This window comes from Rissa tridactyla, chromosome 7 (assembly GCF_028500815.1).
Source record: "Rissa tridactyla isolate bRisTri1 chromosome 7, bRisTri1.patW.cur.20221130, whole genome shotgun sequence".
NCBI lineage: Eukaryota > Metazoa > Chordata > Aves > Charadriiformes > Laridae > Rissa > Rissa tridactyla.
In genome coordinates, this window is record NC_071472.1 from 47,957,942 (window position 1) to 48,097,782 (window position 139,841).

Below are 139,841 nucleotides of genomic sequence, written 5' to 3' on the forward strand. Positions count from 1 at the left end.
CACCACTGGCATCGCCAGGCAGTGCTAGGCATCGCCAGGCATCGCCGGGCACCACTGGGCATTGCTGGGCATTGCCAGGCATCACCAGGCATCGCTGGGCATCAGTGGGCATCACCGGGCATCACCAGGGATCACCAGGCATCTCCGGGCATTGCCAGGCACCGTCAGGCATTGCCGGACATCACCAGAGACCACTGGGCATCGCTGGGCATTGCCGGGCATCTCCGGGCATCACCGGGCATTGCCGGGCATGCCAGGACACGCAGCACCATGGGAGATGCAGCGACATGAGCAGGGGCGCAGCATCCCCCCTCCTGCACTCCAGACCATTAAGACGGGGGTTAATTTGGATTTACCAAGCGAAAATGTCAAGCTTCATTTCTATTCTGGCGCCCAGCGTTAATTACCTTTCCCTTTTTTTAGCAACCATTCTTGTGTTCTGTTTCTTCACTTAAAGCTGATAATAAGCTGTCCGTCTCTATAACCATTCTGCTGACACAAATCACGATGGATATGAAAAGCAATAAAAAGCAAATCTAATGAGACATTGCTCAGAATGAGACAAAAAAAAAAATTGAACCACGTTCTTTAATCGTCAATGTGCAAAGCCAACCGGAATAAATTTGTTTCAAGGAGGCCTCATTTCTATTTAAATGTAAAATACACTGGAATGCTTTAAGAACCACGGAAAACCATGCATTTCTGATAAAGTAGGATCCTTGTAATCCCAGCCAAAAAAAAACCCCCACCAACCAACAAATCCACCCACCACCACCCCGGCATTGCAAAGAGGCCGATGGCATCTCTTGCTTAAATTTTTCCAGAGCAAAGTGCAGAAAACTGTAGCTACAACAAGGTCACGGAAAACTTTAATCACTCATTTGCTCTAGAGGACAAGGACTCACAAAATTGCCAGCATCATCATAAACACTGGTGGAAAAAGCCCAATTCTGACCTGATGAAGTCATGAATATCATTGCATAAAATCAGTACGAGATCACGAGCAACTTGAAAGGTTTAGTCCTTTGCCCTTCTTTTGAAAAAAAAACAAAACAAAACAAAATCAAACAAACCCAAAACCAAACAAACCCAAAAAAAAGGTATTTCCATCCACAAGCAAGAGGAGGATGAGGACGCATCACTGCCACCTGCCGGTGACCCCCCAAGCAGATCCTGAACCCCCCAAATCCGCAAATCTACCCTTCCTCAGGAGGAGCGCGGGAGCCAGCCCAAGGGGGTGAGAGCTCAGCAGAGCCCCGGGGCCGCGGCTGCGACACCCCCGCAGCAAAGGGGGCATTGAAAACCCCAGACAGACCCATCGGGTACCACACCGGGTTTCATCCTGATGAACTAGCCATGAACCCTTTTCTCCTTATCTATGCAGAATCAGCTTCTCGGCGATATTTTTTCTCTTCTCCCTTTTGCACTTCCTCCCCCCGCCCCCCGCAGTCGTATTTTCCCACATTTTCCTTTCAAGCTGTATCTCTAATTGCACCCGTTGCAGAGTAAAACATAATGGCTGGCCGTAACACCCAGCTCCACTGTAATGATCCAAATGTTTCAGAGCAATATTCCAAATGCTGGGATTCCAAAGCGAGCTCTATATGGGGACGAATTATGAAATTTAGAGTAATAACGCCAATCTTTCAGAACAGAGAGTCAATTATAGAGCTCGAGGGTACCTAAAAATAAATCACATATTGCCAAACTGTGTGCTATTTGCTTCTTCCCCCTTCTCCCCCCACCCCGACGCAGTCTATCTTGGCTCAGTTTCAAAGTCTGTGTCGCCCTTTGTGTGGGGTGGGCAGGCCGGGGATCGCCCCCTGCCCTGCGCTTTCTCATCCCCGGCTCCTCCGTTGTCAAAGAATTGTTTGCCACGCGCCGTCGCCGAAGCTGTTGGCTTTGATCCGCATTACCGCTCTCTGCTGCACACTGCCGAAGATCAGGGCGAACAACTTCTAAGGTCGAACCCGCACAGGAGAATACAATTAGGGGTGACGTTGAGGTTAACTCCCAGACACGGGCTGGACGCGTGGATGGGGCTGGAGCTGAGCCGAGGAGCTTCTCGCGGCAGAGAGCGAGTGGCTGCAGCCCCTCAAACCCGGCACCCCCCTCGCTGAGCTCCGGCTCCCGCCGTCTCTCACGCACTACTGCACGTGCTTCACAAATACAGATAAACTGCAATAGACGGAACAGTTCCTAACAAACACCCCTCCCGTCGGACGGAGAGGTCTCCTCTAGCAGCACCCCGGGCTCCTGAAGCACGAGGGAACCCCAACGCTCTCCAGCCCCATCCCTATGCTTTCGCACTGGGAAAGCTCCACAGAGCCCACATTCTGCTTCACCATCTACTAAATAAATACACAACATCGCGATGAACCAGTTCCTCCTCTCTGCCACAAATGTGAGATTGGCTTAAAAATCCTAAGGCCTCAAAATAGAAATTCACTTGAGGGTCTTTGTTTGCCTTCTGGATAGAGACTTCAGAACTTCCTCAGTTGTCATCCCTCCCTTCTCTATGCACCGATAACATCATTACGAAAAAGAAAACAGACTCCCTGTCCAGTGACTTCAGAAAGTGAGACATTAATAAGCATCAGATGTTGCTTGTGAGATTTTGGATAAATGGTGTGAAGAAGGTGAGAGTACGAATGTCTGTTCCTTATGTTCGGTACAACGGGAAAGGGGCACCCAGTTAAATCGTCAGGCACTGTGTAATTAAACTGTGAGATGCGTGACGGCCAGAAGGATAAATGGGTTCAAAAAGGGATTCAATTAATTCAGAGGAGAAACCTATCTGTGGCTATTAAGCCCCTTGGTCCCAATGCAACTTCTGGCTCAGGAAGTCTCTAATCTGCTAATTACTAGAAACTGGGAGGCTGATTTGTAGGCACGGATCACTTGGTCTTTGTCCAGTTTCTGCTGGAGACAGGGTACTGGCAAGATGATTTTGGCTGCTCCAATGTACCTAGTCTTTTGTTTGGGTCTTTTAAAGTACCGGACACTCCGTGGTGCTCACAGCCTCCAGCATCCTTCGTCCCTGCGGTGGCTTTCCCCCTGAAGCGAGGGCCAGCGCTCCCCTGCCAGCGAAGCCCTCACAGCCAGGGTCTGCACGGGGGCTTCAACCACGGAGGCTCGGGCCTCAGTTATTGTCACGCCGGAAATCGCAGCGGCACGGTGAGCACCGAGAGCAGTGCGGGCAGGGCGGGGTGGTGGGTCCGTGAGCAGTGCAGGCAGGGCAGGGTGGTGGCTTCCACACGCTGCCCACCTCCTCGGGTCCCAGGCTCTGCATCCTGCCCGCAAGGCCCTCTCACTCCGTCCGCAAGCCCCAGGCGCTGAGGAGCAGAGGTGCCGGTGGGCAGCAGCAGCACCAGCACATCGGAGGTGCTCTGGGACCTTCCATGGGTGAGCCCAGGACCTTGCCTGCATCTCTAACGCCACCGGTGAATGACGAGGGCAAACCCCCCCAGACGCAATGGCCGGTAACTCCCTTGGGGGTCCGACCACAACACGGTGCTCAGTGCGTCCCAGTTCAAATGGGAGAATTCACGGTTACCAGTAAAAAACATCCCATGACCTAGGCCTTTAGTCCCAGATAGACCCCCAGCTCTCTTCCAGCCTCGGAGCAAACCCCTGAGACCACCGAGACGTTCATACTATGGCTATTTTTAAAGCCACTCCTGAATCACAGGCTGTCTCCTGGCACGGCGTGTTTGCAGCAGCCCCAGCAGCCGCCTCTCCCCAGGGATATCCCTGCTCTCCGGGCTCTGCTCCTTACGGCCAAGCCTCCGCAGCCGTGTGTCAAACGCCCCAGAAGATCCCAGCGTCGTTTCGTGTTTCCACTTTCCCATTCAGCTGCCCTTTAGGTTTTTGAGGGCTCTTTTTCCCTTCGTGTTTCTTAAATTATTTAGATGATATTTTATTATTGCAATAAAGTGATTGCACTGGCACAAGCTGAACAGTAACATTTGCAGTGTGGGTTGAGAAAAAAAACCACTGTCTTTAAGCCTCCACACCAAAAATGATGCCCACCAACAAATGATGGTGTCACAGCAAAAGTTCCCCCTGCGACAGGAATCCCCGCTTCTCCTTCAGGTCTCTTGAACTTGAAGGCCTCCACTGCGAAGGGCACTAACGAACAACAAAATCAAACCTTTTTTTCCCCAACAGACACCCTGTCCTCGTGATTTCAGATGCATTTTTGTTTTCTTGTTTTATCTGCATGAACAGTTTGAATGGTTTTATAATTTGCCTGTGCTTCCATCTTATCCTGTCTACCTTCCATCTGTTATTTTTATGGTTTGTGTTACCATTCTCCCCTCACTAATGCCAGCGGCTCTACTCTAAAACCGATGTCGCATCCTAGAAACTTATCACCTCACTCGAAAAACACATCTGTCTTGTGCGCGATGGTATAAGAACCGCCTGGAGAAGAACGAATGGATCTTTTATTAATGATTTTCTCGCAGGACGAGCCCACGCGATAGTCGTCCTTGGTGCGAATGCGCCTTCTCTTCTCACTGCAAAAGTCGCGCTAGACGATGTGGAGCTCACTCACCAAATGTAAAGAAAAGCCCAATTACGCAGACTCCATCCTTTGGATGAGGGATGGCAGCCCGTCCCTCATGTTTAGGGAGCAAGCTGTGGTGAGGGGAGCCCTCGCCACGTACCGCAGCCAGTGGGAACAGAAAGATCCCGGAGCGCTGCCCGGCTCCTTCCCAGCGCCGTCCTGGCACTATGGACTCATCCCGGCAGGCGGGGATGCGCCGGCACAGAGCCGGCCCCGGGGACGCTCCAGGATCCCCGCTTCTAAGGATTTCAGCGGGTCATCGGCCAGGGATCTTCCAACAAAACACTTTTTAATCAGAGTTAATCCATGGAAGCCGCACGGTCTCACAACGTGACCTGTTGGGCCGTGCCGGGCAGGCGTCCCGGGGCCGCAGAGCCAGGGATGGGGAAGCCCAGGGGCCCGGCCCCCCACTGCCGCGTGGGACACGCACACCATCGGAACAATCCTCGAACGTGCAAAATAAATATGGATTCCCTTCATATCGCCTCCAATGCTCAATTCTCAACCTCGGACAGACAACAGATGAGTCCCGCACGTGCCGCGGTCTTAGGCCAGTTAAAATTTTCACTTATTTGTGGCACCACACAGTTTTTCTCCTTGTTTTATAATTTTCCAAGCACAAGTATAATTGGCTCTGGCCTGCTACCAAGAGGTTTATTAAAACGGTGAGGGATGAAACTAATGATTGTTAAGCAGATCTAATTCCAAGGATAGCGAGTTGTTCATTACACTTTTATGGCTACTAACCAGCAGCACTCGAATAAAGGCCTGTGGATTTGTTTACCTTGCCAAGGCACGAAGATGCATCCCGTCACAAGAATTGAAAGATTGAGGCAGAAATCAATACGGAGCCACTAAACACCCTACTGCGCAGCTGGGAGAGACTAATTTGATGATGAACCTATGAGTCCAATAAAAATGTGCATAATTTAAAATGTATTAAAACCATAAGCTGCTAAAGCATCAATATTTAAACACCATCGCCTGCAGTGCCACCAGAGATTTTGTGGGAAGAGCAGATATTGTTGAATGTGAAGGTGACAAAGATGCAAGAATTGCCTGAAATACTTCTTTGGACAAATTCCTGACGCGGATTTGAATAAAACTGTCTCGGGGATAAATTTGGCCCCAGGTGTTCTCCCTCTCGTCGGTAAGAACTACTTGGGTTGTGAACAGCAGTGAAGAACTACTGGAAAATGGGTTTCTCGTCTCTGTGCGGGCAAAGTGAAAGCCGGGGGGATGCACGGGGTTAATTTTCAGCTGGAGCAAGCACACGCTGCTGCTCCCACCTTGGTGCAGCCGCTGGACCTGCCTGGGTGCCTCTGGGTGCTGCCAGGTGGAACTATCCTGAGACAGGTCTTGGATCAGCCAGCCCTGGAACCCGGGCAGAATAGCCAGGTTTCAACACGGTCAGTGGAGGGGGGGCTGACCTGCGTGCTGGAACGGCCCTTTTTCCATGGGATACCTACTGGGAGCCTAAAGGTGAGGGATGCTCCAATCACTTCAAGTCACTATGAGCGCAATCAGGGCCGGGTCACAAGTGACTCGAGCTCCCAAGCCCTGCTGATGCTCCCGTTCAAACGCTGCTTCAGAGAATCGAGGGCTGCTTGAGAGGGTGTTTTCAGCTGCCGATCCTAAATCATTTATCGTCTGCTTTCCAGCATCGCTTCATCCCAAGCGCTTCAAACCACCAAGATTATTGGACGATGCAAAAGAAAATCTCGTGCAGGGGACAGATGTCATCGCTGAGGAATGTGTCTGGGGACGGCGCGAGCCTGAGCGCAAGCAGAACTCCACCTGTCATTTGGGGTGAGGGAGGCACGTTTGCTTCTCGGGAGGCTTCTCTGCCAAGGACGGAGCTCCGGGGCTTGCAAAGGATGAAGGTCCCCAGCTCAAAACCGCCAGGTCCCTGCTCCCAGCCTGGGACCCCGGTCCTGGCCGGAGCACTCCCACGCCAAGCAGCGGTGCTGCACTGGCTCATTTGCACGTTAACTAGCTTGCTGTTAAAGAGCTCCTTGCATTAGTTAATCCAGAGGCCATCTGCTGAGGAGAATGCATTTATTACTAAGAATCTACCTATCGGTATTGTACGAGGCATGCACATGGTGAATCTCAATCATTTTAACTTAGACACTCTATTATACATACCATGAAATTTAACAAGGTATGTCCTATATGGGGGCTGTAACATTGCAGCTGTGTGGACTAATTAGATAACACTCATTATTGTTCATTCAATTTGCGTTTGCAGACGCAGGGAGCTGAGTGCCGACTGCTCTCGGGGCTCTGATTGATTGCTCCCACTTCGCATTCATTAGGAAGGTGGCCTCAGCACAGTAGTTTTACAACATGTGTTTGCTACCACTTAACTGGATGTGCCAGTCAAATGCCTTGAACTGTGTCTCTTGATTAACAATATTTTGCAAATATGGCGCAGTCTATTTTAGTCGCTTGACAGGCGGATCGCGGAGCCGGCCGAGCGCCGCTCCCTGCAAAACCTTCCCCTTCCCGCACGCCGAGCGGGAAGAAATACAGCTGTGACAGTAAGGGCTGATGACAGCTCGCCAATCCGTCAGGTTCAGAGGTGGCAGCGTCCATCGCTCATCTCCTCCAGTCAGACGTGACTTACAGAAATAAATGGGCCTGTCAGAGGCTTTGACTTTGTCAGATGAATACCAAGCCCATAAAACTAGGGCAAATACGGTTCACATTGACCTCTGTGGCTTTTTCCCTGATGTCCCTGTGCAGCTACAGCCCGGGGTTCGCTCCATCCCTCTGGCATGGCCCTGCCCCGCGCCAGGCAGGTCCCCGGGGGGACGGGGGCTGCGGGGGCTCTTTCTGCAGCAGCAAACCCCAGCCCAGCAGCGCCTGGGGGTCCCGGGGTCCCAAACCCCCCCACCCTCCCCATCTCAGCCCTTTGCTGGGGGTCACACAGACGGTGACGGCAGGGCCGTGCCACAGGGAGAGGTGCGGGGTGAGCACACCAGGAGCTCCAGCCCTTCCCAAAGGAGGCTTTTCTTCAGCTCATGCTTTAAATCAGCTCGGCAATCAAAACCTGTTAGAGAATCGGACGTGTTCCCGTAGGGCTGAGTTTGAAATGATGCCCCTCTGTAAATTCTTCAAGAATAGATTATGTCTTGGCAAAGCCCATGGTCAAAATAATAAAGAAACAGTGCAAAAGGCAACTGCTATTCGTGAAAAATAAGTATTGTCAGAGCCTAACTCCAGGGCCGGGTTGGCAAGCAGACCGAGCTGCCAGACTGGAGCGTCTCTGAACGCTGGCTCCGGCCAAAGCGGACGCCGCGAGTCCTGCTGCGGTGCCGCAGGCTGCGCCGGCGGCGTCCCAGCGTGGGCACTGCAGGGCACCACCGGCAATCACCTCCCGGCTCTCCTGCGGAGGAGACGCTCCGGGGTCCCCGACCCACAGCACACCCGGGGGGGACGCGGGCGCTGCTGGGGGGGAAGGACCGGCTGTCAACAGGAGGATGCTGGGTCTGCAGGGGAATCTCTCCATGGGCACCTCCCCGTGACGTCTCCCAGCCTGCTTCCAGTGGGGGCAAGTGCACTGTAACGGCACGAGGATGTTCAGAGCTGAACTGATTGCGGGGGATTTTTTTTTTTTTCCATTCAACTCGGTGTTGCTAGGCTGCTAACACAAGGCAGCCCCGCTGCCGTCGTGTCGGGCAGATGAACTGTCGCTTCAGCTCATTTCAGTGTGAAACACTGTCACTTTTTTCCATTTTGCATATGCAATACTCACTGGGTAGTTCAGGTCTACGCACAACATATTTATTCAACAGTAATCGTTTCATTTCTGCAAAGGAAATATGTTCCACTTCTCCTGCAGCTGAGAGGCTCTGGCATAAGTTGGAAGCTGAGGCTCCAAAAGGAGGGAGAATATGTTTACGGGATGAACCACAGCTGTTTGCAGTATTCCTCTGCCCTGGCAATTATTTTAATAGGGAGAATTCCTGGAGGGTTATTTGGCTTCTGCACGGCGTGTGCTGTGTTCACAGTCACTAGTTCGGGTATCAGACGAGTGAACCTCTGAAGACATTTCTGTTCTCGTAAAGCATTTTTTAAAAAGGAAGAGGGCTCAATTCGGCAGCCTGCTCACACACCGGAAAATACTTGCTGCCATGGGGAGCGCAAGAAATGGTAGCAAAACTGGTACATTTCCATACTCTGCACTATAGTAACATTGCTCACGCGCATTGCTGAAGGGCCCCAGATCTCCCCCAAGGTGTAAGAAGAGATCGCCACCCAACTTAAAGATGCAGAGCAAGGTGAGGAAGACACATTCCTACAGAAAAGGTGAATTACCTGGCTCCATAGGTTTTTGCCTCAGGAAATCAAGGTGGGACCGTTAGAACCTGCTCCCATGGCACTCTGGTGTCTGCCCGTGCCTTAGAATCATAGAATTGTCAGGGTTGGAAGGGACCTTAAAGATCATCTAGTTCCAACCACCCTGCCCTGGGCAGGGACATCTCCCACTAGATCAGAGCCCCATCCAGCCTGGCCTTAAAAACTTCCAGGGATGGGGCTTCCACCACCTCTCTGGGCAACCTGTTCCAGGGTCTCACCACCCTCATGGTAAAGAACTTCTTCCTAACGTCCAGTCTGAATCGACCCATCTCTAGTTTTAATCCATTCCCTCTGGTCCTACCATTACCCGACACCCTAAAAAGTCCCTCCCCAGCTTTCAGAGCAGTTTCTGGAGGCAGAGTCCCGGGCTGGGCTCGCTGCAGCGGTGCTACGGGGGCCGGGGGGGTTGCTCCATTGCTGCGTTTCATCGATAAACTGGAGTCTATTTAAAATTCAGCAGCGCCTTGTGAATGCGTTGCTGCTTTGCTTCAGAAATAATCTCTGTCAGGACAGTCCTCAGACAGCACTGCTCACTAAATAAAAACCCCAAATTCCTCTCTGAGGGGCAAAGCTCCCTAGGGACTAGCAATATTTTAGCCTGCTTGTCATCCAAGGGTTTCCGAGTGCTTCAGAAGCATTAATTAAGTCTGGCGGCACGCCTGTAACATGGAGGTTTAACGTTCCCTACAGCGGGTAGCTCCGGGGTCTGCATGCTTGCGCAGTGGCTGGGACCGTGGAGGTTTGGCTCAGGTGTTGTGAAGCCCAGAACATCACCCGGTGCCACCAGAGAGGGGGAACCTCCGAAGCGCCGGTGAACCGCCCGCCACCTACCACGGTGTGTGCCCTCGCCCGAGCGCAGGGGCCCGGCCGGTGCGGGTGTGGGTGCAGGGGAAGGGTCTGGTCCCCAGGGGCTGGGTGGGTGCAGGAGAAGCTTTTGGTCCCCAGGGCACGGGTGTGGGTGCAGGGGAAGGTTTCGGTCCCCAGGCCGGGAGATGCTCCGCTGCCGCAGCCCTGCGTGCCCCGAGGCAACGAGGACCCAGGACGGCGCTGGCTCTGGCTGCCGTCCCCGCGACTCCGCCAGCGCAGCACTCCCAGCCCGAGCCGTTTTGATTAGCACTGGCAAAGGTCCCTGTCCTTCAATGAAAGCATCTTGCGCAGCCATTGTGATTTGTTTCAGGTGGCTTAATGAGAAAATGAGTAAATCCCTGCCTGGATTTTCACTTTCAAATCAGCTGTCCAAAATGTTAAATATGGGAATTGCTTACAGCTTTAAAATGTTATACTCTCATTTTTCTATGTAGAAATGCGCGTGCTTTTTGTGCACAGGAAAGCCCTAGCAGTTCATCCCACCAACAGGACTTTATTGGCAAATTTATGAGTACGTAAGGCTGAATATCCAGGTGGAGGGATTCATTTAAGGGACCTGGTTACCAGTGGGATCAAAGAGCAGCTGAATGGCATTTGCACGGCGCAGCATCTGGCAGGACTCGAGCCACTGCAGAAATGAACGCCGGGATGAGCCCCTTCAGAAGCTGCACTGGGGAGGGAGAGATGGATGGAGGGATGGACATCACCTTCCTCAGAAGACCGGCTCCTGATGGGCTCCGCTCAGGACGGCCGATGGCAACCCATTAGTCTAATCCATCAGCTGCCGGGTGCCCCTGGGAAGTTTATTACTGTTGACATTTCGGTTAATAACAGTCTATTTTGAAGAGACCGTCTCCATCATTTCTACTAATTAATATGCTTCAGAAGTCCACCACTATGTGCAGAAATCACACTAATCTTCTTACCCCAAAATTGCCCCTCCACCCTCCGGTAACAAAGCTGAGGAAGACAGAGGATTTCTTTGGCCACAACGCCCGGGTGCCACCAGCAGCAGCTCTTCGTCTGCAGAGAGACCCTCCGCTCCCCCTCCCACGCAGGGTCTGCTCTGTGAAACTCTGGGCCATTTGCACCACGGGGAGAAAATCCTCTGCCCACCCCCAGAGCCTGCAAACCACTTCACACCCGCGTTCAAAGGGAGTTCTCGTCTTCGCAGGGAGCAAGGGCGCATCGCGAATAGGGAAAGGCAATGGGAAAACAAACTCCAAAAAGGCTTTACCCTGAAATGAGCCTTTTAGCTCGCTGCAGTGGAGGAAGACAGAAGCAAACACACCTAAGCCTGTGATTATAAACTCCGGGTCACAGGCTGGGTGTTCCTAAAAATCATGAGTTGTGCACGCCATGCTCAAAGAAGCTTAAAGCATCCAACAAGGACTAGGTTACTTACTCTTCACGTGCCTTGAACATCTAAGCCTTTATGATCACATGTAACATAAAATTAAGCCTCACCTCAAGTCCAAACCCATTTTCGGGTAAAGAATCATAGAATAGAATCATAGAATTGCTGAGGTTGGAAGGGACCTTTAAGATCATCAAGTCCAACCTTTAACCTACCCTGACAAAAGCCACTTCTAAACCATGTCCCTAAGTGCCCCATCTACCCTTTTTTTAAACACCTCCAGGGATGGTGAATCCACCACCTCCCTGGGCAGCCTATTCCAATGTTTAATAACCCTTTCAGTGAAAAAATGTTTCCTAATATCCAATCTAAATCTCCCCTGACGTAACTTGAACCCGTTTCCTCTGGTCCTGTCACTTGTCACCAGGGAGAAGAGGTCAGCCCCCATCAGCCCCCATAAAGGCTGCATCCGGCTTTCAACTGCGCTTCATCTCTCCGAAAGGATTTGCTTGGGAGGATTTGCAAATCGCACCCAAGACCAGAGGTCCTGGCGTCGGCATCCTCAGCGCCACGGGCGGGCTGCGGAGCGACGCCGTCGGCAGTGACGGCAGCTCGCGGCCCCCGCTCCGCCCAGGTATCAGACATGTTATTTCTAGTTAAAGTTGTGGGAATCGGTGGCCTAAATGACAGTTAAATGCTTGAATACTTCAGTGGAAAAAGATGTAAGAGAGCAAAGCACGAGTAAATAACATCTGCCAAAACAGGTTTCAGAAAGTTGGCCAGCAAAAAGAAAAAAACCTAACAAATACCCTGTAAATCACAGAAGGGAAAACAGATAATGGTTTGCTATCACCAAAAATGCTTCTCGCATACAGAAAATGCCATCTTTTATCTAGATATTTAGATGAGAACAGAAGTTCAGTGATTTTTGTCAGTGCCATTAGTTTCTCTGGAGAGAATATTAGCACGCCGCTACCGACAGAACATCAATAACAGGGGAGATAAATTCTTCTGAAGCGTTAATTTTCTCAGCGTTGTGAAATCTAACTTATGCATCATCAGTATACATCAGTGAGGGATAATGCGAGCAGGCACTGTAAACACTGTGCTACAAATAAAACAATATAATTCGAGTGAAATCTGTTTCCGAAAGAGATTTCCATTTGGTAACGGAGACGGGGTTTCAACAGTTTCCAATAACAACACTGCAGCCCGGCACAGCTCCTGTGCCGGTACCTGCCTTTGCACAAAACAGCTTTGCAATAAACACAAATGAAAACAAGGGCCAGATCTTCCAGGTATGAATTGGCAGAGCCCCACGAATCCAGCAACACCGTAATCACGGGAAAAGGCAAGGCAGGAGCAAACGGGGAAAGTAAACGTCATTTCGTCATTATGGGTAGTTAGACGCAAACTGACCCTTAGTTGCACTGAGCGCAACACCACGGGAAAAGGCAATTTTCTCCGTATTTCCAGGGCAGGCGTGATTTTGATCTGCAGTCTGGATGCCCTAATCATTTGGACCTTGTGAATATTTAATTCCCACCTAATTGCTTCAGTGACAAGCCATTTTCTCGTACTGCACCTTCTTCACCCCGTAACGGGGTTAAAGAAAGAAGAAGGGTCTCCCGGATGATGCAGCGCCTGTGACCGCGGGACACGGGCTCCTTCTGGGACCAGAGCTGGGCAGCCGGCGCTCTAACGAGAACTGTGGAAGAGACTGAGCTACTCTTTTCTTTTCATCTGCCTTCCCATGTGTTTACTTTACCCAAGCCATCACTAAAACTGGGCAAATACCGCAAATGCTTATGCACAAACGTTCCTTGTGATTCTTTTAATTAATTAGTCTTGACCATTTTCTCACTCCTTTTACGTGGGGTTTTCACTCCTGTGACTTTACTCCACCAGCTCTGTTCATTATCAGGGTATTCACTGAAGCAGCAAATTGTACATGATTATTGGAGATTATTCACTGAGAGTGAAGTGATAAATTAATTATTAATTCTCATTACTAGCACTGCTGTCCTGTTGCCTGGAGGCCTCACTGAAATCAGGACCCCGTTGCTCCAGGTTCTGTATAAGCAAATAGGGAGAGACAGTTCTTGCACCCAAAGGGCTTTCAGCCTAAAGAGGTGACATGGCGCGGGGGGGAAAGGATGCAAAGAGACAAGATGACGGGCTCAGCATCCCACCCAGCCCCGCGGCAGCAGAGCTGAGGACAGGGCTGTCCCCCGGCAGGAGGGAACCTCGGGGTACGGTTTCTTCTCACTCCCTTTGTGCATTTAGACTCTCCTCGAGGCGGGCCGATCCTCCACAGGGAGACCACGTCTCTCTTCCCCCATTTGTGCATCCTTTTTAACAGAAATGTGCACAGAGAGACGGGATTAACACCAGGGAAGGCAGCTCCTACGGGCTCTGAACCAGCCCCACAAGAGGCCAGCTCTCACTGGGCTGAAGGCACGCTTGCCGTCTCTGCTGGGTGGGGGTCCCAGCCCCTCCCAAACCCCCTACATGCCCCTCCACGCACGACGGCTACCCCAACTGCTCAGCTAGCTCCCTGCATCCCCACGTCCATGGCCTCCTCTGAGGGGAGGCACCGCGGCTCCTTCCTGCAGCCCGTCCCATGGGCTGCTGCCGGCGATGCCCCTGCACCACGAAACCAGCCTTGCGTTTGCGAGACAAGGCGTCACCTCAAAAGACATTACCTCACCACTACCCTAGTGCACTCCTCCAGCAGAGGCAGGTCCCTCAAACCCAACGCCTTCTGACCAACATACAGCTGAACTTCTAGAGACAGACCCCCGGACCCGGGCTGAAGAGCACTCAAGGTTTATCTCCCCCGTTGGAGATCAGCTCCAGCCCAGCGCGATTACTGCTGGCCTATCGTTACGTCAGCCTGACTATTGCAGGAATACTCAGGCTCGGATAAATCCAAGTGCCCAAGTGGGGGTGAAATTAAAGATGGGCTGGAGCTGGACCCTGGGTAGGAGAGCAGCCCCACGGCTGCATTTCCACCTCTCTGGGTCCGGGCAATTCACATCCCTGAAGGAAGGGGGAGCCCGGGCAAGTATTGACAGGATGAAACATGGTGCAGTCACACTCTCTCCCTTCTTGAGGAATGCTGCATTAGCCATTAATTTTATTTAAGTGCTTTGTAGTATGGTGGTGTTGAACTAAATTGAAGCTGTCCACTGGAACAACGCCCTAGGAACAATGCAACAAGCATGCGGAGCGCGTGGGACTGCTCATAAACCCAATCCATATTCCTCTAGCGAAGATGTGTTGTGAGACAGGCCTAGATCCTTCATTTAGATTGACAGGAGGAGACTCGGTAAAGTGGCAGAACATCATCTCCGAACTACTGTCTCTTCCTCTGGGGAAGACATGTCACCAGTCCCCAGAAAATAATATTTTAATTCATAAGTGTCTAGAAATGCCCAAGCAGCAGACCATTCCACTGCAGTTTTGTGAGCCTTCATTAGCACACTCCTCATTCCAAATTTGTAACAAGCTCTCTGATGAGTTTTTTTCTGCCTTTCACACCCATTGTAAACGCCCTGGAAGTTCAAGAATTCACATTTAAATCCCATTTAAAAATATCTTTTAGCCTAGAGCTACACCTAAGGCATAAACCAGGCCCGGTGAAATGCTGATGTTGATTTTCCAGGTCGTCTGTGCAGCAAATCCGCAGGTATTGAGCACGTAACTGCTGCAGCCCGTCCCGCCGAGGCGACCGCAGCCCTCCGAAGGATGCGGGGCACAGCCTGCCACCGAGACAGACCTGCTGCTGCTCCTCCTGGTCACGCAGGTTTTCCTCACATACAGCAGCAAGGAGAAAGGCACTGCCCGCCCACGGTATATTCTTATCATTATGGCGCTGATTGATAGCAGTAATGATACTTTAATCAATATTAATAACATTTAATATGAGCACTAAAAGGCCCCATTATTTTTTCAGTGTAGAGAGCTATGAGAAATAAATACCCTTTTCCGCAGAGTTTGCTGTTCTACACTCAAAGCAAAAGGCAGACAAAATAAGTGGCCTGAAAACCCCAAGAAAACAATAAGAAAATATAATGAAGGAAAAGTTTTTGTTCTGTTTTGAATTAAGCCTGGGGTTCAGCTATTCCCCTACCATCCCTTGCACCAGGCATCTGAACTATTCCTAGCGCAGTCACAGTCTTGCTGAACAGACAAGATGATTTTAACCTTTCTGGGCAAAAGCTTTGTGCAATATGTGCATTTCCTGCTGAGACAGACATAAATTCCAGGCAGGACAAGCTTGCATATTTTAGGAGCCCTGGGTTTTAACATCACTATCTGCAAACGTTAAAAAAAAAAAAAAAAAAAAAAAAAAAAAATCACACTTTTCCACTCCCTAGGGGTAAACTGTAGGAATGAAACAACATCTCTACGCAATGCGCAAGTACGTTCAAACCAGCACCACCACTGCCGACGTCCTTCACTAGCGGTCAGCCGGGGTGGCGCTCCTGCTAATCTCCAAACAAGAGTAAGTCTAGGTGTCTGCTCCTTTACGGCAACCCTCAAGCTACCAACAGACAAGTCTCCGGTTTTGAGCAAGATACTGCATTTTAAGGCACAAACCTTAAACGGCTGGTGGTGTGTGTTCGGGCTAGGACAGCATTTCAAAGCCTGGGGGATTCTGCACTGAAAGGGTGCCCAGAGGTTTCCTCGTTTATTGTGTCTGTCGGGTTGAAAGAACCTGGAGAGCACCTCACCCTGATTCAACACTTCCACAGTGACAAAACCCCAGTGACCACCCGCAGCACCTCTGCCGCTAACGAACGCCTCTCGCAGCTCTACAGGTTTATCCCTGGTCATTTCATTACTTTGGCATTTTCTGATCTTTGGCTCAGAGGCTTTCTTGAGCCTCACCTCCAACTTCCAAGTCAGGATCCCGAAGCGCGGATGCTGAAGCCGCTGGGGAGGAGGAGGGAGGGGAGAAAAACCCCAGGGAGGAACAGTTTCTCCAACTCCTACCCGGACTGCAGCTTGCAAAATGCGATCGATATGATGTATAACTGTGGAAACCCACACACGCGCGCATAAAACAAGAAAGGCGCTGTAAAATGTGTTGGGGCAGGAAAATGAATGATCTCTCTGTCAACTATTTAAAAGCAATCCAGTAATGCGAACAATCAGAAGTGAAGAAAAATCAATACGCTTCTCGTGGTACAGAAATGGAAAACAAGCTGGATTTTACTCCTGCAAAATCCATGCAAACAAAAACCAACAGATTAATCCTGCTTGTCAGTAAATGTGGCCGTTCCTCCAGAAACGGAACCACCTCCAGAAGAGCGCGCTCTTTAGACACAACGCCATGTTTATCAACGTCCATTATAAATCCCCACTAGTGTCAGTGGTACACGATTCAGTCTTTACACGGTCATTACGAACAACCGTGTTTTATCCCCGATAAATCTGTTTAATAAAAAAAAAAAATCCACCAGGAAGACCTCAAGCAAAGCAAAGAGAGGGGGAACAGAGCATGCCAAATTCAGCCCAATCTCTGCTTCTCCACCTGACGTGCAGGAAGGGCAGCCGAGGAGAGCAATACTGTCCCTGTTAGAGAAAACAGACAATTAGAGGCATGATTAGAGTGTCCCAAAGCGGCTATTTCTACACTCCAAATCACAGCAGCTCCTGGCTGCAGGTACCAGAGGGGAAATGGCACCAGGAGGTTAAAGGAAGAAATTTCTGTAGCAGCTCAGGAGGTCGGGGGGGTCCTTCCCAGGAAGAGGTTGATGGGAACGGCGTGGGGGGAGTGCAATATGGGAGGGGGGCAATCAAAGGGGAGATGGATGAGCGGACAGAGTGCGATGTGGCAGTACAATTTATCACGCTGCCCAGCACTCTACAGAGCTACACAATTTGTCTCGCGGGTCTCAGTGCCACGCGTGCACAGAAAGACACATCTATTAGTTTCCCTCTCCCAACTTTCCTCTCCTATTGGACATATGAAATATAGCCCGAAACATCACGGAAATTAAAGACCGTGGCAGTGGCTGTAAGACGATGGGAACTGCCAGATGTTTAGTCAGCTCTTGAGCCTTGGCCAAGCCTGTGTTTGTCATTATTGGAAGTACACAACTATTCAATGATCATCTCTCCGTGTCTTCCAGCGGCAAACACAACGGCCATCTCCACCTGGCATTTGGCTCCTCCGCTCTTCCGAACATCCCCACAGGTGTCACCCGGGAACGCAGAACTCGGGAAACCTGGACGTGTAACAGCCCGGGCCGTACTCTAGCTTGGGTACCCAATGCGGACAGTGCACGTGGCAAGGCCTTTAAATGGAACCGGCCACCTCCACCAAGATCAGGAGCAGAGGGGCCGGCGGGGGGGCTGGCAGACACACCATGGTCCCCGTGGCGGCTCCTCGGCCTCCGCTCGGCCCCGGGGACCGGGATGTCCTCAGCAGCGCTGCAGGTCCGACTGCCGGCGTGAGCTCCTCAGCATGATCCCGTTCTCCAGAACCTCAGCTCTCACTAACAACAACTCAGTCACCGGTTCCTAAAGCGGGAGAAGGAAACTCCCCCAAAAGGCCCATTTTGTTTTCAAAACGCCCTGTGGATGCGCACGGGGCACTTGGATGCAGGCAGGACGCTCTCGCTACAGGCAAAGCACAGCTCCTAAGTGGAAAATTATGATGCTGTGAAAATCTTAACTACAAAAAATACCCAATTTTTCCTGGAAATATGTTCCCTAAATCCATTCTCATGGCAGGACCGCCTTCCCCTCATCACCCTTCCTTTTTGCTGAGCTGCTTACGGGATTAACCTCCAAATCAAACTCTTGAGAAAAAACAAAGTTCATGGGAATCTGTCACCAAACCCCTTCCAAACTTGGGGAGGAAAGGCTTCGCAACCGCAAAGGCTTCAGCTCAGTGAATTGTCAGACCACGAAGACAAACGCAAGGGAGCAGGCTCCGAAAGGCTGTTCCCAGAGAACAAACCAGCCCGTAGCGCAGCCCGTGCGACCCCTCTGCTGGGAGCAGACGTCTCCGGGGACCCAGGGGTCTCCTGGGATCCCCCGGGTGAGGTGCAGGCTCGGGGTGTCCCCCGGCAGCGGCTGGGTGGGGGCGCGGGGACCCCACAGTGAGGGGTGACCGCGGGCGGTGGGGACCGGCACCCCCCCGCCGCGGGGCGAACAGCGAGCCCCTGCAGCCGCCTGCGGGTAACGTGGAGAGCCAGGTCACGCTGGAAGAATTTCAAGCAAGCCTAATCTGTTTCTTCTAATTAGGACAAAAAAATTGTTTGAAATTGTAGCATTTGGTAAAGTTGTAGAGGAAACTTCATTAACGCGATGAAAACAACCCTGCCCTTCGCAGCTCGCTGCACGCCGTGGCTGCTGAACTGTTCCGAATAGCTGCTCTTCCCTTTCGGAGAAGTTGCGATTTTTGAGGTCTCTCGCAGCATCTCCAACATTTGGGGGGAAAAAGAGAAAGAGAGAAAGATCTTCCCATTTTAGTCAAGCATGCGAGCTCTGAGGTCCTACAACTAAAATGATTTATTTTTATTTTATCTTCAGCATCTACATTCCGTGGTGCACTTGGATTTTGTTTCTGGAGTTGGGAGGAATGGCAGGCGGCGGCGAAGCCCGTCTCTGCCGAGGCGATGCTGCCGCTCCGTGGCTCCCGCGCGGCCGGACCAGCCTCCCCCCACGCATCCCAGGGACTCCGGGGGCTGCGTCCCCTTTCACACAAAGCACTTCGTCCTTATCCCTTTTGCAGCACTCCGGCTGTTCGCGTAGTTCAGGTTAGCTCGGAAGAGCTTTTCGTCCTCTCCCTGGGAAGCTGGGGTCCCTGTTAACTGCACGTGGGGTTAGGAAATGAGCCTTCACAGTCGGAGCGGGGTGGGGGGGGGGCAGCTCTCGGCCACGCAGCGGGGACACCCACGCACCCGCTGCACCATTAACGCAAACGCAGCCACCCAAAGGGCAGCTCCCTCCTCCCCAGCACTAAGAGGAGTTGGAAAGAAGATGGCACGCGTCACCTGTCAGCGTAAAGGACAGTGCTGCACAGGCCAGGTAAATCCTTGGCCACCGGCAGCTTTTCACTCAAGGCACTCTTTCCACACACGGCCTCCGCTCCCCCAAAAACACTTAAATTCGGTTTAATGCAGGAATACAAATCTCTGCCCTCTGTTCCAAGCAGATCAGCTTCTCAGAGCAGTTGCTCCAGGCCTCTCAGGATCCGTGGCCCATCACACGCACCTGCTGGTGCCCCTGGTCACGGTAACAGATTGGCTCTCGTTTGCTTTTTGGCCAGCAGTTGCCTTTTCCCAAGCAGGCTGTGAGCTTGCAAAGCCCATCCGCCACCACAGCAAAACACCCATCCTTGGTTACAGCGCGCCAGACGGGCTCTCCGGGCTCTGGTAGGTCTCCTTCAGGCAATCCGAAGTGAAAAGCCACTCGCACCCGCGGGCTGCAGGTGGAGTCAGGCACCCCTCGCTATTTGCCAAGAGCTGCGGCGGCCGCCTCAGCCCGTACAGCAATAGCCAGCACAGACACAGGCAAACGCCAGCAAATTTGAGATGCAGAGTACAAGTTTCAGAGTCTTCCGGCAAATGTTTTTTGATTTCCCTTCTTCATTCATCCCTTTTTCTTTTTATGGCTCGGCTTCTTTGCTGTCTCCTATCCTCAAGTAGCAAATTGAGATTAGAGAGAAGACATCTGACCAGCTCCTCCTGCCTTCCAAACTAAACACTAAAGGTCTTAAAAGTAGCTCTAAATACATTGTTTTAGGATAGCGCGTGCCAAGGGATAAACTACAGCGGTGCCATTTAAGGCACTTCTGATAATAGGGATCAATTCATGAAAACGCTTTTGCAAACCCTGTGGCTTGTCTCCAGCCGCGGGCAGGGCAGCAGGAATTACTCCTTCACTCCTCCCTCCTGCAAGAGAGGAGAGGGGGAGTATGCACCAAGAGCATCATCTCCATGGAGACAGCAGGGAAGCAGCGGGAGCTTTCCTAGAAAACGTTGGGTTTGGTCCGAACTGGTGCAGAAAATAAAGCGGCTGCAGAAAAACCTTTTCAATTATTCAGCTGGAAGAAACAGTGGAAAGCGATGTTTCTAAACTGACGGGCAACCACAGGATCTTCCCTGGACATCTAGATAAGCCACTATCTGCCCAGGGCTGGCTGTGCCATAAGCAATCGAGACCTGAGTCCGTTTTAAAGCAAAGGGCATCCGTCCTTAGGCTAATGGCATCAGCAGAAAGTACCGTGACACGTCCACAAGTGCGCGATTTCCAAACCCACTTTGCTGCCCCCCCCACCTATCCCCACCCCAACGGCATTCTGAAGCAGCAGAGGCCACAGAAACGGCACCACCGTTTCTAGGAATAGAGCCAAAGTCATTAAACTAATAAAGTAACGTAACTGGCATAACAACTGCTTTTTCTGCATACGGCACCAAACTCCGTAACTACTCACCCAAAACTGCCCTGCTTAGTGCCTGTCACGAGGCCGCAGTCTTACCGGGGTGGAAACCTCACCTCCGTTATTAAAGCTGAAAAATTCTACAGCTAAGCATAGCTGCCAGCGTGCTCTTGCTATCCAGCAACGTAATAACGAGAACGTCGCTATTTCTCTCTTTCTCTTGCATTGCTTAAACTACTCATTGTATTGTCATCTCTAATTTTGCTGCAGCTTTCTGCAGAAGGAGCCCCGTCTCATACCTAGAAAGTATAACGCATAGGAAAAGCACTGTTTAAATAAGACAACTGATGCATGGCAAGAGAGACATCAAATTACCACTTAAATGCTGCCTATGCAAACACCCCAGCGGGTGCTGATGAACTGCAGCCACTTCTGCCTCCGTCTTCCTACGCTGAGCTTTCGGGGCTATGACAATTTACATTGGATGCTAATTCATCTGTGGAGCTCAGACATGTTTTTAGTATGTTCTGCGGTAACTTCCATTAGCTCTGTAGTTTGCTCAAAAGCTCTGTGGGTACAGGCTGGAAAAAACCCCGCATTTCCCAGAGCCAGCTGTGCCGCTGGCGGGGATGGGACCCCCATGGGAGCACATACTGGACATCTCAGGAATTCCCTCCCAAGCCAGTACAAGTCACCTGGTAAATTAATCCTCTGCAAGAGGCTGAGCTCTTTTTTTTTTTTTGTTGAAGGTGAGAATAACCCTCTGACAAGATGTTATTCAGAGGCAAGCCTGTTTCGTAGAAGCAAGCGGAGGGTTATGCTTTCATTCCTGTGTTCCCAGTGCCACCTGCTGCACAGAAGGGGAAACTTTTGAGTTTCAGGCGCTCCAAGGAACGGAACTGGAAAATTCTTCCCCACCCACGTGGGAACACAGTCACTGCTGAAATTAAATGCTGGAAGATTTACATTTTCAGCAGCTCAACAGCATATTGAGTTGTGTGCTTAAGACACCCACATGTGCCAAAACCTTCTAATTTTACAAAGAAAGTACATCAGCTTCACTTTGTGTTTTCCATAAATTCATGCAGCTTATGGGATGACATATAACAGATGAGAGAAATAAACACCCATTATAATTTAAAAAATCGAACTGAAGTATGAATCTGGCTATAAATATCAAACCCTCTTGTTAAATGAATGCACAGGACCAGAATTAGAGTATGTGAACAGGGATAGCTGGTTTTCCCCTCTGTGTGGTCCCGAGCCTTTCCCCAGGGAAGAGGTTTGACGTGATGCTAAGTTCCACGAGCCCGACGGCACATCGCCGCCGCACAGCCCTCGCCGGCCGCAGCGCACTGCCCGGGCTTGAGGAACGCACACCTCCTCCTCCAACACTCCAGCCAACAGCCTGCACAAACCACAGCTCTAAACATTTGCTGTCAATAATTTTTCCGTATTGTATCCAGAGCTCAGTCTTAAAAACATCCTGTAAATTGGATTTTCTTGTCCCTGGTTCCAAATTTAAATATTAAGACCAAACCTGCTTTTTATTAGCAATTGCCTTGGTTGCTTCTTAAGCCAGACAAAGCCATCCATCAGAGCTGGGTCTGGACCAGTGACCCATCATTGGCAGCGTTCAAAGTCAGGCTGGGGCTCTGAGCAACCTGATGTAGTGACAGACGTCCCTGCCCAGGGCAGGGGGGTTAGGGTAGATGATCTTTAAACGTTCCCTTCCAACTCAAACCATTCTGTGGTTTCGTTCTTCGTTCTACTTTCCAACGGTGGCTAGAAAATCACTTGATAAATTACATTTAGGAGGTTTTCCAATGAGTACTATTCAGCATGCTTATCTGGTACATATAGACTTCCATTAAAAAGCCAGACAAGGTCTTATCAGCTTCCCTAATAGAGGTACCACGCTGTTCTGCCAGACCCGATAAGCTCTGAAGATGATTTGGAACAGCCTTAACATGTTCAACCACGTTTAATTGGGGCTGGAGCGAGGGTGCGCTCAGCTCTGGCTCCGCGCATTCATGCAATTCCTTCGCAAAGGTGACTTCAGTAGTCACTCTTGGTTCTGTGGTCTGAGCTTCAAGGAACATGTAAAGACTGAATTTTTCAGCTGAGTTTTTAAGCTATTTACCTATTTGAGGGAGGTTGCTGACAGGAATATTTAGACAATTATCCGCCAAGACAAGTGAGCATCTGTGGAACTAGGAAAATGCACAGGGAGGTGATCACCACCTGGGAGAGGCTGCCAAGGCACAAGGTAAGTTACTCACTGTGTTGCTGATATTTTCACACTTCCTGACTGATTTTCTCAAGTCAAGCCCGAATCACTTGACTCCATGCGACACCTGAACCCTTAGGACACTGCGTAGATGTCACTCCAGACATTGCCAGCAGCCTATTCCTGCTGACACGGTAGTACAGAACAGTAATACTTCACAAAAAGAGCACGAGGAAGCTTGGACAACTACACCGTGTCTTAAAATAGGCCTGTAAAGTGGGAACTCCGAAGTGCATAGGTCTGGCACCACGCAGTATCGTTAACAATTGCTGTAAGTTTACAACACGAGGTACTTCAAAGGCAGTGGCTCATGTATGGTTACATGAAACTGGGCTGTGTAGAGGGCATTCCCGGGTTTGGAGGAGCAGGAGTTTTCCTGGCCGGTGTTAATGATGAGTTGCGCTACAACACCAAGGCAGAGCGGGAACTGAAGGAATTAAAGACTCAAAGCAAACCCCTAAAGCCTTCTGGAGCACAGAACAATCACCTCCAAGGAATAAAACGACTCAAGCCTATAGACAGATGCACGTCCAAAGAAAGTATCTTAATTCAGTAAGTAATCCAGTAATAAACCTCTAGGAGGTAAATGCTGTAATGATTATATATATTTTCCTCTTACGCCTGGATTCATGCTTGATTGGATTCTCCGTAGTTCGTAAGAAAAGGAAACGCAGCAGAGTTTCAAAGTGCCACTCATCATGCGTATCTGTCTATAGACAGAGCCCAGAAAATTAGGATCCTGATTGGAGCATCTCAAGTTCAAAATTACATGGAATAAGACTGAGCTGTAAAATTGTGTACACAGCATATCATAATTGCAGCTACTGCTGGAATAAATTATGGCGAGTGTCTTAAATATTCTAGGGCTGAACTGAAGAAGGTTCTTCAGCTAAAACTAGAAGAGCTTCCTCTCCAGAAGACGTAGATCCAAAGGAGAGATCGGCCTGAGCTCAGGGACCTCCTGGGAAAAGGATCTGCAACGGGTGGGTTTGTGTTTCACCCGATGAAGACGACTCCCAGCAGACGAGCCCTCTCAAGCCCGTTATTTAAGGATTTGGTCAATCTCAGCTATAAAAGTGAACAATTTAGCTCAATTACTATCCTCCAAATCCTCTGAAACCTGGATTTAGGCAGTTGTTTCCATAACACTCACAGTTTGTTTAAATGATAAGAGTGAGTGAAGCAACCCTTGCTGAGCAGTCTGTTTTGAGGAGTTTTTCAGGAGCGCCTGCAGAATTACAGTTTTCTTCCCACCCTCTTTTATAGTCCAGATTCATTACACAACTTTCCAAATTCTGGCTGGAATATTCAAACATTAATTCCCAGCTTGCCCATCTGCTAGCTCTAGAAAAGATTTCTGTCCCTTTAAAACGTGCATCTGAAGCGCTTGTTCAAGTGTCAACACTGTCTCACACTGTTTTAATTCTAAAGCTTAATTTTTAAGCCTCTCGAGGTTGATACTGCTCTGTATATGAGGAACTGTCAAGAATTCTGCATCCTGTTTTCACTTGCTGTCTGGATTAATTACAAAGCCGAGTATTTGATGTCCTGTGTGCTACATAAATACGTATCGTTTTTTACAGACCAATAAAAGCTAAATTATGAAGAAAAAAAAAAAAAGAAAGTTTTGTTTTTACGGTATACACTCTTGCCACTGAAAATGCAGGAGGAAAACCCAGAACCCCCCCCCCAACATGCACTTTTTGCTCAAGCCAGTCACAAGCGCGCCCGGAGCGGGGAGGGCCCCGGCCGCAGCCAGGCTCAGGGCACCGACGGGCCCCGCGGGGGCGCAGTTCCACCCCCCCCCGCCCCGGTTCCAGGGGAGCCCTTGTCCCCGATCCTCGTCACCTCCCGCACGACGAGGTTTTCCAGCGGCCTCCCCCACCCCAGACATCAGTTCTACATCTTTTTCCAGACCCCTTCTCGGCCTCTGACGGTCCCGCACCCCCCGGCTCACCCCGCACCGCCCCCCCCACCCCACCCCCCCGGCCCGGGACGGGCCAAAGCGAAACCGAAAGCGGCGTCGCGGGGCCGGGGCAGCCCCGCCATGAGCCGCCGCGGGGGCTCCGCCGCAGCCTGTTGCCTCCTCTGCATCGGTACGTGCCCCGGGGGGTGCGGGACGGGGCGGGGCGGGGCGGCTGCGGGACCCCGGGGCCTTTCGGGAGGGAGGGGGCTGGCGCGTGTTCCCGGCTGGAAGCGTTTCCCGCCGGGAGCGGGCGGTGACCGAGAGGCTGGGAAGGGCTTGGGGCAGCCCCGGGGCTAACGAACCGCCTCGGCGTTGCCGGGAGTGAAGCGGGCCCAAAAGTCGCATGGTTAAGAAGCCGCGCGGGGTTCCGCAGCCGTTCGCGACGGGCTGTGGTGGCGCGTTACGGGCTGGGGGCGAGGTGGCTCGGTTTCGGAAGGGGATTTGGTGAGGGGGAGCCCAGCCGCCGTCCAAGAGCGGCACCTTCCACCGCGCTGGCCCGTTTCACCGGGCAGCGGCGTCCGCTTCCAGCACGGAGGGACTGTGGGCACAGCCGGCGACATCCCACCGCGTGTCACCGCTCCCTTCCCATGTAGTCAATGGGTGCATCTTCCCAGTCTGCCGTCCACTAAGGTTTCACCTCCTCTGCTCTATTCCCCAGCTAACTTAACAGCCCCTCCACGGCACAACGGTAGGGTTTCCTCACTCCAGCAGGTTCCCCATCCCTAAGCGCCTGTCCTGCTTCCGCCAGTTGCAGAAAGTCTTGTTAAGCAAAAAATCACCGCGGTTACGGAGAGCCCCGCTGCAGGGCGGAATAAGTCAATGTTCACACATCTCTATTCCTGCTGCTTCAAACAGCTCTCCCCAAGAAACCCACAGTAATTAAGAACACCTAAAATCAATGGTCTTAGTAACAGGCCTTGTACCATTATCATCCAGGCTGTACTGCGCCTCTACTCTTGAATTCCGTGGAAAAAATGCTGCCCTTACAGCAACGGGATTGACAATGCATTTTCTGTAATTAGGAAGTATTTTGCAGTTTCAAATGACTTTTGCTGTGCCGCACCGAGGAGAAAAGTAACCTCTGCACCAAAAGTAGCGCTGCGTTTCAGAGCCCTCCCTACCAGCTGTCCAGATGGGACAAGGTCTGGCTCTGGAACTCGCTAACGCCCTTCTCTGACCACTTGCCCCAGCCTGAGGAGCTGTGTCACCCCGGTCCCTAATTCTCCCCACCACCCTGTGGGGAGGGTCTGTGGCTGGGCTTCCCCAGCTGGTGCTCCCCGAGCTCCTGGGAGCAGCAGGGGCAAAGGGCAGGGTGTTGCTGGCTGCGCAGCTCCTTCAGAGCACCCCGGCACCCGGAGACCCCCACCCAGATAAAAATGCTTCACCCATTCAGCAGATTTCCCTGCAGTGCTCTTCACAGCATTATTCTTCCCTTTCGACTCTTGGAAGAAACGTTATTTTAAAATAATAGTCATTAAAAAGTTATATTTTTATGAAAGGAAGGTTGGGTATGAAGTTTAAATTTTTTTTATAAAAGCGTTCCCCAACATAACCGGCCTGCTGTGAGCTAAATGCATGCATTGCACGCGTAGGGTACTGGCTACACAGTTTTTCTGCTGTTAGCAGGCTTCATTTCGTTACTCTTTCAAGATCAGCCATGACATTTTAGAAATATCTTATGTATGCGTGGCCATGTCTTTTAGGACTCGTGGGGAACCTAAATGGAATCGCTACAGTGGGCCCAGGCTTCAGCAGGCAGCTTCCCTGCGTGTTTGAGACAAGCAAGTTCATTCCCTTGTCAAAAGAGACCGAGATCATCAGGCTCAACGTGCGGCTCCTGCTGAGCGGGACGGGATCAAAAGGTGGCCAAAGGCCTCAGCCAGAAAACCTTCCTCCAGACAAAATCCCCTCATTTATTGTGCAAGGTGAGGTATTTGCTGAAGCCAAGTGAACAGGTCACGCTCCTCGTCAATGCGAGGGGTCACGGACAGCATCCTGCGCAAGGTGCGACAGCTCTCCCGGCTGGCAGGGCAGCTGCCGCGCTGCTGGAGCCGAGCGCTGAGGAAGAGCAGAGGTGCCCCCTCCCCTTTTTATGGGGCCCGGGGGCAGGCTCCGGTTTGATGCCCGACCTGAGGCGACGCTAATTGCATCCACAGTGGGAAAAGAACCTGCGATGTTCTGAAAGATTCAGAGGAGACTTTTTTTTTTTTACCCAAGATTCACTGTGTTTTGGGTACTAAAAATACAAAAAAAAAAAAACAAAAAACAACCACCTAGCATTTCAAAGCTCAGTGCCTGGCTCGATCTCACATTCCTGTGAGGGCTTGTCCTTGGATCACCTTGTGAGAGCCTGGTTTCGGGTGACACACAGCTTGCCCCGACTACACACCGAATAAAACGGGAGTCGGGCGTCCCCTCCTCCAGGGGAAGCTCCCGGACCCTCTGCGCTGGGTCAGGGGGATGCTACACCCTGTGGGGGTGGGACGGAGGGTCAGGGTTAGCTCCTGGAGGAGCTGTTAACTGGTGGTGAGACCGACCACCTGCGGAGCAAGGCCGGGCTGCGCGAGGAGCTGCGCGTAGAGGCGGGCTGGGTTTGCCGCACGTTCAGATGGGCTGGGATCAAAACAAGCCCTTACTTGCTTTTTCCCTTAGAGTCCTCAGCGGATATTCTTCCGTACGCCAATGAGGATATCGAGATGCTTGACTGTAGGATCAGCCCTTACTATACAGCGGGCACCCAGATCGTCTGGCCTGGGAGGGACATCAGAGCCAGCAGTTCCAACGCCTGGTTCACGTGCACCATAACACACACAGCGGGGAAATACACCACTACGGCCTTCCTTGTGCAGGAGCGGAAAGAAAAAGAGGACCCAAATCCTGGACAGCTTCTCCCAGGAATTGGAGAGCAACTGCATGTTTCAGGTAACAGAAAAAGCACCATTCCCCTCGGGACTTTTGTGCACTCAAAGCGTGGGAGGGACACAGAGCGGGCCAGGGCATTGCAGCCATCCCAGGAGTTCACTGATGAACAGCCACCACTGCGGCGTTTCGGCTGCATCCCGAACTCCAGACCTGAGACCTTTTCAGAAGGATGATTACATAGATAAAACCTACATTTTCCTCCCCATCTACGCTAGGGTGTTACAAAGTCATACCCTGGTTTTACACATTGCAACATCTCCATGTTGTCATCTCCGTGTCACTTCCCCATACTAAGCTTCTGGACTTCTGGGATTATGCACCCCAGCCTATTTTTAAAAGCATCCCGAGTTTACAAATAGCTTTACAGATAGCTTTTTAACATACTGTAAGACAAAATGCTTTTATTAAAAAGCATATGTTCCCCCCTGTGTTGAGGATTATGCACACGTTGCAGAAGTTAATAACTTCAAAACAGCTTCTCAAAAGTGTAATTGTTTCCTGTTTATATACTTCCATACCATCATGGCTAAAAGCCCTGACAGCAAATACTTAAATCACCAAAGCTTTAACATAGCCATACCCATTAAGCCTTATCTTAGTTTTTCAGCAGACTGGGCGCTCGGTGTTTGCACAGAGAGCAAACTGCTGTGTGAGACTGTTAGGGGCAGGGAGGAGTTTCGGGTGAAGAAACCGAAAGGAGCTGGTGAGCTGGCATGTGCAGAAGGGCTGAAGGTGCCCTGCCAGTCCGGGTCAGAACAAGAGCACAAGGCTCTCCTTCCCACCTCCAGACCACAAACTTGCGTTGCTTAAACACCATTCCCCAGGACCTGGTGTTATCTGGTCAAGAGACGCACAGCTGCGGTCTTTAGAACCAGCAGGATGAAGCCCCTGAGGTGGAGCAGCCTGGGATGTGGTGGCTGGGCCATGGCAGCAGGGAAGCTCCGGGCACAGACCCATGGCCCCAGCCCCTGGCAGGGCTCCGGCAGCCGCAGCAGCACCCGGCATCACTGCAGGAGCTGCAGAGCCCATCACCAGCACCTACAAAGCCCCACCTGCACACCGAGCTTCTCCAGTCCTCCCACTCCCCTTGGCCCACATCAGCCTTTCCCCCATCCCTTGTTAAAAAAAAATAGATAGATTTAAATTGGTTGCTTACCACATCAGGAGCACTTTACCGAGGCTATAGAGCCTCACTACATCCAGGCAGGTAAAACACAGCAGAACCTCAGCCAGGGGAGGGACAGCCTTGCAGGACCCTCTTGCAGGCAGCTGCCTAACCCTACTGCTGCCACCCAGCTGCTTTTTATTGCCCCCCCGCCCCCGCAGGTTAATTAGCCATTAACCTGGCCATTGGCTGGCTGGGTTAATCAGCTCAATTCTATTTGCCACCCCAAAGTGTCGGGATGCTCTTCGGCACTTCCCAGTGCCGGGGTCACACCTGGTCGCCTGTGCACCTTCCCTGGCGGCTTTTAGGTTTGCAGTGGCTCCCGAAGCAACGGTCAGGGTGGTTGGGAAAGAACCGCTGCTTCGTTACCGCATCCCTCGCAGCAAGGGTTACGGAGGAGCCACCGCAGCTCTTATTCTGCACGTAAAATAAGGCCAGAACAAAGTGTAACGCGGCAGCGGCTCAGGGACAGAGGAAGAGAGTTATAAACATGCCTTTGGGGCAGCGTTAGACTGTGCCTTCCCGACTAACAGGGGTTAACAGGGACTGGCACCGGGGGGGCCGGGCGGGCTGGGGCTGCAGTACAGCGTCGGGGCACTAGATGGCAACTGGTCCCCACTGGTGCCGCCCCAGTCCCCGCGGCAGCCCCCAGCCCCTCCCCGTGTCCCCCCAGCCCTCGCCCTGTCTCCCCCACCCCTCCCCGTGTCCCCCCAACACCCCACCGTGTCCCCCCAGCCCCTCGCCCTGTCCCCCCAGCCCCTTCTGGTGTCTCCCCAACACCCCACCCTGTCGCCCCAGCCCCTCCTGGTGTCTCCCCCACCCCTCACCCTCTGCCCCCTATCGCCCCTAGCCCCTTGCCCCCAGCCCCTCCCCATGTCCCCCCAGCCCCTTGCCGTGTCCCACCGTGTTTCCCCAGCCCCTCACGCCCAGCCCCTCACGGTGTCTCCCCAGCCCCTCGCCGTGTCCCACTGTGTCTCCCCAGCCCCTCACGCCCAGTCCCTCACCGTGTCTCCCCCCAGCCCCTCGCTGTGTCTCCCCAGCCCCTTGCCATGTCCCACCGCGTCCCCCCACCCCTCACCCTGTCTCCCAGCCCCTCACCCCAGCCCCTCGCTGTGTCTCCCCAGCCCCTTGCCGTGTCCCACCGTGTCCCCCCAACCCCTCACCCTGTCTCCCCCAGCCCCACTGCTGGTGCACAGCTCGCCCGCCCTCCGCCGCTCCGGGCTGGCCCAGGACGTCTGGCTGCACTGCGCCTTCTCCACCGCACACCGGGCAGAGGCCACCGTCCAGTGGGTGCTGCAGCAGAAAGGGGGGCACCGAAAGCGCCTGATGGCTTACAGCGGGTCCAGCAAGCGGGTGGAAGGCCTGGCTGGGCGAGCTGAGATGGTCCTGGAGGAAATCCCCAAAGGAAACGCCTCCCTGTTGCTGAGAAATACAGAAGTGAGAGATGAAGGAACCTACTCGTGCTCGGTGTCAGTGGCCTCGCTCACTGCGGAACAGACGATCCAGCTGCAAATAGAAGGTAACAGCATGGGCTTGGGCGTTTGTTGTTTTTAAGACTGACGGGAAGTCCTCAGACACAAGGCGTGTAAAACCATATTTGGTTTTGTTTAATGATGGAGGCAGACTTTATGAGTTGAGAGACTTAGCAGCATAATAAATTTTCGCTCACCAGAAAAACCCACAGTGACCGTCAACGTTAACTCCCTGTCGCTGGTGGAAGGAGAGCAGCACAAGCTGGTCTGCAATATCAGGCACTACTACCCACACGACATCCAGGTCCAGTGGCTCCGGGAGCCGAAGGACTCCTGGAAGGTCCCCGATGTCGTGAAGAACGTTCTTTCCAGCAGCCACCGGCAGAGCAGCAATGGCACCTACAGCTCCTCCAGATACTTCCTGCTCACGGCGTCCCTGAGGGACAATGGCCATCGGTACACGTGCCGGGTAGACCACCCGAGCCTGCGGTCCCCCATCAGGAGAAGCGTGACTGTGGAGGTGAGAGGTATGCTGCTCGCCTGGGGACGTTGTCCCCGCACACCGGACCCCTGGCATTGCCTGGGGGGGAACTTTCTACTGATCTGTCCCCTTTCAGCCAGTTCCCAGCCAGTTCTGGCCCATAATTAACAGTCTTTTTGATAAGCGAGAGCTGGGTGTCTTTTGAAGCATCTCCCAGGTGCCCTTGGCAAAACAGAGAACTCCCTCAAACAGCTTTGAAATGTGAGGTGGTCCTTTTTTTGTCTTGGGCCACATGAAAGAGAAACTGCAGTGAGGATAGAACGGGGACGTCATTTCAGACCAAATGTGAGTGGAAACCTCATGCCAGGGTATTTGGGGTAAATCTAAAATTGGCCTTTCGTTCAGTGGGACCAGTGGACTCCAGTGAAAGTCCTGCAGCCTGACTGCGGTCGCAGGCCACTGCCTGCCCACTGGGACGCGTTCTCCCCCCGATCCCTGCAGTCGCCCTGTGGGAGCTGCTGCTCCCGTCCCTGTCCCTGTCCCCATCCCCTGCGCGTGATGGCAGCGTGGCTGGGGCCAGGCACCACAGCCGTTGTGTGTCTCTGCCATTGACCTTTCTTTTGTTCACGGGCAGAAGCCACCTCCTCTGCCTGGCTGCTGCTGCTGCTCCTTGGCCTGGCCGTGAGCCTCCTGGGCGCCCTTTGGTACCATCACAGAGGTAAGACGACCTCCAGGCTACCAAACCCTGGCTGTGGGGAGGGGAGGACACTGCTGCGCTAGCTGTCCCTGCGGTGGGTGGCCATGGCTCTCCCCAGGGAGGTGGAAGCCGTGCTTCATCCTTCTTTTACTCACAATCTCTTTTTTTTCCCTTTTCCCCTGCCCTAGTGAGGAGCATTGCTAAGGTAGGTGTGGGTTTTGCTGTCCGTTTTCTACCCAAAACACATTTGGTGCTTTCCATCCGACTCTTTGCTAATTCATCGCTGTTTTACCCCCCCAGACCAAACCTTACTAGAGACGGGACCTCCGGTGCCTGCCAGGTGAGCAGAGCTGCTCCGAAGAGCGCACAAAAGATGCTGGGTGCCGAATCTGGAAGGGGGAGGGTGGGAAACGGCAGCGGGAAAGGCTGCTGTCTGCCAGGGACACGCGGGCAGCGCCAGCCGGACGCTGCCAGAAGCGATGGCGGCGGGCAGCATGCTGCCTGCGGGACGCACGCTACGGGGACTCCGCACCTTGCCAAAGCTGCGGCACTCCTGCAAGGCATCCCGGAGCAAAGGGCAGCAGGACACTTGGGACAACGTTTTTTTTCTGGAGTCTGTGTTACCACGGCAGTAGGACGGGGGCTCTCAGATGCGCTAGGCACGTACAGCAGGGAAGAGAAGGCAGTAAAACCGAGACAGCATTCAGTACCGTGCATTGCAGGGCAAGATGCGCACTTGGCCTGCATCCTTATGCCATCCATTGTGCAGTCTTTTCTTCTTCTGAAACTTCTTTTCCTTTGGTAATTATTGCCCCCAGGTTGAGCACATAAAGCTGTCATGAGCATATCCCAAGAGCAATCAGTGGAGGTAGCCAGCAAAGGACCTCTTTGTACCAGGCACAGCATGTCGTCCTTGGCCAAAAATAGGCTAAGAGTGGGAGGAAAGAACCCATATCCCTGTCTGACATGTGGAAAATGTCAAAGGTTGCTCAGTGTCGGGGTAGGCTCCGCTCCTCTCCTGATTTCGGAGGACGGGGGATGCTCAGAGCTCTCCTGTAACTGCTGGCTGTGTGCTCCGAAGGTGGAGAGCTGCTTCCTCCATGGCTGGTGTGGCTGGTCCAGACCACCCCAGATGGCTCACCCAAAGTCTTTTGTTCTCCCGATTTATGAAGGCCAGTCTGGCACTTCACTGATGACCTGGAAAGTCATGGAAATTGCTCAGTTGCCATATATTTAAATTCTGGCAGGAAGCAACCACAAACCCAGCCAGTCCGGTTGGATCTTTTGGAAGAGGCAAATTGCCTGAGCAGTGTACGTTTCCATCTTTTTTTCCGATAACATGCTTGGATTTTAGAATATTTTCTTATCAAAAATGAGCCCCAGTTGGCTAATTTTGACAAAGGGATACAATTCTCAGATATAGTGAAGTTCCTGCAAGAGCATTTGTTTTCTTTGAAACAGAAGTCCATGCAGAGGAAGAAGGCCTTGGCACGGGAAAGGATACAGCCTGGCTCGGGTGTTGTCACAGGGTGAGGGGAGAAAAGAGCTGACCAATGAAGGGGAAAAAAAAGTGATAAAAAGACGGATGTGTTTATTCTGATTCAACAAAAAAAAAAAAAAAAAAAAGCATGGGTGAAGAATTCAAGAGAGCATAAATATCTCCAGCAGATTGCCAAAACCCCTACAGCTTACTTGCCTACCAAATGCCAGTAGCGGTCAGTCCCTGGCCATGCGTGTGCGGGGCAGGACGGATGAGTTGCCCGTTGCCAGCCCTCGGAAGCACTCGCCGCTGCTTCAGTTCTGCTGTTCTCCTCGCGACTCCGGAGCCTGGCCACGGCCGGCGAAAGAAGCAGCTTCATCTTGGGCTGGGCTCGCTTTGTTTCAGCCAGAGACGGGATTTGGCGACACAAAGATTCAGCGCTGGCTCATCATCCTCTGGAACAAGGGGAGAATCTGGGTTTGGTAACTGGGAATAATTTTTACAATAAAGATCCGTTAAGAGAAACAAAACTTTTTTAGGTTTTGGGTTCTTCATCTGCCATTCCTGGTGGAAGCCGGCGGCTCCGATGGACGCATCCCCGTAGCTCAGGCTCTGCTGTAGGGGGGTCTGCAGAGCCCGAAGCAAAGTCCTCGCTCTTTGATTTAAGGGAGGCTGGCGTGACCCCCCCCGGGCGCTGGCAGCAGCTCAGGCGCTGCCCCAGCCCCTTTCCCGGGCAGTTTATGCTTGGCTTTGCTGCACCTGGGCGAGAGCAGCCCCAGCCCCAGCGCGTCCCCCACCGCTGCAGCTGGCATCCCGCTGAAACCCCCCTGAAACCCTGGCACCTACTCAACAGCCCCCCGGGACCCTGTCCCAGCCCTCCCGAGCATCCCTGCGCCACCGAGCTGGGGCTGCCACAGGGTCCACAGGCACCCGAGCCGGGCGGCCGCGCTACGGAGGGCGAGCAACATGCTCCTCGTGGTGGAATTTTTTTCCCTGGCAAAGGCAAGTATTTTATTCTCACATGTACAAATTAATGCATTCATTCCCCTCGTCACAAAATGTAAAAAAAAAACTAACGCCGGCTAATAGCTTTGTGCTTCATTCAGCCTGAGCCGTGGGGAAAACGTACCAGACACGCCGCCTCCAAACAATAACAGCTTTTTTCTGAGCGTCCTGGGAGGAAGCGATCTGGGAAATTAGGGGGATTTGAAAGGAGCCTGAGGAGCTGGAGAGAGAAAATCCAATTTCATAGTTAGCTCACAGAGGACATCCAAAGGCAGCCGAGATGCCGGAGACCGACGGCCCAAGGTAAACTCGGCTGGTTTAGACTAACTGAATTTCTGCCTGTTTATTTTCTTTGCCTCGTGTGGGCTGGCTGCTGCCAGGGACCGGTTTATACTGAGGGGCCGGTTTATATTGAGCTTTACGTGGCACTAATTCCAGTTCAAACGGAACAGTTCACTTGATTAAAATTGCTAAGCGTTTGTAAAAGAGAAGCCGGGTCCTCCTCTCTCCATCCGCTCCCAGCGTTAGGAACATCAGCAGAGGTGTCCCGATTTACACCCTCTTGCCCTGGGGTGTAAATCGGTGTAGGAACTGACGCTCCTCTGCGTCAGTTTGTGCCTTTGTGAGCTCAGCCGCACTCACACCAGGAATGGCTCAGGAACAGCTCAGCCCCGGCCTCCGCCATTGCGTGGCTTTTGCAGGGACGTAAAGATCAATGTCTGTTCCCCAAAGAGCTCGGTCACTTCATGGACATACACAACGTAGTACGCATACGGACACAAAATATGTTATTTATTGTGAATTTTGCAAAGACACATTTAAGCAACAAAATATACATTTGTGAACCTTTAGTTTTATACATAACAAATACAATCTGCTACCATAGCAATAAATTAAATGTACATTATTTACAACAGACATAGGCCACCAGGAACTACAAAGCACTGCCTCTCTACATAAAAAATAAACTTTGTCAGATACATTTCTTCAAGATTTCTTTTCACTCTATAAACTCTCTTCACATTCTAATGATATAAATTCAGCATTTCCCTTTGCAGGATATACGCAGTGCTACATTCATTAAAACATAATGAAAGCATGCCCTAGGCGCGGGGGGGGTGGGACAGGCTCCGCCAGCCGGAGGGGACAGAAGCCAGAGCGCGGGCGAAGCGGCGCGAGCGCGGGGTGCTGCGCGGGGGTGCCGAGCACGGCCCCGCCGACGGGGTCTGGCAGCGGCTCTCAGCGCGGAGCACCTCCGGCAGCCGAGCCGAAAACAGCCCAGAAACCTCAACCTGGGTTAACAACCCATCCGTGCCAGCGACGCGCCCTGGCTCCTTCACCTGCCGTTCCTGAAGACCCTCAAAACTCTGGGAAGAAACGGAGTTTGTGCTTAGGATCCCCCTTCCCGCTCAGAAACAAAAGCACTGTCACGTTGTGCTTCGGTGTAACCCTGTGCTTGACTCCGGGGGGGTTCGGGAGGGCGCAAGTACGTGCCCCAGTGCTTTCCGGAATGGCAGCCCGGAGGGAGCAGCAGCTCCGCACCCCAGTCCCCAGGACTGCATCGCCGGGGCCGCAGCGGGGGGAGCAGGGCCCCCCCCGGCTCCGCTGCCAGGACACAGGGACGGGGACCTGCCTCTGCCGCACACCAAGGCCAGGGACGGGTCCGAGCCGGGCATCAGCCGGGTGCAGCAGGAGCAAGCAAACCCTGGGGAGAAGGGGGGCAAACCCCGGGAGAGGAGAGACCCCCCCATGCAGCCGGGGGCTCCCCCATTCCCCCCCAGCCGTGTTTCCAAGCCCCCTCGGCTCCCTGTACAAATCACTTGGAGAGTGGTACATGTTCTGTGCGTGGAAACGGTGGGGATCAGAAAGAAAAATGCACTGCCCAGTAATTTTAGTGTCAGTTAAGGATCCTTTCTTTTTTATATATATATAAAAATCCCTTTTATATATGTATATATATGTGCATATGTGTCACTTACAAGCACAAAACATTTTGCAGTATATATACAGATACAGGGACACCTTCACCCGCTGCTGGAAGTGGAAATGCCTCCGAGGTTTCAGGCCACCGGTGCTGGTCCCTCCCCAGTGCCGCAGGGGACAGCTGGGGACAGTTTGGGGGCCGAAAGGGGCACGGCACACACAGCGCAAGGCAGCGTGGGCAGAAACCACGCTACAGCCTGGCTGGGACAGGAGCTTCAAAAGCCCAGTTGCTATTTAGGATGCTGCAGTGGGTGGGATTTCACGACCCAGCGTGAGGAGCGCTGCTGGAAACGTCCCAGAGGATGGAGGAGCCGCTGGCAAACCCTCCGCCAGCCTCGGCTCCTTCGCCCAGGCTGGCGCGGGCAGACACACGTCCCAACGCGCGGCATCGCTCTCCCTGAAGCGACACATGTGTCCTGCCTGCCTCTTAATGCCATTCAAATAATTCTACAAATCAACCTAGGTCAAAAAGCAAAGTCACGGTTTCAAGTGAGAGAAGAAAAAAAAAAAAAAAAAAAAAAGGCAACACCGAAAATGACACCCCAGCTGACAGTAGCCACTGCATCTTCTGCTGAAAGATCTCACGGAGATCAACACCCATGCGAATGACAACGTCTATAGAATAAAGCGACTTCTCAGGGAAAGCAAGCCGAGCCAGGAGCAGACCCTCAAAGCAAGTCGCTGCACCAGTCAGTATTTCTCTGTGCGGCGTAAGAAAACCAGAGCAAAAGCTTCTAAGAGGAGGAAGCGGGGATGGGGTTGAAAGTGCTACTGAAGCATCATCGACAGAAGTGCTGAACAGCAAAGTATGTGGAACCTGAGAACATCTAGAGCTAGCTAAGGACCGGGCTAAGCACACCGTGCCCTTCCTCTTTCAAAGAAAGCCTTAAGATTGAAACTCTATTTAAATGCAACTCACGGAAAGCAGGAGGGAGTGTCCCCACGGGTGGTTAGTGGTATTTCCTAGTCCTACACAGTGCACCTGGCGCTTGTGAAACTGCTCACCTTTCCCACAACGTCTTTTCCTCCTTTCATCCGGTTCATCTCCCGTTAGGGCTACAGCCTTTTCCTTTCCAATGGAGAAGTTACACGCGCAGGCGGGAGCACCCGTATGAACCCGAGGGCGTCAGGACCAGGCAGCCCCCACGAGCGGAGCCGGTTGGGTTTGCCTTGGCTCTGCTCTGGCCGGGGGGCGGTGGGGAGGCGATGGTTGGCTTCTACGAGCCTTTTCCCCCCGGGGGCAAGGAGCTTCCCCGGGGAGCAGCCGCAGCCCCCCCGGGACCGCCCCGCAGCTGCTTCTGGGTGCAATTCTGCCCGCACCTCCTGACACTGGCTGCCAGGCCCTTTGGTGCCCTCGCGGCTCCAACCGTGGGAAGTTAACTTTGGCACTCACAGCTCTGCTTTCATTAGGAATCACAAACCCAAAGAATTGCTTCCACTAGAGATTGAGAACCTTGTTTCATGGGGGGGAGTTGCAAAGGTCACAGATCGCGGTACCGGGGGGGGGAGCATCTCTGCAGCATTGCAGCGTGTCTTTCCAAAACCTGACACGGGAAACCTATGAGCAACGTGAAATTCATGGACAGACTTCAGTAAACTTTAGAGAAAGTTCCGTTAAAAGAGCAAAAGCGTTTCTTGGCATGTTGAGAGAGGTATTTTTTGGATAAAGGTCACGACAGGGAAATCACCTTGCAGAATTCATCATCCTCGTCTTTCAAAACAAACAAAAGCAGACTGAAAAGCAGCGGGACAGATTCTGCGAGGGGCGGAGCAGCCTAATGCCACCCAAATCACTGCCGTGTCCTGCATTTGCTCCCCCAGCGATCCAGCCCACAGGGTAAAGCAGAGCCGAGTCCCTGTTCTGGTATTTAGATACACTACAGCTTTAGCTTTGGTTAATCTTTCCCAGGACCTGCGCTCAGAGTTTCAGGCAGGGAAAAAGCGGGGAGTCCACATAAACCACTTCCCGGGCTGCTGTGGGAGGGTGAGTCGGCCCCGGTCACCGGCTCTGCCCCCCGGGACTGGTGCCCTCACCCTCTTCTCCTGCCAGAAGCCGAGTGAGCAAGGAGTGAGGGGCTGCATCTGCCCGGAAGGTTCGCAGCGGGGGACGAGCTGGAGGGGAGGCAGCGGGGGTGGCGGGAGGGCTGCTGCAGCCCCCGCCGTGCCGGCAAGGGCCGCGGGGCAGGATTTGCCCCGTTGCCTCCAAACAGCGAAGAGCGACAGAAACACTGGGGCAGCGGAACTGCCCCGCAGCCAAGCAAACACGGAATCTTGCCCTGACCACCGACCCTTCCAAAAAACAAACACAAGACCCCTGTTTCCCCACTAGTAACTTGCACATAAAGCAGGGAGGCACCCGAACCGCGCCAGGGTCCGTCCTGCTTCCCCCCTGCCCAGGAGGAGATGGACGGCGCCCGCCCAGCACCCAGCACCGCAGCACGCACGGGCACCCGCGGGGTGACGCAGCACGGCACGGCAGCGCGGAGGGGACACGGCAGCGTGGAGGGGACACGGGAGCGCGGAGGGGACAGGGCAGCGTGGAGGGGACACAGCCTCTGGCCGCACACGTGTGCCAGGCGGTCAGAGCCACGTCTCCTCCCACGGCGCAGAGAAGGGTGCGGGGCGCGGGGGTGTTTGCTGCGAGGGGTTCACCCAGTGGGAAGGCGGCGGGGTCCCTGTCGGGGCAGAGATGGCGGCGAGGTGGGAGCTCCGTCCCGGCACGGGGATGCAGCCGGGAAGGGAGGGCCCCCCGCCGCCACGGCCGGGGTGCGCATCTTCCCACGGGGTGTTGAAGAGTTTTCCCTTTGTTGAAACAAAAATTCTCTGCGAAGAAGAAAAGGATAAAAAAGCGTCAGAGACGGTGGAAGGAGAATATTCTCACTCCTGCAGGGATGGCCATGAAGTGCTGGTCCCAGGGAGGGGGCCGAAGCCGGAGCTGTGCCCCTCCTGCGGACACCAACCGGTCCCCGGCCAGGAGAGGAGCAAACTCAGCGAGGGGCTGAAAATCATGGCTTTTTGAGAACCCACGCTCTCAGAAACGGAGATTTCTCTCATTTCAAGTTTTATGGGCTCTTCTGCTCAGGTAAGAACTTCCTAATGAAAACCCTGATTTCGTTACATAGAAAGACTCCGGGAACTGGAGCCTGTGAGAAAACCAGTAAATGCATTCCTCATGGCTCGCCAACACCTCCTGTGTGAAAGCACCCGCTCGGGCTGGTGGCCCCGCGTGTGGGCAAAAGCCGCTGCCAGACAGAGGGCCCCGCAGCCCCCAGAGCCCAGGCTAATCTGCGCTCCCTCCACGTCTGCCCAGAAAATCCACCTCTAAATTGACCGTTTCCATCTGGTTTTCGGAAGGCGGAGGAACACCTGGCTCTGCTTCTCCACCCCCAGCGCTGCCCTCGTCTTACGAAAGCATGTAGGATGCTTTAAGATACATTATTGATCGCATATCTAACAATAATCAGTGCAATTAGCCAACGTCAGCTGTCTCTGAAGGGGACACACTTGTTCAAAGCAGCACAGACAGGTCATTTTGCCCAGCACCGTATCACAGACACTCACCTTTTACAAGTTCATGACGACTTCTTCCTGCTAGTGGCTCTAAATGAGAAACAGAGTATGTGTTGGGTTGCAAATAAAGGGGCAAGAAGTGGTGAAATCCCTTCTCTTTCCCCTTCCCCTCCCTTCCCACTGCCCCTCGCGGGCTCTGCCTCCTGCTCCGCAGCCCCCCAAGCCCCATCCCCCGCCGTGTCCCCCTTTCCCCGCGCTGCCTGCCCCGAGAGCCGCCGGCACCCACCGTGCTGGAGCTGCCGTGGCTGAGCTTGTCGAAGCGAAACTTCAGGTTTGACCTCGGAGAGTTTCTGTTCTTTATATCTGCTGGAGGGAGGGGAAAAACAAAGGAGAAAAATAATAATCTCTGAAGAAAAATATTTGCTGAATCCCTAGCGCTGACTGCCGCTGGACCAGCCTGACAGCCAGGCGCCTCAATAGACTGTCACGAGCGCTACCAATATTTAGTCTATTTTGGCTGAATGTTTGGCAAAATCTGTACATTAAATGTTTTTGATGGAACAAATTGAGGCTTAATTACATTTCACAGCCTTTCTATTGGAAATGCCACTGAAAAGGCTACAAGAAATGACTGATCTGTATAATGCACGGGTGGATTTCCATGTTCTTGGCAGGAAAAATACAAAATAAACACTTTAAAGATTAGAAGGGGCTGGTTTAATAGTTCAGAAAATCGCTAGTGAAATAAGGAGGAGGAGGACCCGTGGGGTGCTGAGATACGAAAAGCCTGCGCCGCGCAGCCCCGCGTTCCCCCCCGCTGCTCCCAGTGACGGAGCTGTTGAGGGTGGGCTGTGCCTCCCTGGCTCTCCCACAAACACCTCCTGAGCTCATCCTGTCTGTTTGCATTCGGATGGCGGTGCTTCCCAGCAGGCAGGGGAGACGAGAGCCGCGGCAAGCCACGGGCGTGGGGCGAGCGCTGCAGACATCCCCCAGCCCCGGCACCGCCGCGGGATGCACCAGCAAAGGGCTCGTTTCTGCCGATTTTACCCCCGTTGAATTGCAGCTCGTTTTGCAAATCGTCTGACTGAAACGGACGGGGTCGGCGGCAGAGCGAGTTAGCAGCAGGGGCAACGGAGCCGAGTCCAAGGGAAGCTGCTTGTTTATTAAATAATTTGTGAGTCGTGGCTGGGTCCTTGGAGACAGCGAGTTTCCACGACTACTGCACACGGCTGTCAGGGGAGCAGGGAGGAAACAAAGCCACAGCAAGAGCCACCTCCGCGCACTAATTTAGAAGGGAAACAAATTCCCCGTGGAAATACAGAAATAAAGCAATGCGGTGCTGTCTCTCGGGAACAGCCCCGTTGGGATGAGGGTTTCGGGAGAAGCAAGGGCTCACCCCGCATCCGGCGGGACGCCCATCCTGCCAGGGCACACGCGGCTGCTGCTTCGCCCCATGACCTCCGGCAGCCGCCTGCAGCCCGGGCAAGGCTGGGAGGGGGCTTCTCCATCCCAGACCCCATCCCCACCTGCCCCTGTGGGACCCCAGGGGCTTTCAGGGGCTCCAGGAACCACAGCAGAAGTTGTGCCCCCCCCAGCCCTCCTGCCACCCACCTGTGGGGCTCCTGCTCATGATGACGGGGGTGGCTGTGGCCCCCATGCTCGGGCTCTCACTGCCGGGCGAGGCGCTGTAGACAAAGACGTCCTGCTTGAACGGCGACGCCGTGGACGGCTGGCTTCCCTACACGGGGAGAAACCGGGACATGGCTTTCCCTTCTGCAGCCACCTTTCCTCTCCACACCCTGCTGATGCCTCCGTACATCCCTGCCCATCACAGCCCCCCCCACGTGCCCATGCCAAGGAGAACTCCTGACGGAGCAACCTCCTGCCCCGGTGTGTCCAGCACTGTCCCCCGTGCACACCAGGGCTCACAGGGGTGTCCCACCAGGCACCATGACCCTCCTCCTCCCGCACCCGGGGCTAAGCCCCTGGATGTCAGCAGGGAGAAGGCACCTGGGGGTCTGCAGGACTTTTCCCCCATGCAGAGCCCGCCCGGGGGCAGCCGTGGGCGTGCGGAGCCACGGGTCCCACATGTGCCGCGGGGCGGTTTGGTGCCTACCACGCTGTCGTACTCCTCCAGGGTCTCGCTCTCCCCCGCCGTGCTGCTGAAGCTGCTGGTGCTCGAGGAGGAACGGGAGATGTTTGACCTCCCATTCTCTTTCAGCTTAATGAAGGGCCTGGGAAGGGAGGCGAAGCAAAATGAAGGGCACGTGGTTGTCACTCGGGAAGCCGTGTCCTTCGGGCTATGACAGCAGGGACAGACCCTCCCACCCACCCCGGAGCAAAGCAGCTGCCACAGGGACAAAGCTGGGGGGTGTTTCTGGGAGGAACCATTTCCAAGAGCATGGGACAAAGCAGCCGGTGGGTGCCACCAGCAGAAACCCGTGGGCCAGGCTGACTCCCCAGTGGCAGGGAGGGATGGGCACCATTGGCCTCCCCAGCTCCTGTGCTGCAAGGGTTTGGGCAACTTCTGTCAAATACTGCTCTTTGCTCTTCCTCTTCTTTTTAAAGATGGCTATTTTCAGACGATAAAGGAGCTGTGCTCGTGAATCACCAGAATCTTTTTTTTTCCACCCTTAATATCAAACTTATTTATAGCAAAACCTGGGGATGGTTTTGTTTGACAAAGTTCCTGATGGTCTCTCAGCTACAGGGTGACTCGAGCTCCAGTTGGAGGAGGACAGGGCTCCTCCCGGCTCACCTGTCCTTGTTCGGGCATATTTCAGGGGAGCTGGGGTTGGAGGAGGTTTCAGATTTCATCTCTTGAGAAGAATGTCCCAAATCTGGTGTCTTCTGGGCTCCAGAAACGCTGTCACTGAGGGCACAAAGAGACAGGTTGCGCAAGTTACACAAGAGACTTGAAAAGGATGGTCAAATTATACTCCCTAACACCAAATGCTAAACTGTAAGAGCAACAGATGCTCTCTGGATACCACCGCTCCGATTTAAAACAGAGGGAAGGGATCCAAGGCACCATTCCCTCCAACACGGCAAAAGCAGCTTTCGCTACTGGCTCGTTGTGGCTGTGCCCCAGGCAAGGTCTCCAGCACCCACCGACAGCTTCCCTGATGTTTAACGGGCAATCAGGGTTTTTAACCTCAGTGACCAGGGCGATGCCCAACTTACCACCTGGTCCTGCTCTCCGCCTGGCTCTCAGAGCCCGTGTGCAGGCGAGGGAACAGCCCCGAACGGCGCTTGATGGGGCTCCTGGACTGGTTCTTGGCAGCAGCTACTGGTACGGGGGGCTGAAAGCACAGATCAGTCCAGGTTAGAGAGCAAAGCTGCATCCTACAAGCTCCTATGACTAAACATCCCACGAGGAATTATGTTGCCCGCAATTCTCAGCCTGCACATCTAGAATACACGTAATGCCAGAATTTCTGTCATATCTCCCTTGTGCTTTGGGGCTGAAAACCCCAGGAAGCCAAGCTTCAGTTCTTTCCCTAAACAAACCCAACTCAAACGCAGCACTCGTAAAATCACGCTCTGCACAAATCTCCTCACCTCTGCATTCGCTGCCCGCGCAGGGGACTGCCAGGCTCCGTCAGCCCCTGCCAGGCTGGGGAGGGAGGGAGGGACAGAGGGAGGGAAGGACGGGGGGGACGCGTGGCCGCGCTCACCGAGAAGGTGGTCTTGGTCACCTCGCTGCTGTTGTGTGCGATGCCCCCGCTGAGGCTGCCCGGGATGCCGCCGCTGTGGTGCTTCTTCTGGCTGCCCACCATCGTCTCCATGGAGTGGCTGCGCACCCGGATGGCTCTCTGCGGTCAGAGGGGACAGGGGACAGCAGGTCATCACCACCCTGTGGGACACCCACCCCAAACTGCCCCCAGTTCTCCCGGGCACACCGGAGCGTGACCTGCCTGGTATCCCCTCCCAAGAGCCAGCGCACACCAACAACGCCACGAGTACCAGCAGCAGCCATGGTTCTGCACAGACCGAGCACGAGCCACCCCTCAGGGAGCCCCATGGCCACGACAAGGTCAGGTTTTCCCCCCACGACACCGGGTGCGAGGGCTGAGGAGTGCAGCTATGGGACCGGAGCAACAGACGTAAGCCCCAGAGGCTGCCTCCTGGCCCAGCGCCTGCCCCCTGGCCCAGCGCCTGGCCGACCTCCCAAAACCCCCAGCAGGAACGGGGACCACAGCCGAGCCGTTAACCAGTGTCTGGATGCACACATCCCCGTGATCGTCCCTGGCTGCAGAGAAGACAGGTCCTGCATGGAGCCTCCTGCCCTGCCTGTACCTCTCCTGCGTGCCAACCGACCTCTCCAACCCACCCCGGAACATCCCCACAGCTGGAGGCTTCACCGTCTCTTCCCAACGGCACTTCTGTTCTTCAGCGTGCTTATGCCCGAAAGCACGCTTAGCCTGGAGCTCTGCTGCTGCTGGGCTGGCCCATCCACCTCTGTGAGACCCGGAGACAAGCTGCGCAGCACCGTTCCCACGGCAGCTGCGGATTCTCCCTGCTCCCTTCGGTCTTCATTTCTCCCAACCAGGCAGCCCCTTCCTTCACTCAACGTCAGCCATGATCCCCCGGGCTCTGGACACGCTTTCCTCCGGATCGCCCTTGCCTGAGCCGTGTCACCGAGTCTGGGTGCAGCTTCCAGCTGAGAGCCCAGTGCCCCGTGCCGTGCTGTGTGCCAGCGCTGCAGCCCGGCACGGCTTCTCCTGCTGAACCCCCGCTGCTGGACGTAGTGATCAACGACCGGGACCACTGCTGTGCCAAACTCCTGCCACCCAACCCCTGCGCCAAAGCGCCCACGGCCTCCCAGCCCCAGCTGAGGGCTGCTTTTCCCGCTCAGCCTTCGGCACCGCAAACCACAGCCTGTTCGTTCCCAGCTGCCCTGAAACATCCCTGTCCGCTTTGGCCCAGCCTGATTTTTATGGGAGCGAGATGCCCAGCGCAAGGCCTCCTGCCCTCGCTCCCTCTGTCCGCCCGGCAGAGCTGGAGCAGTGCCGCAGCTCCGCACGCCGAGGGATGCCCTGCCTGGGCACGGAGCAATGACGCCGGGTCCAACCCACCTCCACGGCAGAGCCCAGAGGTGTGCCATGCCACGTCTGGACACGACAGGACTCGCAGCCCCCACGGAGCCCTCCACATCCCCTGGGAAGGGACCAAGGGCCAGGCTCTGCGAACGTCGGCGGCACAAGCCAGGCAAGAGGAACTGCCGTAAGCTGTTTGACTTCGAGTGCTGCAGGCAGAGCCATGCACAGCGGAGGCAGAGATCTTCTGCAGATCCGAACTCTCGTCTGGGTGCTTAAACAGGACCCGACTTTTTATTTTTAAAGTCTTCTCGCAGTTGTTGTCCCAAGCACTTACAAATACAACCATGAGATCTTTTGAAAGTCTGGCACACGCTATGAAAAGCAGCAGTGAAATGCACAAGTTAAAAAAAAAAAAAACAACAACAAATCTATACCCATATTTTAATTACTGTAGTCACCATAGTAACAGGAGCCCAAACTGGACTGTGATGCCAGCGTGCCAATTACAGGAAAGTTTCTCTTCGCAGCTATTCCCTCCCAATTGCTGCCGCACTGCCCGCTGCGCCACGGCTGCCTCTGCTCCGGCCCCCTGAGTCCCCCCGCACAGTGAAGAGATTTCAGAGGAAACGAGCCATCCAGGGCCGGACTTCTGGAGGTGTCCGGCACCGTATCCATGGGTTATCCACGGTTTATGGAGCTGCAGGCGGACCTGCACCGGGGTAAGTGGGAGCTGCAGCCCGAGTCCCAGCCGGTGCTGGGACCGTGGCCACCCCAGCAGCCCCACGCTGTCCCCTCCTGCCCACCCAGTAACAAACACCAAGCAAGAGTCCGTCAGACCGCATTTATTAGGGTCAGCAATTCATACAAAATTTGACAGCGTTTGCAGATAAAAGGAACCGGTTGCTGGCCTTGCTGCCAGCAGCTCGGGCGGGCGCTTGTGCTGCGCAGCAGGAAGGGTCCTGCCCGGGGCTGCCGAGGACACGGGGCTCTGCAGGGACCCCCGACAGCCCCTCACAGAGAGGGGCAGGGCTCCTCTCCCCGCAGGGGGAGGCGAAGGCGCCCTTCTGGCTTGCTCAGAGCCCAGCACAAACGCGCTCCGGTTTGCCCAGGTGGCACGGTCGGGGAGGAGGGGGCTGCAGGCTGGTTCGGGGCGTGAGGCACCAGGCAAAAAGAAAGGGTGGGGAGGAGGTCTCACCCCCTCCCAGCCCCCTTACGGACCGTCTCTCCTCTCCCGGTCACTCCGACAGCGTGCGGTGCAGGACATAGGCCAGGAGGCAGCCCAGCAGCGCGGTCCCCAGGCGGCTGGGCAAACACAGCCCGGCCCAGGCCAGGGAGCTCACCGCCTGCCCCGGCACACCCTGCAACGCCGAGAGAGCAAAGTCCACCTTCTCGTACACAAAAAGCATGCAAAAAAATGATAATTTAACATCATTGCCTCAGACCCTGAAGTGAACGCTGTGACGTACGACTGCACAGCATCTCCATTTCTGCGTGTCTCATTCCTAAACAGGACACACCTGAGCCTCCACCCATGCCCCCCGTGGGGGCCACTGCTCACCCCTCCTCTTGCAGCCTTGGGTGCGGGATGAGGTGACTCACCCACCGGTGCCTGGCTCTCCGCACCATAGAGAAAACTGTGCCTACACGGTAACGGCAGGAGCCGTTTCCATACAGCCGCGGCCCGGGCAGCTCCCCTCGGTCAGGACAGTGACGGCGACCCCGCACCAGCACCCGTCCCCGCTGCAGACCCAGCTAAAACTGCCTCTGCCCGGCAGAGCCGACGCGCCGGGAGCAGGATGAGGAGAGGGGTGCGTGAGCTGCACGGCATGAAGCACAGCCACAGGTGTCACCCTGGGCAGGGACGCGGTGCCCTGGCTCAGGGGACTCCACTGAACATCCACGCAGGGGCGCAGCCTGGGTTGACACGTGCCAGCCCTTCCCAGCCGCGTCCCCACCGCCACGGGGGAGCCTCACCAGAGACTTCTGGCAACGGCTCATCCCCCCAGAGACAAGTGCTGACCCTCCATTTCGAGGGACGTCCCCACTGCCCGCCTTGTCTTGTCCCTGCCTCCCATGGTGGCTCAGTTTCGCCCACCTCTTGTTGTCACCCGTTTAACACGACAACCAACTCCCGCCCGCTTGCCGCCGCAGCTGCCCCCAGCGTCCTGCCCCCAGCCCCATCCCGCAGCCAGGATGGCACAGCGGGGACAGCCAGCTGCCCGGGGACACGAGCAGGACTCGCCCTGCAGCAGCGGAGCCCAACTGCAGGCACAGCCCGTGCCGGGGTGCTGGCCCTGGACCGAGACCCCAGTTGGAGACACAACGAATGCCCAAGCACTCTGGCAGGAGAGAAGGTGCTCCAGGCCTCTGGGGAGGTCACCCTGATGGTGGCACTCACCAACACCACAAACATGTCAGCCTGTGCCTGCTCCCACTGGGACCAGCTCGGGTGTCCGCTGGCTGACCGAGCACTGGTGGTGGTGAGCTCCTACCTCATCCCACCGCGCTGCCCTCTGGGGACATCTCTCACCCCCAGTACTGCTCAACCACATCTTCCACCAAAACATACTTTGCCAGCCCCGGATGGATTTTAACTTTGCTGTTGTCAAGGGACGGAGGTTTACCTTGAAAGACTCCAGAAAGCCTCCGTGACCCCCGTTCTCCAGCTTGTCCTCCTCGGGCCCCAGCCCCAGCATGGTCTGCGTGTGGCTGTGGAGCTCGTCATGAAGGTTGTCCAACAAGGCAGCCCGTGTTCGGTCCTGCGGAAGCGAGAACGGGCTCAGCTGCGGGCCCCGAAGGAGGGGGCAGCAGCGCTGACTCATGGGACACCCATCTCATCCCCCCACCAAGGTCACAGTGGCCCCACAGGACTCCATGGCCACCGAGCCCACTGAGACACAATGCACGCTTTGGTCACTCATCCCTGCAAGCGCTGACCCAGCCCAGCCGAGGAGACGCGGCTCAGAGGAGGAATGCGAGAGCCTCCCCGCGCCGGCCGCGGCGCCGGGCAGCGTTACCTCCAGCTTGGCAAACTTGTCGGACTTGCAGCAGGCGTTCTCGGCGTTGATGAGCTTGGTGAGCAGGAACTCCCGGAACTCGGGGCTCTGCGGGAGAGAGGCACGGTGGAAAACACCGGTCAAAGTCTCTGCGTATCTCTGGTACCGGAGTTGTTCTGAGCCGAAACCGAGCTCACGGCACGCTACAGCCCCCTCCAGATGTGGGAGCATCGTGACAGTGCACGGCCTCCTGCCCCACCATAGACCCCCTCTGGCCTCATCGGAAATCAAAATAAGTGCATATAAAGTCCAGAAGTCACAATTTCCCTAAGCAGGCGTGCTTGGAAACATCTCAGACATACACATATACTTTTTTTATGGCTTAGAACACGCTCCCCCCGTCTCAGCTCTTACTTTCTGGAACACTGGCGGGCTGGGCAGGGGTGGGCCGAAGGAGGGGACGTCTTCCCGGGCCGTGACGGACACCTGCGGAGCCAAGAGAAACGTGATTCCCGCGGGTGCAGCAGGGCAGCCCCCGGCGCAGGGATGTCCCTCTCCTGCCGGGCAGCAGGCACAGGGCGGGTGATGCTCTCCCCAGCCCCGCCCTGCCACGCCCGGCCACACCCAGCCACACCCAGCCCCGCTCCCGCCCAGCCCTGCAGCCATCACTCCTGCTCTCACGAGCACGTTCACCATGCGCAGCCTTCCCCCTTTTTCTCCTAAGAATCCTGTTTTCATCCGTGGCTCTAAGCGACCCGTTTTCGGTTTGAAAAATTCTGCCTTACTGGATCTCCTCGCAGGAAACGGAGGGAGAAGGGGGTTTATGCGGCCTGCGCTCGAGCGATGCGCTAGACGGGTGTCAGCTGCTCTGAGGCTCATTCAAACACTGAGCAGCATCAAAAGTCTTTAGTAAATGAGTGTGCTATTATACATGCACATATTTTAGATACCTCTGTATGTATACACACACACAATGTAACAGCGCGTACATAAATATGCGTGTGTGTGTGTGTATGCACATATGTTTAATATACACACCCCTATTCCAGTCAGGCTCAGCATCACCGAGCCCACGGGCAGGGCAGGCGCTGGCCACCCGCCCCCGGACCTCAGCCTGAGACACCGAAGCAAGAATCGGCACGTGCAAGCCGCGATTCCCCTCACCTTGTACGCTGCATTGTCTGCCTCGGGGTTCTCCACCTGCACCACAATGTAGGCGTGCAAGAAGTTGGAGGCGATCATGTCTGGGACAAACGGCGTGTTCTCTTCTTGGAAGATAATGGCCACAATGTCATTGCCGATGTGCCTCTTCCGCTGGAGCTAAGCGGAGAGGGAAGGCACTTGGTGGGTGAAGCCAGGCAGGTTCTGCTCCCTTGGGAGCGAACACCGGCTGCCGCGCGCCGGGGAGCCCCCGCGGCTGCTGCCACCGCTGCCACCAGCCGAGGCCACCGCGGTGCCAGGCTGGGCAGTGCATCCCGGCTCAGACACTGCCGTGCAGGGAAGCTCATCTCTTACTTGTTGTGTGTCTCCTTCTGTAAAAGGCAGCTTTGTGGAGACGTGAAACATTATCTCCCTGTCCCTGAACACCGTGTACACAGACTCTGCTCCCGTCTGCCCGTGGCTGACATCCAGACCTCCTCGAAAACTGGAGACGAAGGGAAAGGCGGGGAGAAACGAAGAAATATTAATTGAAGGCTTAGCAGAGACCGCCGGCGGCTGTCGGGGCGATAGAACAAACCAGCTCATTTATCTTTATCTAGCAGCGCGCAAATGGGAAAGAACAAACTGTGCGTCACGTATTGTAACCAGCATCGCCATCCCCAGTCTGAAACTGGGGTGTGTGGCCAGGCAGTGCCGGCAGCCGGGGCCGACCACAGCTGCGGTGCCAGCCACAGGAGCAGCGGTGCCGAGCGGTGCCAGCCCACGGGTCTCTGCCCACGCCTGAGCCCCCAACACCGGACAGGGTACGTTTTCAAACAAGTTCCTTCCATCTATGGCTGAATATAGCCAGACTTTCTCACAACCTCAGAACTGCAGGGAAGGAAGTTTTTCTCTCTTGGCAGCTCCAATTTTTTTTCGGAAAACTCCCCCAGCTTTGAAAAACAAGCCAAAGCTATATTTGCTTCTGCTCTGTACATCCCGCTTAGGAGTGAGATGACTTCTGTTCTCGCGCAGTAGTTATTTTTACATATGACATGGTCTCTTGTTAAATGTATTTGTAAAATCATTCTTTTTATTTAACTTACCCTTTGAAGTCCTGGAGCGTTATGGTGTCTCCCAGAAAGCTTAAGAAGTTCTTGAAGGCAGTGCTCTCTTCATTATTGCCGAACAACTCCTCCTCTTGGGTCTATAAAACACAGGGTACATCTTTTGTCCCTGCGGCCGCCACGCACCAGGACAGCCCTGCGCCCTTGGGGACGTGCCAGCACCGCTCCTCCGTCATGCTGTGGGTGCTACGGACACAGTGACCACAGAAACACGCCTTCTCCTTGTCACCCTGCTCTGAGCGTCTTCTTAAAAGCAAGCGTTGCTGTCGGTAAAAGTGCCACAGCAGCAGGGAAAGGAACCCGAAAGCAGCCCCAGCTCTGATGGTGATTTCTGCTCATGTCACCTCTCCCTGCCCATCTCCTGCCACCTCCTGCCCCGAGCTCCGGGTCCCCGGGGCCACGACCAGCCCCTGGTCCCGGGGTGCCGCACGGCTGCAGGCTGCTCCCCGCTGGCACCACCGCGCTCACCGCCCGCACCCGCTCAGCCCCCGCGGCACCCGAAGGCGCCGAGAGCGACGTCTGACCAACAGCGAGGACCTTGGGATAACGTACAGGGAATACCAAAACGGCATCGAGTCCTTCATGGGAAAATCCAAGTCTTAATCATCCCCCCTGTGCTATATTTCAAAACAATGAGGCCTTAATTATGGTCTAGCACGAGTTAATGCAAAATAAAATGCAATATGTAAAGATAATTAGAGTGCCTGTCAGAATAATCTTGGGTGAGTTATAAGACTCCGTCTCTGCGCTCCCCAGCTGAGGCCCTCGGCTAACGACAGCATTCTCAGCAGACACGTGTCTCCATAGCCCACAGTCCTCCAAGACAAACGTAACTGTTTCACTGTCTAAACATATATCTGATCAAAACACCCCGCCTGCTAAAATCCATTTGCACATCCACTTTTCCCTCCAGCAGCCTGTGGACTGATTTCCATACTGAATTTTTTCAGTCGCATCATTTCTTAATGAGCTGGGGAAACATCCAAGCAATAAGAAATGCGTTATTAGGGAGGACACCCAGCAACACAACGTGGTGCACGTGACAGAGTCAACCGTGGGGCCGGATTTCAGCTCCAGGGACCCGCACTTGCGGAGCAGAGCTCTGGCGGCGGGGATGCGTCCCTGGAGAACGGCACGGGCACCACTCACCTGCCTGAACTTCTGATAGATCACCCCAAACTTGAATGTGTTGTTGACCTCATGTTCATCATAAGACACTATCATCTGGGAAGCCTGTAGTGCAATAAAATACGAATGATTTAATTCGGGAGTTCAAAACGCGATGCCCAGAAGAGCAAACCCTGCTCGGCCCGTACTGCTGGCTGGGCTCACAGCCCCACTGGCATGCTCGCCATCGCCTGCCGGCCACGTTGCGGCTCCTTGTGGCCAGCAGCGGGGTACGGCCAGGGCCAGGCAGTGCCCAAGGGAGCGGGAAGGGCATCAGAAGCTAAAATTCCACATAATTAGGCCAAAAGTTTTCAACCGTGGCCCCAGTTTTGGTTATCAGCATTCCTGCGGCCCCCACCGCCGACAGTCCGCCAGGATGCCCATAGGCTCCTGCTGCGCACGAGCTGTGGCCCCAGCACCCAGGTGTGGGGGGGTGTGCGGGGAGCCCCAAACTCTCGCAGGTTTTCTGGGGGAAGTTTGGGGCCCTTTGGGTGCAAATAACAGCAGTTCCCGCAGCGCCCCAGGTCCATGGTCCCAGCCCCGCTCTGCAGGGACCGAGTCGGAGGCACTTTTCATCCCCAACTGGGCATCGGCTGCTCTCAAACTTCCAGCTGAGGGTTTGATAGCAACACCAACCACCACAACGGAGGAACAAAACCAGTTTGACCTTGGCTACATCAAAGGCTGGTGAAACTGCCTTATAACTCACTGCTGTGCCTGCCACAGAAAAGGTACTTGAAAATGATTGATTTGCTTTGTAGATTCCCAGGAGCGGGTCTCTATGGCAGCACAAGAGCGCACAGGAGAAGCGATCCCGGAGCAGGCAATGAGTCAGTCCTGGTACGTCACCAGTGGGGACTGCCACCCGGAGGAAACACTGTCCCCCACAGCGACCCACCCACTTCTGCATCTTCCTGCAGGGCTTCTCGAGCACCGGCTCAACCCATCTCACCGGGTTTCAAACAAGCCTTAAGGCACCAGACCAAGATCCAGGTTGGTTTTATACCCCACAGACCTTTCCCTCCTTCCCCATGATCCAAGGGCAGATTAATACCAAAGTGCCATCAATCCTTGGTGACCATTTGACAGACGAGACGGTGGCACGCACATGCCATCAGATGGCCGGTAGCCACCCTGCTGCCCAGACACACGCACGGCCCGCCGCCGCTGCACTGCTCACATCCCCTTTGCAGCCAGGTACAAAGGCAGAGAGCTGGAAGGATGCAGTGCAAATACCCATGCTCTGTATCAGAGTAGCCGCTGGATCTTGGAGAAGAGGGGAGAGTTAACCCTATCTGACCTCCTCTGCCGAATACGCGACCGACCTGGGGTAAGTTACCTCACCTTGGGGTACAGAACCGGGTTGAACTTCAGCCCGGAGGCATCATCGCAGAAGGCCTGTGGGCAAGGAAAGAGCAGTCAGTGCCAGGTCCCTGCGTGCGCGGAGCAGACACCCCTGTCCTGCCGGAACTCCACAGCAAGGCTGTGAATGTCTTGTAAAGGAGCCAAATCCAGCCTCCGATTGCAGGAGATGCCCCGTGGCCTGGCTGGTACCCAACTGAGGATGCAGCGAGACAAGTCCCAGGTCTCTCCATGGGTCAAAGGTGCTGCCACTTCCTTACCTCTTCCCCCAGGTATCAACCAGTGACCTGACCGGGATCAGCAGGAAACCAACAGCGGGGCCAGCACATGCCACCCTCCACCAAGCGCCCCTGGACCCCTGAGCCCAGGCACTATTGCCCAATGCCACCCAACGCCATCCATTGCCACCCAACACTGCCCAACGCTGCCAATGCCACCCAACGCCACCCAACACTGCCCAAGGCGCCGGGCGCAGCAGCACAGGCTTTGCTGCAGGTATCCCAGCCCGGCCCGGCATTTCACCTTTGCAATCTGGGGGATGCTGGGGAGCTTGCTAAATCCTGCCAGGGGGATCCTTTCATGCAACGTCTTGACTTTGGACCTAGCAAAGAAAAAGAAAGGAGCAGACATCAGGGAGCGTCTAAGGCAAGGAGATGTGGCTGCAGCCCCCCGCTTGCCAGCCCCATGGCGTGCACGCAGCGATGCTCCGCCGGCTGCTGGGAAACAATGTTCTGCAGAATTTGTTGGGCTTGGTTAGTAAGCAAAGCCTCGTTTTTTCTTCTCATCTCTGCAGCTCTTAAAATATTCATAGTTCGGAGAGAAATGACACAACGGTTCAGACACGCTAGGTCTTGTCAGCTTACAGAGGGATGGCGATAGATGTGACTGGCATTATCCCATGCCACAGAGAGGTTTACACTCAGTTTTCAGCGGGTTTAGCGACAGATCAAAGTCTCGTGTTCATTATCGGGGTCAGGCAGTCCCAGTGCCGAAGCAGTAAAAGGATGAGCTGCTGCTTCCCACCGCACCCCAAGCCCCTCCGTGTGCGACAGCTTGCGTGCCGCCAGCCCGGCTCTACCGTTTACGGTAGAAACAAAACAAGGGACCCCCAAAGAGAAAATATTTTGTTAAACAAAGCTTTTTTTTTCCATACCTGAGTATAATCCTTAAATATTCCGTGCCATCTGCCTCCTCACACTTAATAGAAAGGATCAGATTTCCTAGGCTGCTGGCTGTACAATAAAAATTTAAATGATCCTAAAAATAGAAAACAGGGCGTTAGGGGCAGGGGAGGCAGCTCGCCAATGGTGAGGACGCTGCCCCACGCCCCGGCAGGGAGCAGAGGACTCTCCATCACCCTGACACCCTCCCACCCCGCGGGGACGCACACTCGCACCCCCTCCTCGCGGGGACCAGGGCTTTAATCCCTCTGCCTTTAGCATCCTGCGCTCAGCTGTGCTCAGAGGGAGGATTACGCGACTGCGAGCAAGCCGGGGGGGCGGGTGGCAGCCGTGCCGTGTCCCCCGAGTCCGGCTGAGCCCCGTGTCCCCGCAGACGGGCAGCTGAGAGCCGGCGTGGCCACCCGGAGTCCTGCTCTGTGCATGGCCATCGCTGCCACGGCTGGGCACCCGCCGGTCCCCTCCCCTCCTCGCAAAGAGGCAAAATTTGCCCGTTTTGCTCCCAATTTTAGAATTTCTATTTTTCTCTTGGGGGGTGTGCAACTGTCAGCTGACGGCTCGTCCCCGGCGGCGGCAGCGGCACCCACCTTCCCCAGGAAATGCTTCCTGTAGGCTCTGGCCTCTCCTTTGCACTCCAGCCTGTAGCCGTAGGTGCTGGGGCTGAGGTTCTCCTCCTCCTCCTCGCAGATGCTGCTGTCAGACGAGGTGGGCGTGCCGAGGTTCTCCGGGTCTTCGATCCAGTATCCCCCGAACTGGGGCAGGATGATCAGCGGGTAGGGGCTGCCCTTCTCCAGGATCTGGAGGGACACGCGCCCGAGGTGGGTCAGGCAGGACCGGGGTGCGGATGGGGGGTGCAGGGGCTTGTCACCCTGTGTCCTGCCCCCCAGTTGCCCCCAGCCCTGGCACCGCGGGGGGCAAATCCAGCCCCTCTCTGAAACCTCTTCCTCTCTCCTACAACAGGGCACGTGCTACCGAGGAAAAGCAGCAGCCGCAAAGGTGGGGAGGGGGGACGTGCTTTGTGCAGCTCCTCTCGGAAATAGGATCACCACCAATTCCCCTGTTATGGGCAATTTTGGGAAGGCATTCACCAGAAAGCGTTCAAGGGTGGTTCAGGGCACCCACCTCATCAATGCTGGGGTACGGGATGTAGTCTTCCTGGAAAAAGGAATCAAAACACGGCGTGTGACCATCTGTTCCCCACCAGCTGTCCCCCAGAACCACAGCCCTGCACCACCCAGCCCGGGGAGCTGCGCTGCTCCCGAGCGCCCTGCACCGAGCGCCCGGCGCTGGCAGAGAGCGATGCTCACAAGCCCCGGGAACGGTGCCACCGCGCTGCCCGGGGACACGGCCCCGGGACCCCTCCCCACTCGGGGTCTGTAGGGAAGCTCTGCAGCAGGGCAAGTCCCTTTCCAAAGGGGTCCCCGGTACCGCTGGAAGCTTCTCAGCTCTGCGGCAGAACCCGACTGTTTTACACAGCTCACCGCTGAAATACACAGGTTTGGACATAAAGCCGGATTAGGGATTTACAGGCACCACTCTCTCATCTTTGCAATTCAATCAGTGCCTTCTTTTTAGATAGCATTTAAATCCTTTTTAGTCCTCTGAGTGACTGTCTTTGACTATACACATTAAAGCCCTGAAATAAGGGGCGGACACTTGAAGAGATCCGCGCAAGAAACAAAATTCAACCAACCTTATGTTTTTGGCTTCCAGTCCTCTGTTCTTCAAGTTTTGGTGCCTGTTTGGAACAAAAAGAATACATTGAATAATTAAGATGTTTTCAACTACACGGATGAAACCACAAGAGTATTTTGCTACCCAGAAACCACTCTGACACGAGTGGCACAAAAAGAGGGGGTTTCTGCCCCAGGCGAGCTGGGCAGAGCTGCCGGCGTGCCAGGACAGACCCCGTGGCGTGGTTTGGGCTGGGCCAAACAGCTAATTTGCGGTTAACACGACATGTGGCAGGGCAACGGCCCCGGCTGCCTGACAGAGCCTGGCCCAGGCAGGAGCTCAGGGACAGCAAACCCTGCTGGCACCCGCCTGTGCCGCGCAGGGGGAGCACCGCGAGAACCGCACCAGGGGAGCACCGCGCCGGGGGAGCACCGCGCAAACCACGCCAGGGGAGCACCACGAGCACTGCATCGGGGGAGCACCATGTGTCCCGGCACTGGGGGCAAGCACCACCTGCCTGCACCCCTCCCGCAGGCACAAGGCACATGGCAGGGGACACCCCGGTCCCCCGACCCTCCTCATCCGGGCAGATCCTGACGTGTTTTAGTGCAGGACAAGAGAACGCCTTGCCCTGACCCAAGGGGTACGGGGACAGTGCTAGACACCGCCGCGCACGAGCCTGCCATCTGCAAAGATGGGCATCAGTGTGCCGACTTCACCAGGGAGCCACGGGACCGCGTCCCAGCGTGTCCCCCTAAACCTCCTTTTGCAAAACTGCTCGGGGCAACGCGGAATAACCTCGGAGGAAGATGCTGCTGAAACCACCGCTCTTCCCCCTGCGCAATGGGGTATTTCTGTGCAGCTCTCTGCTGCCCGGTTTGGGCTGGGACACGCAGCCGTGCCCCCTCTCAGTGGGGCTCACGCCGCGCCGGGGACCGCAGCGACAATTCACAACCCGTTAGGATCCCACAAGGCCTCCCAGCACATTAACATAGGAGGTGCTGGGGGATCTCTGTCCTTGCAGCCTCTGCCACGTGGGGAACGTCCCGCGTTACTGGCATGCAACGCTGCTGCTCACCTGCATTTTTTCCAGCATTTCGAAGAATTCTGCAGACTGAAAAAGAAAAGAAGGAAATCTCCTGTTCAATTAAAGGAGACGCGAGATGAGCCAGCCCAAGCCGCGTGGAGGTAAGGACACCGGACCCCCCACCCCGTACCGGGCACTCTGGCTCTGGCCCTCAGCACAAAGGAGAGAAGAGACTCTGTCCGTAACCGCTGCAGGGCCCCGGCAGCAGCGGGTCTGCGCACGCGAACAGCAGCAACAAACCTTCCTTTGGAAATGAAACAAGCCCAGACTGATCCATCCAAAAAAGCAACTAAACACTCCAGAAAGTGAGGCACCTACGGCAGCCCTCCCCAGCCCCTTACCTCACACAGTGCAAGCCCCGGCCCCCGCGTTTCGCCGGCTGTGGGAACGCCGGCCATGCTGCTGCCCGCAGCGCTGGGCTGCCTAGTGCAGGGTTAATGCCCAAACGAACTAAAGAGATTAGCGAGCCCCGGGCTCCAATTAAAATCCCGGTGTGGGTCCCCTGGAGCGCAGCCGGACCCCGCAGCCAGGGCGCTCGTCCTGCTCCCCAGCGCCTGCTGCCTCCCGCCCCTGCCGTGCCCACGGCTCTGCACCCCGTGAGCACCCCCCAAGCCGCTGCAGCGCCCGCAGGGCACGCGGCTCCTGCACCTTTGGAAATCCTTCGGGACAAGAACCAAAACCAGACCAGTAGAGCCCGTCACCCACCACGTCTCCAGGAGAGGTGCTAAAGCCCCGTCCGTCCCGCTCAGCCACGCTTTCTCCCGGGCAGGGGGGACTCGGGGAGCCCCGTCCCTGCCCTCACCCACCTGCGCTGCCTGAAGGGGCCCCGGCAGCAGCCAGCTGTGGGGTCACCCCTTCGGCACAGCAGCCACCCAGCCTCAGCTGGAGTATCCTGATCCCTCATCCGGCTTCTCTGGCTCTCAAGTACACGCAAATAAATTATCTAGTCAAACTATGGCCGTAAATGTCGGGGCACTCCCAGTAAACTCGAGTCGTCGTTTCAGTTGGGATATAGTTAACTTATTTATTAGCAGCTGGTATAGTGCTATGGTTTGGATTTGGGATGACAAATACTTTTGATAGTACACTTTGGGTTTGGGTTGTTCCTACTCTCTCAAGGTCTTTTCTGCTCCTCACGCCACCCCGCCAGCGCTGGGCTGGGCAGGGAGCTGGGAGGGGACATGGCCGGGAGAGCTGACCCCAGCTGACCCAAGGGATATTCCATACCATGGGACGTCATGCTCAGTATATAAAGCTGGGGGAGAAGAAGGAAGGGGGGGACATTTGGAGTGATGACGTTTGTCATCATGTGTAAGTCACCGTTACACATGATGGAGCCCGGCTTTCCTGGGGATGGCTGGACACCCACCTGCAATGGGGAGCAGGGAATGAATTCCTTGTTTTGCTTTGCTTGTGTGTGTGTGGCTTTCGCTCTACCGATTAAACTGCCTTTATCTTCACCCATGAGTTTTCTCACTTTTACTGTTCTGATTCTCTCCCCCATCCCACCAAGGGGGTGAGTGAGCAGCTGTGTGGTCCTGATCGTCGGCTGGGGTTAACCCACGACAACTAGTAAGTGGCTTTTCTGGAGACACGACGCAGCAGCCCCGTCCCTCCGCTCCCCCATCCTCGTGCCACATCTCGAACCCGTGTTTGCTCCTGGCCACCCGCCGCGGATGGGCTCCCGGCTTATGCGGCCGCGGAGAGGCTGCGGCCAGGGCAGATGCTGATGGTCCAGGAGGGAGAGCAGAAAGTGGGATCCACAGCTCCAATGCTGTTGGCTATCAGGAAGGGTTTGCAGAGGAGGGATGTGAGATCTGGGGCAGAAGGGGTCACAGCACCAAGGAGAAAGGCACGGGGCGGGGGGGTGATCTTTGGCGAGCTCTTAGAATAGGCTGAACTTTCTCAAAAGACAAAAAAGAGAGAAAAAACAAAAAAAGAGGGGAGGAGACGAAGAAATGAAAATCAAAGACCAAATGAAAACCTCGGAGAGATTTTCTTTTCATAAATGTGGCGAGCAAAGGTTAGTTTTATGGCATGGGCAGCCCAGTGACTGCTCTCGGTTACACCAGCTGGGATGGGGGAAAGCCGCCGCCAACACAGGCGGGGACTGCCATGCCTTGGGAGCAGCCCTGCCCCTGCTGCCAGCTTCAGACTATGCCCCGTTTTTATCTACTGCACCCACATCAGGAAAAACAAACCCTGGGCTCAGAAGAGCTCTGCGCCCAAAGCCGGGAGCAGTTTAAAAAGGCTTTTCCTTATTTTGAGCTTAGTTTAGATTCCGTTTGTCTTCAGGTCTCTGTGATGGACAAACGCTCTTTGAGTCAATTAAAATAGTTCCCGGGTCCCACTCTGCCGGCAGCCAGACCCGGAGAGGCGGAGGCACAGCAGTGCTGCATCCACCTGCTACAGAAAACCGGAGCGCGTATTCCGTGAAGCAGACAGCAGTCTGCGCCCTGCAGGGATTTATGCATACTTGAGGCCAAGCTTTACAGGGCCACAAATATTTTGGTAATTATAGCGGAGACAATCGCAGCTTTGTGACGCCTGGCAGGAAGCAGTGTCGAAGCAATGTCACTGGCCAAGCAGTGTCACCGGCCGCGGGCCCAGCGCGGGAACAGGGACGCTCGCCCCGCTGGGGTCGCCCAGACCGGCCGCCCCAACCTAAACCTGCTTCTGCCTCTCAACTGCAACCAAAGCACTGCCAGAGCGGGTGGCCGCGTCCCCGCCGCCTTTGGCGGGACAAACCTGCCCGGTAGCTCGGCCTGATAACCTCAGAAATGCAAAATACTTAATAGCAACTATACCACTCCTTTTCTGCTCTTTCTTTCCTGCTCGCACGTCCTCACCCCTCACCACTGAGCACACCACACCTGCAGCATGAGGGGGGACGTGCAGCCACATCCCGGTGCTTCAGCACAGAGAAGTAGAGGATTCCTCTCCACCAGCACCAGGCAAGACTCCAGGTCCGAAGGGGACCAGCTGGGGCGCACAGTGTCCATCCAACTGCCCCAGCACCCCGGGGTGAGTTTAGGGAGCCAGGACCTGCGACCGAGGAGCGCTTGGAGCAGAAGCCGCAGCGAGTGCCCGCTTTGGAGGTTTCCTAAGAAAATGACACCCAGAAGGAAAACCCCGCAGTGGGCAGGAGCCGCCAAGGATGGATTGCGGGGGAGCCAAGCCCTGCCCAGCGCCCGCCCCAGCTGTCGCACAGCACTCACCAGCAAACCCCGCAAGAAATCCATCATCCGCCTGTGTCACCCCCCGCAGCAGCGCGGCCATCCCGCCCCACCTCCGTTCATTAATGTTTCTCCAAGGCAGAGGCACGGCGGGACCCCGGCTTTGTTATTTCAAAGGGTGGCTCCCGGGGAGGCCCAGGGCCCCAAACTGGTTGGGCAGGAAGAGGGTGAGGGTTTGCAGGGGACGGGCAGGTGTCTGCCGGGATGCACGGCCCCACCAAGGGGATGCACGGCCCCACAGAGGGAGACACGGCCCCATGGAGGTGATGGACGGCCCGGGGTGGGGGATGCGTGGCCCCGTGAAGGGGATGTGCTGCACCCCTCGGGAGGGCACCGGCATAGGAAAGCTGCAGCAGGAACCAGGCGCTGGGCAGCAGACAGAAAACCCGACCTCTCCAGCTGGAAATCCTCATGCACAAAAAAGCCACAGCCCTTCACAGAAGCTGAACGAATCCCAACCTTAAATCCTCTCGGAGTCATCTCAGGACAACCCGACCTGCTGACCCAGGACCTGCAGGCTGGGCACAGCACCAACAGCGCCTTCCCGTCCCAACAACGCCGGGGAGGAGGCAGGACACGGCTGCTTTGGCCAAAACGCCAGCATGGCTGTGCTGGAGACGGGCAGCCCCAGCTGCAGGGGACTTGCTCCTGTCCCCGCTCCCGCTGCCCGTACCTACCCCTCGCCCCTCTCCGTGACCCTAAGTCTGGCACAGATCTCTGGGAAGCACCTTAAAGTCTAACGAGAGCGGGGCAGAGCAGGATGGGCACCAAGGACATTGACTCAACCCACTCATGCTGCACAGCATCTCATCACACACTCGGCTACGCCAGCGCGGAGCCACTGCCCGGCATCCCCTGCGCTGACTGCGACAGCCAGGGGACCCAGCTACCGTCTCCAGAAGGACCAGGTCTCTGGCTCCCAACCACAAAGTCACCCCAGGTCTCCCTTTGTCAAGCTGATGGCTCCTTAATCCCTGACATCTCCTCTCCCTGGCATCTCCGGTTCCATCTCTTAAATGTCAGCAAATACATACCAGCCCCTGCCTTTCCAGAGCCAAGGCAGCTGAGACCGAAGCAGCAGCAGGGCCACAGGGAAGCTCCAAACACGCAGACGCACAAACAAAACCCAGTGGCTCACGGACAGCCTCCAGCCTGAAGGATTTATTCCTGTTTGGCACCTCTGGAGCTCCCTGTGCCTGGCAAAGCAACGTCCAGGTAAGATGCATGATCCTCCTCTGCTGCTCCCCGGCTGGGGTGCCAGCGCGGGCAGCCGCCACCGCAGCGGCTCGGCCATCGTCAGTGCCGCGAGGATGGAGGGAAGGACGGAGGGAGCACATGTCGGAGGCTCCCAGCTCTGCCTCGCCTTTCCAAAAGGACAACCTGTACCATCTGCAAAAGGTTCTGGAGCCCTTTAATCCTGCTGTAAAGCAGAACGCATCGGTAATCGCCTTTTAATTGCTTTAATTACATGATTATAAAAACAAAGAACCAGAGGTGAAACAGGCAGCCTCCAGCCTTGCCCGTGGGGGCCGGTCTCCCAGTGTGTCCTCAGCCAAAACCATCGCCGGCCTCTCCCCCCACCACAGCCCCCACCGAGAGAGGCGAGAAGGAATGGCTGTCTCTGAGATGCATGAAAAGCCAGACCTGAGCATTTGCTTTTGCGGAGCGTACATTACCTGAAGCATACGGAGGAGCAATTACACACTTTTTCCATGCCAGGCTTTCCACAGGTCTCCGTGCCAAGTTTCCCATGCCAAGGGAAGCCTGGAGCTGAAGCTTAGACATCACTGGAGAGCCTGCCCTCCCGCTGCCCCGCATCGCCCGGCCCCAGCCGAGGAGCAGCCGCACCCCCCTGCCTGCGGCGTGCCTGGGGTCTCCCCCCATAGCCCCTCCTGCAGCAGCACCCGGGCAGGGCGCAGACCCTGGCATCGGGGTCACCTCCGCAACCTCACAGCCAGGCTCAGCCTGCTCGGCTCTCAGGCTCGTTAAAGGCAGAATTTCCATTTAAAACACAACGAGGGCAAGAGCAAAGGCAGAACCTCTCAGGACGCAGGTGCGGCTGTGACGCCTGGGAAGGCAGGAGGGAGCACGGCAGCAGGACGAGCCGCAGGAACCCTGCGGGACCGCAGCGCTCACGGTCACAAAAGTCCTGCCTGAACTCCAGCCAGGTGTTACCAAGCAATTTACCACCTCTCTGCAAGGCAAAATAAATTGCACCACCAATTTGTTTCCTCCCGCAGGGGCAGAGCAGGCAGGCCAGGGCCATGGAGCTTGTCCGGGACAGCCCACGCGAGAAACACGGACACTTGCTGCTTCCCGGCGCTGCACAGGCAGGAGTGTCCGGGCATCCCGCCACGGGATGCAGCAACACCCGAGGTGAAACACCCCCGAGCCCCTGGCAGGACTGTGCATCGCCCCGCGCCATCCCGGGAAACTTCTTGTCCTCTGAGGCTGGGGAATGGCACGGCGGCTTTGGCTTCCCCTCCTCAGGCACCAGCTCAAGGCCGGCCAGGAACGCTGCCGGCACGAGGACCGGGAAGCACGCTCTGCTGCTGGCACCTCCCGCACCCGTCCTGCTGCATGTCCCCGGGGACACACCGCAGGCGGGATCCCCTCTCTTGCCTCCATGTCCCACAGAGCCCCCAGGAAAATGCCCCGCTGACGGCAGGCTCTCCCTGGAGCCACGACCCCACTCCCTCCCATCACTCCAGGTTTCAACCTGCCCCGCCCCGCCTCAGATCCCCCCACCTCCTCCTCTGCACCCCAACAAAGTGCCACAGCTCATGTCACCAGTGCACGGTGTCAGCTCCTGCCTGCTTTGTGCGCCAAGGTCACACACAAAACCCTAAATAAGCCAAATTATCAGAAGCCCCACTAATAAACTCCTCCGACTCAATACTCTATTTCCAAGCCCACTTGCTCTTAACAACCATTTAAGCAGGTTCTCAGCCACCTCGGAATCTTCACGCTCGTCTCATCTTCTCCAGCTTAATGAGTAATTTCCCGGGTGGCAGCATATTGAGCGCTCTGCAGCAACTCAGGGAGAAGAGCTACAACTGCCTTTGTCTGGAAACGCCAGTATCACAGAAATTTCTCGGTTTACTCTGACAGAAGGTGCTTTTGGTTGTATTTTATCCTCTTTAGCCGAATTGGCCCTGAAGCTTTGCCCCAGGTCACTGCCCCAGCTCTCCGCATCGCCCTGCTCGGCACAGGGCTGCGCGCTCCCCGCTCGCTTGAGACCATTTGAGTGAAACACCCGCGAGCTGGAGCTGGGGAGGTGCTCGGCCAACGCCAGCTCACGCAGGACCAGCTCCCAGGTCCGGCCAGGTTGCTCCTGACCTTCTCCCATTGGCTTTGGGAAAACTGCAGGAGGGGCAGAGCCCTGTTGAGGCAGCCTGGCATGGGCAGGGAAGCGTTGTGTCCCACGACCTGCATGTCCCCCACGGCAAAAGGCAGCGGCCGAGCAGTGCCAGCAGGAACGAGCGGTGGGTTGGACCCTGCCAGCAGCGCCCGCCTGATGGGGACACGCCGTCTGCCTCGTGTTGGCAAGCAGCCGCCCGCCGCGGCGCCCAGGGGGGTTATCAGAAGGCTAACAGCACTGGGATTCTGCACCCTGCCTGGCATCGCCGCTGGGGATTGCGTAAGGGGAGCGGTGGTGCAGGCGGGCGCCCGCCGGCACGCACGCCCCGCCGCCGCCACGGGTGTCGGAACACGCTGCAGGCTGAACTCCAGAAACCACCTACTGCTGCTCCCTCGGGAACAGCCCCAATCCTACAGCCGCTGCGTTGGAAGTGCTGCTCCTCACCAGCTTCACTTTCCAAAACCGGCACCTCGGCTGGACTGCGCGCCCACAGCCCAGCGCGGCGTCGCCCGCGCACTTACCTTCATGGTCGGCGGGGCGGTGAGGGGGGGGGACAGCGGCCGGTCCGGGATGGTCACATCCGTGCTGTTCAGCAGCTCCTGTTTCCTGAAAAACCAAAGGCAGGCGCGTCAGCTTCCCCCGTGCCCCGAGCAAGAGCGCGAGGTGGGAGATAAGGGCTTATCTTTGTCAAAGCCACGGGCGTGCAGGCCGCCTGTAAAATAGTATCTTGAATCTGAGAAAAAAACAGACAGACAGCACAAGATGATGATAAAAGTCATCTGTAGAGCCCGTGCCCAGGGCGGGCCGGGACCCCTCGCTGCCCCACCGAACGCCCGGTCTCCACCCCCGGGCAGCCACCAGAGCCCAGCCGCGGGGCTGGTGGTGCGGGGCTGTGCCGGACGCGGTGCGGGGACAGCAGCGATGGGTTTCTATGACAACCTGTCCCCACGGTTTCCCTCCATCTGGCACCCTCTCCCTGGGCAGGATCCACGGCCCATCGGCCTCCCGGTAGCCCGGGCGCCATGGATGGCGGAGGAGGCTTGTGGCTCGATGATGCCGGCGTAAAACCCAGGGACGCCCCAGCACGGGTTTGGCAGCGCCCAGCCGAGGGCAGCTCCACCACAGGGCACCTACATGCTAAATCTGGAGGCAGTGAAAGGTGTTCTGAGGACACAGGACCCCAGGGAAGTCAGGAGCAGCCCCCATGCCGCGGACCTGCCACAAAAGTATCACACGAGAGCCCCCCAGCCTTGAAAAGGCGCGACCTCAGCCCCCCCGCCGATCATCTGATAAAAACACCCTGTCCCTGTCACAGCAACAGCTTCCCAGGCAGACAACCAAGCCACCGCTCGCAGCGGTACTGCCAGATGCTGCTCTGGGAGTCTGAAAATCTGAGATTTAATTCAGTTTCCTCTCGTCCCTGCCAGGTTAGTCCTGCAGAAACCGGGCCAAAATGTCCAACTGTTTATCTCGCAGTAATGAGGTTTGGTTCCCATAGCAGCCCGCCCCGGGATGGCACGGCACGGCACGGCTTGGCGTGCACAGCAGCCGGGTACCAATGCCCTCTGGGGCCCTCTCCAAAAAACGCGGCTCCTGCCCGAGGGTGTGCACCCCACCTCCTGCGGCGCCTGCCCTCCTCCGCCAGCCCCGTCTCTCCTGACAGCAGGTGACAACCACATGCTGGTCACGGGGGTGGCTCGGGTGCCCGCAGCCCCTCCTCGGCTGGGCCGTGCGCCGCAGGGATGCTGTGGGGGTGCAGCGGGTGTGCTGCGGGGAGGCAGCGGGGATGCTGCGGGCACTGCAGGCAAGTTTTCTCCAAGACCACTGGTGCCACAGTGGGTGCAAAACCCCAGCGTCGCCTGTGTGAGCGAAGGAGCAGCCGTTCGGCCGCGTCCCTGCTAAGGAGACTGAAGCGGAGCACGAGGAGGGCCGGCTCCTGCTCTTCCTGCCTGTCTGCACAACTGCTCCAGCTAATAGACCTCTGATCCTGATGAAACCTGACTCCATCTCGAAACACACAGATGTACATACACACACACACACACACACACACACACGTATGCACGTAGATAAGCATTTAGGAGAAAGCCCCCTGCACACTGCAGGTTGCAGGAGGGCACCGCAGCCTCCCGCCCAGCTACAGCCCCTCGCTGCAGGGTCCCAGCCTGCCCACACCAGGGATTTGGCGTCCCTCCCTGTCGTTGCAGGACTGGCTTCATGGCAGAGCAGTGGTGAGCAGCCGGAGCCGGCAGTGCCATGGAGCCCCATCCCCGCGGCCAGCACGGTTAGGTTTGGTTGGGGGGCTGCCAGCTGCCCGCCCGTGCTGGGAACGTACTGCACGTCTGGGGACAGGAGCAGCAGGGAGCCACCAGCGCCTGTGACCGAGGGAAGGGGAGGACCAACAGGACACAGATCGATAGTTCTCATTAGTCAACGACCAAGGAACAAGAATTAATGGACTTTGGCTGTAGCCAGGGGAACATCGGCTACATGTTGGGGGAAATTCAGGGCTGGAGCTCAAGCCCATAAACCTGTCCTGGAGGCATGAGACCAGCCCAGGCACGGCATGGGGGGACCAGCACGGCATGGGGCAGGATGACACACCACCACGCCGGGCAGAGCCGCAGCCGAGACTGGCCACTGGCACACAGGGACCCGGCTCACAGGGACCCAGCAGGGCTAATGCGGCCATCGGGACTCAGCCAATCCTGCCGGGCTCTCCTGGGGCGCGGGCAGCCGCAGGCAGCGGGAAAGGGGACTTTTTGGCCTCTGGGCTGCAACACAATGGAGAGGGGGGAGCGGAGCCAAAAGCTCCCCACAGCTGCGAGGGGCAAAGGCAAAGCGGAACCCGCAGCACCCGTCCCCATCCCCATCGCAGCCGCAGGGCACTGAGGGCTGGGCCAGCAACGCAGCCGCAGATGGAGTCACTGGGGGAAATACCCAGCAGTTTCTGACCAAGCGTGAACCCGGACCAAGGACTGATATTTTACATTACATTAAACCAATATATGTTCTTTTTTTTTTTGCCTTACATTATTACATCTCACTTAAGCTCTTAGCATCTTCCAGTTTTTCAATGCAAGAAATGAATTAAAACGATGCGGGACCATGCATGGGGAATAGCAGAATTCATGTCCTGCCCACCCGCTCCTTCCCTTTCTCCTCTCCGCAAACTCACCATGACTCCTCTGCTGAAAAAAACGCCGAGGATGACAGATTTTTACTGCTTGCTCTTTGACTTTCTAGGACGCTAAAGCACAGCCTGATCTGGAGCAAACCACTCATCCTTTGCTCTCCTTGCTTTGAACCCTGAGCTCTGCCTGATTGCACTAATCTGCACAGTGGCCTCAAAGGCATAAAACGTATCAGACTTCGCAAAGATTAAAGTTACAGGGATGCACACAAATAAATTTATTTGATCTGGGATTTGTAACAGGTTGCCATAGCATCATATTCTAAGTATTATAAAATCACTCACACGACACTTAACAACGTGTTCCTCTGTCACATGCTGATTGCTTCTTTGGGGCCGAACTGCTGGAACTGCTCCCGCAATTCCGGGGAGAGCAAAACAAACCCATTCACCAGCCACTGCTTGTAATTAGCCTCCGTGCACTGGAAATACGTTATGTTAAACTGCAACCACTGACTGGGGTGATTCAGTCTGCCGTCAGCTATGGGGTCAAGGGCCATCAGCCTAATTCCCAAACAGATTACCCTCACGGGATGATAAATGAATCATGAGGAAGATTAGCACATCCCTATCTGTGCGCCGGCGTGCTCGCGCGGAGAGGCAGCCCCCGGGGATCTCCCCTGAAGAGGCTGCCGGAGCCAGCGGACGCCCAGGGCAGTCCTACGCCGGGACCCGGCCCCCGGCAGCCCCAGGGGTACCCCAGGGTCTGCAGAGTCCGAAAGGTCCCCAGCACTCCCCCCGGCGAGGACTGGGGCCGGGGGATGCCGTGCAGCTCCCTGCAGTGCCCACACCGGCTCCCACCTACAGCAGGGGCCCCGGGAAGTGGCCCCAGGACACTCATCCCCCCGGGGGGCTTCCCTGCGAAGCCAGTGACAGGCCTGGGGATGCCACGGCGTGCGAGCATCACTGCCTCCCTGTGCAGCAGGACGGCTCACCCCACGGCCCCCAGCGCGCTCTACGTTATCCTTCCCAAGGGGCTGACGGCTTTTGAAGAGCCACGCACCAGGACGGCACCACGCAAGAAGAAAACGCGTCACCTGCCTGAACAGCCAGAGCACAGACAGGAGGCGAGAGGACCATGAGGCAGCGGGGAGGGGACGGGGTGGGGAAGGACAGCGGGAGCAGCACGATGAGCTGAAGCCTGCCCTTGGCATGGCACTGCTCCAATAAACGGCCTCTGTGGTCACTCCCCACTCACCTCTCCCGGGCAGCGGGGCAGACGCCCGGCTCGAGGGTCGATAATGTAACCAAAGATCACAGCACGGTGCTCACGGGTCCCCCCACAGCACCCAGCACCTGGCCATGGCTGGGGGTCAGCGCGGGGAATAGACAAGAGCATCCTCCGGAGCTGCATGGCCAGGCACCCGCCTTCCTGGAAGGCAACGCGGGCATCGTTATTGTAATTTTATTTCCTTGTTTTTCTCATTAGGCAAATTAAGAGAGAAGGAAAAGAAAGAATTAGAACCCTGCATACTTAGTAAATCTAATTAAGGAAATACCTTAATGCATTTACGCAGGCCCAACTGCAGGGTTCCCTAACGGAGACCTGAGATCAGCCCTGCCATCCCGGCATGGGTCCCCATTCCCCCTGGGGGCGGGGCTGCAGCCAGGGGGGTGCCGGGGGGGACCCCGCTGCCATGACCCCACCAGGCAGGCACAGCCCATGCTTCTCCCAAAGGGAGGGGGAGGGGGGGCAAAGAGGGATTTTCCCCCCATTTTGAGTGTGCGGGCACTGGGTTTGTAACGCTGGCGAGTTCCCAACACAGCGAGGGCAGGTGAAGTCTTTCTCTTGTCTTTAGAGCATCCCTGATCACATCCCAAAAGCGCCTACAAATTTGTATCCTGAATTTGGTAAACCCCATTGCCATACTGAAATTCTGATTAAAACACTCTGTTCGGTACAGAGGCAGCGCTGCCGCGACCCCCGGAGGCCCCGAGCTCTCCCAGCCGACCCCCTGCCTCCGGGCACATGCTTCCCTCCCGCTTTCTCACCCTAAAGCCTAATGAAAAACTACTAATGCATCCCACCTTCTTGTTTTGTTCATCGGATTTACCAGACAGGCTCCAAATTGACACGGTACGTTCATATAAATTATGCGTGGGAAGGGGAGATGTCAACATATTATCTGACACGGCAAAGCGTCTCACACTAAGTGGTTAGCTCTACCTTTTGTTACGCTGTGTAAATTAAACACGGAGCATTGCAGGTTACCTTTATGCCTACGCTTAATTCTGCAGATGAAACCTGGCCTGAAGAGATGCAAAACTCCCGCAGCAACAAGTTCAGCCTGTCTAGATGCTGTATCCTTGAGAAGGACAGCAAAGATCATCCTGTAAATTAACAGCCTCTATTTTTGGAGCCATCATTTTTTTGTCCTTGATGGGCATCACCTTGCCAGCTGCTCCCTTTTTAGTTTATTTAATATTCAACGCCCAGTGTCTTAAGTTTTCACAGGGGACTGTGCTTCTGTATTGCGGCTCACCCTCGCACTGCCCTGCGATAAGCCCTGTCACGGGGCGGGTGGTGGGAGCGGAGCCCCGGCTGCTCCCCGCCTTAGCGGGAGGCTCCTCTCCATCCCACGCGGCTCACGGCAGGGACCGAGCCCCCCGGGACACCCCAGCAGCAAGTGCCTGCTGACACCCCGGGCACGCAGGCGGCCGGGAGCCCTCAGCCGGCTGCTCACAAGTTGCCAAAAAAAAACCAACACAAAAACATGTTGGGGATTTTTGGGGTTCTTTTGGGGTTTTTTTTCTGCAAGAGAGCCAAGGGCACTGCGCTGAGATTTCCCACCTGGCAATCCGCAGCCAGAGCCCCAGCGAGGCACCTCGCTCTGACTTTGAAGAGCTCTGCATCCAATCCCGGGGACGCCGGGCAGGCAGGATCTCGCTGCATCATCGCTCGTCCCGGGGAGGTCGCCCGCAGAGGACAGGCGCTGCTGCAGGGCCCCCCCCCCCCCCCGCGCCCAGGTGCATCCCCTGCACCCAGCGCTGCGACGCTGCGGGGCGCCAAGAGGCGCAGGGCAGAGCCCCGCCTGCAACGTCTGCCCCGACGAACCGATTTACCTCGTTACGCCCCGGGCTCAGGCTGGCCCTGCCCCGCAGCGTTACCTTCTTGCACTGAGGTCTGAGAGCCAGGAAAGAAAAAGCGCAGCATTTTCTGGTCTAGGTTTCTCGCAATAAATCCTGTATTTGCAAATTGCCAGCCCGCAGCGGTGTGCGCACGCAGCCTCCCCTGACCACGCGGCTCCCGCAGGCGGGAGCCAAAGCCCCACTCAGAGCAAGGTGACATTTAACTGCCAATGAGTTTAGCTTTAATTACTGCTCTGCACCGAGAATATTGTTGAGAACAGTTCGGAGCGTCCCGCATGGGCAGTGCTGCCCGTGCTGGCTGCATGGGTCACTGCTGCACCGCGCACTGCCCGTCCTGCTCCAGGGACATGAGGAGATGGCTCCTGCTTTGCCTCCACCTCTACAGACACTGTGCTCTTTCCAGCTGGCCAAGGATTTCCCACTTGGTCTGGCTGGGAAAGTACGGCTCAAGATGCAAATAACGGTGGAAAGCGATTTTTGTCATCTGCAGATTTGCTGTCTGATCCCACCTGCGGGAGCAGAGAGGACGCGGTGGTTTCCCGCAGCATTTGGGTAAACCAGCCAAGGCACTCACGGGCCGTTTAAAACCAGAAGGCTCGTCTGATCCGATTCCTGACAAACACAAGGCAGCGAGCCTTGGGCAGCCGTTCCTGAGCTGATTCAATAATTTGCAAATTACAGAGAACAGCTCCCAGAAACCAGCGTCTCCAACCGCAGGCGGCACTGACGCCGAAGGGCCGCTGTCCCCGCCGAGCATCCGCAGCAGGGACAGGGACAGGAGATGGAGCAGGAGGGAGAGCCCCAGAACTTGTGGGATGCTGCTCCGGTGAACATCCCACCGAAAAAAACAGGGATTAAGTCTGACTTCAGCAGTACAAAGATTTCACCCAATGGCTCCGGAGACAGGCTGTCCATGAGCAGCCCTCGCTCAACTAAACAGTAAACTTAACAGCAGCAATAAAAGATATTTGCCTTATTCCCAGTTGCCTACGCCACAGCTGAGACCGATAAGCGAGTGGAGGGGTGCACCCGCACCGAGGCACCCACCCACCGGCTTCACCCCACGAGAAGACGGCCACCACAGCATCACCTGCCTTGCACGTGGGACAATCAGGAAAATCCATTTAGACAAAAATACTCAGTTCCAGATCCTAGGTTTGTGGGGCAGGATCTGAGCTAGGAGGAGCCCCGAGCCCAGCACAGCAGCCCCCCCAGCCCCAGGCGCACGTCCCTGCCGCCCTCTCCAGCCCCAGGGCGCAGGGAGCGAGGTAAGGACCCCCGGGCTCTGCCAGGGGAGCTCGGGGATGTCCATTTGTTGTGCCGCACTTTGCTGGGTTGCTAACAAGAAAGGGACATGGGCCACCAGGGACTCAGCAGCTGCCACCGATCCTGCCAGCCTTGCATATGGCTCGTGTAAAGCAAAATCCAATTGCAAACGCAGAACAAAGACCGAATGTAGGAGGAAAAAAGAAAATAGGAGCAGGTGGAGGAACAGAGTCCCTTTTGACGATGCCGCTAGCAGCCCCTTCCTTTTCCTGCAGATTATGTCACTTTGATGGCCCTGGCAGCTTGCATAAGACGAAGCAGCCACCGTAAAGCGCTGCTTGAATTCTTGCAATCGCTCCCATGAAGGCTCCTCAGTCCACAGCTGACAGGAGAAAAACCTCCTCAGGGTCTCGTTCTCCCCTTGAGATGTCTGTGTGACTCTCGTTGTCCTCAGTAAACCCCGCAGCAAGAGCTGCACCGTTCTTTGGTTTTGTGCTCAACATGATAGTGGGGAAAAAAAATTTTAACCCCTCCCCAGAGTCGCCCATCAGCGGGCAGATCTCTGTGAGAGCTGAGAGCCAGAGTCTCTCCCAGCCCTCAAGTCGCACGCTCAGCTCACTCACAGAAAGCTGGTACCTCGGGGAGAGACGGCTCTGGGAAACGTCTTGCCCAGTGTGAGTGGCAAAGGGATGGCCGACGAGTTCCAGCGGGGTTGATGTGCGCGGGAGCAAGCAGGAAAAGAGGCTCCAAACCACGGGGCGCTGGGGGGGTAACGGGGGCCCCAACTGCCCCCAAGCCAGCCAGCCCCTCTGAAACATGCTGGCCCACAGCTGGAGCCTGCGGCCCACGGGCAGAGCTACAGCAGGGACAGGCCTGGGCTAAATGAGCCAAAATCCAAGGGGCAACAGCAGGGACGGGAATGGCCGAGCCCACCGGGGCACCCCAAGGCAGCCCCCACACCCCGCATCCCAGACGGGGCAGGGCAGGAGAGCGGGCACAGCCACGGCTCAGGTGAGCATCCACCTCTGCTGCCTGCTCAGGACCACCAGGACCCGCGGGCTGGTTTGTTCTAGCTGTTCCGCTTTGGTGATCTACCTAAAAGCGCAGTAAAGGACAAAAAAATATCCCAAACAACAACAGCCAGATAAACTATACGGGAAGGCCACCATTAAGCCACAAAAGCATCACTAAAATCCTGCTCTCGAGGGCGCCTGTTGTCCAAGGCAAAGCACCCACGGCAGCGGCACCGAGCAATGGGGTACGGACTCTGTGACCCAAAACTGCAGGTGGAGGAAGAGCCAAAGCTTCACCCCCTTCATCTCCCTCTGGTTTTTCAGGCTCACAGACTGGGGGGCAGGGGGAAACTTTACAATAAAGATTCCGGATAATCAATTCTTCATTCATATCGTTTTGGTACAAAATTACAAATCGAACCAAAAAGAAAAAAAAAAAAAAAAAAACCAAAACACCAAAAATCCCTCAATCCGCAGCAGTGCCCACATCGCTTCCACCCCAAACTGGAGGTATGCACGCCCCCGAGGTTTGGGTGCATATTTCTTACTATTTTTAACAACAAAGTTGCCAGAGCAGCACAGCCCTGGAGGAGAGAGAACTCCCTGACCGAGGACGCGCGGCATAAATCAGAGCAGGGTAAATCTTTGAAGCAAACAGCAACTCCCCGTAATGAGCTGGGGTAGGGGGGGTGGGGGGACGGGAGAGGTGGGGGAAGAAAAGCGAGAGCAGATGCCAGCTAACACAATATTGCGAACAGGCTATTTCCTCGCCACACAAAGTTGAACATAAAGTACAATCCGCGGCTTAGTCAATGAAAGATGAAACCGTTTGTCAGCTGTTCGCCGGGCGAGAAAGGGACAAAGCTGTTGAGCCGAGTTAAAGCAGTTTCTGCGGAACGCGGCGCTCCCCGAAAAAGAGAGAGAAAGAGAGAGAACGCTCCCTTTCGGGGGCTCCTACAAGGAGAAGCAGCGGGTGTCGGGGTTCACCGACTGCCCACACCACCACCACCCCCCCACGCCTATCGCACGCTTCTGGGGTACCACCACCCCCTCCCAAATCCTCATTTCCCACCCCCCCACCCCCCCACTCCCCCCCCAACACACACACACACACACAACCTCGGGGGACAAACCTCTTCTCCTTGCTCTGCCTGCGGGAGCGGTGCAGCAGCCCGATCAGTACCACGGCCGCTCGGATTCCCGCCCGCCGGGAATGCATCCTATCGCTCGGTCGGGACATGGCAGCTATTTTTTATCCCAACCCAAGCCCCCGCCCTCCCCCCCCCCCCCACACCACACACACACACCCCCCTGTCGCCGCCGATTTCAGCTGCCAGCCCTCGGCGGGGCGGCGGCGGGGAGCGCGCAGGGCGGCGCGGACGGGGACGCGGGCGCGGACGCGCCCGCGTCCCCGTCCGCGCCGCCCTGCGCGCTCCCCGCCGCCGCGATGGGCACGGGTTGGGCTACGAGCCTCCCCCCCCCGGCTCTGCAGGTCGGGTTGAGCGCAGGAAATGAAAGGGAGTTGGGGCGGGGGGAGTCGGTTTTGGTGTCGGCAGCGCTGGGGCGTGAGGCTGGGTGGGGGATTAGAGAGTCGCAGGATGCTAGAGCATCACACGGACTCCGAGAATCCCGGATTCGTGGAGTCCCGGAATTATGGAGTCTCAGAATCCTTGAATGCTGGAATCCCAGAATCGTGGAATCATTGGAATGCTAGAAGCACGGAAGCCTAGAATCGTGGAATCACAGAAGCCTAGAATCGTAGTCACAGGGTCCTAGCATCATGGAATCCCAGAATCATGGCATCCTGGAATCATAGTCACAGAATCCTAGAATCGTGGAATCATAGAATCCTAGAATCATAGTCACAGAATCCTAGAATCATGGAATCACAGAATCCTAGAATCACAGAATCATAGAATCCTGGAATCATAGTCACAGGATCCTAGAATCATGGAATCACAGAATCCCAGAATCATGGCATCCTGGAACCATAGTCACAGGATCCTAGAATCATGGAATCCCAGGATCATGGCATCCTGGAATCATAGTCACAGGATCCTAGAATCATGGAATCACCGAATCATGGAATCATACTCACAGGATCCTAGAATCATGGAATCACAGAATCCCAGAATCATGGCATCCTGGAATCATAGTCACAGAATCCTAGAATCATGGAATCCTAGAATCCTGGAATCACAGAGTCACAGAATCCTAGAATCCCAGAATCATGGAATCCTAGAATCATAGAGTCACAGAATTCTGGAATCATGGTATCCTAGAATCATGGAATCACAGAATCCCAGAATCATGGCATCCTGGAATCATAGTCGCAGAATCCTAGAATCATGGAATCCCAGAATCATGGAATCATACTCACAGGATCCTAGAATCATGGAATCACAGAATCCCAGAATCATGGCATCCTGGAATCATTGTCACAGAATCCTAGAATCATGGAATCCTAGAATCCCAGAATCATGGAATCCTAGAATCATAGAGTCACAGAATTCTGGAATCATGGTATCCTAGAATCATGGAATCATGAAATCACAGAATCCTAGACTCACAGACACAATCATAGAAGCACAGAATCCTGGAATCGTGTAATCACAGAATCCCAAAATCACAGGTTGGAAGGGACATCAAGGATCATCCGGTCCAATCTTTCTCGGCCAAAGCACAGTCTAGACAAGATGGCCCAGCACCGTGGCCAGCCAAACCTTAGAAGTGGCCAGTGATGGGGAATCCACCCCTTCTTTAGGGAGATTATTCCAATGGCTGATTGTTCTCACTGGGAAAAATCTTCCTCGTGTGCCCAATCAGAATCTCCCCAGGAATAACTTGTACCTGTTACCCCTCATCTTTTCCATGTTATTCCTTGCAAAAAGGGAGCCTCCATCTTCTTTATATCCACCCTTGAAATACTGGAACACGGTGACAAGGTCTCCCCTGAGCCTTCTTTTCTCAAGGCTGAACAAACCCAGTTCTCCCAGCCTTATTTATACATCAGGCTTCCCGGTCCTTGGATCGTCTTGGTGGCCCTTCTTTAGACCTTCTCCAGCAACAGAAGGATCACAAGAAGGCTCGGGGGTGCAGTGAAGGCTGAACAGATTGGGATTTAAAATCCCTGTTCTCACAATTTCTGTGGAAGTCCAGGGGCGTGGAGTACGCAGATGGTGGAAACCCCTTGCAACCTTGGTCTGTTGGACAATCTTTAAAGGTCTCTTCCAACCCACAGAATCACAGAATGGTATGAAGATCATCAAGTTCAACTGTAAACCTAACACTGCCATGTCCTACTAAACCATGTCCCCAAGTGCCACGTCTACAAATCTTTTAAATACCTCGAGGGATGGTGACTATGCCGGGGTTTCCATGAAAACAGCCTTTGCCGTCACCCATACACCAAGTGCTTTAAAGGGGTGAAGTTCTATCACAGCCTCTTTAAAATACAGACAGAGGGAAGGATCCGCTCCTGCCTTGCAAACGTTTTCTTCTGCCCTTTCTCAGACCTTAGCAAGCCTTTCCCGGATGGGACGGCTCAGAGCCGGGCCAAGCCAGGCGCCCGCTGCGCTCGTGCCAGGGATGAGCATCCCTCCCCGCAGCAGAGCCGCAGGGAGCCAGGTCTGGGAGCGGCACGGCAGCACGAGCCCTCCGGCTCGCCTGGCGCACGGGGGAGCTGGCACACGGCTTGTTCCAGGAAACATATATATTTATTTTTTTTTTATTAGGTAAACTGTAAATGATCTACTTCAAACCTCAGCACCTTTCCCTGGAAGTCTTTGTTGCCATGGTGATAAAACACCCGGGTCTCTCTGCCCCCCCCCCGCCGCCCCCCATCTCACCTTCCTCCTCTGCAAGTTTAATTTTCACGGGAGTTAGACACAGGACTAGCGACAGCATTTTGAGCGTGTTCCTTGCTAGAGGGGTGAAAAGTCAGTCCATGCTGTAGGCATGTACGAGAACGTGAAGGTGAAACTCCATTCCTCCATCGGTTTTGCCCAGAACCCACCGATGCTCCACGTCTTTGTGCCCAGCCTCAGAGAACTCCTAATTATCCCACCGCGGCGCCTGGTCGAGCCCGTGGCAGCGTTCCCCTGGCTCTGCTCTGACAGCCTGGCCTTACAGCAGGGGCAGCACAACCCCCGGCTGGCAGCGGGGTACAGGACCCCCGGCACGACTCTTCGGCAAACTGTCACAGCCGATGGGTCAGGGCTTTTGGGGGGACCCTGCTGCAAACAGGCAGCTGGGGGAGGGGGGCATGGGCTGCAGGGCCCACCCCACCGCAGCAGCTCCTGGGGAAAGACAGGGAGAATGTCCCCCCGCTCCTTGCCCACCGGGGAGGCTGGCACCCACAGAGCAGCGGCTCCCCAGCCTCGACGGGCCACGGGGCAGGAGCTGCCTGGAAACCCCCCGGGCTGGGGCAGTCAATCATTAACAGCGCGTGGGGCTCTCCTGGAAAAGTCCATAATAAATGTGTTTGCTCGGAAGCAAACAGCTCGCCGTGGCCATGGAGCACATCTGGCACCGAGTTGCCTCCTCCTCCTGCCTGCCAGCCCCTGCCGCCACGGTCAGGGCACCCACGGAGCCCTAGCTCCGGCCTTCTCCATCACAACGTTTCGGCACAATCGCTAGTCAGATGTATTCAAATTCACCAAAAACCCCATCATCACTGTAATCTCTTCACGCATTCTACTGTAAATCAGATAAAAAAAAAAAATACGCACGACGTTATTTTTGTCAACACGCCGCATGAATTCACCCCAGCAGAACCCGACGGCAGCTCAGCCGTCACCACCCCGTCCACACTGACCCGCGCCGCACACGGGTAGCGCTTCAGCGAGTCAAGATCCAAACTTAAATCCCAGATTAGTGTTTTTTGTATTTCAGCAGACCTCCCTGGGAAGGCAGAGGCAGCAGAAGGGCTCTCCAGCACAGCAATTCCAGCAGACGAGTGCCAGGGTCCCCGCTCTCCCACCAGGAAAAGCCCCACCCATCCCCAAAACACCCCCAAAACGCGTGTCTGCCTCCTCAGCGCGACATCGGACGCTGCCAAACCACGGGGGGGATGGTGAGAGAAGGCGAATTGGTAAGAGGAAAGAATTCTGTTAAACCCTGGTGCTCCCCTCATCCCCGCTGGCAGGGAACAGCGCTCAACTTGCACTGTGAAGCTTTTAAACAAAGTTTTTGTTGGATCAACAAATCTCTTTGTTCTTGCAGAAAATACCTGGCTGCTTCCTTTCAAGCAGAAATCATCAGTCTGACAAATTTCTCAGGCATAGCAAAAAAAAAAAAAAAGAAAAGAAATTAGAACCCATTTCCATGCCAAGTTATACCAATTCTGCAGCACCTCATTAGCTTCCAGTTAATGGAGGGGGAGGGGTTTTAATTTTAAACCTTTTACCTCTCGCATTAAACAGGCGGCTTCGAATTTCATTGAGTCTCTCTCTCTGGAGACATTTTCCACCGTCTCTCTTCCCCTTTTCCAGACAAGTAAAGTATTAATCTCCTCTTGTTTTATGCTGAAGTGGCTTTGTATTGATTTTTAAAGATGTTCAATTCTCTCATATTTGGAAATAGAGAATCGCTTTGAGCAGACACCCTCAGCCACATTTTCTTCTCCACCCAAATACGGCAAATGAGCCCGCGCCGTGATCAATTTCTTCTGGACTTCGGTGCAGCTGATCTGTAATTTACAGGGCGAGGGCAAGACAATAAACGGCGCGGGGCCACGCGGTGGGCGCTCGGTACCCAGTTGCAGCCGTGCCATCCTGGCTTGTATTAGAAACAGTGTGACCAGCAGAAGGAGGGAGGTGATTGTCCCCCTGTGCTCAGCACTGGTGAGGCCACTCCTTGAGTATTGTGTCCAGTTTTGGGCACCTCAATACGAGAGAGATATCGAGGTGCTGGAGCGAGTGCAGAGGAGGGCAACGAAGCTGGTGAAGGGCCTGGAGAATAAATCTTATGAGGAGCGATTGAAGGAGCTGGGACTGTTTAGTCTGAGGAAGAGGAGGCTGAGGGGAGACCTCATCACTCTCTACAACTACTTGAAAGGACATTGTCGAGAGATTGGTGCTGGTCTCTTCTCACAGGTAATTAGCGACGGAACAAGAGGGAATGGCTTCAAGCTGCAACAGGGTAGGTTTAGACCGGACATTAGGAAAAAATTCCTCACAGAAAGAGTGGTCAGACCCTGGAATAGGCTGCCCAGGGAGGTGGTGGAGTCACCATCCCTGAATGTGTTTAAGAGTCGTTTAGATGTAGTGTTAGGGGGATGTGGTGTAGGGGAGAACTTTGCAGAGTGGGGTTGATGGTTGGACTCAATGATCCCAAGGGTCTTTTCCAACCTAAATTATTCTATGGAGCCGCCCCCTCTCCTGCACAAAGGGCCATGAGGGAAGCGCCGGAGTCCCCTTTGCTCCCCTACCCCAGCACAGAGAAGGTCCCATCTGGTGATGGCAACACCTTCCCAGGAGGGGCTTCCTCGGAGATCTGGGCAAAGGGCACCAGGGACCTCCAGCTCCCGGAGACATCATCTGTGGCTGCCGTGGCTCCCCAAAGAACCTACCCTCTATTTCTTGTGTTCTGCCACAGGATCAAAGGCTCCAGGACAGGCCGGGGCAGGATGCCAGGGATGCCAAGGGAGGCAGAGGAGGTGGCAGCGCCAGTGTATCTGAACAGCCCCTGCCCCCGCCTGCCCTCCCCAGCGCCTGGGGCTCTCCCCTCTTCAGCCAGCGGGTCCTCCTTGCAAAGGGACGGCACAGCCTGTTCACAGCCATGGGCTCTGCTTGACACAGGGAGGAGCAGGAGCAGGGCGGGCACGGCGAGCTGCAGCCATGGCGAGCTGCACCACATGGCCAGCACGGGCACGGCAAGCTGCATCGCGTGGCCAGCGCAGGCACGGCACTGCGGGTCGCTAAGGCACCCTGACCTGGGAGCAGAGCCAGGTCTCCTTGGCTCCTGCAGCGCATCAGCCATGGTGTGTGTCCCCAGCTCAGCCTCGACTCTCTCCACGAGAGGATCCCATCAAACGCATCCCAGCAAGGGACAAGTACTTTACCCGTGCCCTTCTCCGTACCTCTGCAGTGCATGTCCCCAGCCCCACGCCTTGTCCCCCAGCTCCGTGGGGCTGGGGTGACTCTGGGCAGGCTCCGGTTCCCGCAGTGATGCCACCAGAACATCCCCTTCCTGCAGGTTTGCGAGGGACACCCCCTCGGGGCCAACACCCACAAAAACCCTCCAGCCCATGTCTGCACAGACGCGCCACAGGACGACTCCCAAGACAAAGCTGCAGCCTGAGAGGCTTAGACTGGAAATCGGGAAAAGCGAGGAGGTTGGGTGGGCCCTGGAAGAGGTCCCGAAGGGCTGCCAGTTCCCCATCCATGGAGGTTTTCCAGGCTCGGCTGGAGGGAGCCGCAGCCGAGCCGAGCTCAGTAGGATCAGCCCAGTCTGCGATGGAGCCCGGACCAGAGACTGTGGAGCTCCATCCCTCCCTCCACCAGCGTTCCTGGGCTCCTCAATCTCCATCCTTCCTTTAGAATTCAGTACTACCTCTGCAGTGGGATAATAACCTCCCCGTTAAGCAGCTGCCGCTGTTTTATGAAGAAATAAATATCTCTTTAAAAATGCCCTGACGTTTTTGCTTCAGAGAAAACAGTTTGGCAGCTGACTAGGAAGCCGGGTCCCCGGGGGCTGGTGAGAGCTCACGGCAGGTTAGGACAATTACACGCCGTGATTAATAAATCACCTGGGTGGCTGGCTCATTTATGCAAAGCCTGGCATTTTCTTCTGGCCATTCTGCTAAGAAAGAAGGATCTGAAAATACCAGATTGTGACAAGATCAAGCCTTCATCCCTGATATTACCGAATCTCCTGTGAATAAATGACACTTAATATTATTAAGAAGCCACACATTTATGGAATAACTTTGGCTTTTCCATTAATGCTGCAGTGAGATGAAATCACCCCCTGGGTCAGAGCAGCCCATCGACCTTCCCGAGCCGCCCACGGGTGCATTTCCCCGAGGCTCACACCTGAGCGGCACGCACAGCCCAGCCCGGCTCCGCCGACTCGGGGCTCCTCCGGACGCAGCCGCGGCGCTGCCTCCTCAGACGGTGCAGGATGAGGCCCCGCCGCCCTCTGCGCCTCCCTTTGCGGGAGATATTTCTGGTTCCCTCACTCACGAGGGACAGAGCCAGAAATACACGAATTATGCCAGGCATTTGTCACCGCCAAGCTGGAGGCATGGCCTCCCCGCAGGCCGACATGGCGACAAGACAACGTGGCGGCAAGCCGTGGCGGCCGACGGGGCGACAAGAGCTCTGCCCAGGCACCCTTCCCCAACACCCCAGGGACTTTTGCCCAGCATCCCTAGGACCCTTCCCCAGCACCCCCGGGTCCCTTTCCCCACCACCCCCAGCATCACCCATAGACCCCAGTGGGTGCTTCCCCCAACCCGAGGGGGACGCGGGCGCCCACACTGCCCAGGTGGGAGAGCTGGGAGCGGGGGCGCCTGCACCAGCAACCGGGACCAGGAGCCAGAGAGGAACAAAAGGAGCTGAAGCAGCACGGACTGAGAGACAAAAATAGTAACCGATTCTCCGCAAAGGAGCGGTCACATCCCAATTTCCCTGGCATGGGAAGAAAAGGATTTGGGAGCTTGCAAACTCAGGAGAAAGCGATGATAGCGTTTCAAGCGGCGCTGCAGGAAGAGGATAAGAGTGCATCCAGTTTTAGAGAAGTATCACGAGAAATAGAGCTTTAGATTATGTTACATCCAGCCCTACGTAAGGTGATTAGAGATTTATTTTATGGCTTCGGTTAGGAAGACATAGAGGAAATATCAAGAAAGCACAAAGCCGGCTCCCCCGTATAGGCAGTGCAGAGACAGAACACAGCAGTTTTATCTCCTGAAACGGCGCGAGACGAGTGCGATACGGCACCAGCGACATTAGCACCTTGTCAATTTAGGGTGATGGGAGAGGGGCTGATGCGTCGGGGCAGACCCAGCTCTCCCGGCTCCCGTTGGCGAGGCTGCCCCACCGCGCCATGCTGCACAGGCCCTGGCAGCCCCCGCGCCCCGGCGCTGCCGCCGCACGGAACCACAAGGTTGATGACGTGCAAAAAGGAATTTATCTGCCCAGCTTGACTGGGAGCCAACGCGATGGGCTTGTCCCCCATCCAGAGCCTGTCCCCGTCACACAAGCATCGACCTTTTGCCTGAGGTGGGGCTGAGCGTGGCCCGCGATGTTCCATCTCCCCGGCGCAATTATCAGCCTTCCCAGGAAAAAAGCAGGGAAAGCAATCAAAGCCACAGCAAACGAACGAAAATTCATTATGAGCGAACGACCCCTCGCTGCAGAAGACAGCCACGGCTCAGCCAGGCCTTGCACCCCATGAAGAAGGAGCCAGCACCACCGGCGGGGTCTGAGAGCCATCGGAAGGGCCAAAAGGGCTGGGGGGGCAAGCCAGGGGCTGGGCTGGGGGGGGCAGAGGGCAGCATGGGGGCACCCGGGCACCCACTCTGCAGTTAGAGGGGCTCAGAGACAAGAGATCTCAGTATGTACAGCGATCACAAAAGGTGACCTAAAAATAACGGGGGGCTTAGCGGGCCCCAGACCCCGTTTTGGCTGCACCCTCTGCCCAAGCCACCGTTTCCCTGGAGGTGGGACAGGGCTTTCGCTGCATCTCCTGACGTCCCCTCGCTGTGTTTGCGCAGCAGAAGGGTGAGACCAGCGGGCAGCAGCACCGAAAGCACCTCCCAGCACCTCTGAGCACACACCAGTACTAAAAAAAAAAAAAAAAAAAAAAAAAATTTAAAAAATTATAAAAGTCCACAGTGAATGGATCCCAACGGATCCCAGCCCCAGCAAGTTACGCAGCCCCTTTGGGTGACCAGAGCAGACGCCCAGGAGCAGCAGCAAAGGAAGGAGCTGGTAGCACCCGCTCCCTGCACCGTCCCTGCTCAGGGTCGTACAGTCTCCAGGGTGTCATGATGAAACGGTTAATCGCTGCAGAGCACGCGGATGATGCCAAGCACCACGTCACTGCTGCTACGTTCGTGTTTGTTAATCAGGCTTTAAAATACACCTGAAGTGGGCTGACGTTTCTTAGAGCACTCAAACTGATATAATAAGAACTGGTGGAAAACCAGGGATCAGGCGTGGCTGTGTATGGGATGGGCTCTGAGGGACAGCGCGGAGCAGGATGGAAGGGTTTTGCCACGAAATCCAGCTGAACACTTCTGCACAGGGTGGTACCAGCAGCCCTTTGAGGGTACATGGCAATAGCAGAGTATAAACTAAGGTATCTCTGTGTTAGCACAGCAATTAAACTTTGAGCACAAAAGACTGAAAGTGGATGTCACAACGGGGCTATTTGTGCCCCAGACAGGCGACCTGTACCACCGCAGGGGACCTGCCCGCCGTGCGACCAGCACGATGCCCCTTCCATCGCCCCTTCCCTTCCGCCGAGCGGCCGAGAGGAGGAAGCAGCAAATATTTGCCTACTTAACAGGCTGGCGGGAGGTCAAACGAATGGCTGTTTGCTCAAGCGCGAGAGCTGCTGGGATTTGCACAGCAGAGCCCGGGTCTCGTCTGTGCCCGCTCCGCCAGCCGCAGCCAGCGATGTGCCCCCGCTCCCACCATGCCCCCCAGGTCCATGGGGGCCAGTCCCTTCGCCCCCGCACTTGGCACACACCGGTACGGGGGCCTCGTCCCCAGACAGTGGCGAGCAGCTCATTCAGCGCCACTTCCCTGACCAGCCTTCGAAACCACAGCCTTTTAATTAGATGAGCTGCAAATTATCCACTCACTCATTTCCTCTGGTGGCCCAGCTCCGGGCAGGGCAGGATGGGCACTGTGAGGCACGCACCAGGAAAGCCAACGCCAGCCCCAGCTCCCACCGAGGGCAGGGATGCACCAGTCCCCCGCTCCCTGAGGGGACTAATAAGAAAAAAGCCTAACGAGAAGTGCCCCCCCCAGTCCCCTCCCACTTAATTAGCCTGCTCAGGATGAAGCGTCACCCAAAGTGCACATTCTGCCTTTCGGGGCTCATCAGTTGCATGCAGCTGGCAGCGCCACGGGAGCCGCAGTGACCCGTGGCAGTGAGGGCTCACCCAGCCCGGGAGGATTATCATTACCAAAATGATAATTGTGACTTGCAAAGAAAACCTCGGCGCCTGAGCGCGGCCACGCAAACGGGAGCAGAGCTCTTCACGCAGGGCTCCTGCGGCACCGCTCGCCAGCACAAACACCGGGGTCAGACGGGAACCTGCACTTCTCCGGTCTGTGTTCAGCATAAAACCATCGCTGATGGTCCAGGGCGCTGAGAGGGCTGGATCCGCCTTATGCAGGAGGATGTACAGGTATCTTTCTGTCTACATATCCCCAGATATCTACATACGTGCACCTATATGTCTATCTATAGGTTCTCATGGTTTTATTTTTGGAACCATTCCTCCTTCAGCAGCCCCCAGAGAGACACAGCTTTGACAAGGAGCTCTCAGAAAGCACCTCCCCAGCACACGCACCCCGGGACCTCGGCACGAGAGTGGTGTTGTGGTGCTGAGCCGCCCCCCAGCTTCAGCGCCGGCCCGCAGAGCGGCACCCACACGGCTCCTCGGCACACTGCGGGGCCAGCTCACTCCGTGACAAACCAAATCCATTGTGCAGACAGGAAAAAGGTGGCCGGGGGAGGCGAAGGGAGCCAGAGAAAGCCGGGCGGTGAGTCAGGGGCAGAGGGGGGAAGGCAGGCGCGTGGGGAGCCCCGGTGCAGCACCAGCCCCTGCCCAGTTTGCTCCCTTGAGACACTGTATCACTCCTGATGGTTAAACACACTACAAGGTAGTCATGCCTGTGACAGCACCACAATTACACGGAAATCATATTCTTGATAATTTGGGGTATTTTTCCCTATGAACGAATGCTTTCTGAAGAGATGAGCTCCAAGATTTCTGCATTCAATTAAATTTGATCAAATCAGCAGAGGAAATAAGTCTTTACAGCATGAGCAGATCCTTTAAATTTTACTAGCAAATCAGTGAACTAAATGCCATCATTTATCATTAGCATCACTAATAAAGCCAGATTCAGGATGCACAGCAAACTAACATCAGCCACACGCCCAATGCTTCCAGCGCCACCAGCACCCTCCTTAGCCCCTGGTCCTTCCCCAGCTCCCTGAGCAGAACAAAGACCATCCCTGAAGCTGTTATTCCAATCAACTGCCATCAGCATCCAGCTGGTGAGCTCAGGATTAGGCACAAAGTTTAACCTCAGACAAGCGATGCTCCTTCCTGAGGATGCTGTGAGGGATGCAGGAGCAGGGAGGGGACCTCCGGCAATGGAGGGGGGAGCGGGGGGGGGCTCGGGCAGAAGGGTCATGTTCCTGGGGGACCACTCACTGGAGCCCAGCATTTGCAGGAGAGCCGCCCTCCACCCTGCAGGGGCTCTTATGAGCCATGGGCAGGGCAACGCCGGGAGAGGTGCAGGACCAGCCAGCGCTGCTCCTCCTGCAGCAACAGGGGATGCCCACCCGTGTCCCTGAGCCCAGCTGCAGAAAGCCACTGCTTTGGCCCCATCCCTAGGAGAGCTGGAATAATCATCCCAAAGCATCCGCTGAAAACCGAAATCCCAGGCACGTGTGTCATGGGATGGCTGCAATTCACGCTGACACCAGGGCAGGGTTTTGCTTAACCTGTGCCTGAACAAGCGCAGCAGCCCCTGGCACCGCCGGGCATGGCGGCACCACACGCGGACTGGCGCAGGTGGGCTCCTGGCAATGCCGAATATTCTGCTGGCTGGGGAGGGGCTGCTCCGGAGAAGCACTAATCGCGTTACATCGACGAGGAGTCCCAGCCAAGCGGAGGGTGCGCCTGAGCCTCGCTAATCCCCTTCGACAGGGCAGCGGCACTGCAGTCGCTCCCCCCGCCCCGAGCCCCCCTCCACTGCAGCCACAGCCCCCCTCCCCGGCCCAAGGAAAGCGTCAGGAGGGGCGAGTTAATCTAAAGGCACGATGGGGACATGGCAGCCTGCAAGGACGACCAGCCTAGCACTGCTGCGGGTGTCTGCGGGAGCCCAGGAAAAATCTCACATTGTCTCTGGGCCTCCATTTCCCTTGATGCCGGGGTGTTTTGGTGACAGGGAGGGATTGTAGGATGCCGGGGAGGGACTGTGGCTGCCCCTGGGTGAATCCCTGCTCCGGTGAGCTCCTGTGCCCCGCAGGAGCAGCTCCCGCGCCTGGGCAGCACCGCGAATGGGTGCGGCATAGGGAGAAACACTTTCTACCTCCAGAAACCTCAAGGTGGGATCAGCACCTGCTTTGCTGCGCTCACCGGTGATAAACTGCGAGGGGTGGCCACCGGTCCCTGCAGGAAGGTGTCCCGGGGCGATGGCGGGCAGCAGCCGGACCCAGCAGCTCCCCAGCCCTCGGCGGCTCCTCCAGGAGATGCCGCCGTCTCCGTTACTCATCTCCCTCAGAGACCTTGTTTGATGTGAGAGTGTTAAAAGACATATAATTTGTGGAGCTAAAACACAGGCATTATCTCAGTGACACATCCGTACAATAGGGAATGTGCTGAAGTCAATCACATTCAGAAATGGGTTTCTATTGCTCTCTGGCTTTTTCCTTGCCTCTTGCTCCAGATCAAAAAGACAGAAAATGATGCAGTTGTTAGCTGGCAAACAGCCATCTCCCTCGTTAAGTCACCTCGCACCATGCAACCTCATCAATGACCGGGAACAAGAGACCTGGATGAAACGCGCGGGGGCTTTGGGAAGCGGAGGGTACAACGCACATGGGCAGGAGCGCTCGCTGTACCCGCACCCGAGGGAGGACAGACAGAGGGGTACGGGCTCCTCACCGGCTCCACGAGCAGGCTGCCCAGCCCGCTGTAGGGTGTCTGGATGGTTGCTTGTCCTCTCCGGGAGGAGAGATGCCCGCAGCGACACGGCAGTGCCATGGTCAAGGGAACGTCTTTTGTACGTCCAGCCACCAGCCGCCGCGGCCACCTCCAGCCACAGCAGCGATCGTGGGCAATGGAACACACGCAGCCAAAAGGAAAACTCTCCTTCCCACCAGCCTGGGCTGCGGAGAGCCCGTGAGGGGACTGAGGCAGCACCTCAGATGAAAGGACACAACTTCTGTGTCCCATTCCCCAGTCTTTCACTGAGCACTGGCACCCTCAGGGAGCGGACACAGACCCCCGAGTTTGATGCTGTATTTCTTACCATCACGTTCTCACTCTCCTGCCCGTCAGCCCACCTCCCTGCCCTCCAGCTTAACGTACAAGCGAAGAGTGAATCGCTCGGCTAACACAGCTGCACCGGGATTTTGGAGCACCAATAAAGACCTGATGGAAACCCAGCCCTGCTTCCGAGCGCCTGGTGCAGCCCGACGGCTGGCTGTCACCTCACCTCACCCAGCAATGCAACCAGGGAAGAGAACATTGAGCTCTGCCTTCCAAATTGGAGAGGATTAACACCAAATTGCTTGTCGGAAGAAGCTGTCGCAATCGCCGGCTAACATTTGAGAGGAACGAGACAGGACAGTGTCTGAACGGAGTGACCTTTGAGTCTTCACAGAATGCAGCTCTGACCTATTCAAGTACCCATCAAGCCTCTCCACGTCTCTTCTGGGTGGGAGTCCAAGACGAGCCAGGCTTTTACAACAGGCTTTGGAAGATGTGAGGTTCTCAGATATCGTACGGGTCTAACGCTGACGCTGTCGTTTGCTAACCAAGCGCAGAAGCTGCTAACAGCATCCCGTGCCCCACTGGAAATAAAACACAGGAGATGGAGAGGGCCGTTTCCAGACGCATTAGGGACAGGGACCGCAGGCCCCGCCGGCACTGTCAGCATCGAACCACCCCGCGGCGAGGGGCCACCAGGCACAGAGCCGGCAGCCGCCTGTCCCCACCGCACTATGGGGCTCAACCGTTGCCGGTCACCGCTGGGGAGCCGGAACCCCACTGCCTAGAAGGAAAAGCAACAGCCGGTGGGAGCAGTACAGTAATCAACAAAATTATCGTCAGGATCAAACCACGGGTTTTGGCACAGCACCGGTGCTGCCTGCGCTGCTCTGGGCTCCTGGGCTCCGCACAGCCGGGGCCCACTCGCGCTCCCCAAATCGCACCCACCCCAGCGGCAAGCGGATGCACGGCTGTGGAGGGGCGGTTAGCGGGCACCCTGAGCAGGGCAAGCCCCCCCCAAACCTCCAGCACTCGCCAGCGGCTGGGGACACTGCCCCGGGTGAGCCCCGCAGCTCCCGCGGACAGCCCCTGTCCTCTGCACACCCGGATATTCGGGAGGGTGCACCTGCAAGCAGATGGCATCTCTATCGCTCCGGCCATTAAGGAGCCCTCCCCACATCACAACAATATTTGCTTTTAGACGGCCGTTACTCTGCCGAGCAGCCGCCTTTCAATTGTCTGCAAACAGCTCCTATTTTGACAGGCTATAAATACGGCAGGAGGAAAGATATATAAACCAGCACAGTTTATTAGTTCTGAAACAGAGCTAAAAATAGACCCACGTGGGGTCGCTGAGTCCTCTGGGCAGATGTAATTGTGGATAATCTAGCTTTAAATATGTGAAGGCTGTTTTGACAGCAACAACAACATTTTAACATATGGGCCTGGGTAGCGCAGGAGCAGAACGCGCTGCTGCGCCGCCTCCAACGTCGCCGGGAAGTGGCGTTTGCATGGCCGGATCCCAGCTCACTGCCTCCGTCTATAGCTGGGCTCTCTGCAGTAATAAACCCCCAGACAAACGCAAATACCTCCAGCAAGCCACGGAGAGGAAAGTGCCCAGCCAAACACCAAGTGAAGTCTCCCAGGGCAGAAACACAGAATCATAGAACTGTTAGGGTTGGAAGGAACCTTAAAGATCATCTAGTTCCAACCCCCCTGCCCTGGGCAGGGACATCTCCCACTAGATCAGCTTGCTCAGAGCCCCATCCAGCCTGGCCTTAAAAACTTCCAGGGATGGGGCTTCCACCACCTCTCTGGGCAACCTGTTCCACTGTCTCACCACCCTCACGGTGAAGAACTTCTTCCTAACATCCAGTCTGAATCGACCCATCTCTAGTTTTAATCCATTCCCTCTGGTCCTACCATTACCCGACATCCTAAAAAGTCCCTCCCCAGCTTTCAAACATCAGTGGAGCTGTGCCAGAACCCCCCCTGAAATTTTATATAGGTAAGGCTTACCAGATGAAATGGCTCAAACACCCCAAGTCCTCAAAGCTGCCAGCACCATTCTCCTGCTGGGAAAGCTTCCTCTGCCCGGGGCAGGCTTTGAAACGTGCAGCAAGGATGCTGTGCAGGACTGGGTGTCTCCGGGGGCAGCCGGGGTGATAACGGCCCTTCCACGAAGAGGGAAGCGCTCCCGCCTGCTCGCCGGAGATAGGGGGGAGACGTTGGGACTGGCTAGATTTTGTAAATCCCCAGCCAGCCCTGGGGCTGGCCGAGGCAGGGCTGACTGTGCCCCTGCCGCTGCTCACCTCCCACGGCAAGCACTCTCTGCCGCTCCCCAGCCACCCATCCTCTGGCCACTGTCCCCATCTGTCACCTGCTGACCGTGGCGGTTCCGCACGCAGGAGGGTGTTTTGCAACACAAAGCACCGTGAGTGGCCATGTGAGGACTCGCGGAGGACCCTGGGTGCCGCACGCGCCCCGACACTGCTGGGAGCTGACGAGCCAAGAACGACCCCTCCGGCTGGTCCCGCTCCCACCGGTGCCCACGTGCCCAGGGCTGGTGCAGCACCACTGCCCGTCCCGGCTGGCGCAGCTGGTACCAAGCAGTAGCAGCAGCCTCAGGGCTCCAAACGCTCCCCTCTTTGCACAGGGAGGGTCAGTGCTCCCAGCCCTGCCCCATCCTCGCTGCTGGGGCAATGGGAACAAGCCTTCCCCAAGCTGTGCCTCTGCTCCACCAGACCTCGCCACAGCTCCTCAGACCCTTCTCGATTTTTCTTCTTAAAATTATACGGTGCCTCAGCAAAAAGAGCAGCTCTTCTGCTCATTGAAAGTAATTTCTGTCCATAAAGAAAATAGGATATCATTAAGGCTCCCATCTCCCAGGGTTTTTTTCCCCTTCTAGAAAATAGATGTTATTTTGGGGGGTGGTTCTGCACTTGAACACCGCGTCGGCGGGATGCTGTGCTGCTTGAACTCCACCAGCCACTGACCCCAGCCCAGCAAATCGCCCCAGCACAGCTGCAATACCCAAACCCCGGTGCTGTGCCAGCCCTCCACGGGGGGAACCCCTTTCCCTTCACTCCCGAGTCCCGCTGCAGGGCAAGGGGCAGAGGCAGACCCGACCTGCCCTGGCACACACCCTGCCTGGGCTTATCTTTAGTCACGAAAGAGAGATACCAAAAAAAAAACCCACCACTAAAACAAAGCAAACCCCCAAATCCATTTCTGTCCTGACAGAGGACCCCAGGTGTCACCCCCAGCATCACCCACTGCAGCCACCCCAAGCCCATGGGCAGAAGGGCAGCACTACCCATCGGCAGCACCGACTCATGGCCCCAGCGAGCTCCAGCAGCGGGGGCTCAGTATTTTGGGGTGTCTCTGTGCCCTGAGGCCATCCCCGGGCAGGGCAGGGCAAAGTCCCGGTGCAGTGCCTGTGTGGGATGGGACCGTCCCTATCTCGTCCCGGCAGCCAGCGCTGCCACGAGGGCAAAGCCCAGATTTCACAGAAGTGGCCAGGGCTGGGACAGGCCCTTCCCAAGGTGGCAGGACCCGCTCAGCCCAGCTCTGCAGTGATGGAGGCACCAGCACCGCAGCCCTGCGGCTGCCCACCTACCAGCACCGGCCCCCACGGCCCGGCAACGGCACAGCGCTGACCTGCTCATCCATGGGCCACCAGGCCCTAAACTGGCAACGAAAATACAGCTGACAGACTAATTTCTTTGCATAAAAAGCAAAACCAGCAGCAGCAGTGAGAGCTGGCTGACGACTCACTCCAGGTCCCAGATGTGCTGCCCTACTTTCACCCCCGTTCCACTGGGTTTACATTTCTCCTTTTAAATTACTGATTCCCATCTTTGCTTCCTCATGCGGAAGACCTCCGGCCCGGGGGTGCTCTGGCAGTGCGTGCCGGGATGCAGGGACCAGCCCTGCTGCTCCCCACTGCGAGGGTCCCCAGGGCACAGCGCTGGGCAGGACCCCCGGCAGGAGCAGAGGCAAAGCCACTGCCCGGTCCCTGCTCCCCTGAAGGGCACTGAGCAGTGTCCCATCCCCAGAACCCCCCCCGCTCACACCAGTGCCCAGAGGAGTGACCACGGCTGTGGTGCGAGCTGGGGGACAGGACTTGGAGATGCTGGTGGATGAGAAGCTCAACACAACCCAGCAACGTGCGCTGGCAGCCCAGAAACCCCCCGCAGCCTGGGCTGCATCCCCACAGCGTGAAGGGGGGGGGATTCTGCCCCTCTGCTCCGCTCTGGGGAGACCCCCCTGCAGTGCTGCCTCCAGCGCTGGGGCACCAACAGCAGAAGGACACGGAGCTGTTGGAGCAGGGCCAGAGGAGGCCCCGGAGATGCTGGGAGGGCTGGAGCCCCTCTGCTGTGAGGACAGGCTGAGAGAGCTGGGGGGGTTCAGCCTGGAGAAGAGAAGGCTCCAGGGAGACCTTCCAGCCCCTTCCAGTCCCTAAAGGGGCTCCAGGAAAGCTGGGGAGGGACTCTGGATCAGGAAGGGGAGAGTCATGGGATGAGTGGGAATGGTTTTACACTGAAAGAGGGGAGATTTGGATGAGATATTAGGGAGAAATTCTTTGCTGTGAGGGTGGTGAGCCCCCAGCCCAGGTTGCCCAGAGCAGCTGTGGCTGCCCCATTCCTGGAGGGATTCAAGGCCAGGTTGGACGGGGCTTGGAGCAACCTGGGCTGGTGGGAGGTGTCCCTGCCCAGGGCAGGGGGTGGTACGAGATGATCCTTAAGGTCCTTTCCAACCCAAACCATTCTCTGATTCTAGGACTTGCAGCGGCCCGGTGACTAACAGCCAGAAGCCCCTCGCCGGGAGGGCAGCCCCCCCCCCGTACACCCAACGCCGCAGCCGGGCCCCCCGCCCGGGCTCCCCCCGCTTCTCTCCGCTCCCCGCGGAACGAGCGGCCGCCGAAGCCAAGCGCTCGCCTGCCGACTGCCGGCGCGGCCGGGGAGAGGCGCCGCTCCCGGCTCTTCGCCTCCGCGCTGCAAATAAAGGGATTTGCAAACGCTTCCACACACGCCCATCTACCCCCCCCCAACCCCGGGCAGAGCGCGGGGGGGGGAGATCGCACCGCCTGGCCCTGGGTACCTGAACCCGGTCAGAGTGGGGCGCTTTGGGGTTGTTTAAAATAACAACAAGCTCCAACGTACCCACCACCACTCAAAAAAAAAACAAACGAAAAAAAACCAAACCAACCCCAAAAAAAACCAGCCATCACTGCAATAGCGAAGGACTTGAATCTGAATCCGACACAGGCAAAGCCCAGAGCAGCTCCAGCCGAGAGCCCAGGGGGCAGATGCTTCGTCTTCCCGCTGCCAGGCAGAGCTGTCACCTCGGGTCTGCGTTAGTGCATCACTGACACCCACCCGCGCAGCCCTCAAATCCCCCGGTGCTGCCGCGGGCTGGCCCAAACACGCTGGAGGCGGCTCTCCAGCAGCAGACGGTGAGCGGGGACGGCAGGAGCCGCAGCACCAGGGACTTGTCATCGTCCCTGGCCCATTGCCTACAGCCTCCCTGGCACTTGCGAGGGGCTTTGTCACTCCAGCCAGTGGCCAAGCCACCGCAGGGACCTGCCGCTGACACAAGGACTCGTTCTGCCTGGGATGCCATGTCCAACGGCACGGCTCCCGGCTGCCATGGCCCTGCACACCCACGGTGCAACAGGCATCTCCCAGGAGAGGAGGCAGAGCAGCAGCTTCGCTGGGGAGACATTAAACCAGGTAAACCATGTTCACACCCTCATTTGGGAGGGACTGTGCCATCTCAGGGTGTGTGCCATCTCATGGTGCACTCTGCCTCCTCGCCGCCGCAGGGACACAAGGGAAACGCTGTGGGAACCCACCCGACACCTGGGAGGGGACAGCTGGCCTACAGCCCATCTCGGACAGTTTCAGTTTCCCAGAAAAACTTTACCAAAACTCAGAGTGAGATTAGAGTCAGGGGACGGAGAAAGATGGCGTAGGAAAAGCCCAGAAGAATTTGCCGTGATTAGATGAGCCACACGTGTATCAATAAAAATTACTGTAACTGACAACAGCAACATCAGAAAGGCAGAGGCACCGCTGCAGGGCAAGAAGAGCGTCCGAGATGGCGGGGCGATGCATGTTAAACAACCTTCGCCGCACCTGGGAACCCAATTAACGCTCCTCTGCACACAGACCCATTTAGAGACTCTGCCCAGCACTCAGCTGGGAGCCTGGACCGGCCCGTACCTCGCTGTGCCCCCTCCCAGCCCCAGCACTGGCTTTAACTGATTTTAAAGTTAGTTCAGAGTCCCAGGGTGTCCTTCGCGCACCGGCCCCTTTCGCTCCGTTCTTCTCTTGCGTTTCGGCCCCAGAGCCCAGGTAACGGATAATGGCCTCCCCGGCACACGGCTGGGAGGGGGTCGCTGCGGGAGGGGGTCGCTGCAGGAGCCCCACAGCGGGTAGGTGCGTTAGATACTTGGACGGATGAGCAGTTACGGATCAAACGCTGTAGGAAGCCTGCCCGCCTCCCCTGTTCACCGCAGACAGCTGCTTTGCGGTAGTTTTTTAAGCAGATTCTTTGCAGCATAAGGCATATACTACTACAGCTACAGTATAATTGCAAAAGATGCATTTGCATGCAATTACCCATTGTAAAAGGTGGTGATAAAGTCACTTCGACACAATCTGCTCTCCAGAGCTTGTCCTCACAAGACCTAAGCACAAACGTCCAAGATGACTGCAATAGTCAGTGCGGCTACCGCCAAGAAGCTCAGTCATTCCCACATCTTCCCATTAACTCCGCTCTGGCCCATCAAATATTTAAGAGCCTCACGCCTGGACACAGCTCGTTTTACAAAGGTCAAGTAAATCTTTCATCTCTTCCCGCCTTCATCTTCCCATTCCCATCAGCAGATGAGCATCACATGCTCTTTCATGTGAATTTTAGCTGAACACACACTAACTCTCAGTAATTGGGGTACAAGGCTCCTCTGTTCCACAGGGATGTGATTATTTCATTGCTATTTTTGCTTTATAAGGCTAAACCAAGAGGTGACTCTCTGCCTGTAGGAGGGACTTAATTTTTACTAATTTTTTTTAAAATTTATTTTAAATACTCAATGGTTTCTTAGTACATCCTCCTGATGATACCAAAGAGAAAACAACCAGATCGCAGAGGGCTGAGGAGCCACCAGCGGGCAAAGGGCTGGGTAACATCTTGTGTGGGACATCACCCCACTAGCTTGTTCCCGAGGAGTCCGGCTGGATGGAGGAGGAGGGTCCCCATGGGTTCATCCCCACCAGAGCAAGGTCCCTGCGGGTTCATGCCCATTGCACCTTCCCACCTCCAGCATCCCCAGTACAAGGATCTCTCGAGGCAGAGGATGCTCGGGGTCCCTGCCTGGCCCCTGGGGCCCCCTGCACTTTCTTTGCTGCCCAGAGTTACCGCAGGGCGGCTGTGAGAAGCAAACAAACTCACTAGGGCAAGCTCATCGGCTGATTTTTGATATGCAAAGATCCTTTGATAGGCTGATGTTTCCTGCAGAGTGACCTCCCAGCTCGGGAAGTGGGTTTAGCTCAGCTCTTCCCTTCCCCGGCCGAACGACCTGACCTCAAACTCCACCACGTTTCACAAGGAGCTCCAAGGGCACCACACGAGCACGCCACAATCCCAGAGACGCTGCTGGCTTTCTGCAGAGACTTCCCACGACACAAGAAAACACCAGCACGAAGCCAACGTTTGGAGGGCTGCTTCTGGACGTGATGCCCCTTTTGCCAGCCTGGGGGCTGCAGCTGCCCCCAGCACTTTCCCATGAAGTAGGTAAGGAATAAAAAAAAAAAACTTAACAGAAAAACAGAGATCTCGATGGAATCGGTCCATGCCAAAGTCCTGGGTCTGCACATTCCAAATCCCATTTACTGCACGAGTGCTGTCTGTGTCTCACAGCACCCTGGGGCCGGCCCCATCCCAGCGTCTCTCGCCAGCCCCATCCCCTCTCCCAGCACCCAAGCTCCTGTGCCACCCCTGGGGACACGCACCTCCCAAAACCAGCCAGTGAGTATTTGCAAGCCCTCTCCCAGACTCTCCACCCCCAACACACCGCCCTTGGGCACTCTGAAAGGCTTCCCAAGCGCAGCCCCCAGCCTCACAAGGTGGGAACGTGCCTGAGCTCCCCAAAGCAGCCCACAGCCCCCCACGGCACCCAGAAACTTGGCTCTCTCCTGCCCCAGAACTGAGGGTGTGAGAGCCAGGGCCGGCCTGCTGCCGGCAGCACGTTTAAAGCCAGAGCAGTGCTCCAGGCACACAAGCTCCCCGGAGGAGAGCCGACGCTTCCCAGCTCTCCTGCCCTGGGAGGGAACAGGCAGAGCTCCCAGAGCCAGATCCCAACTCACCGGAGCTTCCTGGGCATTCCGGAGGCCGAGCTGCAAAGGTGGCCGTTCAGCAGCAGCCGCCCAGGGATGCTTGGTCCTTTGCAGTGCTTCTGAACACCGTCCTGGTACCTCCCCACGGTGCCCGTCACTGAAAGGGGACAGCCAAGCCCCCGCAATGCCAGGGCTACCCATCCATCAGCCCTCCTCGACACTCCCACTCTGCAACGTCTACTCGCTCCCTCCAGTCCCGAGTCCCTCAGACATAGTCATGGTTACCATAGGAACTAACGAAACCCAAATTAAAAAAGAAAAAGGAGAGGAAAAAAAAGACAGCGGGAAAACCGCTTTGATGCTCTGGTGCCACCTGTGTGTGCAGGTTTATTATGAGGAATGACAGGCAGTCTGGTGAAGTCCCCACTGACTGGAAAAGGGGAAACATAATCCCCATTTTCAAAAAGGGAAAGAAGGATGAACCAGGGAACTATAGGCCAGTCAGTCTCACCTCCGTGCCTGGTAAGATTATGGAGCAGATCCTCCTGGAGGCACTGCTGAGGCAGAAGAATAACGAAGAGGTGACTGGGTACAATCAACACGGCTTCACCAAGGGCAAATCATGCCTGACGGTTTGTCAGGTGGCCTTCTATGAGAAGGGGAGAGCAACTGACATCATTTTACCTGGACCTGAGCAAAGCCTTTGACACTGTCCCGCATGACATCCTGGTCTCCAAGCTGATAAAATATGGGTTTGGTGGATGGACAATTCAGTGGATAAAGAACTGGCTTGATGGCTTGGCTGCACCCAAAGAGTGGCTGTCAATGGGTCCATGTCCAAGTGGAGGCCAGTGACAAGTGGAGTCCCTCAAGGATCAGTACTGGGACCGGTCTTGTTTAACGTCTTCATCAGCGACATGGACAGTGGCATTGAGTGCACCCTCAGCAAGTTTGCTGACGACACCAAGCTGTGTGGGGCGGCTGACACGCTGGAGGGAAGGGATGCCATCCAGAGGGACCTTGACAGGCTGGAGAGGTGGGCCCATGCCAACCTCATGAAGTTCAACAAGACCAAGTGGAAGGTCCTCCATCTGGGTCGGGGCAATCCCAAGCACCGATATAGGCTGGGCAGCGACTGGCTTGAGAGCAGCCCTGAAGAAAAGGACTTGGAGTGCTGGTGGACGAGAGGCCCAACACGAGCCGTCAGTGTGCACTTGCAGCCCAGAAAGCCAATTGTATCCTGGGCTGCATCAGAAGTGTGGCCAGCAGGTCGAGGGAGGTGATTCTCCCCCTCTGCTCCACTCTCGTGAGACCCCACCTGGAGTACTGCGTCCAGTTCTGGAGCCCCTACTACAAGAGAGAGATGGACGTGCTGGAACATGTCCAGAGAAGGGCCACGAGGATGATCAGAGGGCTGGAGCACCTCTCCTATGAGGACAGACTGGGAGAGTTGGGGTTGCTCAGTCTGGAGAAAAGAAGGCTCCGAGGAGACCTCATAGTGGCCTACCAGTATCTTAAGGGGGCCTACAAGAAAGCTGGGGAGGGACTTTTTAGGGTGTCGGGTAATGGTAGGACCAGAGGGAATGGATTAAAACTAGAGATGGGTCGATTCAGACTGGATGTTAGGAAGAAGTTCTTCACTGTGAGGGTGGTGAGACCCTGGAACAGGCTGCCCAGAGAGGTGGTGGAAGCCCCATCCCTGGAAGTTTCTAAGGCCAGGCTGGATGGGGCTCTGAGCAAGCTGATCTAGTGGGAGATGTCCCTGCCCATGGCAGGGGGGTTGGAACTAGGTGATCTTCAAGGTCCCTTCCAACCCTGACAATTCTATGATTCTACGACAGGAGCAGCAGGCAGAGGAGCATCCCACAGCCCAACCCCCATCTCACTCGGGTGCTGTCAGTCCCACCAAACACCAATCCATGCACAGGACCCAGCCCTCGCGCCTGACAGCCTGCTGGGACATGAGCTCACCGGTCCCCCCTGCCGTGCTACCCCGGGACGGAGGGACACGGTGCTGCCCAGTGAGCGGCCAGCCCAGGCAGGGGCTGCTGCAGCCCCCCGCCGCCCTTGGACCCCCCCTGTAGCCAAAGCTCTGGCTGCAGCCACCCCTGGACGCTGCTATTCCTCCCCTGCCAGGTTTCTGCAAGCCAATATTGATGTTTGCGGCATGCACAAGGCTTCCTGAAGTGCTCCTTGGCTTGCAGAAAGCAGCTTGTCTTTTTGTTAACAAGTTACACAGTGCAAGAGAATTGCCTACGCCTGGTATCTTAGCCAGAAAGCTGCTGCAATAATAAGAGGGCGTTAGAAAACCAAAACTAATTTTTTTTTTTTTCCTTAATTTTAAAAGCTTTTAGAAATATCTAATGTGGCTCTGGCTTGGCCCCAGTTACAGAACCATTTCATGAAGCAATCTGTCCACAAACCAGAGGCGTTATGAGGCTGTGGAAAGCATTAGCTGTGAATAGTGGGGACAAAACCACTCCAGTGGAGGTTCATCGAACGCCCCGAGCAAACCCCCTCCTCCGGCCGAGGCAGGAGGGAGAAATGTGGCCCCAGACCCTCACCCCCGCCCAACCAGGAGCACGGCGGCGTGCCCCACGGCACCATCGGCATAGCGCTCCCAGCACGGCACCAACTGCCCGGCATGGTGGGGAAAGGAGGATAAATGGTATTTCTGCAGCAGAATTGCTGCACGGGCCCTGGAAAAAACAATCAGGGCACAGGGTATGGCAGTATACACGGAGCACTAAAACCCTTCTCAGCTCCGCGGGAAAAGGAAAGTCTACTGAGATTTCCCTCTACTCCCAAGAGCGGTAAACATTGATTTAAACTTCTCATTAGTTCAGCAAAAACCTGAGCGACGAGCGTGGCAACAGCGTTTCTGTTGTGCTATTTACAATGGGCATTTGCAGGCTCATTCAGGCAGCAGGTTCCCCCAAGGCTTTCCGTATACTTTTCCATTAACGAATAATTTGCACAAGCAATGATTATAGAAGGAAACCGCATGAGCCGTTACCCATACGCATTGCCCTGAGCTCAAGGGAGGCTTGGCCAGAATATTTCTATATTAGCACACGGTTACGCTGACAGCACCGGAGCCGCACGTGCTTGCAATGGAAAACGCCGGCTGCAGGAGCTTGTCTGGAAACCGGGAGAGGGGAGGATGTGCCACGGCGGGAGGGAAGGAATTGCAGACAGCCATGAGTGCTGGGAGAACAGTGAGCATCGGTGCCATCATTCCCAGCCCTTTCTTGCTTGCTCTTTCCCCATCCAGCTGATGGCATTTTCCAGCAGGGCTGATCCTGCATGCCACGCTCTGTCACAGAGGAGGATCTGGCCCAGCACCCGCTTCGCCAGGAGCCACACAGCCCACGGCAACAGCTTTCAGCAAGTCCGGGGCAAACCCTAGATGGGCCCACCAAGCAACACCAGCGGCTCACGGACCCTCCTGGGCACCAAGAGCATCTTCACCCAGACCACATCCCCGCCCCCAGTGGCACAAGAGCAGGAGCTGGGTAACAACCACAGGAGCCACTATCCCACCAACACCCACCCCCTCTCCAGACTGCAAGATACAAAAACAAAGCAAAAAAAAACAAACAAAAAAAAACAAAACAAAAAAAAAAAAAAAACAAAACAAAAAAAAAAAACAAAAAAAAACAACCAACCCCAGGCTCCAGTGAATTTACAGCCAGAAGCCTGGTGGGTGCCCATCTCGCCAATTTCCCATCCCTCCCAAGGCAGAGCTGGTGCCCCATGAATTGCACCGTCCATGCCTTAACCCACCGATCATACAGCAATTGTGTCATCGCGTCTATTATAATCACCCAGTACATGAATCACATTGGGCTTCCCAGGAAAACAAGCAGCGGGACATGTACAAAACCGTCTGCAGGAATGGGGAGATACGGCTGCTCCGCCGCCGCACAGGGCAGGAACTGGGACGACAGCCCAGCTAACGGGACAGTGTCCCCCAGGCCCAAAGCCACCTCTCAGCACCGCGTTCCTCTCAGGGAAATCGCTCTACGCGAGAGAAGAGCGCAGGTACTCACTTGATCTTCAGGCTGGCGAGCATCGTCTTGTCGATCCTGGGGAGAAAGCAGAGGAGCGTGTTACTGCAGGTGCCGACGGGAGGGCTGGCCCTGCTCCGACTCTGGTACCGGGGGCTGCTGGCAAACCCATCCCCAGCATCTCTTTCGGAGGTGCCATCGGTCTGGCTGACAGGACAATCACCACAGAAAGACTTGGCCAGAAAAGAAAATCAACCAAAATTTAACCCAAAGTGAAGCCTGGCAGCATGAAAAACCAAATCCCCCCAGTTATTTCCTGGTGGTGACCAGTGCGGAACCGCTGCCTCCTCACCTGCAATGCCAGAGGTGAACTGGGCAGCAGAGGAGGGCATTGCCCACGGCCAAGCTCTCTCCACCTCCCACAAAACACATATTTGAAGACAACAGACCTGTGGAAAGGCCTGATACACTGGGACCATCACACCAAACCCCCAAAGCCTCGACTCAGAAGCCCCTTCCAACAGGGAAGGGTCAAGGATCCAGCGAGGTGCAGGATGTTCACACCTGGCTGGTGGCTGCCTTGCTGCGGGAGCTCAGGCTCAGCCCTGCAGGGCCACCCATCCCCACCAGGCACCAGCCACAGACTCACCCTTTTCCTTACCCCCCACCCGGTGCAACCACCCGCACACCCCCGCCGAGCGCCCCAGCCTGGGGGGGACGCAGAGCAGCCCCATCGGTCCCAGCCCCGGCCAGCTCGTGTGGGGCTGGGAGCCCCCATCGCTTCACTTATTTATTTGGCACCGTTAACGAGTGCCTGCGTCCACGGAATCAGTGTGGTTAAAGCCATATTAATATTAATTAATGCAAATCACAGTAATGTCTCAAAATGCAAAATGATGTCTTTTGGCGGTCATTGCAAATGCTCTGTTATCTGCCACATGGAATTAATTCCACATCTCTAAAAAAAGAAAAAAAAAAAACAAACAAAAGAACCCAAAACATCAAAACCAAACCCCACTTGTTTTGCACGGTGATCACAGAGGACGCGGCAGGGCTGCAGAAATACAGTTTCCTCTCTACTCGCAGCTTTACTTCCCCCCGCTCCCAGGCTGAACTTCTCCATGACGAGGAGGCTGCACCCACGGGTGACGCAGTGGGGCCGGGTCCCCGGCACATCATGCGCAGCAGCAGACGCAGCAGGAGCCCCGCACAGGGTGTCCCCGCTCCCCACGGACGAGGGCAAAGCCACCCCAGCTCAACCCCGGCACCTCCTGCACGCACCATCACCCTTCCCGGGTGCCTCTCTTGGGCCGACATTTCACTCGCAAAACCCCCAGGCCACAGGAGCTCCATTCCCAGCATTTCCCCAAGCATCAGCTCCCGTGCTCCGCTCCCGGGGAGCCGGCATGCTACTGCTCCTACAGACAGAGCCAGGGCACCCGCTATTGTCACTTGATACTTAACAAGCCCGTCCACGGACTTTGTTGATCATTAAATCCAGTTGAACATTAAAGTATGCTGGTGTAAACAGCTGTTCCAGACGTGGTGACAGGCGCGCATGAGCCGCAGGGACAGCGGGTGCCTGAGGCAGCTCCTGCAGGACCCACACCGGAGTGGGGAGCTGCACTGAGCGCCTTCACCCGGAACCGCGGGAACAAAAATCAGTTGCTGCTATTTTGCCTCTTGGAGGGAGAGAGAAAAAAAAAAAAAAAACAAAAAAAATCAACAACAAACCAAACCCCAACCACACAAGAAAGCAACCCCTCTGCCGGGGAAACCGCAGTTGCGCTATGACTATGTCCTAAAGCCGCTTTGTCAGGCCCTGCCCTGCAGGAGGGTGAAGTGAAACACCCCACACCCCGCTGCAGCCCCCTCCCTGCTGCGCCCCAATACAGCCCTGGGGCTCCCCAAGCACGGCAGCATGGCACCGGGGGTGTCTGCCCCGCTGCCACCCCGGGGAAGGAGCGGCCAGCACCGGCTGGGTGCCAATGGCCCGGGAGGAGAGGGGACAGGCGGGCACCTGCACTGGTCATTAGGCCACCCGCACCGGTCACTGCAGCCACAGCGAGCCGGGCAGGGGGTGCGGGCAGGGCTGGGGTGGCAGCTCCCAGGGCCACACACCCACGTCTGTGCATTGCCCGCGATGTGCGCCCCTACATCCACGGGCGATGGCACCACGTGTGCCACCTGCGGCCAGCACGCTCCTGCCAGGCCCCCGCTGGCAGCAGAGGCAGGCGTTAGAACGAAAACCCGCCTGCACGCCGGCGGAGGGCTGGAAGGAGCGTCCGCAGCGCGGGCGGCTGGGTGTGCCCGGACACCCCGCGCGCTCCCACAGGAAGGGTGGGTCGGCCGCGGGCCCGGGCAGCCGTGGGAAGACGCAGATGCAGGTACGGGGCTGCAGCAGGTCCCTTCCTTTCCCGTAAACACCCGCAAAGCGTCTTCCCGGCTGTGCACGGTGACACGCGACTGCCTGGGGGGGTCTGCACCAGGGCCGCCAGGGAGGTGGGCACCGACCCCACTGGGGAACTCCCCAGGACCCCCTGCCCGCCCAAATCACAGTGCACACACCGATGCCAACATTTAAAGGAAAGCCCGCACCCTGCTCCCCCCCAGCCTGCCTGCGCTGGCAGCACACACCCCCCCCCCGAACAGCCAGCAGACTACGTTTTCCTGCATGGCTCTCCAGCTCCTGGTTATCTTTTCCCTGCAACCGCCGAAGAGCAGAAGGAAAACAACCGAGCAAAGCGCAGCCATCCACGAACGCCCCTGCAAAGGGGGATAACGGCTCCGCTCCATCGCGGCGTGAGCAGGGCAGCCCCTGGGATGTACCCGGCGCGGTCACGGCCCCAAAGCCACCGCTCCCAACGGCGGCTGCGGGACAAAGCTGCCCAAGAGCTGCGGCTTCTCTCTGCCACAAAACAAGCCCGCATTTCACAAAACTTATTTGTACAGCAGTTTATCGGAGTGCTTCCTTCCTGTTTTTACGTAAAGAAAAAAGAAATCCAGCTGAGACAAAACGCTTGGCTTCAGTAAGGTGTGCGCTTCTATTCCCAGGAGGCTTTGCCGAAACTCTTGACAAGTTCACCGCCCTCCCACAACCGTCTCGGTTACTCAGCATTTCCCCCAGCAGGTTTCAAGCAGCCCCAAGCCCATGGGCACCAGCACTCCTCCCAAAGCCCCCGCGGCCTGGTGGGGGGTGGGAGTTGTGGGGGGGGGGGGGGGGGAAGGCAGAGCGACCCTGTGCCCCAGCACCAAACAGCCAAAGCCATTACGGAACGGCCGATTCAGCCATTGCTTCCCACCGCCTGACCACAATCATCCAGCACAGACTTGGGATGGGCATAAAACACCTTGGAGAAAGGCGAGCTGGAGGAAGGGCAGAGGGACAAGAGGGCCATTTTCTTAAACTATTTCCCTATCAATCAGCACATCTCGGAGGGCAGGGGCACAAGAAGCAAATGGTCCCGCTGAACGTGGGGTGCGGGCAGCAGCCGTGGCACTCTGCCGAGGACAGAGGGTGCAGGGACAACTTGGGGAGGTGCCAATGGCCGCAGGACCCTACCGTGGACCAGGTGGGACCTCACCGCATATGCCACGAGGTGCCAAAGGCAGCTGTAAGAGTCGCTACCCAGGCAGAGGGTCCTCGGCAGCAAGAGCAGGGAGTCAGGGGAGAGCCATGGGATGCTCTTGCAGGTGACGTGCCCACGGGAGCCCACCACGAGCCCCCAGGAGGTCCCCTCACTGCTTGGCACCCACAGGGCTCACGAGGGGCTTTGCCAGAACCCAGTAGCACCCACCCGCTGAAGCTGTACCAGGCTTCCCCGCGGGCACAGCGGGGGGGGAAGAAGGTCCTTCCCAACTTCCACGTGCCCCCGTTGGCTGGGGCAGCAGGAAGGGCTCTGGCGCAAGGGCACCGCGGCACCACAGCGCTTCCTCCTTTGCAGCCCCAGAGGGAAGAAAAGCTCCTCGCGCAGCACCGCGTTCCCGATAGCAAAGGGAGGGTGGAAAGGGAAGGCACCCACCAGCCGTAGCCGCCGAAGGAGACGCTGCGCTTCCTCTGGAACATGGTGTCGGCTCGGTGCTGCCGGGACGCTGCGGCCATGGGGGGGGAAGCGGGGTCGGCAGCACGCGTGTGCCAGCCGTGACGGGTGCTTCCTGCGGTGTGCACGGTGCTGTGCCGGGGCGGGGGACCCAGGACTCCCGGTCAGCTGCCCCCACCACAGAAGCGCATGCACACAGGCGAAGCACATACACACACCACAAGAAGAAAAGTCATTTCCTTTTTTTTTTTTTTTGTGGCCTCGGGCTTTTCACAACCTTATGCTGCAAATATCGTATTTCTCCTAATGGCAGGAGCCTTGGGCAGCACGGGCGTCGGGGATGAGCCATGGGCACGGTGTCACCCACAAGCACCATGCTGTGGGACTGCCGCCATCCCGCTTGCCATCCTGGCCCACCACCGGGGCCCGGTGCCGAGGGTCACTGGTGGCCACACACAGGTCTCCCTCCCAGGGTGGCTTTCCCCTGGCTGTCTCCAAATGGCAGGGCTGCATTCACTGCGCGAGGCTGGCTCCCTGGTAGGGCATCCTCCAACTGAGCCTCCAGTGCGCTCCCAGTTTAAACTGGAGTTTAAACATCCCACTTTAAACCCCAACAAGCAAAAATCCCGTCACCTCATCTCTCCCGGCAAACAGACCCCCGGCTGCCCCAGAGCCTGGTGAGGCGCCTCCCCCCAGCCCTGCGCAGCTGCGGCACACGGGGTTTCTCTCATCTGGGTCCTCAGCAGCTCCGTAAGGCTCAAGTGTGCAGCTGCAGCCCGACCACCACCAAAAACCCTGCGGTCATTTAAAAACCAGGCTTCAGAAATCCCATTCAAATGGAAATGCTGACCTCTAGCTGGGTATGAGCTTCCATCAGTCACAAAATCCCAAGAAAACAGGCAACCGTCCTTGCACCAGCCTTCGGGCCCGTGGGGAGGTGATCCCGGTGCCAGGGGCCGCGTGTGGTGCCCCCCCGGGTGGCCACCCTCACACCCTCCGCCCCCCACACCAGCCATCAGCGCCCGCCTGGGATGCAATGGGGGCTCACCCTCCGCGGGTCTAAGTCTGTAGGAAGGGTGGGATCCCCGAGCACCCCTCAACAGCTGGAGGGGCTGCGCTGCCCCGGGGCCACAACGTGGGTGTCACCGGGGCGACGCTGGAGCCTCACCTCACACCGCAGCCAGGAGGGGACAAGCTGCTCGGCCGCACATCACCCACTGTGCTCACGAGGTACAGGAGCCCACAGCTCGCTTCCCAACGTCCCAGCAGTTCAAAGACCAGCAGGAAGCCTCTGACTGCCAAGGTCCTACTGGTTCGGCTACTTGAACGCTCACCTCCTGCTCCCTTGATTTACAATAACTCCCAGCACACCCAGAAACCACCCCCTCGACTCGGCACAGCCGGGCTCGCACGGCTCCTGGGAGACTCCGGGCAGTTCAGCCCAGCACTTGGCACTTGCAGGAGCCAGACTCCCATCCAAGCACCCAAAAGCTTTAAATTGAGAGACATTTGGATTCTGCCTGATGTGTGAAAGAAGCAGTGGGGGGAATAGGGAGTTGGAGAGAGAAATCACTCAACTCCAGGGAAAAGCCTGGATTGAAATCCAGCTATTTCAACTCCTACTTTCCTGCCCACAGCCATCTCTCCTTAAAGAGATGGAAATCCTTTGCATTTTAGAGCTCTTAAGGACATTATTTAAAAAAAAAAATCCCAAACATGATGTAGGCTTGAAGGCCATAATTCAGGTACCATGAAATATCTGGTGCAGACAGTTGCTTGGAGCACATTTGTTTCTGGCCTGCATGCTCCATGTTAAAGCTGTGCATCAATAGCAGCGTGACGTTATCCTCTCGCTTCATCTTCCCCCAGGTCACGTCTTCCTTACACTCGTACCAGTTGATTTCTGCCCGGCTCTACTTAGCTGCTTAAGATTTACATGCCTGAAAATAAAAGCAGGGAGCTTCCCCGCACGGCCGAGCTCCGCAGTGCATCACAACACCCCCCCGGCTGCCGCAGCCCCCGCGCGCAGCGGTGCGGTGGCATGTAGCGACAGCAGCCGCGGCAAGCATCAACCTACGGCCGGCATCACACCAAAAACAACCTGAAGGGATGGCCGTTTTCCTGGGACTCTCCATTTAAACGTTTACCCTTGCAGTGCCGTAAGCACCAATTACTGCACCTTGCTCTGCCGCTCCAGTCCTTAGGTGAACTCTCCGGCTGAGGGCTGTCGGAGGCACCACGGCAGCAGGGAGGGCGATGGGGAGACGCGCAGCAGCGCGGGGCCGGGCTCCTCGTTAACTGCAAGTCAGTGCAGTCAGGAGGTCAAAATTACTCCAGCAGGTCTCTGTTACGCCTTGTTGGCACAACAGTTCTGCTAACACACTGAGAGCAAGTCACCTACCTCCCCCGGGATTCCATAGCCCGGGAGGGCAGGACCTCGATGAGGCCACAGGGAAATTGTCTCCATTTCCCGCTGCCCAGGAGAGGCGCGTGGCATCCCCTGCACAAAGCCCACCTCGCCCCGCACCAGCGGGACCAGTGCCCAGGGATGCCCGTGGCTGGTGGGGACAGAAGCAGAGCCCACCCTGCTCCACATCTCCACGTGCCCAGCAGCCCCGCAAGGGCTGTGCCGGCCACCACAGATAGAAGTGAAAAACCGCATTTGAACTGGGCAAAGGTTAAAAATATACCAAGGACCCAACTCCAAGCCCGCAGAGGCCACCAGCCTCCCTCAGCTCCAGGGTGTCGCATCAGCGCCTGCCCAGCGCCACCTCGCCCGCACGGGGGTGCGTCCAGAAACAGTTTGTCTGCAATGACATTTTCTCGCTTCCCCTCTGCCCCCCGAGGCTTTTCACACAGTCGGGCTCCAAAACGAAAGGAAAAAAAACCCTCCTCCTGTTCAAGCAGGCACAGCCAAATCACAAGCGATCAGCCCAAATTAAGAAACAAAGGCCTGGGGGAAGACGCCTCCTTGGTACCATCTGCACCAGACAAAATTAACATTTCCCAGGGGCCCCTGTCGCCCTGACCCCCCCCGGTCGTGGGGAGCAGCCCCAGCCCACCGGTGACACCGGGGAGGGGGTGCCGCACGGCAGCGAGCCCCATTGTTAACAAGCCAATTAATAAAACCAAACTCTCCTGGAGCACCAGGAGCTTGCATCTCCCTGGAGCAGCTCAGGGGGAGCAGCGCCCACGTTTCGGCAGCTCCATCGCACCCCACAACCAGGCACAACAAAAGACGCGAGGGGAGGGCGCGCGAGGCTGCGCCGGGAGCGGCGAGCTGACAACTGCACAGCATTAAAGCTTAATGAGCACAAACTGCTGGGCTGCGATTCTGTTTACGAAAGGAAACACAGCCCAATTCCGCGCAGCCCGGCTCAGCTCTCCTGTCCCTTAATGGGGGACCACGGGGCTCCAAATCCCCTGACGCGGCATCTGCAGCTGCCAGCGAGACCCCCCGCGACCGGAGCATCCAGAGGCCCGTGCACACAGCGCTGGTGAACGTAGGGACCCGCAGCGCAGGAGAAAGGAGGGTCCAAAGGCACCTTCCTCCCAGGCGGCTGAAGCTGCCAGCCCAGTCTCCTGTAGACAGACCAGCCGTGGCAAGACGGGCTAGTGAGGCTACCAGCCGCCAGGCACAGCCACACCGCTCAGCCCCCAGCTCCCTGCAGACGGTACCTGCTGCTCCGCTCCGGGGGGCTGCTCCGCTCCCGCTGGCAGCCCGGCGATTTGGGCAGAAATAGAAAGATGAACTGCTCATGAGGGGCTCCGGCGCCAGCATGGGGGGGGATCTGCCCACACAAGCCCCTGGCACGGCCAGCACTACCCCTGCCAAGGGACGAGCAGCAGGCGCGAGCAGAGGAGGGGGTGGCACGGGTACCCGTCTCCTGGGCAGGCAGAGCCCACGTCGCAGAGCAGAATTATGCCCAGGAAGGGCAGCGTAATTCTTTCCTTTGTTACTGGGGCTAAGGGAGACTGATTGCATCATTAGTGCTTTAATATTGCATGCGGCACGCTGAGGGTATTCATCTTTCTATTATGATTCTAAGGAAGGTTGTGGGCACCCAGAAATATTAGATTTTGTCCTGGCAGGAAGAACACGCTGTGCATATCATCAGCCTCAACGTACAAAGCAAAGGAAAACAGTGTCCGAATTAATTCTGACTCAGAGCATGGAATATTTTTAACAGCATTTTCGCCCCTTTGTGGTGCTGCTGAAGTGCAACAAAGTGAGAAACTCAATGCCTTAACCAGCAGCTTCCCACAAAACCCAGCTTGCTCCCAAATGTGGCTATTTACTGCTCGGTAGCCAACAGGTCTGCAGCACTAACCCACTGCCATGGGGCTTCCTCAGCCCCCGCCACCGCACTGCAGAGCGGGAGCACAGTTTGTCACCCAAGAGATGGGCTTCAGCCGAAGGGCAGTAAAGCCGAGAGCTTCCAGAGACCCCACCATACCTCTGCCAGTCCCACGGAACTCCAGGAGCACCTCCTCCCCGCAGCCCGACGCACCGCTTTGCCCCCAAGGGCCAGACGGCAGCCGAGCCCCCAGCCTGCTTATTTACAGCCTGCTCATTAAACTCATTAGGGAGGGCTCAGTACATCTGAGCTTTAACTGGGAGGATCAGCCTGCAGAACAGAGCAAGAATTGCAAACACATGCAAACAGAAATGAAGAGCTAATTCCCAGCAAAACGCTCAGCTGGCCAGAAAAAGAGAGAAACTTCAGCATGTGAATTATTAGCCGCCTCCTTAAGAACAGCTGACCTGCCCCAGGTGCTGCTAACCTGAGGAACAGAAAACAGGGAGAAAAAGTGTGCTGAACGTGCCCGGGGAGAAGGGCAGACCGTGCCTCCGTCCTGAGCGCCAGGGTTTTACCAGGCTGATGACCGGTCTGTGCACCAGCAGCACAGCAGAGGTGATGCCCTGGGGCGCGTCAGCCTCCCCGCTGCAAGTGCGTGTCCGCTTCGTCCCCTGGCAGGACCCAGCAGCTGCAGCAACCCTGCGTCCAACGGCTCCGGTTCCTGCAGGCACCAGAGCTTCCACCGGACCCCCAGGGCCCACGGGTGCCAGCCACGCATCAGGCTGCGGGTCCCCACTCTGGGGATGTGGAGGGGACGCCGGGCCAGATGCCCCAAAGCAACGGAAAGCCCGGGTGCTGCGCTCGCCCCGTCCTGCTCCGCTCAGCATCGCTGTGAGCCGCTGGAGAGGGGCAGTGGGGAGCTGCCTCCTGCCCTGCCAGGGTCTGCAGAGCCCACCGGGGACATCCGAAATGTGGCAATGACAAGGGCGAACACTGGGGCCAGGGCACCGGGGAGCTCATTTTCCGCCCACAGCATTTGCGTGTCAGGGGCAGATCTAGTGCTGGATCAGGCCCGGAGGCCAAGGCTCGCGCAGCCCACGCTGCACACCACGCTCCGGCTCCTCTTCCACGTTCCCCAGGGCACATGCCACCGCTAACGGCTCACAGACTCGCCCCTACATCCAAAGAGATCTGATCTCTCCTGCTCGGTTCTATGAAAATGGCTAAAAAACAGATCTTGGAGGAAGCCACTGCTCAACCTGTGACATGTCACATATCAGACAGCAGCGACAGAGGGATGCGCATGCCCAGACCCCGCAAGCCAGGCACTGCACCACGAGCATTCCTGGTGGCCTGAGGAGCGCCTCGCTGTGCCGTGGGGACCACAGCAGAGGAGGGGACCCCAGGAAAGCAACAGGCGCCGGCTGAGCCCCCCTGAGCACTGGCCAAGCGCCTGCCCCTCGGCCGGAGCAGAGCAGCCCCGGCTCAGCCGCAGCATCCAGGTTTGTAACGAGCTCCTGCGCTGCTGCCCCGAGCTGCACAGGGATGCTGGAGACGGAAAGGTTGGGTGACTCAGCTGCACAGGGCTGCATCCAGCCCCAAGCACCCCCGCTCCTCTCCACCCCCGGGAGCAGCTCTCGCCCTCCCCAGACGGCTCTCTGCACGCTGTGAGCTGAAGGCACTGGCAATGGCACGGCCGGCACCGCAGCCACTCACCCTACCGAGGCCCCGGGGCAGGCACGGACGGCCCCAGGCTGCTCCAAGGTCACCATGAGAGGTGGAGGAACCCGTTGGCTGCAGCAACTGACTGAGCCCAGCGCAGGGGGGGATCCTGTCCCACAGCCCGTGGACCTGGGGAACCCACCGCCCCGGCAGGATAAACCCACCGTCCGTCGCAGGGGAGAGGGGCGGTTTCTTCCCGTGCATCTCTGCAGGCATCCCCACGCCATGCGTTCCCTGAACAGGGCAGCTCAATGACCAGCAGACACCGGCAAACTCTGATCAGCCAATTTGGGGACCACAGAAAGGGCCATCCCCGAGCCCCCCAGCACACATGTCCCAGTAAACGTTGACGGTGGGTGGGAGCAAGGCTCTGGCAGGAACGCAAACGCATCTGCGGGACCACTGTGGAGGAAGACAAGGTCAAACTCTGCCAAACCTGGGTTGGTTCAGCACAGTAACATCAGCAGAAATCAACGTGTTTAACTGTTTCTGGATCTGAAGTCCATCGATGCTAATTCGTCTTCTCTTTGCAGTATCGATCTCGTTGCTCCCAGGCAGGGCAGAGCAGAGGGGAGGCGAGGAGCCTGGTCCAGGCTGCGCATTCAGGAGCAAACCCCGCTCTCCTGACACATGGAGCAAGCAACTCCCCATCCCTCTGAAGCTCGCTCTGCTCGAAGCCTCGGGGAGTCGGATACAACCCTCCGCGTCCCTGGCTGCTGCCTTTGGGCCTCCCTGGGGGGTAACTGGGTTTGCCAAGGGCCGAGCACCCCATGGCACCAAGAACATCCCCAGCGTTCGCATTTTGGATACACACATGCTCTCTGGTTACCCAGCCTGACACTCATTAGCAACTGGTTTCTCCCAGCATCGCATGAGGCAGCTCTTTACTGCAGAGCAATACGGATCTTGTCTGATCACAGTGCTATGAACAGAAAGTCATCACACAGGCGTCCAGGCTCATTAAATTCTTCTCAGCCCACTATGAATTTAACATGCAGAGTTGCTTGTTTTCTCAGGTCCACCCATTTTAGAGCCCTGTCTTGCCAGCTAGGGGATGGAATTCCCTAGACAGGCTCTCTCTCTAGGACGAGCCTGCTCGAGCACACAGATTTTCTGTGTGTCTGTTTTCCCCACCTCTTCCAACCATGTCCCCATGCACGTACAGCACGGAGGATGCTTTGGACGAGCAGCAGACAGCCATGTCCACACACACACCCCCCCCAAGAATCCCACACGAAGGTTTCTCGGTGTGCTGCGATACACGCGCGTGTGCCTCGCTCAGGATGCTCCAGAGACAGCCTGGCCCCGGGCAGGGCCAGCACTGCTGTCCCCAGCGCGTCCCCTCCATGGCCAGGGGCAGCCCCATGCAGGCAGGCGAGCAGGCAGGCAGGCAGCTGGCCATGGCCGGGGCCAGGTCCCTGGGCACCGTCACCATGGCTACCTGCACATCCACGGTGCATCCCACACCACAGTCCCCTGGTCCCCTGCTCTGCTGCCTGCAGGAGCTCATCGCCCACCTGCCCGGGCACCGCAGGGGCTGATGGAGGGAGGGTGCGTTAGGGCAAAAACTGACAAAACACCATTCCTGCTGGTTTTCACCTAGGTGTCCAGTCACCTACAGACCCGTGGAGAGAGCCTGCTGCACACACCCCACCCCAAGAGCCAGAGGCTCCGGCCGGTGGGGGACGTGGCTGGGCCAGGGGAACTGCGGAGCATTTGGCCCAGATGACACAGGGAAGGGCTGCGACTGCAGGCTATGAAGAAATTGTGGGAAGACAGAAAAAGAACTGCTGAAACTAAAAAACAGGGCCAGCAAAACATGGGGGTGGAAGGAAAGCATGGGTATGAGATAGACCTGAACATGCTTTGGCTGGAAATTAGGAGGTTTCTAATCTTTAATACAAACAGTCTCTGGAACTGTTTCCTAATAACAGAAGTAAAGAAAACCCTCAGTGACGCCCAGCATGTTTGTGGAGACGCTGCCTGCAGCAGCAGGGAGCTGGGCCGGGTGAAGCAGCCTGTGCCCTCGCACCCCGCTCTCACGGGGGGGCTGCCCCCGACAGCCCCCTCCCCAGCCCTCCCACAGCATACTGGGAAGCAGCGACTGCCCGAAGCCAAGATGTGCTGGCGCAGGATTAGATTTAGGCAGCAGCCAGGGCTCAGATTCAAGGCCAAACTTGTACATGGCTCCATCTGAATATTGCAAACAAGACATGCAGGATTTGGACCCAAGCTTTTCAAACCCCTGCTACATCTTGCCAATATCACCTGGTTTTTTCCACCATTTTGGGTGTTTTTTGCGAGAGCTGGGCTAAATTCAAATCAGAGTCAAGAAACAGCTCTTCTGGTTTGGCATCCAACTTGGAGGCAGATGTTAACTCTAAGCAGGGATTCATCTACCCCCACGAAATTGGAAAGAGGTCTGGGGAGAATGAGCTGTTTTTAGCTCCTGGAAAAAATGTCTCTTCCTACTGTTGCTGCTGAAGTCCTGTTCCTGTTTTCACAGCAGCTGCTAACGACAACCAGAGCATCTGACTTCAGGTACACGACAGGCAACAGCAGCGGAGGGACTCTCTGAGCAGCCTCCAGGACCCCGCTACCATACGGATACGCTTAGGGATGACGAGGAAGGAAGGATGATAAAACAAACATAAGTAGAGGAAAAAAAGCAGTTTTGCTGCTATGGCTATCGTGAGCTGCCCTTTGAGAGGAACCAGCAGCCGAGGGAGAACGAAATATCTGTTAAAGCTGGTGTATGCAGAGAGCGAGCCTGCTGGCTGGTATCACGCTTCTTGTTGAATCTGAATTTAGACTCCTTGGCGTGTTTCCAACCCTCAATAAATCGTGCCGTGTGGACAGATATTATGTCCCTTGTGCTACTAAAACAACAAGCGGTCTTAAATAAAACAGCGGAGCTGTGCAGAAGATGAGGAAATAAGGCAGTACCTGGCAGGATCCATCTCACGTCCTCTACACGCCAGGGATGCAGGCGACATGCTCGCGCAGCCCTTATCAGCCCCGCGGAGCTCGCACAGCGGGTTACAACGGTGCTCTGCCCGCAGAGACGAGCGGGATAAAAAGGAATGCTCTGCCTTGTGAGCAGACATTACGCTGCCTCCCTGGCAGAGATAAGCTGCGATCTTGCTCAGAGACAGAGGGGAGGAGGGTCACCCCAGCAAACAGGGCACTCAGAACAACCTCCTTCTGTGCCCTGTTTCTGTCAAACACAAAAAAAACTGGGGCTCCTCAGCAAAGGAGGTGCCCTGAGAAGGCAGGACCGTAACCCCTGGCAGCCGTGCCAGGGAGCTGCGTAGAGCAAGCGCTAACGCCACCAACCCCCCAAAGACATGGGCGCAGAGCACCTTTTGAAGACCTTTTGAAGTTGCCTCCTTGAATTTTCAATATTTAACATGAGCGTTGGCAGTCACCACGGCGGTCACACCGGCACACAGATCCCACCTTCCCCATCCCCAAGCCCCCGACACACAAAGCCGACATGCCTAAAGTAGTCATCGCTTATTTACATGCAAACAGAGAAGATGAAAATCGTAAAGCATTTCAACAATAGATCTCCCGGCGCTGCCTCACATTTGCATTCAGACAAGCCCATCCAGGGTAAAAACAAGGACAAATACGGACTTAAATCTCTTCTGTTAAAGGCTTACCCTGGATATTTATATTCTAGTCCCCACACGCCATGTAAATACCGCTATATATTGCGGCTGCGGTTCAGATTTAGCGAGACCGAAGAGCATCTTACCTTGCTCCCCGCGCTGCTCTCCGTGCGGAGCCGGCACTGCCTGCGCGCCGCGGGGCGCTGCGGGGCGGAGCGGCGTCCCCCAGCCCCGCACCCCCGCCCCGCACCGCCGGTATCGCACCCCCAGCCCCGCACCGCCGATATCGCACCCCCGGCGGCCGGGGGGAGCACCGGCACGGAGGGTCGCACCGCCTGCCCGCCTCTCACCGGCACCGAGCGGGGGCTGCCGGGGCAGAGCCGCCTGCCTGAGCCCTGCCTGAGCCCTGCCTGCTCTGCCCGCAGCCCTGCCTGCTCTGCTCACACCCCCACGCTTCAGCCACGTCGCGGGAGAGGACTAAGCACCGGTCAGGTGAAGCGCATCAGCAGGCTGGAACCCCTGGGACTGGGTCCCTGGTGGGGGGGGAAAGGAAAGAATATGAAGCTCAGGACGCAACGGGCTCCTGGGCAAGGGTTAGTCACAGGGGGAGGACACCGGTAGCATCGCTGGAGCAACACCCACCAGCAAAAGCTGAGGATCCTGCTCATTGAACCTGTCTGGGGCTTTTAGATTGAAAGGGCTGTTTTTTCATAGAATCATAGACCAGTCTGGGTTGGAAAGGACCTTAAAGATCATCTCGTTCCACCCCCTGCCCTGGGCAGGGACACCTCCCACCAGACCAGGTTGCTCCAAGCCCCGTCCAACCTGGCCTTGAACACCTCCAGGGCAACCCGGGCCAGGGGCTCACCACCCTCAAACCAAAGAATTTCTTCCTCAGATCTCATCTAAATCTCCCCTCTTTCAGTGTAAAACCGTTCCCCCTCGTCCCATGGCTCCCCTCCCTGATCCAGAGTCCCTCCCCAGCTTTCCTGGAGCCCCTTTAGGGACTGGAAGGGGCTGGAAGGTCTCCCCGGAGCCTTCTCTTCTCCAGGCTGAACCCCCCCAGCTCTCTCAGCCTGTCCTCACAGCAGAGGGGCTCCAGCCCTCCCAGCATCTCCGGGGCCTCCTCTGGCCCTGCTCCAACAGCTCCATGTCCTTCTGCTGCTGGTGCCCCAGAGCTGGAGGCAGCACTGCAGGGGGGTCTCCCCAGAGCGGAGCAGAGGGGCAGAATCCCCCCCCTCGCCCTGCTGCCCACGCTGCTGGGGATGCAGCCCAGGATTTTTTATGAAAAAATTATCTAGAATATGGAGTTACCCCCTTTGGATTCAGCTTTGAAAGTAGATCTTAGTCTTACATGTGAGCCCCTTCATCTGTTACGGCTGAATTAAAGACAGACAGAGTGGACCAGATAAAAGAGGAGCTTCCAGGGCCAAAATCTGGGCCCACTGAAAGCAAAGCCAAAATTTCCATTCCCACCAATGGGTCCATCCTTTCTAGCTCACAGGGCATCTACCTCAGCCCCACGCAGAGCCCAGAGGACGAGCCCAGACCACGGAGCTCAGTCTGGCTCTCACAAGCTGCATCGCTTTGGTCCCACTGGTTCCTAAAGAGATTCAGTGAAACCAAAGCAATTCCCTTTCTTGGCAGCCCTGCCATCTGTTTAACAGCACTAAACCTCGAAGCAGGCGATTCCAGCTACCGCAGCCGCTCAGGGCTGAACTGGGCAGCCCCCCGCACCCTGCGCTGCTCCCCAGCCATCTGCCTCCATGCTGCCCGGTCCCTGCCGGTGGCCACAGTGCTTGGCCAGGCCAGGACTCGCAGGAGGTGACCGACAGCCACCGCAGCCTTTTCGTAGAATCTTCATGGTTGGAAAGGACCTTTGAGATCATTGAGTCCAACCATACACACACAAAAAAACCCCTACAATCTCTGCCACTAGAGCATGCCCTGAAGTGCCAAATCTACATGTTTTTTAAATACCTCTAGGGATGGTGACTCAAGCACCTCCCTGGGCAGGCTGCTCCAGTGCCTGACCGCTCTTTCAGTAAAGTAATTCTTCCTAATATCTAATCTAAACCTCCCCTGCCACAGCTTCAGACCATTTCCTCTGGTCCTGTCATTATTCACCTGGGAGAAGAGGCCAACACCCACCTCTCTACACCCTCCTTTCAGGTAGTTGTAGAGGGCAATGAGGTCTCCCCTCAGCCTCCTCTCCTCCAAGCTAAACATGCCCAGCTCCCTCAGCCTCTCCTCATATGACCTGGTCTCCAGACCCCTCACCAGCTTGGTGGCTCTCCTCTGGACACGCTCCAGCACTTCAATGTCCCTCATGTACAGAGGGGCCCAGAACTGAACACAGCACTCGAGGTGAGGCCTCACCAGTGCCGAGTACAGAGGCACGATCCCTTCCCTACTCCTGCTGGCCACGCTATTCCTGATACAAGCCAGAATGCTGTTGGCCTTCTTGGCCACCTGGGCACGCTGCTGGCTCATGTTAAGCTGGCCGTCCACCAGCACCCCCAGGTCCTTTTCTGCTGGGCAGCTTTCCAGCCACTCTTCCCCAAGCCTGTAGCGTTGCTTGGGGCTGTTGTGACCAAAATGCAGGACGCGTCACTTGGCCTTATTAAACCTCATACAGTTGGTCTTGGCCCATCGATCTAGCATGTCCGGGTCCCTCTGTAGAGCCTTCCTACCCTCAAGCAGATCAACACTCCCAACCACACCAACAACCACACCACCCTGCCTCTTACGCCCAGGTTTGCTCTGCGTTGCAAACAGCCACAGACACCGCGCTGTTCCCTGGCAGCGGCCAGCCAGGACCAGCTGCCCAAAGCCTTCCCGTGCCGAAGGAGAGGCCCATCCCGGCCGGAGCAGCTCCAGGCTGCTCAGCCTCCAGGCACCACACCACAGGTGGGGGACTGGGGTAAAGCCCGCCTGGCTGCCTGACGAGCTGTAGACAGCACCCATGCTCTCATCCTTCTAGACAGTGCTGCTCAAGTGGGACTGATGTGTACATTAATGTGTACAAATAATAAAAATAAAATGCACCTGTTACATTAACCCCCCCCCATCAGATCAGCCATCCTCTTGCTCGGCTGTGTCACTACCATTAAGCAAAGAAATAGCAACAAGTGCAAAATAGAGACACCGATCCGATTAGTGTGACAGATACATAATGTGACAGCCTGAAATGCCACAGAGCATCCCGGTGTCAGCGTGCCATCTGAGGCACTAAAATGTTCCCTACCCGAAGCCTGCGCAGGAACGTGCCGCAGCCCAGGCGAGCGTCGGCGCTGGGAGGCAGGCACGGCTGCCCGCTCGCTGTGCCCTGTCCCCCCCGCCAGCGGGGACATGCCAGGCCAGCACAGCGCAGGGCACCTCGCTGCTGCCAGTAACAAACGAGGGGCTTAAAGCCGGTAACACATCCCCGACAAGGCTCCCTCCTCACTCCCGTCCCACCGAGCCGCTGCTGGCACAAATGGCACGTCCCAGGGCAGCTCCGTGCCCTGCCCCTGGCTGCGGGCACTGCCCCGGGGGGGCTCATGGCTGCCCTGGGGTCGGAGCTGGGCAAACCCAGCACTCAGATGGAGTTTCCACCGGGGCTGGAGTTTCCACCAGGGCAACAGCCACAGATTTTATCCCCATAAGAGGGGTGCAGGCACCATTCGTAGCTGGCCGTTGATGTCCCACGCGCTCTCCAGGTAACTTCCCAGCCCATGGGGAAATCAAATGAATCCAGTGGAATTAACCCCAATGCTACTTAACATTAATTATAAATGATATCACACGCATTTAAGTCCCACGTGCCACATGATATATGTGCATCAGGGGTGAGATTAATGCAGCCTTTGATAGCAATTTGCAAAAATTAGTTAAAATCAATAACCAGCATGGTAATTTCAGTTTTTGGAAAGCCTCTCCGGCAGCAGGCCGGGGAATCGCCCGGCTATGGCACACGCACACACCACGGCTCCCGCCGAAGGCAGTGGGGCACCTCCTCCCTGCTCCCCACCCAGCTGGGGGATCAGCAGCACCCGGAGACCCCCCCACCCTGCGGGGAGCCCTTCCCCATCCTGGACACCCCTCCCTCCCCGGCTGTCTCCCGCTGTCCCTCTGGTATGTGAGATTCCGGGGAGATAAATACTTCAGGGCTCTAAGGGCTCTTGGAGCAAAACTGCTGCTGAAATAAAGAGGGAAAAGCTTTTAGCCATGCAACCACCCGGGGGCTGGGGGTGTTTCAGAGCTCTTCACAGGCAGGAAAACAGACACTGCGCGATATGTGTCTTGAGGCCCGCAAGGCTTTTATGTTAATGGCATTTTATCACCAAACGCTGGGATGCGAACCAACAGCGATGCATATGCATCAGCAGGGAGAGCCACGGCACATGCCTGGGATGTGGCTCCGAGACACGTTCTCAAGGAGCTGTGAAGGAGAGGGTTTCAGCACCAAACCAAATCGGGGTATCAGAACACATATTTTTGCAGAGATCACTTACAGTTGGGAGATAGGTGGCCCCTGGCTCCCAGTTTGGTTTTTTATCCCAAGTGTGCCGCATGCATAAAGCAGGTCCTCAAAAGGTCGTGTGCTTGACTGAAAGCATGGGGGTTTTAAAAATAAAAGTTTGGGGAGGCAGTCAGTAATTTGCCCTTCCCACTGCTTTAAACCGGAGGGATGCTTACATGGTGTTTGCAGCTCCCAGCTGCGACCGCTGCATCTGGAGCCTTACTTTAAAGTGAAGCCCAAGATGCTCGGGTACTCACAGGGCTCCAGAGACAGGCTGAGGCTCAGGACACCCACACCAAAACCACGAGAGCTTGTGACAAGAGGATCAGACAGGTCCCACCAGCACAGCAGACCACTGGTGACACTGGCAGGGGACATGCCAGTGCTCCCCACCGCCCCTGGCCCTGCACCCACTGGCCCCCCCTTACCTGCTGGGCGAGCTCAGGTCTGCCCGGCTGACGATGCGGTGCTGGTGGGGCGAGTACAACCACTGGAAAGCCGTCAGCGTCCTCTCCTCGATCCGAAACCGGCCTTCTCTCACGTACCTAAAAATAACAGCGAGAAAGACTGAAATATTTATTAGCGCAGGATTGTGGAGAGGGAGCTGCAGGACGCGGAGAGCGGCTGGCTCAGCAGCGCTGCTCGGAGCCCTGCGCCCGGCAGCACCACCAACGCGCTCCTCAGCGGGAGCAGCAAAACGACATCAGAGCCCCGTCTGTCTGCATCCCTGACCGTCCCCGTCCCTCCCTGCCCATCAGAGGGTGCTCCCACGGGCACACAGCCACGGCTGGGCTGGGGCATCCCTTCGAGGGCGTCCCCCAGGAGTGGGGACAGTGGCGCCTCACCACCAGAGCCACGGTCCTGACTGCCCAGCACGGGCAGCAGCCACAGCTCCCCAGCGAGCGGCTGCAGCACGGAGCCTTGCAGAGGACACGGGACCCCCCCAGGCCAGACCCACGTGCACCTGTAACCCCCACGCGCAGAAAAGCAAAGAGCAAACACTTCCGTGTAAAACCCTGGGAGGCAGAGGTACAGCACCCGCCCCCGGCTCAGCATCACACCCTGGGGCGCAGCCTCCTCAAACAGCTCCCGTGCGGCCACTCCTGCGCTGGCCCCAGCCTTATTAGTGGCTCCAAGACCAGGCTAATGCCTTTCTAATGTTATTTGGAACGTCAGGCCAGCTGTTGAGGCTTATTAAGTAATATTCAAGGGATGAATCAATGGTCATTATTTTGTTTAGAGAAGTACAGTTTCCCTGTTACATGAGCAAAATGTCGGCAACAGCAGTTGTTCCCATCTTTTAGAACACAATTCTGCTGCCTGCCGCCATCCCAACAACCACTCTGAACGTGAAATTTCATCAGCAAGCAATTAATTATTTAAAGCCCCAGTAGTACTGGTTGGAGAGATACGCACGCACAGCTGCAGCATCCACGAACCTCAGGCAGGGCCAGGATGAGCTCACTGCCTGCTCCCCGGCATGTCGGTGCTCCGGGCAGTGTGTTCCCCCCATTAACTGCAGGGATCTGACCACGCTGCCTGGATGGGGCCAAGGGGACGCACCACAGTGCCACAGGCTCCCCACAGCCACCCCACAGCACTGACGAGCAGGGCCAGGGCTGGAGCCATTTGCTGCTGCTGGGTTCTGCCACCTGCCCGAACTCACCCAGGGCTGCGGGGTCCTGCTGGGGCTGGGGGGCAGCGACAGTGTGGGAGTCAGGAACTCCTGCTCTCGCCAAAAGTAAACCCTAAAGGCTCCTTGAGCGTCCCTGGTACAGACTGACCTGCTAATTTTCTTGTCATAAGCAACCAAGCACGGTGCAGTCCCAGTGCTCCCCTGCAGCTCTCGCACGTGATAATATTGCACAAAGTAGTGGCAGGCAAGCCAGAATGTCTTTTGGGAAGGAATGGCGGTGGGGGGGGGAGGCATCGGGGATGGCAGAACGGACAAGCCAAGTAGCCAGTGTAACAGTTTGGGTCTAAGTGTGCAAGAAAAAAAAGTGCCCCAGGCTGCTGAGGAAGGGGGGGAAATAAATAAATAAATAAATAAATTTTTTAAAAAGGCTTCACAAGCTTAGAGTTATCCTCTGACTGTTTCCACTCTGGCTATTCACACGGGTTTGCAGGGATCCCACCCACATCTGGGAGCTCCGGCATCCAGCCCGGCTCCGCTCCTTGCCCAGCCGGTGTGGGGACACGGGACGAGCCCTGGGCCCGGGCCCAGCTCTTACATCAGCAGCTCCGCGCGTAACCGGAGTCACCCCAGTCACAGCCTGGCATCGCTACAGCGCCCTGCTCAAAAGTCACAAGCTTTGGACGTCACAAACTACACAATTAAAAATAAAAAAATACAGAGAAAGCTTGTTTCCAATGTCAGCCTGTCCCGGCTGCTCCGGTCACTGCAATCCCCCCCTCCCCAGCAGGAAGAAGGAGACCCCCGCACGCCAAAGCCCGGAGCAGCCCCAGCACCCTTCACCCCCACAGCAGCCAGGGTGTCCCCGGAGCATCCCGTGCCTGTCCCGGAGACTTCCCGGGGGCAGGAGCGAGCGCGGGACCGGGGCTCTGCTGCTCCCCCCGCTCCTCCCCAGCGGGCAGGGCCGTTTCCCACAGGCAGGATCTCGCTTTGGGATCCGGCTCTTCTACCTCCACGGGACCCCAAACGCCAAAGATCCCCCGCCGCAGCCCCGAACCGCCCTCTCACTGCCCGGGGCGGTGTGCCCCCCCCCGCGCTGGGACCCACCACAGCCCCACACCGAGACCACGCTGCGACCCTCGGAGTACCCCGGGCCGCGGGGGCTCGGTCCCCCCACCCCGGAGCTCTCCCCGCCCGGGATTCCTTCTTCCCCTGGCTCAGCAGCCGGGACTCCCCCCGCCTAGGAACCACCCCCCCGCGCCCCTCCTCATACCAAAGCCGGGAAGGACCCCCTTCCAAACTTATCCCCCCGCGCCAGGTCACCCTTCCCCGAGCCCGCCGGGACCCCCCAGCCCAGGATCGGACCCCCCCGGCGCTCCCCCCGTCCCCGCACTCACCAGCGCACCAGCTCCCAGCGCCGCTCGCCCGCCGCCTTACCCGAGGCCATCCCGGCGCCGGTGGCGGGGCCGGGGCCGGTGCGGGCGGGGAGCGCTGCCGCAGGGCGGGCGGGGCCGCGGGGAGTCCCGCGGGGGAAGGGGGGGACCCCCACCGGCAAACCCCCCCTGCCACCCGGCCCGGCGGCAGCGCCGGAGCTCGGACACGCACACCGGCCCCGCGGGGGCTGGGGCGGCTGCGGCGGCTCCTGCGCGCTCCCGCCCCCTCCGGCACCGGGAGGGAACCCGGGGGCACGGGCCGGGAAGGTGAGGGGGGATCACATCACCGTGCCGTTACGCAAAGCGTTACGCAACGGCCGCTCGGCCGCGGGCAGCCCCGAGGGCGCGGGGTCCGGGGCCGCACACGCCGCCCCGGCTCCAGCCCTGGCTGCGGGAGAGGGGGCTCCGCGCCGCCGGCTGCGGGGATGCCGGCACAGCCTCCGGGGAACGCAGGCTCCCCACCTCTCAAAGGCCTGGAGCAAGGCTGAGCTGAGTGTCACAGAGTCCCTCGGGAACAGTCACCGCTGGAAATCAACACAGAAACGGGGCTTCTGCCAGCCCGGCTCCCCTCGCCCAGCCTGAGCCCCCCCACAGCTGGAGCCCACCCCTTGGTTCTCTCGCCGGTCCTTGCTCACCCTTGAAAACAAACAAATAACCCAGCAGAACTTGCCTGCGTGAGGTCCAGGAGCGCCACGTGAAAATTACTCTCCTATAAATTCAAAGCCAAACCCTGGGATCTGCCTGCACCGAGGCGCCGCTTGCCCCGGGAGCTGCAGGGTGTGCTCAGTTACGGATGGCCCGTAGTGCTCGGGAAACAAACTGGGGGTGTATATGGAAGTTTTTTCAAGGAGCTTCAAATCACACCAAAAGCTGTTTCTCAAAAATTATGTTCTGGCCCTATATCCTTACTTTTCTGATCTTTAAGAACATAATATCACAGCTTCCCAGCCTCAGCTGTTGCACCCACAGCCCAACCAGCCGGGGGTCTCCCAAATTCCGGTCAGTGACACACCCTCTGGAGCAGCTGCCTCCTCTTGCAAGCATGGGCTGAAGGCTGTTAGGAAGCAGCCGGCCCAGAGAGGCTGTGTCCGCGCACTGCTTTGGCCGCTGGCAGCCCGCTCCGCCATGGGGTCTGGTAGCTTGGTCCTTAGCTGCGTGCTTCGGCTGAAATTATGACCAGGAAATTGTGGATACTGAAATCATCATACTTTAACAAGCCAGGCAGCGAGCGAGCTTGCCCCTCAGCGAGGCCCCATTATCAGCTGCCTGCAGCCACCAGCTCTGCCTGGGCTGGGTTGCTCGCAATCAGATTCGGAGCCAAAGGCAGATAAAAAATCCGATCCCCGCTCTGCAGAGCCTGAGAGCCGTGCTGAACTTCACATTTGTAAGCGCAGAGAGAGTCTCAGTCCTGACAGATGAATCTCAGGTGCCTGCACCCGCTGTGGGAGGTCACGGGTGGGAGGCAGCGATGGGACCCAGCGGGGATGTGGGGCCAGAGGAGCCTTGTCTGTGAGACCTGAAGAATAAAAAAACCTTTTATTAAAAAAAAAAATAAAAAAAGAAAAAAGTTGTAAAATAATAAGAAATTTCAAAAATTGGAGTGTTGACATAGCACGTGCACCCTAATGCAGCCGGCATCTCTCCTGTGCCCCTTTGTGCTGCCCGCGCTGTGCTGGTGCCGGCCGGGCGTCCCTGTGGGGCCAGAGCCGGGCTGGCAGATCTGGCCCGTTTTTTCCCAACCTTTTGCCCCGTTCAGCTGGGCGTCACGGCACCGCGCTCCCCCGACTCCTTCTCCAGCATCGTCCCCCCCGCTGGCAGCTGGGCAGAGCAACAGCTCTTTGAAGAAGGACAAATTGCATTACTTAGCTCAAGCAAATATCCTCACAAGTCTGATATTTTCAAATCCCTGTGGAAATGTTAAGCTAATGTTAAATTTATCAAAACCCTCTAGCTTTTAGCCCTCCATCACTTTAAGGAGCTTCTTATTAAGTTCTTAAAAACAATTAGAAGGCGCGTGCACACACTACATTTCAATTAGGGTGAAAAATAATATTTGAGGCAAAGCTAAATTCATTTTTAAATTAAATGCAAAAAATCCCCTAATAATTAATTTGGGAGGTGGAGGGGAAAGTAGTGGTCTAAAAGCATTCTGCATAGTTAGTCTAGAAAGGTGCTGGACAAAGGTTTAGCTTCAGTGCACACGGAGATGCGCGCTCGCTTTGGGAAGCGGCTGTTTTATCCCGTGTCGGTCACCTCTGCTATGAGCCGTCCCACCGAACGCACGGCGCGTAACCACCACAGGCTCGTGGCCCTCAGCTCCTTCTGCAGTGTCGGGGGTTAACCCCAGCCGTCAACCAGGACCACGAAGCCCCTCGCTCCCTCCCCTCAGTGGGATGGGGGAGAGAATCGGAAGAGTAAAAGTGAGAAAACCTGTGGGTTGGGATAAAGGCAGTTTAATCGGTAGAGCAAAAGCCACACACACACAAGCAAAGCAAAACAAGGAATTCATTCCCTGCTCCCCATCGCAGGCAGGTGTTCAGCCATCCCCAGGAAAGCCGGGCTCCATCATGTGTAACGGTGACTTGGGAAGACAAACACCATCACTCCAACTGTCCCCGCCTTCTTTCTTCTCCCCCAGCTTTATATACTGAGCATGAGGTCATACGGTATGGAATGTCCCTTGGGTCAGTTGGGATCAGCTCTCCCGGCTGTGTCTCCTCCCAACATTTTGTGCCCCCCAGCCCAGCGCTGGCGGGGTGGTGTGAGGAGCAGAAAAGGCCTTGAGAGCTTAGGAACAACCCAAACCACCACTGAGCCATTAACACTACTCTCATCCCAAATCTGAAACACAGCCCCACACCAGCTGCTCGCGAGAAACTTAACTCCATCTGAGCTGAAACCATGACATGCAGCCAGAGGAAAGGGGGATGTGTGGTCCGGAGCAGCCTCAATTGCTGCCCGGGTGCAGCGAGTGGAGGGTGAGACAATTGCTGTCTTTATGTGCCCTCCCCGGACAGAAGTCTCAGCTGGGATCAAAACAGTGTCACAGACAGCCCCCGAGCAAGACAGTGACTCACAGCACAACTCCCCCCTGTGCCACATTCCCTCTGCAGCCGCCGCCTCTGCAGGGCAGCACAGTCACGGCCCCCAGTCCCAGCCCTCCGGCAGCCGCCCCCCCACCTGCCCAACGCACTGGTGGGGCGCAGGGTGCCCAGCTGGGATGCTGCGGGAGGCCCTGCCTGCACCAGGGCTGCAGCCTGCGAGGGCTGGGCTCAAACACCACCCAGACAGACACACACAGACACAGCCACGTCCGCCTGGGTGCTGGTGCTGCGTCCCCCCGAGCACCAGACCTGCCCCCCAGGGTCTGCGCCCATCCCTCCCCCAGCACCCCCACAGCCACCCAGGACGAGGGGCCCCAGCCTGGGCTGGCCGAGCCCAGTGGTGCTCAGCCCTGGAGGCTGGACGAGCTGCCGCTGCCTGCACTTCTGCCTGCACCGCTGCCTGCACTGCTGCCTGCACCACTGCCCAACTGCTGCCTGCACTGCTGCCTGCACCACTGCCTGACCGCTGCCTGCAGTGCTGCCCGCACCGCTGCCCAACTGCTGCCCGCACCGCTGCCCACACCGCTGCCCGACCGCTGCCCGCACTGCTGCCAACACTGCTGCCTGCACCGCTGCCAACACTGCTGCCCGCACCGCTCCCCAACTGCTGCCCGCACCGCTGCCCACACCGCTGCCCAACCGCTGCCCGCACTGCTGCCAACACTGCTGCCCGCACCGCTGCCCACACTGCTGCCCGACCACTACCTGCACTGCTGCCAACACTGCTGCCCGACCGCTGCCCGCACTGCTGCCTGCACTGCTGCCTGCACTGCTGTCGCTAGAGGTCAGCGTGGGCCCGGAGCTGCAGTCAGCGGCAGAGCTGCTGCTGCCGCCTGCATCCCCTGCCTGTGCTACCTGCAGTCTCTGCAATCTCCACCATCCTCTCGCCAGGGCGGCTTCCAAGGGGAAAAGCCACATCTCTCTCCCGGATCCTGGGGCCCAGGCACTCGGGTGGGTCCTACTGCGACCTCGCTGCTCCCGTGCTCGCCTGCACCCACGGGGTCACCGTGAGCGGTGCTGTTGGTACCCTCTTTGCAGTTGGATGTGTCCCAGCTGGTGTACAACAGGCAAGGAGCAGGCTGGCTCTGCCCAACAGCCTTCTGGAGCTCGGTCACACACCCGGGCTGGCAGCAAGGGACCCCACAACCTCCTCCTGAAGCTGAAATAGCATTCCTGATATTTTTGACTGATTATGTTGCTCACAAACCACCTCAGGCCCATCAGAGAAGCGGTTCCTGTCTCTCAGAGCAAGCGGGAGTGGGGAAGGGTTGCAGTGTAACTGCGGTGCAGGACATCGCAGCTGCTGGAGGCATTAGCTAAGGGACTGCCAGGTCATGTCCCAGCCAAAAAGAGCTGAGAGCAGCTCTCTCAGAGCAAAGATCTGCCAGTTAAACCAGTTCAGTGTGGAACGATGAGTGCAAGCGAGAGAGGTGATGGGAAATACTAATAGCATGGGTGCATTGTGACTGAATCCAGGCTGCCAGGCAATCACTGCAGAGGCAGCCGGCTTTATCCTATGCCACGCTGGGTGCAGAGGATGTGCTGTGCTCCGCTGCCTTCCCTCGCAGCACAGCTCTATCCTGGAGCGATGACCTCATTTACAGAGGCGGCTCTCTGTCCCCAAATGCCTGACCTTGATTGTTTGCAGGCTTGTCTTTTATTCAGTGGAAAATCAATGAAAATTGTACAAACCTGGTGTAACATGATGCACTCAGAAATCACCCCTCCCTCTTCCCCCCACCTCCCCATCTGTAATTCACTGCTACTCAAGTTAGCACGAGTTAGAGGAAGATACACTGAGACATTAAAAACAGCTCCCCCCCCAGCCCCAAACATAGCGAACTGCACTGAGAGGGACAAATGACACCTTGGCAAGTGTTGACCTGATGGTCACAAATGGGTGAGGTGTTCCTAGTGAGACAACACTTGTCTGAATAAGAAAGTCTACTCTCTCCTTCTTCACACAAAAAACCTTCACCTCTTAACAACTTGTCATTGCAGGAAGGACTCTTTTTTTCAGAGAAAACAAGCTGAAAGGAGGCCACACAGGAGTCCGCGTGACTGGATGAGCATTAGGAAGCACTGAGGCTCTCAACTGTGTTGGCTGGAGCCTTAAGCAGAGATGTCTGAATAATTCATTGCAAATCAGAAGTTTGTGTGTGAACGTGCAGACCATCAGACCTCACTGGTCACCTTTTCTCCAGATTTAATGATTTTTCTTTTAGTGTGAATTAAACTCACTCTCCACAGAAGAGCCCTAACCCCAAGCCCGGCCTTCCTTTGCTGTCAGCCAGCACAAAGCCAGGCTGTACCGCGTCACTTTGCATCAGGTAAGGATCCATTCTTCATCTGTTACAGTGCAGGCATGTTGCAAACCCACCGTATTACACCTGGAGTATGCTCTTCTCTGCCTGCCCTCCTGCGGGCACAAGGCAGGACCATTTTCCACAGCACACCCGCGATCACTTTGCCCAGCACAGGCACTGTCAGAGGTCTGAAGCATCCAAGGGGAGGTAAGGACATGGGATGACAAAATGATACCACAAACCATACCCCCTGGGCCGCCTTACAACACATTCCCAAGCTGTTTGTGCACTGGGGATGGATATACTGAAGACTGATATAGGCAGAACAGCAGCAGCTTTCATGTGAGGATGGCAGCACAATGCAGCTGAGCATCAGACCAGGAGCACTGCACTCTCTGTGGCAGATTTTGGTTTAACAGAACGGGAGTCAGCAGACTGTCAGCTGATGGGGAGGATGCTACCATTTCTCTGTGTCTTCACTGCCATGCAAATGGAACAGGCCACCGCATCTGAGCTTCCCCTGCTGTAAAAGAGGCGCAATGAATTTAGTCGTCTTTGAAAGTGGAGCCCCAGCTGCTCTTGCATATCACACACAAAGGGGCATGAAGAATTAGTAACCACATGAGTAAACAACCATTTCTCATCCTCTCTCTGACCACAGCTTCTGGGAAGCTCTTTTTTGACTCACTCTTCCCACCGATTTCCTCGCCGGAGGGGGTTCCGCCCCACACTTGGCTCGCATTCCCCCCGCGAACCGCCTCGGCACTAAAAACCCCGCAGGGGACGCGGACGCTGCCGGTTCCCAGCCGACCCCTAGCCCCCGCCTCCACGGGCGCCGCGCTCCGCGACCGGGCGGGCGGCTTCAGCACCGCGGACAGCGGCGGGCAGCGGCACCGCGCCGGGGCCCGGCCGGGGCGTCCCGGGGAGCCGAGCCCCGCACGGGCGGGAGGGTCCCGGGGGAGCCGAGCCCCGGCCCGGCGGGAGGGTCCCGGGGGAGCCGAGGCCTGGCCCCGATGCGTCCCCCCCGCTGCCGGCGGAGCCCCGGCCGGGCCGCGGCGGGCCCTCCCCGGCGCTGGGGCCGGGTCCCCGCCGCCGCCCGCCCCCCGCCCCGCGGAGCTCCCCAGTTCCGGTCACGTTGCCGCCTGTTTACGGCGCGGCGGCGGCGGGGCCGGGCCGGGCCGGGCGAGGCGGGGCCGCCGCAGGCAGCGCGGGCAGCGCGGGAGCCCGGCGCGGCCCCGGCCCCGGCCCCGGCCCCGCCGCCGCCGCCCCATGACGCCCAGCGGGCGCCCCGCGGGGCCCCGCCGCTCCCCCCAGGTAAGGGACCGGGGCGGCGGGCGCGGCGGGGCCGGGCGCGGGGATGGCGGCCCCGGCGGGGCGCGGGCGGCGGGGCGGGGAGCCGGGGGGAGCCGCCGCCGCGCTGCGGGGCGAGCGGGGAGCGCGCCGGGGCAGGGCCTCCGCCGCTCCCCGGCAGAAGTTGCCCGCAGCCCGTCGTGCGCCTCTCCCGGGAGCCGGTTCCGCCGGTGCCCGCCCGGCCGGGGCTCGTTCTTCTCCCGCCGCGGGGAGCCGGTCCCGGTGCAGAGCGGCGCTGCCCCTCCGCGCCCGCAAAGTCTGCGGAAGGACCCAGGCGGGGGCCAGCAAGCGTCGCTCCAAAATTCCCCAAGTGCAAGGTGGCACCGCGGGGATCACCGACTTACGATGGTGATTGACTCAAAGCGTTGGTGGCGGGCCAAATTCTGCTCCCGACGGAGGGCTGAATCCATAGTTAATTCCCCCGGAGCCAGCGGGAGCAAACACGGCCTTGCTTTCAGCATCTGCAGCCAAATGACATGCTTCAGCTTTGGCTGTTAGTCAGGCAGTTGTGTTTAGAGAATTCCGAGAAAACGCAATAATCTGTAATCAACGTTTGTACTGATTTTATCTTTAAATAGATACTGATAGATAATGAATAGCAAACAGGACTCTGAGTGTAATTCTGCCTCTGCTGAGACCAGGGAAGGTTTCCCACTGACTTTCCCAAGGCCAGGATTTCACCTCTAGTTTCTATTCCTGGTATTGCCACTACCTCTGTGACCTTCTGCAAGTTTCTTAGCTTCCTGCTGCCTTATTTGCCTTACATTTAAAGACATACTTGCTTCGTGACATTGTTGCAAAGTTTGTGTTCATATTCTATGAGGTCATAAATACTAAGCAGTATAGATTTCTAATATGTATCAGTGTTTATTCCTGCACATGTTTTAATGCGATGGAGAGGGGGTTGCTGGCAACCACAGCAGGATAAATTATTGACCTGTTCCTGCAAACCTTGTTTGTGCCCTCTGACTCCTAGTTAATTTGCCATTTATGGGGAAAAATGATTACGCGGATAAGGGCTGGATCTCCGTGTGTCAGTGTTTGTGCTGGGGTATGTGGACATGCAATACTGTATCTGCCTTTCAAATGCATCATCAGGAACTGAGGTTTTTTTTCTTGGGTCAAAGTTTGAGGATTCTGATTGGCATTAAATAACAGACTTCAGTGTAGTTTTACCCTGTAAGCAAATTCTCAAACAATCTGTCTGTGCAAAGGAAATCAGATCTTAGTAGACTTGCAACTAAATTGGTCATTGTAGGTGCTTCAAGAGTCTTCTTCAGTCATTTTGGTTTGTGAAATAAGAATTCTGATAAATTGGGGTGAAATTGTGAATCTCACTGTGGTCTTCTGATAGCACTTTGAAACACCCAGCTGAGATCGGGACTCCCAACGTGCCTGTCTCAAAGACATGGTGAAAAGATGAGGAGTGAGGAAAAAAAAATGTTTTAGAGGCAGGGGCAGGCCCACAGGAAGGCTCAGGAGGTGAGAGTGTGCCCATGATCACCCAGGAGACCGAGCCCAGCACTGCTGCCCCCCAAATCAGTGCTGTGGCCGGGCGCCCACATCCCGGGCTTGGAGAGGCTCTGCCGAGGGACTGGGCAGGGGGTGGCCAAGCGTAGCGGGGAAGCTTTCTCTGCAGGGAGCAGCTCTCCAAGACCCATTTTGGAGTGTGCTCACCTATTCCTGGTGAACATCTCCCCATGTTTGTGTTCATGGGTTGCACTCACGCAGATTCCCATGGACTGCTTGTGCTCAGCAGCCCAGAAGCCTCCTCTGACTTACCCAGCACTTTACCAGCTAAGCTTTCACAGTCTCTCTGAGTAAATTTGCCGTTGAGGGTTAAGATACTAAACGTGCATTTTTAAAGCTAAAGATCCAGTCCAAGTGTCTGTCCTGGGAGTCCTGTGCTCAAAGTCTTAGATGGTCGGCAAGGGAAACTTGGTCCTGGAAAGCTCTCAGTGATGGAGCAAAGTGCCTTGGATGCCCAGTCTCCAAAACTGGAGACAGTGTTTGGCCACAGCCCTGCAGGGAGAAGGGGCCAGCTCAGACTGTAGGTGTCACCTTTGAAAATCACCATTCAGCTGACGGCTGCCTCCTTTCCAGCTCTGCGTGTGTGTATATATACAACTGTCAGAAGCACAAGGGCACAGAGCATCCTTCAAGCTAAAGAGGATTATCACTTACCCTTGGCTTTTATTGTGAATGATGTTGTTTTCTAGAGTTGTAACCTCATACTTAACTCCTCAAAGCCACAGAGTACGTGGTCACTGCAAAGGCTTCCACCACCAGTTGCTTTGGCAAGTTAGAACTAGTCTGGAAAAGAAAAATAACAGCTACAGCAGCAAGGCAGGGATCAGAGCAGGGTCCCTTCCAACCCCATCCCTACTTGCTGCAAGACAACCATCCTTTCGGGAGCTGGGGGTCAGGGACCTGGTGCTTCTTAGCATCCCTGGGAGTCGCTGTGCTTTGGCTCTCATGCCTCTGACACAGACTGAAGGTTCCCACCTTGCTTCACCACATAGAAACATGGTCATCAGCCCTTGCTGGGTGCTTTGAAGCCCTCAAGATGGGGAGCTCTGGCGTTGTTCGCTGGGAGATGCAATGGTCTAGTGAAGCGTTAAGTCAGCCGGCAGCAGCAACTAATCCCTGCTAACTCCCAGCACCTGCCAAGTGATCGTGCTGTGTGAAATGACCAAAGCCACACATCAAACTATAGGTTCTAAAGGCTCAAAATGCTTCTGCAATCTCCACTTGACATCAGAGCAACGGAGGGAAGATATCAGTTGTTGAGAGTTCGGTTCTGGAAGCCTTTGGGGTACTGGGTGGACACAGCCTCGGCGAGGCGAGAGTTCATCCACCCTTCTGGTAATGTTAGAGATGCTGGAATGGCTCACAGATGCTCTGGAAGCCTCAGGACTAAATTGCAGCTTCGTTAATAACTCTTGGCTCTTGCATCATTACCTGTGACACGGCTGTCTAACGGCTGGGGAGCGGAACGGCACGTTCCTGCCTTCGCCCACGGGGGCCATGGGGTGGTAGAGCAGCAGCAGCCACAGCCCGCGGCCCCCCGGGCTGCCGTTGCAAGGGGCTCAGGAGGGATCCCCCCATCTCTGCTCACAGGCAGCAGTGCCACCGTGTCCGGCCATGGCCCCGTTTCCCTGCAAAGGCAGCTCCTGCCCTTCCTGCCCCGCTGTCCGTAGCGCCCACGGGGGTTCCATTCGTGTGCAAAACGAGGTGCTGTCCCCCAGACACGACACCTCGGACGTTCCTGCCACCAGCTGAGAGCTGTTTCTCGAGGGACACGGTGAAAGTCACGTTGGGTAGGCAAAGCTGATCCAAACCCACCGAGGATTTCCCATAGCAATTGTGAAAACAGACTTTCCCCCCCTCCCCAGGTAAATTATGCAGGCTTTTTACCTTCCAAATCAGGGACAACAGATCTCAATTCCACAATATTTTTACTTTGACTTTCTTGATATTTATCAACTATTTATTTTTAAAGGAAGACATTTTTATTGGTAAAATGGGTGATTTCCCACTTAAAGGGAGGAGGGAAAGTTCAATGGAAAATTTGCAGCCATGTCTACTAAAGACATTTCAACTAGACAGAACAAAGTGCTTGAAAATAGCACTACGTATCCCCTGGGCTTCGTCCAACCTACTTTCCATCGTTTCCCGAGATGAGGTGCCACAGCTCCCATCAAGAAGCTGCTCCGGAGCCCAGCACATGGCGCCCTTCGCCCCCCGCAGGCAGGGCTGGCAGCAGGGGACGTGCCGGAGGACGGTTTCTGTTCCTCGCCTGCGGCAGATGCCAGATAACTTCCATAGCTGTTGCACTGGCACAAGTAAATTACCCCCCCCCCCCCCCACTTAACGAATCCCCAGCATTGCCAGCTCTCACAGTGCAGAGGACGAATGCCAGCTCTCTTGTCTATTAATTACCGTGCCATCAGGGAAGGCCAGGTGACTTACGAGACCTAAAAATCGTCACCTTGCCACAAAGAATAGGAACGATTAGGAAGTAAAGTTTAGAGCTGGCTTTCACACACCATACCATACCACGCTCCTCCCCCCGACCCATTTTAAAATGCCACACATTAGGGGACCGCAGATCCCTGGGGTTCCTGGAAATGCCTGTGGTTTCCATACACACCTTACCTTCAGCCGGGCAGGACTCCGCAGGCTGAGCCAGGGCTGTTTTCACTCACGTGACATTGTTCCCACAGGGAAGCTTTAAGCTGGTATAAATCATACCTCCCACAATAAGCACCTTAAATGAGAAGTGGGACCTTTGTATCTGTTGCTTTTATGTATCACAGCATCCACAGGGTGAGTGTTCGGAGCGTTTCATTCCCTGAAGAGCAGAGCCATCCTCAAACTCCAAATTTCATTATTTTGCCTCCAGAAATGGCTCCCTGGGAGATGAAAAAACCCCAGTGACAATCACCCTATATGCCAAAGCCAGCTCCCATTACCCAATATTCTTATTTTAGGCTTTATGCAGAGCCCCCGCAGGCAGACGCACCCCAGGCTGCAGAGTGCGCCCCGAGCCAGCCCTGTGTGGGGGTCGGCCACCCCCCAGCCCCCTGGCACAGCTGGGTCTGACCCCTCGAGCAGCGGGCAACTGCAAGAGAAGACAGTTTCTACAATTTCTACTTATTCACCTGGCAGTTGGGTGTTGTAGCTGCCTCTAACTCGGCCTGTGCACCCCCAGCGTCCCTAGTCGGGGTGCCCATGCTGCCCCCCCACGCCCCAGCCTGGCTGCAGGAGAGGAACAGCAGCACCGCAGCTCCCCAGCGGCCCCGACACTGGTCTGGCTCGGGGCATCGCAACTGAGACGTCCCCTGGGGAAGCCAGGCTGACGGCTGGCTGCTGGGCTTGCAGGGGGTGCAGCAAAGCAGAGCCCCCCCCCGCCCCCCCCCCCCCAGCACCCCAGGAGGCAGAGCAGCACCAGCCCCTTGCAGGGGGGGTGACAGAGCTGGCAGGGAGGAGGGGGCCGAGGGGAGGGGTGGGTAGTGTGGAGGCAGCGTCACCTTGTGCCGTGGCCCCTTCTCCCCAACTGCAGGGCCCACAGCGATCTCCTGTACGTAGGGGGGATGTCCCCCATGGATCCCACGGTGGCCATGGCTATACAAGCTGTGTCGGCAGAGCCGCCGGGCTGGGGACAAGAAGGGTGATGCCAGTGCCAGGAGCCATGGCCGGTGAGGGCGGGCTGGGGCCGTGGGGTGATGCCAGAGCAGCGGGGCACAGCAGGGAGCAGCTCGAACCCACCAGTGCTGGAGCCTCGCTGCACCCTCCCCCCTTTCACGCAACGGGAGACCTGACTGTGGGGGTTTCACGAGTCTGGAGAGGCTTTGGCAAGAGCAAAGCTTTGAACTCGGGGCACTGCCAAGATCGCTTACTGTGGAATCGAGCTTAAATGCAGTTTGATTTGATTTAGGTTGCGGGAATTATCTTAAAATGCACTACATTAGCGAGCTGGGCATGCCGTAAACACGAGCCAAAGCGCTCGCTGCATTCTGAAGTTTCTATAGAAAGAAAACTGAAGTCAGACGTGGACGAAGGAGGGAATGGAAGCAGCTTCCCGGGGATGGGACAATGCATGCTGTCCCTCGGGCTGGATGGCAAAACATCTTCCCGCTGTCACCTCAGGATGCTGCAGCTCCCCTTCCTCCTGGGCTGGGTGCGGGGAGTAAGGATGGATTCCACATTTGTATGAAATGGTGTTTCCCCGGATTAAGGGTTCTTTCAGGGGTTTATTTTTATCTCCCCGGTGCAGCGGCACAGGTAGGCAGCTCACCCCGCTGCTTTGCCGAAGTCATTAACGCGTGGTGCTGGACCCCCACCACCGGCGGAGCCGCCCGGCGCAGGACTGACAGCAGCTCTTGTCTGCCGGGCGAATAACCGGGGAAGACGTTTCTTCTTCTGGAAGACAACATGACCCTCCTCGCCGCATAACACTGACCGGGTTAGACGGAGCATATTGTATTTTTCATGTGTTAGATCTCTCGCTGCAGTTACTGCTTCGTAATACGTGGCTTGTCAAACGAGAGCCAAAATCATGCCTGGTGCAAGTCCCACCTGGGGACTGCAGGGAGCAATCCTGTCCCAGATGTAGTCCTGCGCAGTGATAACACATTTCCTAGGGCCAAATTCAAAATAGAAACCAGCCGTTCGGATGCCAGGGTCCATGCGGCAGCATTTTCTGCTCGTGCAGGCTCTGAGCCTCCCAGCCCGAGCGCGGGCAGGACGGGAGCCGGCCCGAGAGGCGCTGGGGCAGTGGGGTGGCTGGGGACCGTTCCCTGGGGATCTGAGCAGGGCTGCTTCACCCACAGCCACATCCCCCTGGCAAGGGTAGAGCAGAGCCGTCACCCACCCCGCACCCAGTGGGCTCTGCCCAGCATGGCCTCCGGGGACGGGGCTCACCAGCCCGGTATGCTGCTGCGTGTCTGATCACGAGCCGTCTCCACTCCCCGCAGGCCTGGACTGTGAACTTGGTTGCGATGGAGACCGTGTCCCTGGAGCACCAGATCCAGAGTGTGCAGCGGCACATCTCTTTCCTGAAGAAGGAGCAGATGGAGCTGCTCCATGACCTGCACCTGGAGATCCTCCGCTTGCAGAAGCACTGCTCAGGTGAGCGTTGGGGTGACCATGGCATGTGGGAGCTGCGTGCCCATGGGGCACCTTGGGCAGGAGAGCTCCTGCTGGCACCATGGGGCTCGCGGGAGCTCGCGCTGGCGTTTGGCAGGACGCGGAGGAGGCGAGCGCCAAGGTGCAGGGCATCCTGCTTGGTGTGGGACCAGGGGATCCCCTTCAGCTTCCCGCTCGCACCCCTGGCGCGGGTGCCACCAGCCCCCCCCAGACCACACTACGTGGCCACCAAATCTGGTGTGGATCAGTCCCTCTAAAATGGGACACCTCTGGGAATGGGTGCCAGCAGCTTCCTCCAGCCGCCACACTGAAGAACCAGAGCGATTTTTATTCTGGGCATCAGCTGGCCGGGTGGGTGATAAGGCAGGAGTCTGTGTTGACAGTCCATCGTTAAAACCCTCTCCCTTTGTTCTCCCGCCGTGCTCAGGGCGTGCTCCTGGGTGAGGGTTATCCCCAGGAGCTCAGCACCCTCCCCGGCTGCGTGCTCCTGCACCTTGCAGCGGTTTGGCTGCAGGGTAAGGAGAGGGGAAAAAAACAGCATTAGCCAGCAAGACGGTCCTGCCTTCTCCTCCTTTGTTCTGTGCCCGCAGAGGTATTTTGGTCATTAAAATGTGAAAGGAGTTCATCATTTCTCCCAGATGCCAGTGGGCTAAGGGAAAGAGGAGGGTTGAACGCCATCAATGTCACCCTCCCCTTCAGCCTGGCCAGAGAGCGACGGCTCCCCGGCCTCCTGCCCGCCACTGACACATTCCAACTTGTGCCATCACTCTCATCAATAATTCAGCTGTAGCTAATTGCTCCTTGTCTTCCAGCCTCCCGTCCTCCCTGATTCCTGGGAAACAAAGACATGTCTGCATTGATAGAATTGTCTGTTTCCCCCCACCCTTACCGAGCTTTTGCTGTTCTAATTGTTTTCTTTTAATGGCTTCATCTACAGCCTCTCCAGATAGGTAAGACAGCAGAGTTCTCATGCTCTTGGACAGGCTGGGGGGTTCTGAGTCCCCAGGGGCAGAAATCAGCCCATTACGCAGCTGGTTATTAGTGATCTCCTCCCCAGTGCGGCTGAATGACAGCAGTGTCTGCTGTGAGGGGTGGGATTCTGCAACGCCTTTCTAGTAGGAGCGATGGGGGCAAAGCCCCTGGTTAGCTTTAAGATGCCTTTGCTGATGGTTTGAATGCCGTTACCCGGTGGGGCTGTTTGCAAGAGGGAAGAGGGGTCGGTATGTCGGCGCTTCCCCCGTTGTGGCCCTGCGGAGCGGCACCACCTGCCCTGGAGCTGCTCTGTAAGACCCGAACTTCCGCACCATCCCGTCGGTCTCCCCGAGGCATCGCCGTTGGAAACACCCACCCTCCTGCAGCGCTCCGTTTCTCAGCTGCCACCTACTCAGCCCCGAGAAGCTCCGTCCGCCCGCAGCGGCGGCAGTGGCAGTTCCCAGGCGCCAGAGCCCTCAGCGGCGGAGGGAGCGCCGGCTCCGAGTGGGAGCCAAGCCAGGGGAGTCCCGGGGGTGGTCATGCAGCAAGTCAGCACCTTTGGATCCGGGCTGGATCCAGCAGCAGAGCAGCGTGTCCATAAGGGACCTTATTCAAGTAAATAAATCCCCAGGTTTGCTGCCTCTGGACCCAGGGCAGTCCCTGCCGGCTGCACTTGGCGTCCTCAGAGCCCCCACCATCGAGCAGCAAGGGCTGAAAGCGGGACGGAGCCCCCGGAGCCCCTGACGCCCGGGCAGGAGGAGGGGGTGGCTGCTTTGGGCAAATACCACAGTCCTCGCTGCAGGGCTAGGGCAGAGCCGGCCCCAGCGAAGCCCCGCAGCCCTGCAGTCCCGGTCGGAGGCTTTGCAGGAGGGTAGTGCAGCCCAGAGCCCCGTGCTGTGATTCAGTTATTGGAACGAGCCTCGCATTACAGAGGAGAGTTGGCTTCCCTCCCACTCCCGTTTTACTTGCAAGGTATAAACACAGCAGAAATAGCAATAGATTTCTCTGACTCTTCTGTTTCTCCTTTTACTGGAAGATGAGCTCGAGCCTTGTGGCAATAATTAGCCTGCTCAGCGGTGTTAGCAGAACGACGGCGGGACGGCTGGTGCCGGGAGCGGAGCGGGGTCTGGGGAGGAATCCCTGCAGAGGGTGCCGTGGACGGCAAAGCTGGCCGGGCTGTCGGACGGTCCCTCCGTGCTCTCACACGGCGGGGCACCGGGACAGTCCTCCCAGGCAGCAAAGGGAAGCCCAACATGTTTACATCAGCCGTATCTTAAATGAACCCATTTCTAGCTTGCCTGCGAGCATCTGGCCCCGCCAAGGGGCACACAGCCAACTCCGAGAGCATCATAGGCCCTCGGGCAGCTGCGGCTGGGGGGCTCCTGCAGGACAGACCCCTGTGTCCTAACCCATGGCAGGGAATACAAAGCCCTTCTCAGCCACATCCTGCACCAGGGAAGCTGAAGTGCATGTCCCTGTGCAGGGGACACCCGGAGGCACCGGGGCTGAGCAGGAATGCTGCTGGGAGCCAGCAGTGTGGGAGGCGGGATACAGAAGTGCAGAGCAGCTGCATCCCGTGGAGGCCGGGAGCACCTGAGAGCCCTGCGGCATGCTGTCCTCTGGATCTGCCCCTCGGGGGTGATGGGGACAGCACCGGGAAAGAGTCCCACCAGCCCCCGTGGCTCCAGCGCAGAAGGACCCTGGTTGTGCGTCATCCCCGTGCCCTGCACTCACTCAGCAGGGCCATGTCTTCTTTGGAAATGAGCGACTGCTTTAGTTTTCATTTGAAATATATCTGAGACTCCAAACCTATTATTTTAGCTTCAGAAAAATAACACAGTCGCCATTGATTTCCAACGGGGCAGTCAGGAGTGCTGAAAGCTTTCCAGAAACTGCATTACATTCTCAGTTACTTCTGCCTTCTCACTACAGATTTGTTTTCCAAGACAGGCAGAGCAGCCTGAGCCAAGCGTTCCGTTTCAGAAGCATGGCAGCGGTGAGGATTAGAGTCAACATGAAAGCAGATTAAAAGAAAAATGTAGGGCAAAGCTTAACCATTTGAACTCATTTTCAGGGGGGGAAAAAGCCCCAAAACAACCAAATGCTGCTGCTGCCTTTCTCCTCCTCCTTCCCTTGGATCTGCTGGCGGTTTGATGGGCCGTGGTGATACGTTCAAAAGACACTGTAGAGGAGTGCAGGTTGAAGTGAACTGCGGAATGTCCCTGAGCTCCTTCCCTCGCTGCCCTTTGTGAGCTGATTTAGTAGCCCGGGGCTAGGCAGAGTGCAGGCAGCAAGCAGGCAGAGACAGGCAGAGTGCAGGCAGAGAGCTGGCAGAGTGCAGGCAGAGAGCTGGCAGAGTGCTGGCAGAGTGCAGGCAGCAAGCAGGCAGAGACAGGCAGAGTGCAGGCAGCGAGCAGGCAGAGACAGGCAGCGAGCAGGCAGAGAGCTGGCAGAGTGCTGGCAGAGTGCAGGCATCGAGCAGGCAGAGAGCTGGCAGAGTGCTGTCAGAGAGCAGGCAGAGAGCAGGCAGAGTGCAGGCAGAGAGCTGGCAGCGAGTAGGCAAAGTGCAGGCAGAGAGCGAGCAGGCAGAGAGCAGGCAGAGTGCAGGCAGCGAGCAGGCAGAGAACAGGCAGTGTGTCAGGGCAGAGCAGGCGGGCAGGGGCTGCCCAGGGTGGGCTCATGCCCGCAGGACGCTGCCCTCGCCACTGCTGCTGCTCCCGGCCACAGCGTGGGCACGGGGCAGCTCTGCCCGCGGCTGTCTGTGCCCCAACCCGCAGCACTGCCGCCCTGTCCTGGGCTGGGGACACTTCAGTCGCAGGGACACTTTGCGGTGCCCGAGGTCTGCAGCCCACATCCCGCGGTGGCACGTCTGTATCCAGCAGCCTGCGGAGCCCTGCAGAGGCTGGGGGCCATGTCCCGCAAACGGCAGCTCCTCTCCAGCGCTGCTGCTGCCTTGCCCCCCTCCGCCCGGCGAGAGGAGACCCGCAGCCCCCGTGCTGCGCTCGGTGCCAGGATGAGGAGGGTTTGAAGGTTCACGTTGTCCCTGGAGCAGGGCAGCATCCTTCTGCGGGCTCCGTGCAGGGACCATGCCATCCCACTTGCAGAGGCAGAGATCAGCCTAGAAGCAGTAAATTATGAAATACTTGGGGGGGCAGCTTACACTTTGGTCTATTTTCAGTCCGTTGCTCTGCTCTTTGTCCTGATTTAAAGCACCAAAAATGGTTAGGAACTCTCTTAGAAAAAGAAAAGGTATTGCCAGAGAAATGGAGCCTCCCACTCTGCTGTGGCAGGACCTGCAGACACTGCCTTGGCCACGTCGCAGGGGCAAGCGCCATGGCAGGTGCCAGATCCCAAGGCTGCTTAATAACATACAAATTGCTGAAATTGTCTATTTTTGGCTCATCTGAGATGGCCACGCTCACTCCGTGGGCTGGGCAGAGGCAGCGCCACAGCCACGGTGATTGCCAGTGCCCCGGCGGGGAGCAGGGGGAGACACAGGGAGCGCACAGGATGGGTGGGATGCGCCTTCTCACTCCTGTTTGATTTCTCTTCCAGAGCTCACCCATGACCTGGAAATAAAAGAGCTGGAAGCCCGCCAGCAAGGTAAGAGCACAGGTTTTTGCACGAGATAAGATAAGGGGGAGTGTGCAGGGGGGGCGGGTGGCTGCCCAAAGAGCCTGCGGCCGGAGGGGCCCATTGGGGTGGCCCAGGGAGGGGACATGGACCTTATCGGCAGGGCACGGCTGGGCTGAAGGCAGGGCTGCAGCCGGGAGGTCACCCTGCACGTTCAGAGTCTGTCGGCAGCCCCACGAAATGCCTGGGCAGCCCCCCGGGGGAGTTCTGCTGTGAAAGGCAGCGTCCCTGGGCTGGCCTCGCTAAAGCCCTGAGACAGCCCCCCAGGGCGGCACGCAAAGCCTGCAAACCCCCAGCCCCAGGGAAAAGCCAGCACGGACATTACCCAAACCCCCCAAACTCCCCTCACCCGCTGCAATCCAGACGCTGATTCAGAAAATCCCCCAGCACCTTTGGTTCGTCAAACACTCAGTTTTGCCCACAAAACAATCTTTCACATTCCAAAATAAGGGGGAGAAAAGTCTTGGTGCACAGAAGATGTCTGCGAGCTCCAGGCACCATCCCAGCAGCAGAGAGCTGCCCAAAAGGCACAGCACATCACGTTGTCCCCTCTGGCCACCCAGGGGAGCAGGGGGAGCAGGGGGCTGGCTGCAGGCTGGGCTGTGCCCAGCTGCATATGGACACGCCAGTGGAGCAGGGACAGCCCGGGCAGAGCATCCCGCTGCCAGCATCCCCCCTTCCTGAGCATCCTCTGCCCTACCCGTCCTCTGGAAGCGGATGCAGCCATTCCCCGTGTCTCGCACACACCCCCGCAGCCCTGACCCGCGGAGCAGAGTCCGGCCAGCCTGGCGCCCGAGCGGGATGCATTGGGCAACTCTCTGGGCAGTGAACTGTGGCCAGCGAGGCCCACAGGCTGCGGTGCCCCCGGGCTCCCACTGACCACCTGGCTGGGGCCATGGCCCTGCTCCATCCACCGCCCGGCGGGGAGGGGGTGTGTGTCGATGTCCCCTTTGGGGTCCATCCTGCCTGGCCTTACCTCTGTCCTGAGGGGCCACGGGCTGAGACTGCCCTTGACACGCTGCTCCTGCGGGCCAGGAGATGCCACCGCACAGCTCTGGGTGACGTGTCCCCGACTCCAACAGCACCCGGGGCAGGCAGGGGCAGGCAGAGGTGCCTGCATGCCCGTGGCCGACAGAGGATGCTCTGTGAGCAGCCCGGATCCTCTTCTTCCTCCGTCCCAGGGATGAAGCTGAAACTCATCCCTGGCACTGCCCGGGCACGGTGCTTGGCACCAAGCCCCAGCCTGCGCTTCATCCTCAGAGCCAGGGCTGGCGGTGCTGGGGGCGCACGGGGCCACCCTCACCGGAGATGCAAGGGTTCCTGTCCCTTGGCAGCACCGTGGCCAGCTCCAGGGGGATGTGGGGCTCCCAGCCACGGGGCCGTGCCCAGGAGGAGGATGCGCAGTGGGCATTGCCCACCCAGACCATCTCACCCCATCGCAGCCCCCAGCAGACCCCCATTTCCAGCTCACACCCCCCTTGCCAAGCCCGGGGTCCCTGCCCTGCGCGGGTGGGCTTGCTGCTGGTGGGAAGGCCTCGTGTCCAGCCCTCTGGGTGCCATCAGTGCGTCACAGACCATAATTTGCAGTGAATCCCACCCACAGGTCTCTGCTCATCCTTCAGCCTTTTAACAGCTTACGAAGAGCAGGATCATGTTTGCCACGTTTATGGGGCAACCACCTAATTTAAGATGCCATCAAATGATTGCTCTTCAAATGCCACTCGTAATAATTACCGTGTGCAACTGCCTCCCTTAAGATCTCATTATAAAGCATTTTTTCCTCTGCAGCAGACACTTAGGAGCTGAGGCCATAAAGCGGTTGCAAATCGTATCGTAAAAAGCAGAGATTATTGCAGACAATGGGAGCAGGCCTGGGCAGGCCGGGCTGAGCGCAGGCGGGTGCCAGCCTCAGCGGGCAGCTTTCGCTCCCCTCCCCGTGCCCCACCAAGGGCTGGCGCAGGAGCTCGCTGCCAGGGGCTGCCAGGGGCAGGAGCCCATGCAGGCAGGGCGGGTGCACTGGGGCGGCCGGGGCCCCTGTGAGCCTGCGCCGGGTTCACGGTGTGGCCGCACAGCCCAGCGCTCCGGGTACCCGCTGAGCCCAGCCCCTTCACCGCAGGGGTGCGAATCCCCTGCGCGGGTGCTCCAGCTGCCACCTCGCACCTGCGGGCGGGATGTGCCGCCTCCCCGGGTGTCCCCAAACACCTCCCAGGGCTGAGCATGGGGAATGCACCCAGTCATGAGCTCACAGCAGCTGCAACGGGAAACCTGTGCCTGGGTCAGGTCCCCGGGGTCCCATGAGAACCCCACACGAGCAGCATCTTTTGGAGATGGTAACGCTTTTTGGCAGAGGACAAGAGCAGTTTGAGACACTGTCCCCCACTCCCTCCCACCCAGAGGAGGTGCAGAGAGGAGGTGAAATCTGGCTGCCAGCGATGCTCCTCTCTCCTCCTTCCCATTTCAGAGCATCCTTCCGATGCATCTCCTCCAAGGCAGTTTCGCTGTCCCAAGTGCTGCCCCACCAGCCGCAGAGGACTGCAGCCCCCCAGGGAGCCCAGCACACAGGGCTCCCA

The 139,841-nt window shown here is 56.7% G+C and overlaps 3 protein-coding genes across 12 annotated transcripts in view; 2 read left to right on the forward strand and 1 right to left on the reverse strand.

Moving 5' to 3' along the window:
* The first annotated feature begins 24,791 nt into the window (after window positions 1-24,791).
* On the forward strand, window positions 24,792-33,565 carry LOC128912537 (tapasin-related protein-like). 3 transcript variants are annotated; one of them, XR_008467662.1, is made up of 9 exons: window positions 24,792-24,948; window positions 26,522-26,743; window positions 27,471-27,740; window positions 30,083-30,424; window positions 30,578-30,897; window positions 31,493-31,576; window positions 31,744-31,760; window positions 31,856-31,895; window positions 33,017-33,565. XR_008467662.1 is itself a non-coding variant. In XM_054208609.1 (9 exons), the coding sequence occupies exons 1-8, from the start codon at window positions 24,900-24,902 to the stop codon at window positions 31,868-31,870; spliced, it is 1,326 nt and encodes a 441-aa protein (XP_054064584.1). In that variant the 5' UTR covers window positions 24,792-24,899; the 3' UTR covers window positions 31,871-31,895; window positions 32,374-33,565. The 3 variants fall into 3 exon arrangements, 2 of the variants coding, with proteins under 2 accessions (XP_054064584.1, XP_054064583.1); XM_054208609.1 differs by having other exon boundaries at window positions 30,578-30,904; window positions 32,374-33,565; XM_054208608.1 differs by having other exon boundaries at window positions 30,578-30,904.
* A 1,250-nt stretch (window positions 33,566-34,815) lies between these two features.
* On the reverse strand, window positions 34,816-119,352 carry RAP1GAP2 (RAP1 GTPase activating protein 2). 8 transcript variants are annotated; one of them, XM_054208600.1, is made up of 26 exons: window positions 119,220-119,352; window positions 116,618-116,734; window positions 98,051-98,086; window positions 63,425-63,509; window positions 56,298-56,333; window positions 55,239-55,283; window positions 54,668-54,700; window positions 54,133-54,342; window positions 53,521-53,624; window positions 52,890-52,968; window positions 52,350-52,403; window positions 50,988-51,071; window positions 49,818-49,918; window positions 49,087-49,216; window positions 48,736-48,891; window positions 47,986-48,057; window positions 47,593-47,679; window positions 47,200-47,334; window positions 43,211-43,348; window positions 42,717-42,835; window positions 42,292-42,405; window positions 41,650-41,767; window positions 41,145-41,271; window positions 39,820-39,896; window positions 39,585-39,623; window positions 34,816-38,846 (listed from the first exon to the last, which is right to left on the reverse strand). In XM_054208600.1, exons 1-25 carry the CDS (start codon window positions 119,267-119,269, stop codon window positions 39,615-39,617), a joined length of 2,316 nt encoding a protein of 771 aa, XP_054064575.1. In that variant the 5' UTR covers window positions 119,270-119,352; the 3' UTR covers window positions 34,816-38,846; window positions 39,585-39,614. The 8 variants fall into 8 exon arrangements, with proteins under 8 accessions (XP_054064575.1, XP_054064574.1, XP_054064577.1 ...); XM_054208599.1 differs by having other exon boundaries at window positions 39,820-39,899; XM_054208602.1 differs by lacking the exon at window positions 119,220-119,352 and adding an exon at window positions 118,421-118,453 and having other exon boundaries at window positions 39,820-39,899.
* Window positions 119,353-132,494: 13,142 nt separating this feature from the next.
* Window positions 132,495-139,841, forward strand: part of CCDC92B (coiled-coil domain containing 92B) — a 9,410-nt gene continuing 2,063 nt past the window's right edge. Inside the window, exons 1-2 of the mRNA XM_054208254.1 lie at window positions 132,495-132,648; window positions 137,194-137,241. Of these exons, the coding sequence (XP_054064229.1) occupies window positions 132,519-132,648; window positions 137,194-137,241 (178 nt within the window). The 5' untranslated portion in view covers window positions 132,495-132,518. The remainder of the gene's footprint in view (window positions 132,649-137,193; window positions 137,242-139,841) is intronic.

What these genes read in the sequence shown, in the direction of transcription:
- LOC128912537 (XM_054208609.1), top strand. Translation starts at nt 24,900, where the DNA reads ATGAGCCGCCGCGGGGGCTCCGCCGCAGCCTGTTGCCTCCTCTGCATC. An exon ending in AGAGCAACTGCATGTTTCAG is followed by an intron (nt 27,741 to 30,082) that starts GTAACAGAAAAA and finishes TGTCTCCCCCAG; the next exon opens with CCCCACTGCTGGTGCACAGC. An exon ending in GATCCAGCTGCAAATAGAAG is followed by an intron (nt 30,425 to 30,577) that starts GTAACAGCATGG and finishes TTCGCTCACCAG; the next exon opens with AAAAACCCACAGTGACCGTC.
- RAP1GAP2 (XM_054208599.1), bottom strand. Translation starts at nt 119,269, where the DNA reads ATGGCCTCGGGTAAGGCGGCGGGCGAGCGGCGCTGGGAGCTGGTGCGC. An exon ending in TATTTAAGGATTATACTCAG is followed by an intron (nt 52,969 to 53,520) that starts GTATGGAAAAAA and finishes TTTCTTTGCTAG; the next exon opens with GTCCAAAGTCAAGACGTTGC. An exon ending in ACGCTCCAGGACTTCAAAGG is followed by an intron (nt 49,217 to 49,817) that starts GTAAGTTAAATA and finishes CTTCGTCTCCAG; the next exon opens with TTTTCGAGGAGGTCTGGATG.